This window comes from Neofelis nebulosa, chromosome X (genome assembly GCF_028018385.1).
Source record: "Neofelis nebulosa isolate mNeoNeb1 chromosome X, mNeoNeb1.pri, whole genome shotgun sequence".
In the NCBI taxonomy this organism is placed as follows: domain Eukaryota; kingdom Metazoa; phylum Chordata; class Mammalia; order Carnivora; family Felidae; genus Neofelis; species Neofelis nebulosa.
In genome coordinates this window covers 126,926,478-127,061,902 of record NC_080800.1, presented here as the reverse complement: position 1 = coordinate 127,061,902, position 135,425 = coordinate 126,926,478, and the positions used below count along the sequence as shown (strand labels likewise).

Sequence of the window (135,425 nt, the reverse complement as noted above, 5' to 3'; positions counted from 1 at the left end):
GGAAGCTCTTCCTGGGCGGACCCCTAAGCCCCTGTGATCTTCCTAGTCCCTCCAGATTAGGAACACTTGGACATACTGTCCAAATATGCCAGCCTGTGAGGCCCACTGGGCCAGATGGAAGGCTGCAGCCTGGAAAGAGAAAGCGTCACTTTCTGGTTCATCCCTGTCCCCCCACATAGGCCCAGGGAAGAAACCGGCCCCCGCAGGGCATTCCCCTCGGAGCCGCACACCTAGGCCCACTCAGCACTTGCCTCTGCCCCCGCCTCCCAGGGCCCCTGCAGAAGCACACACTACGTACCCGGGAAGGGCGGACCGCCGTGAGGGCCGCGGTGTACGGGACGTCTTCGGATTTGAGTGTGCTCAGCACCTGCCCGATGACCTCATCTGAGGAGCGAGGGGGAGAGCAGAGAACCAGGTCGCAGATAGCTACTTACGGTAACGCCCCAACACCTGCCAGAAGCCGGCTGCCAGTCCCGCAGCAGAAGACAACAGAGACGGGGCTGTGCCCTTCCATGTGCCATGTGAGCGGCCTCTCTTGATGACATCCAGTGGCATTACCGTGTTGGGGTGGGGACCACCAGATGTCTGCACTGTGAAGCCTCCCACCCCTGGCAACTGACACACCCTGTGTGGTGGGATACCGAGATCCTCACAGAGCTGGCTCCTATCACCCTTCACTCACATTTTCAGGGTCCCTCACGGGTCCCTAAGAGCAGCTGCTTCTTATCCCACGCACCCCCAGCCTCCCCCCGGGGACACCTACGGCCTCAGCAGTTGGCTCCCTAATGCCAAGCCCTAACTAAATTAAATGAGAAAAGGGGTGCCTGGGTGGCTCAGGCGGTTAAGTGTCCGACTTCGGCTCAGGTCATGATCTCGTGGTCTGTGAATTCGAGCCCCACGTCGGGCTCTGTGCTGACAGCTCAGAGCCTGGAGCCTGCTTCGGATTCTGTGTGTGTGTCTCTCTCTCTGCCCTCCCCTGCTCACACTCTGTCTCTCTGTCTGTCTCTCAAGACTAAATAAACATTAAAATAATAAATAAATAAGAAAAGACAGAGATATAGAAAACTCCAGGTTCACTTAGACATTTTCAATGACCTTTTGGGGGGGAACGATCATCCTTCATAGCAAAAGGGAAGTCCTCAGAACCGTTTTTTGAAACACTGCCGGTCTGTTAAACCCAAAACTCTAGGATTCACGCTTCTGGAGTGGAGACGGACCCCACGGGCCCCCCCACACGGAAGGCCCCTAGATGTCCCAACACCTCAAGCCGGCTGAAGAGGGGTGAGGCCTGGGGGCCGCATTTCTCTGCTCAGCCGCCAATCGTTCTGAGAAGTGGGGAGGGGGCACCCTGGGAATGAAGAGGGCCTGGGGAACTTGGAGCCAGCTCTCTGCAGCCACGGGCTGAATGGGGCTGGCAAACGCATGCCCTCCCTGAGCCCACTCACCATTGCCCGTGAGGACTTCCCTCGGCGCCATCAGACCTGAGCTGTGGAAGAGAAGCAGAGCGTTAGAGCCCCGGCAACGCCAACAGCTCCCCACCACCTGGGGACACCTGCCCCCTACTCCTCCAGTGTGTCCTCCACCCCATGCCACCATCCTCCCCTACTAGTCCCATTCACCCCGCACACTCCAGCCGGGGGCTCTGGAAGCCATGGTCACTCCTCCCCCCGCACCTTTGCTCACTGCGTGGCCCTGCCCTTGCCCCTCTCCTCCAGCTTCACAGACCCGGGAGAGGCCCCGCCGGCTGCTCCGTGAACGTGTCCTGGCCAAGGGAGCTAGCTGCCACCAGCAGGGCCCAGATCTGCCTCGTCTCTAGAGGGCCTCACTCAGGGGCAGGCCGCTAACTCCTGAGTCACAACTGACCAGAGGCCCTTCCTGCCTCTTCTGGACATACGAGGCACCTTCTGATAGGGCTTCAAGGTACTGAACAGGAGGACTGATGTTTTGGCCGAGTTGTGCCACCACGGCCAAGAGCTTCGCTGCTCTCTGGGCCCCGGGGCTAGGACACACCTGGCTGTGTACGGAAGGCGGATGAGCAGCAAGGCTGGGAGGCTGGCATTGAGTCTCAGCTCCCGCAGGGTGGCCAAGTCCACGTGCAGGGGGCTGGCCCCAAGCTTCTCCTGCAGGTAAGTGGTCAGAGTGCTGACTGCATACCAATCAACGGCAGGAAGCACCAGAGATGAAGGAGCCAGATCCAGGGCATTCTGGGGGCCGGGGGGAGGCAAAAGGACAAGTCAGCAAGGGACCAGTGGGCCCGCGCCAGCCCCCAAACTTCCGTGGCAGCCCTCTTTAGCAAGGCACACCCACACCAGCATCTTATCCGAGGTCAGAAAAAAAACACCCCACATTCCCGGCCCCCGACACCTCAGGCTTTTCTACCCCCAAGCTGGCATGTCTGGTTCCTAAGGGGACGGTTTTTCCTGTGCTGTGGGGGAGAGTGCTGGACAGCCCCCGTGGCCCCTGGCTGGGAGGGGACACTTACCTCCAGGTTCGAAAAGGCGCTATCCTGCTTGTTTCCAAACACGCCACCATATGCTGTGAAGTCCTCAATGCTCAGCTAGGAGAGAAGCAGAGAGGATGCCTCCGAAGGTGGGGCCAGGGAAGGGGCACACAGCTTCCGTGTGCGTTTGCAGGGCCAGACAAATCTCATTTACAGCCAGATATGGTCTGGTCAAAAGACTGAACAAAGGCACGCTTGGGGATAGGGAGTGGGGGAAAGGAAGGTTCTCTTTTTTTCGTTCGGCACCCTCCTGGCAGGGTGAGAAAACATGGGTGGTGGTCACGGGGTTGGGAGGAAATCTGTGGGCAGCTGACTTGTGGTAACCTCAGGATTAAGAGTCAGCCACCTACCTTCGGATGAGGAACTGGGTAGGGAATGGGGAAGCTGGGAGAGGGGTAGGGGGCAGCGAGGAGCATTTACTGCAGCGCCCCCCATCCCCGGGGCGGAAGTCAGAGAAAACGAGAAGCTGCATTCAGTCGCAATGGCTATAACGCCGCCTATGTCCGGTCTGGACAGGACCCTTCTCAGACAAGGGCAAGGACCTCCTTCCCTGCCTCGTTTTGGTGGGAGGAGAGAGGTGAAGACGATGGAATGCGCTTAAGAAGGCCCCGAAGTCTTCTGAGTCTTCTGAGCTCTCTGGACCACAGTAACCCTGACCCCTCCCTATTCCTCTCCAACCTACAGATGTCCTTCAACTCCTGCCCCTCCACCCCAACTCCCGATTCCTCTGGCTTTTCCCAGTTAGGCCCAGAGGCGATCTTAATCAGTCTCCCTAACCTCGTTCTGTTTAGTACACACACTTGCCCAGCCTCCTCTCTCTTCTGGGCTGGGATCCTGACCCTGTTTGGCCGCCTGGGCTCTCATTCTGAAAGCCCAGTAACCACCACTGTGTCCTCCCGATAGTCTTCACTCAAAATTGCCCCCAAATTGCCCCAAAGGTTCCCGCCACCTTTAGAACTACAGCAAGCCTTTCCTCCTCATGTCCTGGCTACCTGGCTGACCATGTCCTACCTGCTTCTCTCCCTCACGACACTCCACTTGAGCCACACCAGCTCTTTCTGGGCTCACGGAGAGCACTCCTGGCCCAGGGCCTTTGCACCTGTTGTTCCCTCTGCCAGGAAGCCCTCCCACCCATACCCACATGGCTCTGTCCCTCCCTCCATTTAGGTATCTGCTCGGATATTGTCAGGGAGCCCTTGCCTGATCACCCTTAAACAGCATCACCAGTCATTCTTTCCCCTTGGCCTGCTTCCTTCTCTGAAAACTACAGCACTGACATTATATCATACACCAATTCAGCATTTACCTGTTGCCCTCACAAGAACGTCAGCTTCTGCCAGGTAGAGGCTTGGGTTATTCTGCTTACTGCTCTGTCCCCAACACTTGATACCTGGTACATACTAGGCAGTCCATGTTTGGCAAATGAATGAACGTGTGAATGCCATAAGGGGACCGCAGGGAGCTGTTTTACATAGATTATAAGTGTTGCTCCTCACAGCCCTCTGACAGAGGCGGTGTCTTCATTTTACAGATGAGGAAACGGGCATTCTCTGATTGTGTCGCACGTCCAGAGTCTGGTAAGTAGTAGAACTAGAACTGAGTTGCAGTCTAACTACATTATTTACCACCTCCTGACAGGACTACCGGCCAGCATGGCCATCGCTGTTTTCCCACAGGGCAACAGGGGGAGACCACAAGGGGCATGAGCCATACAGGCCGCCACCAAGGAAGGAATAAGCAGAGGCTTGGTAACCTCCCAAATACCAAGTCTCCACTGCCCTAGAATCTTCTTATGCTCCATCTGCCTGCTTTGGAGGCAGAGAGACCTGCATGGGAGGGAAAACTGTGTGCTAGAGCACAAGCCGTGGGGGGGGGGGGTCCTCTGGCAGACTCAGATGGGAACCAACTGTGGTGCGCATAAACTACAGACCACCAGCCAATCGTCGCACCTCTACCAGCCTCAGTTTCCCTGGCAGTAAAACCAAGAAAATGACATCAGCTTAGCACAGTGCCTACGAAGCAGTCAATAAGTGATCATTTTCGATCATCTCAATTATGATCATTAAAGTTAGGATCACAACTCTGTCACCCATCAGCTGTGTCATTTGCCATTGCCATCCTTGGACAGAAGTCTTGTCATCTGTAAACAGGGTCAATAATCCCCACCGCACAGAGTAGCTCAGGTAAGTACTTGGTACTCAGAAGACATCTGCCCTCTGACCCCCTGCTTCACCCAATCGAGGCAGTGCCATTTCAGGGCCCCCGTCCTTCCCACTGAACCTTCTCCTGCAGGCCTTCTTCCCAAGAGAGGAGTCCCACGTCCCTACAGTTGGCACAAGGTCACTGAAGCCTCCCTTGGGGAATGGGCCTCGGTGTCCGGGGGGGGGGGGGGGGGGAGGGGGCAGGGCCTGACTTCTTCCTGACAACTGAGGGAGAGAGGGGTGGGGCGGGCGCACCTTGTCCTGGAGGAACAGCAGCACATTCCGGGGGCCCAGCTCCAGGGCGGGGTCTAAGTAGGTGGAGAGCTGCATGTCGCTGGTGATGTGGCCCTCGTGGGTGTTGGCCGCAGGACCCCACAAGTCCCTGGCAGGGGACAGAAGAGGTGCTGTCAAGGGGGGGGGGCGGCGCATGACTTAGGATCTGAAGCTCACGGGCTCCCATCTTGATGCGTGGGGCCCCGAGCTCTGATCTGGCTGGAAAGTCCCCCTCTGCCCCCCTCGGCCACCGCTCGTGAGGACAGCCCCGGAGCCGGGCGAGGGCACCTCAGCCGCCGCGGCGCGCAGCACAGCCTGCGCCGGCCCGGCCCGCCTCGCTCACCGGTCACTCGACCACAGCACCAGCGGCACCTGCTGCTCCGCCTCCGCCTCCGCCACCGCCACCAGCACCAGCAGTAGCCACCGCATCTGCCAGAGCGCTGGGGCCTGCCGCGTCCCCGCCTGAAGCCGAGCCGCTGCGGTCGCCGCCATCACAGCCTCGGCCTCCGCTGCCTCGGCCGCCGCCGCCGCTGCAGATCAGGTGACCGTCGCCCCCCGCCTGAGCTCCGCCCCCCGCCGCCATTGGCTCACGAGTAGGCCCGCTCCCCAGGACCGCAGACGATTGGACAAAGATCATGCCACTCACGGCCGCTCCTTTTCACTGATTGGCTAGGCGTGTCTCCGGGCGCGCACGCTCCAAGTAGGAAAGGAGGCAGGGCCGAGCTCGGCCGGCTCCTGGTTCCCATCGCGAGTTAGGGCGGGGCTGGGACGGCTCCGCTCGGTAGGTCTTCACACGCAGGGCTTCGCGTCTTTCGGTTTTAATATTCCTTCCGCTTAAAATTGCAAGAGTCCTTTCTTTTTCCTGCAGATGGATTCTGCTTGAGACAGATGAGGAGAGAAGAGGGCCCCGGATAACGTGCAGAGGAACCCCAGCACTTAAAATGGGCAGGGAGTAGGGGGGTCCAGAAGACATCGGAGGAGTATCCAGGAGGAGGGGAAAACCCAGGGAGAAGCGTGGTTTCAAGTACACCAAGCTTAACAATGTCAGAGTTAACTGCTGCCAGGAAGCAGGTAAGATGAGGATAGAAAACTGTTTCTTGGACTTAGCAACAACTGGAAACTTTGGCAAGAGCGATGTCAATGGGAGGAAGGAGACACGGTCGTTAAGTTGTCTTTTCTCGAAGTTTCCTTTAAAGAGAGGAAAGAGACAAAGTGACAGCTAGAGTCAGAAGATGGGAGACACCGCCTAAAACGAATCGGAAGACTTTTATCTTTTTCTGTGCCATGTTCGGTTTCTCAGACTGGTGACTATTAGAAACAAGCGGACAAAAAAACCTGGTAGCTATAATCAGTGAAGTCCCTTTAGGGATATGTACACCGATTTATTTAGGAGGAAATGAACTGATGGCTGCAACTTAGTTTGAAATGCACCAAAAATAAAATGGAGGGAAGTGTGGCTACAGAGATAGGTTTGTGATAAAGCCAACAGTGGTAAAACGTTAATGGCACATGGGGCGCCTGGGTGGCTCAGTCGGTTGGGCAGCCGACTTCGGCTCAGGTCATGATCTCGCGGTCCGTGAGTTCAAGCCCCGCGTCGGGCTCTGTGCTGACAGCTCAGAGCCTGGAGCCTGTTTCGGATTCTGTATCTCCCTCTCTCTGACCCTCCCCTGTTCATGCTTTGTCTCTCTCTGTCTCAAAAATAAAATAAACGTTAAAAAAAAATTTTTTTTTGAAAAACGTTAATGGCACAACCTAGGGGTGGATCTACAGGTGGGCACTGTAAGCTTTTTTTGACCTTGTTTTATGTACTGGATGTAATGGTGACCCCTTGAAATTCATGTTCATCCGATGAACTTGTAACGTGACCTTATTTGGAAATAGGATCTTTGCAAATGTGATCAAGATAAGGTCATGGTGGATTCATGTGGGCTCTAAATCCAATGACTGGTATCTTTATAAGAAGAGGAAAATTTGGACACAGAGACAGACACACAGGGAAGAAAGCCACGTGACCAATGGAGACAGATTAGAGTGTTACAGCCGTAAGCCAAGGAACCCCTGGACTGGCCACAAGCTGGAAAAGGCAGGAAGGTTTCCTCCCTAGGGCTTTCAGAGGGAGCATGGACCTGCCTGTACCTTGATTTTGGACTTGGAACCTCCAGGACTGGGAGAGAAGTTTCTGTTGTCTTAAGTCTGCCAATTTATGGTGATCTGTTACGGCAGCTCTAGGAAACTAATACACTATATGTGTGACATTTTTCATAACAAAAATTGAGAAGAAAGTTTGATAATGCCTATTGTCAGCAAGGATGTTAGGAGATAGAGTCTCACCTACACAGTGGTAAGAGTGTCAGTTGGTAGAACCAATTTGGTGGATAATTTGGCAGCATCTAACAAGCTGAAAAATGTATATGACCCTCAACCAAGCAATTTTCCTCATACGGGTCCATTCAACAGAAACACTCACCTGAGCCAGGAGACACACATGCAGAAAGGTCTGCTGAGGCACCATTTGTGGTTGCAATAAGCCGGGCGCTCATGATTGGACAGCGAGACACTATGGCCAGACACCGCTGCCCTTCAAACACCCGGGCCAGCTCACTGATTACCTCTGCTTGTCAGAGAAACTGCTTAAGAGATTGTAGTCGTGGTTGTCACGAGCGTGGCTCCGACTAGGACAGTGGCAGTTGAGCCTAGAGAGAGGAGGTGGACTTGATAGGACATGGTTGAGGAAGACGGTGTCCGAAGGTGACTCTTGGGTCTCTCAGTTGAGGACTGAGAGAAGGAGTCAACCAGGGACAGTTAAATTTGGGGCATTGTGGGGCCCCCAAGTGGCCATGTTCAGGCCAGCTGAGGGGAGACGTTTGCACTGGAGCTTTACTTTATCCCCAGAAGCCCCAGTGCCATGATTTGATTTTAATTTTTTTAAGGTTTATTTATTTTTGAGAGAGAGCTTGAGTGGGGGAGGAGCACAGAGAGGCAGAGGCACAGAATCCGAAGCAGCCTCCAGGCTCTGAGCTGTCAGCACAGAGCCCGACGCGGGGCTCGAACTGACAAACCATGAGATCATGACCTGAGCCGAAGTCGGACGCTCAACCGACTGAGCCACCCAGCGCCCCCATCTGATTTTTAAGCGGCTGATCTGGCTGTGGTAAGCAGAGCAGACTAGAGGGGATGAGAGCGCTAGCAGAGACCAAGAGGAGGCTGTCACGTCTCTGGGACGGAGAGGATGGGAGCTTGGCAAGAGTAATGGAGGGGCAGAGAGAGAAGGCTAGATAGACCAGAGGCTGCTGCCTCAGCGTTGGTCTGGGACTGATGTTTTGACCAGGTGTCGTGATGCCAGCATGGGGGCAGGGGTCCTGGGAGCATTGGGACTGAGAAGTTGGAGCCAGAGCCAGAGCTGGGGCAGCCAGGGAGACAAGGGACCAGCACACAGCACGACCCTGGGACTCAGCTGCATTCCCTCGTTTGGTCACTCACAGAAGTCCTGGAGAGCCTGCCTGGGCTGGCACCCAGTGGTGAAAGAAACAAGGTCGAGGTCCCTAAATGGCATCGCAGTGTGGTGAAGTCCTCCAGGCTCAGGACAGACCCAGAAAGGGCCATATTTTGGGAGGAAAGTTCTAGAATGGTGCCACAGGAGCAGAAGGTATCAAGGGAAAGGGATGGATGCCTTGGGGACCAGGAGAATGGTGACACAGAGTGATAAGAGGAACCACTGGTCATGAGCAAACTGAAGAATACAAAAAGAGCTGTTTAAATAAATTTTGAAGGCAGTGACTTTCTTGCAAATGCGACGTTGCCAGCCAGCAGTCTCTTGCTGAAATGCTTTCATCCTTAGGGGGGAAGGTTGCTTGTGGGTGCTTTTATTCCTCTGAGTTGTCAGGGGTCCTTGGAGTGGTGACCCTCGAGGCTTCTTAAAGCACTTGCTATGGGCCAGGCACTGAGTCAGATTTGGACCCCACCCCCCCTCCCCCAAGTTCCCAATCCAGTCTGGTCTAGAGAAGATGCAGGACAGCAGGACATGACACAGGCTGATGGATGTTCAAAACAGGGAGGGATGAGGCTGGGAGGGAGGCACAGAGAGGGGCACCTGCTTGGGGCTGCTCTGACCAGGAGGTGACATCTAAGCTGAGTCACTCACACTAAATGTTGACAGCACCAATGAGCATCTTCTCTCTGTGGGCTTCCTCCACCTTTACGGTAAAAACTTCAATAATTCGGGGCGCCTGGGTGGTTCAGTCGTTAGGCGTCCAACTTCGGCTCTGGTCAGGATCTCGCGGTTCGTGAGTTCGAGCCCTGCGTCGGGCTCTGTGCTGACAGCTTGGAGCCTGGAGCCTGCTTCGGATTCTGTGTCTCCGTCTCTCTGCCCTTCCCCTGCTCATATTCTCTCTCTCTCTCTCTCTCTCTCTCTCTCTCTCTCTCTCTCTCCTCAAAAGTAAATAAATGTTAAAAAAAATTAAAAAAAATTTTTTTAACTTCAGTAATTCATTACAACCCTTCTGGGCCCTCATCATCCCTATGTCTTCTTAAATTGTTTTATTTTTTTAAATGTTTACTTATTTAGTTTGATAGAGAGAAGAGGGGGAGAGCATGAGCAGGGAAGGGGCAGAGGTAGAGGGAGACAGAAACTCCCAAGCAGGCTCCATGCTGTCAGCACAGAGCCCGATGTGGGGCTCGAACTCCTGAGCTGTGAGATCATGACCTGAGCTGAAATCAAGCTTAAGTGACTGGGCCACCCAGGCGCCCCTTCTTAAATTGTTTAATAGAATATTGGACATGAAGCAAGACATGTGTAATATCTATATGCTACACAGGTTACATATGTGTTTACATGTATATGTGTCACCTGTTATATGTTACCTGTATATGAAGCATACAATAAAAGGAATCCTCAGAAACCCTGCCCCAGACTTCACAGGCCACTGCCAACTCCTTGGCAGGAATCTGGGTCCCCACATCCCATTTTCCTGCCTCCCCACAGAAGTCCTTGCTAGCCTGAATTTGGTATTTGCCGTTCTCTGCTTTTTCTTAGTACGTTGACCACGTGTATATGTGCCCACGTGTCTAATGCCTGCACTCCTCTCTGATCACCTCCGTCTCATTTCCACCGAAGTGAGCCCGGACCTGGCTTTTGTGGTCATCACTTTGGTCCTGATAATTTTACTAATTGCATTAACCTGTTCCAGCTGTTATGATAAAATACCACAGACCGGCGGCTTGTAAACAGCAGAGATTTATAGCTCACAGCTCTGGAGGCCAGGAGTCCGAGATCAGGGTTCCAGCAGGGTGGGGCGAGGGCCCTCTTCCAGGTTGCAGGCCTTGATTGTATCCTCACCTGGTGGAAAGGGCCGGGGAGCTCTCTGGGGCCCCTCGGGGGGCACTAATCCCAATCATGAGGGTTCCACCCTAAAGACCTAAGCACCTCCTCGCGCCCTGCCTCTTAATACCATTAGGACACTAGGTTTCAACATATGAACTTGGTGTAGGATTACACAAACACTCAGACCATGGCACCAGTTAAGCATGCATCTCTAAATATGATGGCTTTGTTTTGTCTATTTGGGGACTTCATGTAAGTGAAATTATTCAGTATTCTATTTTGCATCATGATCGCTCAAGAATGGGAGGTTAATGCGAATCATTGCATGATAGCAGTACTGCTGCGTGGCATCCCCCTGGATAAATATTCTGCCAGTGATTGAGGCCTTCCCCTGGTGACGGACATCTGAGTGGTTTCCCACCCTGGTTAGTATGGCTAACGGTGCTGCCTGCAGTTATGTATATGTCTCGTGGTGCACGTGCATGTGCATTCCGGTGGGCACACACCTAGGTGGAGAATGGCCAGGTCATACGGTATATGTACCGGGTTGAATAACATCCCTCAAAATTCACGCCCACCTGGAACGTCAGAATGGGACCTTATCTGGAAATAGGGTCTTTATAAATGTAATTACTTAAGATGAGGTCATGCTGGATGAGTTAGAGCAAGCCCTAAGCCAATGGCTGGGGCCTTTTTAAGAAGAGAAAAAGGGGCGCACAGACTCAGAGAAGGTCTCATGGAGGTGAAGGCAGAGATCGGGGTGACTTTTCTAGGAGCCAAGGGACACCAAGGACCGCTGGCCACCACCGGAGGCTAGGAGACGGGCAGGAACGGATTCGCCCTCAGAGCCCTCAGAAGGAAACAGCCCTGCCCACGCCTTGACCCCGGACTTCTGGCCTCCAGAACCGGCAGAGAATACATCTGTGTTGTTTTAAGCCCCCTCAGCTTGTGGTACTTTGTTACTGTGGCTACAGGAGACTCACATAGTATATATATTTTCAGCCCTGCCCGTTGTGTTTCCTCTCCTGTGAAATGCCTGTTCTCGGGGCGCCTGGGTGGCGCAGTCGGTTAAGTGTCCGACTTCAGCCAGGTCACGATCTCGCGGTCCGTGAGTTCGAGCCCCGCGTCAGGCTCTGGGCTGATGGCTCGGAGCCTGGAGCCTGTTTCCGATTCTGTGTCTCCCTCTCTCTCTGCCCCTCCCCCGTTCATGCTCTGTCTCTCTCTGTCCCAAAAATAAAATTAAAAATGTTGAAAAAAAAAAATAAAAAAAAATAAAAGAAATGCCTGTTCTGTCCATCTTCCCATGTTTCTGTTGCATTGTTGATCTTTTTCTTGTTGATTTATGAGGATTTATGAGCTCTTTACATATTCTGCATAAGGCCCTGTGTTGCTTATGTGTGTTACAAATCGCTTCCCTTTTCACTCTCTTTTTAAAAAATTTTTTTTTTTTTTTTTAAGTAGGCTCCAGGCCCAATGTGGGGCTCAAACCCACGACCCTGAAATCAAGAGTCAGGTGGTCCACCAACTGAGCCAGCCAGGTACCTCCCACCCCTTTTCACTCTCCTAATGATGTTTTCTGATGAACCAAACTTCTTAATTTTCAAAAGTCAAATTTACCATTTTTTCCTTTATGATTAATGTTTTTAATTTCCTGTTTAAGAAACCTTTCCCTGCCTCCAAGATTATGCAAATATTCTCCTACATTCTCTTCTAGAAGTTGTCTTGTTTTTCACACTTTTATGGATAGTGTGAAGGTAGGGGTCAACTTTCTTTTTTTCCATAAAGATGTCCAATTGTCCCAGTACTGTTTATTGAGACGAACGTCCTTTTACCCAGTGTCTTGAAAGAGTGCTTTTGGGGGATAAGAAGCGTCTATGCGGCTGTGGATCAGCTTCGGGGCTCTCCATGCCATGCCAGTGGTCCATCTGTCTATCCAACACCACAGTGTCTCAAGCACCATAGCTTCATACTAAACTCTGACACCTGCTCGTTCTTCTCTTTCAAGAGGCTCTTCTCGGGCCATTGTGCTTGCATATAAACTTTAGAATCAACTTGTTATATTGATCAGATTATTTCTAAAATCTTGATTATTTAGGGGCACCTGGGTGGCTCAGTCGGTTAAGCGTCCGACTCTTAATTTCGGCTCAGGTCATGATCTCGCGATTGGTGGGTTTGAGCCCCACATTGGGCTCCGCACTGCTGTGGCGGAGCCTGCTTGGGATTCTCTCTCTCCCTCTCTCTCTCTCTCTTTCTGCGCCTCCCTCTCTCCCTTTCTCTCTTCTCTCAAAATAAATAAATATACATTTAAAATCTTGAGTTTTAAAATTGTGGTAAGGGGCGCCTGGGTGGCTCAGTCAGTTAAGCATCCAACTCTTGATTTTGGCTCAGGTCATGATTTCATGGTTTGTGGGTTTGAGCCCCACATCGGGCTCTGAGCTCACAGTGCAGAGCCTGCTTGGGATTCTGTCTCTGCCCCTTCCCCACTTGCTTGTGCACACACAAGCTCTCTCAAAAGTAAACTTAAAAAAAAGGAAAGTTCCCTCCTATTTATAGTTTGCTAAAATTTTTTTAAACTATGAATACTCTATCAAGTACTCTTTCTGTATCCATTGAAATAACCACATGGGTTTTTTTCCTTTATTTGGTTAATACGGTGAATGGTATTTGTAGATTTCACAATCACAGGACAAGCCAAATTAAAAAAAAATTTTTTTTTACATTTATTTTTGAGAGACAGAGTGAGACAGATCGCAACAGGGGAGGGGAAGAGAGAGGAGAAGACACAGAATCTGAAGCAGGCTCCCGGCTCCAAGCAAGAGTTCGGCACAGAGCCCCATGTGGGGCTCGAACCCACAAACCATGAGATCATGACCTGAGCCACCCAGGCACCCTGCCAAATTTTGCCGTGAACCTAAAACTACTCTGAAAAATAATTTGTATGAAAAAACCTAATTGCAGAAGCATCTATATGGTAAATATCTGTAGTTGTTTGTTCAAATGGACATATATGAAAAAGTGGTATTACATTTGGACCTGCAAATGGAAATTAGCCAACAGTATGTGTCCCTCCCCACAAGTGATTTTTTTCCTTTCTGGTTACTTTAAAAAAAACCTTTGGGGCGCCTGGGGCGACTTCATGATCTCGAGGTTTGTGAGTTCGAGCCCCGCGTCAGGCTCTTTGCTGATCGGCTGGGAGCCTGGAGCCTGCTTCGGATTCTGTGTCTCCCCCTCTCTGTCCCTCCCATGCTCATGCTCATGCTCTGTCTTTCAATGATAAATAAACGTTAAAAGAAATTAAAAATAAAAAAATAAAAAACCTTTTGGCACTCCTTTTTTAAAAAAATGTTTATTTTGGGGTGCCTGGGCAGCTCAGTTAGTTAAGCGTCCGACTTCAGCTCAGGTCATGATTTCACAGTTCCTGAGTTTGAACCCCACGCCGGGCTCTGTGGTGACCGGTCAGAGCCTGGAGCCTGCTTCAGATTCTGTCTCCCTCTCTGTCCCTGTGTTGCTCGTGCTCTCTCTCTCCCCCTCTCTCAAAGAATAAACATTGAAAAATTATTTTGAGAGAGTGCATGCAAGCGGGGGCAGGGCAGAGAGAGAACCCCAAGCAGGCTCTGCGCTGTCAGTGCAGAGCCAGATGCAGGGCTTGATCCCACAAACAGGGAGACCATGATCTGAACTGAAATTAAGAGACACTTAACCGACTGAGCCACCCTGGTGCCCCCAAACCTCTTACTTTGAAATAAGTAGATTCACACACAATTGCCGTCCTGATCAGGTTCTACCTTTTTTTTCTTCCACATTTCTATTATTTTGCATATTCTGTTTGACCCTGTCAATTTCAGAAGTTCCCACAGGTTTCAACCTGTTCTTGTTTCTGCTGACGTAAGTACAATGCTTCATTTCCCTCTATGTTTGGTGATCTTTGTGAAGTCTTCTGGGTTGAGTTTAACTTGTGGATGAACTGGAGACCTAAACCGAGCTCACTTTCCTACAGAGGATTTGCTTTTGCTTGTACAGAGAGCACCTCCACCCGTCTTTGCTCCTTTCAAGGGTCTCCGGCTCCATCGAGGTGTCCCGCTTCCCACCTCCCCTCAAAGCACTTGTGGCTCGTGGAGGCTTGCTGGGCCCTTTGGAGACCTCCTCCCGCCTGGAAACAAGCCTGGGGAGGATTCTATTGCTATCTGCTGCTTCTTACCTTACTCGATTCGGCTTTGGAAGCAAGTCCATTAGCTTCACTCTGCCGCCTTTGCAAAATGAGATTAATCCCTACTTTTGCAAGGTTGTTATGCGGATTACAGGTAACGACTGAAGTTTTACATGACTGGTGCACACTGAGAGCTTGACGCCCATCTGCTCAAGGGCCCTGGTTGCTCTAAGGGTCCAGCCTTCCAGCAGGTCACCTCCCCCCATCCCCACCCTTATGACGAGGCCAGAGGTAAAACACGACACAGATGCTTTATTGGCTACAAAACATGAAAACCCAGGCCCCAGGGGTCTCTGGTGATACCAGGGAGGTGGAAAAGACAGAGCAGTTGCTGGGCCCTGGCACACGGGTGAGTGGTTGGGTCTTGGGCCCTTGCCGCAGGCTCCATCCAGCTGGATTTCACTTCCGGCAAAAGGCTGCCCTTCTGCTCGCGGCGCGGAGCTGGGCCCTGCCTGAGGACCCCACGCCTGTGGGAAGTGTGGGCGGAAGGAAGAGGTGGCCGACGGCCGTCCCTGAGGACGTGCTGAGGCAGCTCCTGGATCGGGCCTATCGAGTGGATGCCAAGCCAAGGGCCTCATGAAGTCCTGTGCGGACTTCTGGTCTGGCCACCTGCCCCCATTCAAGTACCCTCCGTCCCGACACCAGCTCTGGGAGAGGAAGGAGGTCCCTGCCGAAATTTTATCCTCCTCTCGTGGCCAAGTGGGAGGAGTAGCTGAAACCCTTCCTTCAACCGAAGCAGCTCAGAGCAGAGGGAATGCTCACCAGCTGGGACATGATCCCTGTTTGGGGTTGTGCACAAATCTGTCTAAAAGAACATATCTGCTCAAAACATCAGTCCGTCCCCCAGTTCAGCTCTGTGCAGGGCAAGAGCCTGGAGACAGCGCTGGCGGCCAGCGGCCGGTGGCCAGGGCCTGGGTGGGAGCTGCCTCTGTCCCGGGCCTGGGGGCCAGCCGCCCCCTTGCAGGAGGAAGTGAGGGCACCGTCTATCTCCCGGGCTGCAGGTGGTCATGCAGCTGCTCCGCCTGGACCTTCAGGCGCTGGAATTCTTCCTGGATGAAGTCCGTCAGAGCTTTGCGCATCTCCACCTGAGGGGAAGGACTCAGGCTGGCCTGCGGCCCTCAGGGAGCTCTGCCCAGGAGCCCTGGGAGGCTGAGGGTGCCGGGAGAGGCTAAGACAGCTGCCGGGTGGCAAAGGGAAGCGGGGGGGGGGGGGGGGGCGGGGGCAGGGCAGAGAGACAACTCACGGCCGACTTGTTCTCTGCCCGGAGCCGTTCAAGTACAGGCATGGCGCTGAAGGGCTTCCCGATCAGCACGGTGATTTTCTGCCGGGAGACCAGCCACCAGTGGGTGACAGAAACAGGGAGAGTGCCCACAGCCATGGCCCAACCACCCCAGATAGCCAGAAGCCAAGTCCTGCCCCTAACTTGCTGCATGCTCCCTCACGGCCACTCTCCCTCTTTAAGACAAAGTGGCCAGGCTCAATGCTGTTCAAATCCTGCGGTCCATGCTCTGAATGTCCTGTCTTATCCAAACCCCAGGGCTCGCTGCCTCCACCCACCCTGATTTCTTTTGCTCTCCTTCTACTGGCCTTGGTGCCAGGAAGTCCCTCTCTCTCTGTTCCACTCGGTCCCCCTGCTGCAGCTTCAAGCTCAGCTCCTGAATCTGGCCTCAGCAGTGCTGAGTGGGAGACACGATGCACACAGTAGACAGACAGACACATGAAGGTCAACAGCCCCTACACACCTGTCCAAAGCGGGGGAAGTAAGGCGGGCTGTTAGGAAGGACATCATTCATTCCTGCAGCACAGTGGACAGAGGCCAGGAAGCGGGCATGGGGTGGAGCATGGTGACCTGGGAACAGATGGAGCCCCGGCCCCCTACCCCAGAGGCCCTCTCCCTGCCAGCCAGGGGAAACCCCCAAGACCTAAGGAAGCCCCTCCTCTCCCGCCCCCACACCCAGGCCACAGCCTTGGCCCAAGACAGGTGCTCACCAACATGCCACAGTGGCAGGATGACAGGGTTGAGATGACACTCAGCAATCAGACGTCCGATTCCTGCCCCGGGGAGAGGCGGGAACATCAGCAAGAGCACAGCTTCAGCGCCAGCCTACAGCCAGGCCACCCCTGCCATCTTCCGGTTAAAACCAACTCCCCTGGTCTAGCTCCTCTGCCAGTCGAGCCCTCGTCTCAGCACCTGCCCCCTTCCCACTACAACCAACACACCCATCTGCCCCATCTGCCACCGTCCGACCCAGCCACACGAGGCCAGCAGTGCCTACCCCACTTAAAGCGCAGGAACTCAGAGCTCATGTTCACTTTCCCTGTGGAGAGAGAGGACAGAGATGAGGCTTGGCAGCTGGGGCGGTGTGCAACCCCGCCAACTGTACTGACCTTCTGGGAAGATGTGCACCCAGTCCCCATGGTTGAGCTTCTCCAAAATGAAGTCCATTCCCTTCTGGTAGACACCGTCTCCTGCCAAGAGAAGGCATGCGCCATCAGTCCCCGTTCTCTCGGGGCTCCCTCCTTCTCCTGGGAATGAAGCAGCAGCTCAAGGACTTCCTCATCCTCCACCGCACCATCCACGTGGACGTCCTCCGAGAACTCTCTGGGGACTCAGCTCCGGTTGCGCTGTGCCCTCGACATCCTTTGTTCAGAATATTCTCTAAACTAAGTACCTGTCATGTGCAAGGCAGCATCGTTGTCTCAGTCTCCAACTGAAATTCTTAACTGGCGATTCCCTCACCAGTCTGCACCCCACCTTCTACCTGTTGGCCCCGCCACAGCCTCGGGCACTGCGCCACAGACACCCACAGAATGCGTCCGCGTGGGCTCCTGGATCTGCTCAGCATTCTCCTTGCCCTCCCTCCCTCTCCAGCTCCTGCAGCCTTCTTTCTCCTTGGGATGCACCAGCCTTATGGCGAGCCTCCCATCTGCTGCCCCCAGCCCGGAGGGCACCGCTCGAGCAAACCAAGTCTACTCACGATCTCCAGCCTCGCTTGGGCCCAGGATCCTGGACAGCAACCCTTTCCTGGGGTCTTGGCTAGGCTTGTGCCCACAGCCATCCCTCCTGGGCCTCCTGCCCTGCCTGAGCCCTCGGCCACCGCCATCCCTCCCTTCTGCTGACCCCTTCACTCCTCACAGGGCTCTGCTCCCTCTGAAACTAGTCTCTCAGTTATCGAGATCTCTTGGAAAAGGGAGAACATTCGATGGAACACAGTGTCACTGAGGGTTGGGAAAAACTCAGACTTGCTAGGCTGAGAGAAGGGGAGTGGAGCTGCCCCAAGGCCAGTAACACTCACCTTGGAGACACCTGGGGACCATGATACTAGACCCAGGTGGCCTGGCATTTGCAGCAACACAGACACACATACCTAATGCTATATACTGGCTTTCAACTGGGAGTCCCTCGGAGACCACTGTGACCACACGTACTAAGAATCTCCTCGATCTTGTCCATATAGTGGACAGTGACAGACAGACTTATTGAGTAGGGAAAGCCATATCATATAGAGGAGGAGACACACATTGGGACTATGTCAGGCCAGTTCACCAAGAAATGGACTTTTAACCTGTTCTCTGCAAAGCCGAGTCTTTAGAAGGTGCTAGTGAGGCATCCAGGGGTCTCTACCCAACCCAATTGGGACCTGGCCTGGCAGCTTCTTCACGGGCTGGAGTTGAGCAGCAATCACCCACCACAGCTTCTCAGGGCATTGTGAGAGCACTGGTTCCCCTACTTCGGGTAGCATTAACTGGTAGGGGGTGGGCTTCAGAGGTGTCATCTCCTTCTGAGCCACTGGTGCAACTGCACCCAGCTTGAAATAAAAATTCATACTAAGCTACAATGCTCCCAAATCTTTGAGACACAGCAAAAGCAGTTCTAAGAAGGAAATGTATAGTGATACAGGCCTACCTGAAGAAACATGAAAAATCTCAAATAAACACTCTAATTTTATACCTAAGAGAACTAGAAGAAGAAGAACAAAGCCCAAAGTTAGAAGAAAATAATAAAGACCAGAGTGGCGGGGCGCCTGGGTGGCTTGGTCAGTTGGGTATCCGACTTCGGCTCAGGTCATGATCTCATGGTTCATGGGTTCAAGCCCTGTGTTGTACTCTGTGCTGACAGCTCGGAGCCTGGAGCCTGCTTCGGATTCTGTGTCTCCCTCTCTCTCTGCCCCTCTCCTGTTCCCGCTTTGTCTCTCTCTCTCTCTCTCTCAAAATAAATAAACATTAAAAAAAAAAAGACAGAGAGGACCCAAATAAATAAAATCAGAAATGATAGACGAGAAATAACAGCTGATACCACAGATACACAAAGTATTCTAAGAAGGGCGCCTGAGTGGCTCAGTCAGTTAAGCATCCAATTGCTGATTTCAGCTCAGGTCGTGGTCCCAGGGTTGTGGGATCGAGCCTCACATCAAGCTCCACACTGCTGGTGTGGAGCCTGCTTCAGATGCTCTATCTCTCTTTCTCTCTGCCCCTCCCCTGCTTGTGTGCCCTCCCTCTCTCTCTTTCAAAATAAATAAGTTAAAAAATTTTTTAAATATATTTAACAAAGGATTATAAGAGACTACTATGAAAAATTATATGCCAACAAATTGGACAACCTAGAAGAAATGGATACATGCCTAGACACACAGTCTTTCAAAACAGAATCAGGAACAAATAGAAAAGCTGAACAGGCCGACTACTAGTGACTGATTATTTGAATCTATAATCCAAAAACTCCCAACAAACAAAAGTCCAAGACCAGATGGATTCACAGGTGAATTCTGTCAAACGTTTAAAGAAGAGCTGATACCTATTCTTCTCAAACAATTCCAAAAAATATAAGAGGAAGGAAAGCTTCCAAATACATTCTACAAGGCCAGCATGACCCTGATACCCAAACCAGACAAAGACATTACAAAAAAAAGAGAAAACTATAGGCCGATATCCCTGATGATGGTAAATGCAAAAATCCTCAACAAAATATCAGGAAACCAAAATTCAACAACACATTCAAAGGATCATTCACCACAATCGAGTGGTATTTATTCCAGGGATGCAAAGATGGTTCAAATATGTGCAAATCAATCAATGTAATACACCACATTAACAAAATGAAGGATAAGAACCTCATGATCATCTCAATAGATGTAGAAAAAGCATTTGACAAAATGCAACATCTGTTCATGATAAAAACCTCAAGAAAGTCGGTTCAGAGGGAACATACCTCAACATAATAAAGGCCTTCTATATGAAAATCCCCCAGCAAACATCGTCCTCAATGGGGAAAAACTGAGACCTTTTCTCTGAAGGCCAGGAACAAGACAACAATGTCACTCTCACCACTTTTATTCAACATAGTAGTGGGAGTCCTATCCACAAAAATCAGACAAGAAAAAGAAATAAGAGGCATCCACGTTGGTGAGGAAGAAATTAAGTTGTCTCTATTTGCAGATGACATGATACTACATGTAGAAAACTCTAAAGACTCCACCAAAAACTGTTAGAACTAATAAACGGAATTCAGTAAAGCTGCAGGATACAAAATTAACATATAGAATCCGTTGCATTTCTATACACTAATAACAAACTAGCAGAAAGAGAAATTAAGACAACAATTCTATTTACAGTTCTACCAAAAAGAACAAAATACCTAGGAATACACTTAACCACGGAGGTAAAAGACTTGTACTCCGAAAACTACAAAACACTGATGAAAGAAATTGATGATGACACAAATTGGAAGATATTCCATGCTCATGGATTGAAAGAATTAATATTGTTCCAACATCTATATGACCCTAGTCTACAGATTCAATGCAATCTATATCAAAATACCAACAGCATTTTTCACAAAACTAGAACAAAGAATCCTAAAATTTGTATGAAACCACAAAAGACACCGAATAGCCAAAGCTATCTTGAAGCAGCACAATCCCAGATTTCAAGAGATACTGCAAACCTGTAGTAATCAGAGCGGTATGGCACAAAAACACATACAGATCAATAGAACAGATCGGAGAGCCCAGAAATAAATCCATGTTTATGTGATCAATTAATCTACAACAAAGGAGGCAAGAATACACAATGGGGAAAAGACAATCTCTTCAACAAATAGTGCTGGGAAAACTGGACAGCTACATGCAAAAGAATGAAACGGGACCACTTTCTATCACTATACACAAAAATAAACTCAAAATGGATTAAAGACCTGAATGTGAGACCTGAAACTATAAAACTCCTAGAAGAAAACATAGGCAGTAATCTCTGTCACTGGCCTTAGCGACCTTTTTCTAGATACATCTCCTCAGAGAAGGGAAATAAAAGCAAAAATAACTCTCGCGACTACGTCAAAATAAAAGGCTTTTGTACAGCACAGCAAAGGAAACCATCAACGAAACGAAAAGGCAACCTACTGAATGGGAGAAGACATTTGCAAATGATATTTCCAATAACGGGCTAATATCCAAACATCCAAACTGTGTAAAGAACCTACACAACACCAAAAAAATCAAATAATCCAATTTACAAAGCTAGACATTTCTCTAAAGACGACATCCAGATGGCCAACAGACCCGTGGAAAGATGCTCAACATCACTCACCATCAGGGAATTATAACTCAAAACCACGATGAGAGATCACCTCACAGCTGTCAGAATGGCTTGTATCAAAAAGACAAGAAATAACAAGTGTTGGCAAGGACGTGGAGAAAAAGGAACCCTCATGCACTGTTGGCGGGAATGTAAATTGGTACAGCCACTGTGGAAAACAGTATGGAGCTTCCTCAAAAAAATAAAAATAAAAATAGGGGCACCAGGGTGGCTCAGTCTGTTAAGCATTTGACTCTTGATTTTGGTTCAGGTTGTGATCTCATGGTTCTTGAGTTTGAGCCATATGTTGGGCTCTGTACTACAGTGAAGAGCCTGCTTGGGATTCATTTTCTCTCTCTCTCTCTCTCTCTCTCTCTCTCTCTCTCTCTCTCCCTCCCTCCCTCCCTCCCTCCCTCTCTGTCCCTGTCTCTCACTGCCCCCCCTTCTCACTAGCTTTCTCTCTCTCTCAAAAAACATTAAAAATAAAAATAGCATATGATCCAGTAATTCCACTCCTATTAACCAAAGAAACCAAAAACACTAATTTGAAAAGATATGCACCCCTGCTCATTGCAGCTTTACAATAGGCAAGATAGGGAAACAATCCTTGTGTCTATCGACAGATGAATGAATAAAGATGCGGTGTATACGTAGACAGACACAGGCACACACAGACACACACACACACACACAGACATACACACTCAGTGGAAAATTACTCAGCCATAAAAAAAGAATGAGATCTTGCCATCTGCAACAACACGGATAGACCTAGAGGGTATCATGCTAAGTGAAATAATTCAGAAAAAAATAAGTACCATATGATTTCACTTGTGTGGAATATCAAAATCAAAACAAATGGATAAACAAAGAAAAAGCAGAAACAGACCCATAAATACAGAGAACAAATTGAGGTTGCCAGAGGGGCAGGGGTGGAGGGATGGGCAAAATCGATGAAGGAGAGTGGGACATACAGCCTCCCAGCTATGGGATGAATAGTAGTCATGTGGATGGAAGGCACAGCATAGGCAATATAGTCGATGGTGTTGTGATAGTGTTGTATGGTCACAAAATTCACACTTGTGAGTACAGCATAATGTACAGAGTTCCAATCACTGTGTTGTACACATGAAACTAACGAAACACGTGTCAACTATAGTTCAATGAAAAAAGAAAAAAGAAAAGCTTGTACAACACCACTTCCATACTTCATGTCATATCATAAAGCCTATGCTGGGGGGATGGAATGTTCTAGAATACAAAAGCCAAGCATGCCACCTACTTCCTTTGCTTTACCACGTGAGCTCTTGGCTGCACATCGAATACGTTTGAATACGTTTAATAAATAACCTGTCCCTGCCCACCTTCTCTCACTGAAAGTGCTTAGCACTAAGATTTTCTTTTCGGTTTTTAATAGTGCAGTAACACTTGGATGCAGACCAAAAGAAGAACAAGACAAGAATTGGACATGGAGGGGGCCTGACTGACTCAGTCAGAAGAGCATGTGACTCTTGATCTTGGCGTCATGAGTTCGAGCCCCATGTTGGGTATAGAGATTCCTCAAAAAAGGACAAACTTTAAAAATAGCAAATGGGGGCGCCTGGGTGGCTGTCACTTAAGCGTCTGACTTCGGCTCGGGTCACGGTGTCATGGCTTGTAAGAACTGGGTCGGGCTCTGCGCTGACAGCACGAAGCCCACTTCAGATCCTCTGTCCCCCTCTCTCTGCCCCTCCCCAGCTTGTGCGTGCTCTCTCTCTCAAATAAACATTAAAAATAACAAATGAATAAGTAAAACGTTTCAGAAACGTGCACACGGAAGACATCTGGGTGAGCTTGCAGAAGAGAGGACCTGAGGCTCAGGGACGGGAGTATCCGAGCAGAGTCCCCATGTCCGAGAGCGGGGTGTGGTAAACAAGGCCATGGTCGCTAGCCACAACACTGTAGCTTCTGCTTGTGTTTTAGAGAAATGAAGTCGCCTCCAAAGGCAGCAGCAAGAGCAAGCGCTCAAGGCAGCTGTGTGCCTACAGTAGATCTCAGGGCCTGGAGGAGTGCACATTAAAAGCCCTTGACTGAGGTAACTTCATTGCATTTGACCACATTGCACTTCGACCGGGAACAGGACACTTTGCTGCCTTGGTGGCCTGTCTCTCCCTCTGTGCTCTGAGGTGCCATCCGGGCCCCCGCTCTCTGTCTGTTCTCCCTCTCTGCCATCTCTCCTCTACTTTTGCCACTTTGTCACTGATTGGGTCCCCAACATCTTCTCAGGTGCTCTTCTGCGTTCCAGAACCGCACATCCCGCACATGCCTCCGGGACTACTCCCCTCCTCAGGGTACGGCCTCCTCACATGAAACACGGAGCTCCCCTCCCCTCCCCACCCCCACACTGCATTCCCTGCATCCCCTCCTTCCAGTGGCTCGGTGTCAGATGTCACCAAGTGTCACCTGTGGGCTGTCTTCTCCTCCCCCCTCCACCATAGCCAATCTATCAACAAGTCCCGTCAACTTTGCGTCCAGAGTGCTGCCCTTGTCCAGCTGTCTGGAGTGGCCCCCAGAGGCCCGCTACCGTGCTCTGCTGCCAGGATCGCTGCGATAGCCCCTCATCCGGCTCCCTGCCTCTACTGGGCTCTGCTCGCAGCCGCCAGCCATGCTGAAGCCAGGGTGCTCTCTGGGAAGAACAGATTCGGAAGCACATCACTACCCAGATGACAGACCAGAGTCCACCATTCTTAACATGATTGTTCTGGAACCTTCACACCTGTAACACCCTCACCTCGCAAGCCTGGTTGTTACCCCAAAGCCCGCAGCGCCCATCACAGACCGATGATGCTGCAGTGCCATCAGTGGGTCTCTTAGCAACACCCTCGAGGGAAGAGGCTGTGGCCAATGCCTCGTGACTTCTAATGCCAGAGTCCCGGCTTCACACAACCCTTAGGCAGTCCCAGGGCATGAGTGCTCCCCAAGAAGCCATCACTCCTCCGGCAGCCACTGCCACGTCTGCGGCAGCCACGCAATACAACTGGGACTCACCCCAGTGGAGCAGCGGCTCCTGGCTCCCTTTGTTCCCAGGCTGTGTGTCCTAGCTGGGTCCCTCCACGCCCAGTGCTGCTAAGCCAGAAGCACTAGCCACAGTCCCCATTGCAAATAAAGCCCAAAAAGGCCCCAGAAGTGCCTCCCTGCATCTACTCGCCCACGGACCCCTCCTTGGAGGCTCAGCTCACCTCGGCACACAGGCACACACTTGCCCAAGCTGAAGAAGCGGGAGTGTAGTTCTCTGGTGAAGCAGATGTCTGCAGCCGCGGGGGTCCTGAAGAAGGGACAGACGCAGTCATCCCTGGCTCCTGCACCCTAATGCCCTGCCGTCCCCCCAGCATGGTGCCTGACACCAGTGGCAATGTGGAAACGCGGCACAGGAGGGCCTGTGGAACCCCACCCCGTGCCCTGCCTGTACTGCTGGACGCCGCCTCCTGGGCAGAGCAGGAGGAGGGCAAATCTGGGCAGAGACGGGTGAGGCCTGCCAGGCCCACTGCGAGGGGCCCATTCCTCCTCACCAACGCATCAACTTCAGGTTCCAGATGTGGCGGAGTTTCAGGATCCCTAGAGAAGGAAAGGCTTCATGACCCAACCTGCCTTGTCCGCAGGGAACATCTTGTTCGCTCCCAGTTTCAGGAAATGAGGAACAAGGGCAGCAGCTCTACCATTTATACGTGGCCCAGAGTGCCATGTTATAGACCCTTGGGCTGGACCCTCAGGTTGTCCCTGGCTCGTTCTTCTCTCCCACCCCAACCCATATCTTAACAGTCACATCTGGCCTGCCTACCACACTGATATATTTTGACACTGTGTACTCTTGTACACTTGTCCCCCCACTGTTAGCGCCACCACCCGAGTGCAGGTTACTGAATGGCTCTAAAGCCTCCTTGTTGGCCTCCAGGGATCTGCCTGTGGGAACGTACAGACCCTTCTCTGCCTGATGGCCAGGGTGAGCTCGGAAAGGCTGCAATTTGACCAACTGACTTCCCGTGACAGTCTGACCTGCAGTCATCCGTACAGGCCCTGGGCACCCCCTGAGCCAGCCATTTGGGTTACTGGAGACTATGAAGTCAGCAGAGCAGGAACTTCTAGGTGGCAAAGTGGGCTCCCAAATGAGGGGAGTTGAAAGGTACAAACTCAGCCTGGAACAAACCTGGAACAGGACGCAGGTCTCCCAGCCTGTAGCCTAGACTCTCCTTGCCAGGACACCCTATGGTTCTCAGATGTGTTCCACTACTCTGTGGGACCTTCAATGGTTTACAGAAGACAGAGGGTTCCACGGGCCTGATGCATCAAACTAAAGAGGCCGTCACATCTTGCCCTGCAGTCACTCCCCCACTTGCTCATTCCCTCCAAATTTCTGAGGCTGTCTCCAAATCATGTTCGGAGAGGATACCGACCGGGCCACAAATCGTATTTTGACTCCTGGGGCAGGACACCCCAGAAACAGGAGTGCCAGAGCTATGTACAGAGCCCTGTGAGAAGGGAGTTTGTTCTGCTTTTGTTTGGCGCCCTCCCCGGGTCTCTCCATGCTTCCCTGTGCCCAGAACACTGGTGCCAGGTACCCCAGAGATGAGGGTCATCCATGCAGGACTGGTGATTGGAAACAGTGATGAGGGGCGTGGCTGGGCCTCGGTTCTCGATGAGCTCGTACAGCACCTCCTTGTTGTGGACGGTGAGGTGGTTCATGTACTCTGGGGGGAGAGACGGACTGTGGGGAGGGGTCTTGGCCTCGCTGTCCCTGGGGCCCAGGGCTCCCCCCAGCCAAACTAGCCCCGGCCCGCACCCACAACCCCAAACCCCAACTCTGGCTGGGCGTGGACAGCCGTGGCCGACCCTGCCTCGGCTTCAGGCCCACTCACTGGTCCAGAAGCAGCTGTAGGTGCCCACCAGGCCCATGACGACGCTGCTGGCCAGGGTCCAGGTGAACGGCGGCACCGCGGGGAACGGCCATTTCACACGTAGGGGCATCTCCCCCACCCAGACCGAGCTCCCCCGCTCCGCCCCAGGCGGCCTGGCGCTTCCCCTGCCACGGGGCAGCCTGGGGCGGGGGGCGCTCTAGATCTGTGTCCTCGGCCGCGGGGGAACTGGGTCCCTGACAGGCCCGCGCCACACACGGGCGCCGCGGCTCCGCGCGACCGGGGACTCGACCAAGGTCACCTCGCAGGTCAGGCCAGAGCCGGCCCGGCCCGACCTCTCGCCACAGACCAGCCGCCGCCGGGGTCAGGAGCCAGGGGGCCCAGGGAGAAGCGAGAGGGGACGGCGGCGGCACCCAGGCGCCCCGCGCCCCGGCCGGAAAGCGAGCTAGCGACGGGACCCGGCTCCCGGCTGCCTGTCGCAAAACGCTCTCAGGCCGCTTGACGGCAGCGTGGGCGGGCCCGCGGGCTGCGTCGCCCCGCCCCGCTCCAGCGCGAGGTGGAGTCCCGGCCGCTGGAGTGCGCGCTCCCTTTTTGTCCCCTTAATTCGGCCACAGAAAGGTTCGAGAGGCAATTTGGGCTACGCAGCACAATTAGCCGACGCCGCTAAAGGTCGGAGCTGGCCGGGACCTTACTTTCGCTTTTTTCCCCTTTATTTTTATGGAGGCAAATTTATATAACGGAATTCGCCGTTTTGTGGTATTTTGATACCGATTTCTGCTATATACTGTATTTTATATATACAACATATACACGATGTTATACATGTTACATTATATAATTTTAAAGGATTAAAATAGTACAGATTTGTACCATATGTGTAGATGTAATATGTAATGTATATGCAACAACATATGGCATATAATAAAAGAAATACTCTGCATAATATATGTAATATAGTATTTTATGTCAGTACATTCCCAGTGCCGTCAACCACTATCTCTAACTAGTTACAAAACATGTTTATCACCCTGGAAGAAAGCCCTATATCTGTTAAACAGTCTTTTTGTTTTGTTTTTATTCCTGTTTTTTTAATTTTTTAACGTTTATTTATTTTTGAGAGAAAGAGAGAGAGCACGTGCAGGGGAGGGGAAGAGAGAGAGGGAGACACAGAATCGGAAGCAGGCTCCAGGCTCTGAGCTGTCAGCACAGAGCCTGACGTGGGTCTCGAACTCACCAGCGGTGAGATCATGGCCTGAGCCAAAGTTGCATGCTTAACCTAAAACTGAGCCACCCAGGTGCCCCTATTCCTTTTTTTTTTTTTTTTTATGTTAATTTACTTTTGAGAGACAGCGAGAGACAGAGTGCAAGCGGGACAGGGGCAGAGAAAGAGAGGGACACACAGAGTCCGAAGCAGGCTCCAGACTCTGAGCTGTCAGCACAGAGCCCAGTGAGGGGCTTGAATTCGCAAACTGTGAGATCATGACCTGAGCCAATGTCGGATGCTTAACCAACTGAACCACCCAGGCGCCCCTTTTTAATTTAAGTATGTTCTACACCCACCATGAGGCTTGAACTCACCACCCTGAGATCAAGAGTCACATGGTGCACTTATGAGTCAACCAGATGCCCGTGTTTTTTAAATTTTGAAGCACAGTTTTATTGATTTTTAAAAATGCTTCGGGGGGGGGGGGCGCCTGGGTGGCGCAGTCGGTTAAGCGTCCGACTTCAGCCAGGTCACGATCTCGCGGTCCGTGAGTTCGAGCCCCGCGTCAGGCTCTGGGCTGATGGCTCGGAGCCTGGAGCCTGTTTCCGATTCTGTGTCTCCCTCTCTCTGCCCCTCCCCCGTTCATGCTCTGTCTCTCTCTGTCCCAAAAATAAATAAAAAACGTGGAAAAAAAAATTTAAAATTAAAAATGCTTCTGGGGAGCCTGTGTGGCTCAATTGTTTAAGCGTGGGACTCTTGGTATCAGCTCCAAGTCATGATCTCACAGCGAGGAGCCTGTTTGGGATTCTCTCCCTCTCTCTCTGCCCCTCCCCCACTCACAAGTGCTCTCGGACTCTCTCTCTCTCTCTCAAAATAAATAAACTTTAAAAACTAAGTTGATTAATGAATAAAACAGTGTTTCTAGTGTTCTCATCACCACTGCAATCCTAACGTGCTCATGCGCATGGGTCCAGCCAACAACGGGACCACACTGTAATCATCGGTGAGGACCCGCCGCCAGGCCACAGACTCCAATGAATCCCCTGGTCGTCCCAACAGCGACAGTGCAGGACCACACGGGACACCGAGCTGCCAGCTTTGTTCTCCCCTTCTCTTGGGGACAGTTCCTCAGTCCAGCCTTGACTGCAGTGGTGCCCAGTTCCCGCGCTGACTGTCGCTCACTTGGGGTCTCCAGAGCACTTAGGAGTGTGCACCCACCCTGACAACCAGCCTGAGGACGTGGAGAGAAAGCTCTTGTGCTCGGGTGCCCAGGCTACATTGGGCACGAGCTCCAGCTCTCGCTTGTTCTCTGCCAGAGGATGCCTGGAGGCAGCCCATGTCAGGGGCTGAGCGCTGGGTCCCGGGAGAGCACAGCTCCGGGTTTGCATTCTCCAAGCAGCTCCTCCTCGCCGCTCGGCCTTGGCACAGGAAACCATTCGTTATGGGAATGCTGAGGCTCCATCACCCTCTGTGACTCACAGGTCAGTCATCCGCCCACAGCTCCCGGCCTCTGCCAGCGCCTGCTTCCAGGCGGGTCAGGGAAGGCGGGGTCGGGGGGCCGGCCCAGCCCGGGGAAGAGCCCAAGCTCCAGGAAGGGTGGGGCGACGGCCTGACCCGGACGGACGGGTGGGTCGGGAAGGCCGCCTCTTCCTCTTTTCTCCTTTCTCCCTCGGGTTCCTGCCCAGAGAGCTGCTGCGATTCCCTGAGGGTGTGGTGATCTGCTGGTCTGCTTACAGCCAAGGCACGCGTGGACCTGAGCTGGTCTGAGTAGGTATGGGCGCCCTCTAAGCAGAGGGAGGGAGGAAGTTGCCCCCAGACTGGGGAGAGGGGTGAAAGGGGAAGGGTGCCCCAGGGCTGTGGCCAAGGCTTGGTGTTGGGAGCCTGGGTTGGGCTTTGGGCCGAGTCCAGGAACAGTCGCTCTCCGGTTCTTCTTGCCTTCAGCCCTTGTGGGGACCCTTGGCCCCAGAGCCTCCAGGCCTTCCCTAAACCACCCAGGGCTGCTCAAATGTCCACATACATCCCAGAATAGTAACCAGGGCAGCCCCCATCTTCCCCCCCCCCCCCGCCCCACCAGCATGAGTGACGGAGCAGGTGGCCAGGGAGAGACAGGCATTCAGCCCAGCCAGGAATATGAAGGAGATGCACAGAGACTGCATGACAAAGAGGGGAGAACAGAGAAGAGACAGGGAGAAATACAGATAGGCAGAGCCTTGGTTGAGGCAGAAAGTGAGCCCGAGGGGGAAGGTGACAAAGCGTTAGCTAGGATGCAGTGGGAAGTTACTCAAATAAGAGGCCAGAAAGTTATGAGCAGAAGGGAGGAGGGGAAGGGACAAAAGCAGAGAAGGAATATGGTTGGTTTTCCAGAACCAACAGTTCCAGCCAAGGAGATACCCAGCTAGCTAGGTGTTTCGCCCCATAGCCCCTTGCTGGCTGTGTCTCGCCTCGAAGCTCCTCACGTGAGCCACTTGGGGCTGGATCGGAGCTGACCACAGAAGCACCCCCCCCCCAAGTTGTCTTAAAATAACTACCTTTAGTTCATTATAATAATTTTAAGGGCGCCTGGGTGGCGCAGTCAGTTGGGTGTCCGACTTCGGCCAGGTCGTGATCTCACCATTCGTGAGTTCAAGCCCCACATCTGTGTGCAGACAGCTCAGAGCCTGGAGCCTGCTTCAGATTCTGTGTCTCCTCTCTCTGCCCCTCCCCCGCTCATGCTCTGTCTCTCTCAAAAATAAATAAACATTAAAAAAATTAGTTTTATAATATAAAATTTATAGTTGTATAATATAAAATCTTCCATAGGCAGAGTTTTCCACCATTTTTCCAACAGATGTGTGCACTAGCATGTTGACATGCTAGGCACGCACAATTGAACCAAAAGTCCCTCTGCCAGCTCCCTGCCCCCACCCCCTAATACACTGGATAAAAGCTTCCTGAATTAACCCCACGGGGAGACAGTGCTTTTGGAGCTATCTCCCTGTCGCCTTACTTGTAACAAGAAGCAAACAGTTCTTTGCTTTCAACACTTCCTTAGGTTGTGTTCCATTCGGCGCACCCCAAGTGGCGAACCCCTTGAGTTTAGTTACAAAGGTGACAGAGAGAAGGAGGCAGACAGAAGTAGAGGGACTTAATGTTGCTTACTGAGAATGTCACAGAGAGCAGGAGCAGAGCAAGGGGCTGAGCCCAAGTGACAGGACAAAGTTTGGGTGCATCTGAAACAAAGATTAACCAAGAGACGCTGCGAAAGAGGGGCCTTTCAGCTGGCAGGATGAACAAGAAGGGGTATCCAGTGTGGCGGGGGTGTGGGAAAGGGGCCCCATCACACACTGCAGTGAGTGATTTGGCATAGCTGAGATCATTTTAAATGTACACGCCCTTGAACCCAACAATTCTGCTGATATCATCTCACAAGTGGAAAGAGATCTGTGTGAAGGCGATCCTCCTACTGCGAATGATGGTGAAAAGCTGGAGTTAACTGTGAGGTTGAACTCTTGTGTACTGCCGGTGGGAATGCAAAAAAAGGGTTTAGCTACTATGGAAAATAGTATAGCAGCTCCTCAAAAAAACTAAACCTAGCATGACTGTATGATCCAGCAGTTCCATTTCTGGATACATATGCGAAAGGATTGAAAGCAGGATCAAACTCTTGATCTGAGCCCAAATCTTGACGTTAGGGTCGCGAGTTCAAGCCCCTCCTTGGGCTCCACACTAGGCGTGAAAGTCAAGCCATATGTGCCAATGTTGGAAAGCGTCCGCAGGGAGAAAGGCGGGAGATCTGCAATGCTGGCAGCTCCGGGAGGCTGGTGCTGGGCAGCAGGACGGGCGTCACTTCCTCTGTCCCCCACTGCCATGTCCTTCCAGAAGCAGAACCGAGCCTAGCTGGGAGTGTACCCTGGGACAGCCTGGGCTCCCTCGAGGGCCCTGGCGTCGCACACCCAGCCATGCATTACCCGGCGGTGCTCCTGCTTCTCCTGCCCGGTGGGGTCGAGGCCTTTCGCATCTGTGCCTTCAATGCCCAGCGGCTGACGCTCACGAAGGCGGCCAGGGAACATGTGATGGACACGTTGGTCCGGGTACGTTCATCCCTGAAGGAAAGCTGTGCCCACAGCCCGAAGCCCCTGCCCTGCCTGACCAGGGGCATTTCCGAGAGAAGAGGGGACAACGAGAGACATGGGTCTGGAGATGTGGAGCACGCTCCTTCCCTGTCATCGGCCTCAGTCTCCTCCTCTGTGATACGGGTGCGGTGTGGATGGGGTGGCACTCGGTGTTCTCCCAGGTCCTCTCTGGTCTCAGTGCTCTCTGTGGGCTTCAGCCAGAGAGCCACAGCACCCTTGGCCACAAAAGTGCCAGTTCCCCAGGGACCACACCTTCCCCTTGGGGTCGCTGGCGCTGAGTGGGGCTGGCCCTCCTGGTGTCCTGCAGATCCTGGTTCGCTGTGATATCATGGTGCTTCAGGAAGTAGTGGACTCTTCTGGCAGTGCTATGTCCCTCCTGCTTCGAGAACTCAATCGGTGAGGAGGGCTCTGTGGGTCTGATCCGCCCCGACCAGAGCCGCAGGGTCCCTGAGCCTGGCTTTCCCTATCGCGGCAGATTTGATGAGTCCGGGTCCTACACCTTGCTGAGCAGCCCCTCGCTGGGGCGCAGCACGTACATGGAGAAGTACGTGTACGTCTACCGGTAAGTGCGGAGGGCAGCCGGGGCAACTGGTGCTCCCCCCCGGGGGTGGCCCTCACCTTCTCATTGCACTTTTTCTCCTCACTGATTGTATCTGGGGATCTTACTCTCCTCTGCCCTACTCAGCTCTGGTGCCCATATGTCCCTACAGCAAGAGGCCTGCCTTCTCCGTGCACAGAGGTGGGGCCCTCCGCAGGGCCGAGAGGCGCCAGGAACTCGGGCGCCGGCACGCACCGCCCGAGGCGGGTGCAGCTGGGAGTGAACCTGGGAATGCGGTTCAGGGCAAGGCTGGCGTCCTCTTTGGGAATTGGCTGACACTTCTGGGAAGAGACCCAACAACAGGGGCTCCCTGTGGGCCTTGGACAGGCCCGGTTTCTGGAGACAGCCCGAAGTCCTTAGGACAGCCTGGCGGCGGCAGAGCCCTCTAGGGTCAGGATGGAGAGGGCAAGGGGAGTGGTCAGGTCAGGAGGCCTATTTGTATAGATGAAATCATACGATGTGTAGAATTCACTTCAAAGTAATGGAGGAGGGGGGACAGAAACAAGCCACATGGGAACGCTCGTAACGGCCCCAAAGTAAAAATGACAGTGCAAGTGTCCATCGGCTGCACACTGGATAAATGAAAGGCAGTATCCGTGTACAGAGACAGAAAGTAGGTCAGTGGCTGCCTGGGGGTGCTGAGGAGGAGGGGACTGGGGAGCAGCTGCCACGGGTGCGAGGTTTCTTTTTGGGGCCATAAAAAGGTTCTAAAATTGATTGTGGTGATGGCTGCACAACCTGTGAATGTACTAAACACCACTGAATTGTGCGTTTTAAACAGGTAACTTCCAGGTATGTGAATTCTAGCTCAATAAAAAACAGGTTCTAGGAAAAAGGCGAGGAAGGTTGTGGCCACTTGCAAACCAGAATCCATGATGTGAGGCCACTGCTTCCCATCCCTTGCTCCCCCAGGTCACACAAGACACAGGTCCTGGATTCCTACGTGTACAATGACGAGGATGATCTCTTCGCCCGGGAGCCCTTTGTGGCCCGGTTCACCTTCCCCAGCAAGGGTAGGAAGGGGAGAGGGGTGACCCTGCTATCTGGGAGCTGGAAGGAGGACCTGGCTGGCTCTACTAAGCGCTCGGTTACTGAGAAGAGTCGGGGTGGGCAGTGGCCAGGAGAAGATGTGAGTCCTCCGTCCCTGGGGTCTTGCAGTCCTCCCCAGCCTGGTGCTGGTCCCGCTGCACACCAGTCCGAAGGCCGTGGAGAAAGAGCTGAACGCCCTGTACGATGTGTTTCTGGACGTCTCCAAGCACTGGCAGAGCAAGGTAGGGCGGGGGCAGCTTGCGCGGGAGGGCCGGGGACATGATGGCTGGGTGGCCCGGCCTGACCGCCACCCCCTCTCCAGGACATGATCTTGCTTGGGGACTTCAACGCCGACTGCGCCTCGCTGACCAAAAAGCGCATAGGTGAGCTGGTGCTGCGGACTCAGGAAGGCTTCCGTTGGGTGATCCCCGACGGGGAGGACACCACAGTGCGCGCCAGCACCCACTGCGCGTATGACCGCATCGTGCTGCACGGCGAGCGCTGCCAGAGCCTGCTGCGCTCCGCTGCCGCCTTTGACTTCCCCGGGAGCTTCGGACTCACCGAGGAGGAGGTAAAGGGGGAGACGGGAACGGCTTCCCGGGGAAGCGCCTCGGCCCTGGCACCGACGCTCTGTCTCGCTGCCCGCCCCCCAGGCCCTCAACGTCAGCGACCACTACCCTGTGGAAGTGGAGCTGAGCCGGGCGGCACGCAGGGTCCAGCCTCTCGGCCTGGCCGCCGCTCTGTTGCTGCTGCTGCTGCTGCTTCCCTAACTGGGCCTGCTGCCTACAGACGTGAGGATGGTGCTGCCTTCAGGACTCAAATCCTGGTCTCTGCCATCTGCTCTCGGACGGCTTTGGGGTCCAGAGACTCCTGAGGGCGTCACCTGCAGCCCTCCTCCATCTGACTAGAGCTCTGCCCCACTGGACCGTGGCTCTCCTCCATCTGTCTCTTCTTAGGTTTGGCTTGCGTTCTTTGATCGGGCTCCTGGCTGGCATTAGAATGTAGAAGAGGAAAGCAGGGAGGGGCCCTGAGGCTAGACCCATGCCACTGTGTCCCCAGCTACTGTCAGGAGTGGGGACAGAGCAGGCTCCGGGGCAGGGGGAGGAGGAGGGAGGGCTCTGGTGATTCTGGCCAAACTGCAGGTCTCAGGAAAGGGAATCACAACAGACCCAAAGGTTTTTGTTCTATGACAAAAAGGGAACTTACACATTGAGAACAAAAAGCTAAATTGTAGGGATATCACATACGTGTAGCTGATACATCCAAGGGCCATTTCCATTGCACACGGGATTCATCTACATCAGTATTAGGACTACAGCAAGTACAAGGATTGAGAAGCAGTTTACACATACACATAGTAACTAGAGAACAGAAAATGTTTCAAACAGCCCCCGTGCTTGCTGTGCCTGCTGCAGGAGCCCATATTTGCAACCTTCTTGCAGCCCAGCCTTGCCCCACGCACTGTCAGTCCAGTGGCTGGCAGGGCTCAGGTTTACAGAAAATATCTGTATGTAGCATTTACCGTATAACTGTGGTAGCAACTGTGTGGCTACATGGTTGTTCAGCCAAAGGGGATACATGATAGGATACATAGCAAAATGTCAACAATGATCCTATTCGGGGTGTTGGTATCACAGAACCCTTCCTTCCCCAGCTCCTTTCCAGAGAGCAGTGTTCAGTAAAGCCCATTAGCAAGACATCAGAGCCACTTAAGCATAAATGTTTATGGTTTAGAACCACCTCAAGGTCAAAAATAAAGGTCATTTTAAACTTCATAAATGGCTGGAAGTAATGATTACAAAAGGACTCTCAGGAGCCACAGGGATTAAGTGCAGCACAGCCCAGCTCCAGGAAGCAGTACACAGCAGCTCTGGGGCCACCGTGCACGGCTCTGGAACCAGATCCCCTTCTGCATGCACAGCCCCAGGCCATCCAGCCTGCTAAGAACTCCCCAGGCCTGTTCCTGCTCTTGTAATCCTGGCCCTCAGAAGTGCCGGCCAGCACACCAGGAGCTCCAGGCCAGGGGAGCTGCATACTTGCCAACTGTCTCTCATTGCCAAGCCTATGAGCCGTTTCAGCTGGGGGAGCTCGAGGTCAGGGGACACTGGCCAGGGTGGTGAGGAGGGACCCAGAAATGAGGCCACAGGAGCGGTGGATGGTGTGGGTCAAAGCTGGACAACTCCCAACACAGGAAAACTATTCAAGGGCTAACTGGAGGACCGGGTCTCCTGGAGTGCTGGTTAAAACATGGCTGGAACCATGCCTCGTCTGATTCACTTCTTTCTGTTTCCAGTGATGTTGCTGGTCTGGGACACGTGGGGAAAGATTCCACAAGCAGCCAGAGGTCAACCTTAGGCCACCAGCCCTATTTCATCACTGGGCAGGGCACTTTACTAAGGCAGCATCCACTGGACTATACTGGACTAATCACAGCATGAACTTGGCAGGGAAAACCTGAATTGATAGCTTCTGATCTAGGCAGGTCCAGGTCCAAGTCCAAGTCCCAACCAGACAATTGAGAGGATGCTGGTCCCAGGCCATGTCGCTAGGTTTATCTCCTTGCTGGCCTTGGCCAGCTCGTCAACCTTCTTCCGAAAAGACAAGGTAGTGACTCTAGAGTCCCCCTCCCAGCCCACCACCATTGAATCCAGATGCAAAGACAAATAGACAGGAAGCAGGATTTATTGGTGGGCATGAATGGGGAAGGGCAGTGCTGAGGTTCTCATGAGTGCAGAGCCCGCCATTTGTCCAAGGGGCCACGATTAGGGATGTATTTGACCCCACAGCCATCTGGGATGAGCCGCTTTTCAGCCACCATGTCTTCAAATTCGTCCGCGTTAAACTTAGTAAAGCCCCACTTCTTGGAAATGTGGATCTATGGAAAGATGAAAATAACGAAATCAGGAAACCTGGACACTGACCGGGGCAAGTAAAACAGGACCAAGGTTTCGGCACAACTTACCTTCTGGCGGCCAGGGAACTTGAACTTGGCCCTACGTAGAGCCTCAATCACATGCTCCTTGTTCTGCAACTTGGTACGGATGGACATGATGACTTGGCCAATGTGGACCCTGGCCACTGTGCCCTGGGGCTTTCCAAAGGCACCCCGCATACCTGTCTGGAGCCTAGATTGGGGAAAGCATGAGGCCAACCCTCAATGTCCACTGGAACAAAACTGTCTCCAAGGTCCCTTAGGGCAACCCGTACAACCAACAGGCTGCATACACTACCAAGGAGGCTGCTGTTCGCAGCCATTGCACACTGGGCCCCATGGGGAAAGAGCACAGTCGGCTTAATTGGCTGCAGAAAATGGAAAACCTGAAAAGACTAGGCAGCCTCTACAAGGTGTCATTGGGCTCAGCTGAAAGCCTTCCAACTGGTGGCTGCTTCAGCTACCTGCTTGCTGGCAGATGGGTATCATCAGGATTAAAGCCTCTCCCTCAGAAGCACCTCCCTCCACCTGTCACCCAGAGTCTAAGACTTAGTCGTGATACCTTTTGTTTTGGGAACCTTTAACTTGGCTTTATTATGGGAGAGTCCCGTACGAGAGACCATCTCTTTGTTCCGATGGAAAAAACAAGGCAAACAAAAGCCTCAAGTTATGGGAAAACCCCTCAAAAGACAGACACCCAGGACCCAGCTCACCTGTCAGCTCCAGCACAGGACAACATCTTGTTGATACGGATGACATGGAAAGGGTGGAGCCGCACCCGGATGTGAAAACCATCTTTGCCACAGCTTTTCACCATGTACTTGTTGGCACAAATTCGGGCAGCCTCCAGGGCTAGGTTGGGGGCAGGTGGGAGGCAGCAGTGAGACAAGATAGGACAGAGCCACTTACTGTAACCGTCCCTGGCCCTCAGTGTACATCTGTATCGACTGGGTGAACTTCATAAAAAGGCTTGCCATCAGACACTCTTGATTAAATGGTGAATCTGGTGCAGTTTGTTCTGGGTCTGGTGGGGGAGGGGAGCAGTTAGAAAGGATGGGATTAAGGAATCCAGCCTCACCTTCAGAGGAGAGCTGCTCGTATTCATCTGACACCATGTGGCCACACAGTGGGAACTCATCCACTTTTGCCTTCTTACGCCCCAAGTCAAAAATGCGGATCTTGGCATCTGAAAAATATGGAGATAAGTATGTGGGGGAGGGGCACCGGAGGCAACTGAGTCAGTGCAGCCAAACCAGTTTGGGAACTCTCCCACTACTTACCAGGGACACCTCTGCAGAAACGAGACTTTGGATACGGCTTGTTCTTACAATACCGGTAACTGTGGGGAGGGGAGAAATCCAAGTTTATAGTTCACAAGTGAACCCAATAAGCACTTTGAGAACTCCCTTAAATTAAGACCAAAGGATGGCAGAGAATGGGGACTGGAGGCAACATCTCAATCTCTAGCTGTCTCCACTCCTGGAATTTTGCTCTAAGCAAAACACGGTCAAAACAAAATGACCAAAAATTAGAGAACACTCATACAGAAAACATAGAAGCAAAAGATCTCCCTCAACCCCGTATTATTATGGTTCCATGCTTCCTATAAGGTCAACAGGTGGAAAGGCACTTTTCCAGTTAAATAAGAGAAACATCTCAAAGGCACTGCAAATTTCTTGCTAATTAGTAACATAATTCATGCCACTGATTTTTGGGCACGTGGCAATAAATCCGCCTTCGAAACCACACGTGAAAAGATTCTGACGCCCCCTGCAGGGCACAGGAGGTGGCTGAGCCCTCTGGTCAGGGCGGCCCTTGGCGACCGAGGCCGAACGGGCATGTCGCCCGGAAATAAGATGGGGACGGCACACAAAGGCCCTGAGAGGGTATCGAGTCTGAAAAGGTGGCTAATTTCCAGGACGGAGAGATGTAAGGCGGCCGTCGATTTCAGCCCATAAGTGGCGGAACACATGCAGGCCAAGGTAAATCTGGCACCCCAACAAAACAGAAGAAACGCTTAAGAAAGGCCTGAACTTTAAAAGAAACAGACAGGGGCGCCTGGGTGGCTCAGTCGGTTAAGCGTCCGACTTCGGCTCAGGTCATGATCTCACGGTTCGTGGGTTCGAGCCCCGCGTCGGGCTCTGTGCTGACAGCTCAGAGCCTGGAGCCTGTTTCACATTCTGTGTCTCCTTCTCTCTGTGACCCTCCCCCGTTCATGCTCTGTCTCTCTCTGTCTCAAAAATAAATAAACATTAAAAAAATAATAATAAAAAACAAAAAAATAAAAGAAACAGACAGTGTAAACGAAATCCCCAAGCGACCCGGAGTATCAGTAAAAACGTGGAGTCCGTTCTTAATATAGAAAAGGTGCCCCGGAGGCCCCACCCCACGGTTAATTTTAGCGTTGAAATACAGTTCTCCCTCCATTTTTCACATCAGCGAAAATTGCACGGATTTGGCACTCACCACCGGGCGGGGCGGCGGCCCATGGCGACACCAAGATCTTCAGTGGCTGCAACGAAACAGACAAAGTCGGAACAGAAGACGCGGACAGGCCTCAAACCGGGACAGAGAACCAGCAAGGACAACGCACAACTCCAGGACCACGACTACTCACCGCGCCGAAGGAAAAGAGGCGCTCCCACGCCTGCGCATGCCTTATATAGGCGGCCGATCTTCGCGCATAGGAACCATAGAGTCCTGGCCAGAGCGGGTGGACGCTCTGTCACACTTCCGGACCATAGATGCAGCAGCTTTGTGCGCCTGCGTGCGGGCGGGGCTCCGCTCCAGAGCTGAACCGGGACACAGCTGAGCGTTCAAAGGCGGGCGGCCAGCTAGCCAATCTGGCCTCGCCACATCGGCGCGAGAAGCCTGTTTCCGGCCGGCCATCTTGGGTGTAGAACTCTTCCCCAAGGCTTTGCCGTAACTATGAACGCCATATACTCCTGGGGTTGAAAGAAGGATAGTACCCCTGAGTGTGGCTCACTGTGGCTGCTTGCGTGTTCCCGGGGTCACGGGGCTGGGATGCGCACCCCCCCCAGCCTCCCTCTAAGCTCCAGGACCCCATGGCACATGCTGTGCTGGAGCCTAGGTCCACGTCCCTTTGTCGGCGGAGCGGCAGGCTCGCCCCGCCTCCGCACCACCACCCCGCCCCCCGTATTAACCGAAGATTCCGGAGCTGCCTTTGCTGTAAGCCATGCGCAGTTTCCCGGTTCGTCGAAGTCAAGTGGCAGAGCTGCGCCCTCTCGCTGGAGAAAGGGCAAGGAGAAGCCTCCCTCATGATCCAGGGCATGGCAGACCCCTTGTACACCTTTGGGCCCACCCCGCCCACCCTGACCAGGCAGAGAAAAGAGACGTTATGCTCCCCAGGGTGACTTGGAGACGGAGGCTACAACCGCACCAAGGCTGGCAAAGGAGCACTGTCATTCCTTCTCCGGCTGTGCCCCACTCCTAGCCTTTGAGGGCAGCCTTGCGGTGCAGTTCTGGACGCTTCCGTCCTCCCAGGGCCCAGATTGTGGCACACCCCCACGCCTCAACACACTCCTTTCCCTGCCCACTGTGTTCCAGCACATGGAAAGTGTGCCCCTGAGATGGTTCACAATAAGCCCCCCAATCCCCCAACAAGAATAGGATCCAAGAGAGATGGGCAGAGTTAGTGCTTGAGTTACCAGCGATCTCAGTAAATCCCAGAACTGTCCACACTTCTGGAGGTGGGGACAGGAGAAAGGTAACAAAGCCTTTCCCACGTCACTTGATAGGTGTGGCCTGCCAAGGAGGGAGGCCTGCTTGCTCAAGCACACCTGTTCTCCGGGACAACCTGTCACTTGAGTACAGGCCTGCAGATCTCTTTGTGGTTTCCACGGAGCAATGGTGCAGTGTGTGTCTCAGGGGACCCACCTCCCGGTCCATGAAGGGACTCTGGGTCTCGAAACTGGGTGAGAGTCTGTGACTCCACTGGAGCAGCTCAAGGCAGATTTTTGGCTCCCATACCTGGAGCATTTAGAGTTCTATATATCAAACATGCTGTAGCACTTGGCCTGTTTTATTTCATTCATTTTCTTTTTTCTTTTCTAAAAAATGTTTATTTATTTTTAAGAGAGAAGAGAGAGCGCAGGGGAGGGCCAGACAGAGAAAGAGAGAATCTCAAGCAGGCTCTGCACTGTCAGCACAGAACCCAATGCAGGGCTCGAATGTACAAACCTTGAAGATCCTGACCTAAGCCAAAATCAAGTGTCAGATACTTAACCGACTGGGCTATCCAGGGGCCTGATCTTTTTTTTTTTTTCTCTTAACGAGGCTCCACACCCAATGTGGTAAACTAACCAGAGGTCAACAGTTGCATTCTTTATCAACTGAGCCAGCCAGGGGCGCCCATGGTGATCTTTCCAGAGCTTTTCTAAGATGCAACTGTTCCTACTCTAATGGTTCTCTCAAAGCTTCACTGAAAGGAGCTGCTTCTGGACCATCCTGTGGAACATAGGGTGTGGGGTGTTCAGATCCAACGTGATCTTCTCTCTCTAACACTTGCCAAGTTGTTCTCTCTCTAACACTTGGGTTTTTTTTCTCTTTTTCTCGTAACACTTTAGATTCCCTTCACCTCATGCCAAGAGAGTCCTGGCATTGAAACCGATCAACTACAGGCCACTAGTGAGTCCAAGTTCAGTCAACCAAACAAGCACGGGCCTGTATTTCTTACCAGCTGCAAGTGCTCCACATTCCGTCAGTAACATTTAGTAAGTACATCCCTATCAGTGAATCTACCCCAGTGAGTGCCTTAGCTCACCTCCTTAGCCTGGTAGCCGGAGAATCCATTCCCACAAATGTTCAAATAGGATTAATCTGTTAGATACCAGTTACATCTGGGAATTTTTATTGACACATGAGCTATTTCCTCATGGTTCAGACTTAGCCGTGGGGCATACTGTGACTGCACCCTACATATGGGCTGAATGGCAAGCGGGTTGTTGCACAGGATCTCAAGGACAACATGAATTGCATTACAAGGGACCAAGCCCACACAAGATAATGACACATTCTTCTGGCGACGGGACACCAGTCCCTTAGACACGGGGCAGCTACTTGAACCACAATGGGGGGCTCAGAGGGGCTGATGGCATCCCGACTCTCAGCTTCGACTGAGGCCGAGCAGACGTCCCAGTTCCAGGTTTCCGGGCCACACTCCTCCAACCACGGCCATACCTTTCACACGAGAAACACAGAGAGGCTGGGAATTCAGTGAACTTTGGGATTCTGTAACCCGCACCGATGAACTTGTGTTTAATTTTCACCACGAGGAACCCTTGCAGGTACGGAAGGAAGGGAATTTTTAGGGCTGTCGGGGGAGTTCTGTGCGTGTCGTGCTGTGACTGGAGCTGAGAGGTAAGGAACTAAAGTTGCCGTTGTTTTCTCTGCGCGCTCCGGGATCACCACACCACGGTCTTCAGAGCCGTCCTTACCGCCGTGACAGTACAGCAGCCACGCCGGCTCCTCAGGGCTTCCCGCAGGTGGCCCTTCATCCCGGTTCACTGCAGGTGACAGCCTGATGAAGGAAGAGGTCCCCGCAGACCACGGGTGCTACGCACGCGCCCAGTTCCCATTGGCAGGGAGCCCGAGCCCTGCCCTGGGGCCCAAGGGCGCGACCACACCCATCCCCACATCCCCACTTGGCGGGCCCCTCTTCTGAGACCACTCCCAGGTCCGACTCTGTAGCAGTCGGGCAGGAGAAGGAGACGAGAAATAGACACGGTTTCTCAGCAGACGAAATCGAATACGAGCATTTGGTGGCTCAGGGCCCGGAGGGCTGAAGAAACAGATCGTATGGCAGAAAGCTGCCGTCCCTAAGGCGAGGGGAAGCAGGGAAGAGGTCGGGCTGAGCAGACACCTAGACGCCAGGATGAGGGGCCTGGAAGAGGCAGAGCCTGGATCTCTGAGGAGGGGCTGCCACAATTTCTCAGGGAAGGCGGAAGCAACCTTATCCACCACGAGGGGATATGGGGCAGGAGATGATTTCTGAGGACCATCTTCCAGGTCAGTAATTCTTTCTTCAATGGCATCTGTTTGTGGTTTCATCCGTCTGTTGACGGATTTTATTCCAAAGGCTATGTTTTGTTACTCCTACGCTTTTTCATGTCTATTTTAGAGAGACCGAGAAAGAGCACGAGCAGGGGAGGGGCAGAGAGAGAGGGAGACACAGAATCTATGCTCCAGGCTCTGAGCCATCAGCACAAAGCCCGACGTGGGGCTCGAACTCACGAACCAAGAGATCATGACCTGAGCCAAAGTCAGACACTTAACAGACTTAGCCACCCAGGCGCCCGACTTCGACAGTTCTTTTTCAAAATTGCCTGGGTGCTTTTTTTTTTTTTTTTTTTTTTTTTCCTTTAAGGAACCTCTGTGTGCCCAACGCGGGGCTGGAACTCGCAACCCCGAGACACAGAGTTGCGTGCTCTAGTGATTGAGCCGCCCAGGTGCCCCGTGCCTGGGCTTTTAAAATTATCCTTATCTGTTTGATTCCCTCTTCTGTGTTTTTATTTTGTTGTGTCTCACAGGCCATTGAAGACTTGGGGAGGTGGAGTAGCTTTCTATCACAATAACGCAAACAACGCGTAGATATCCACGAGCGCCGCTCTCTGATCTCCTGAGAAATCAAAGGTAATGCCAGTCTGGGTTTTGAAGCCCCCCCCCCCCCCCCCCCGCCCTGCCCCGGTTAAGCACAAGAGGGGAAGGCGGCTCTCTTTCTCACCCTGCCCCCTTTGCTGTGTGCTGGCCCCAGGAGGCTTCCGTGGGGGATGGCCACCTGGGCTCACCTCTCAAACCTCCAGGACATGCTGAGTGTGCCACACGTTCCCCGGGGACCTCCAAGTGAGGGAGTGAGCCGCGCCGTAGAGCACAGCCCCACAGAAGGGGATCTGGCTTGAGCCCGACGTCCTTGATCCACACCCCGCCTGGGCCACTTGCCAGCTAGTGGTGCGGAAGAAGCCGTGAATGGGGATCACGCCGCGAACAGGCTGCTAGGGCTGCGGGATGGGAGGAGCCGAGGCACACCGCAAGCACGCAAGGCCATGACTGCAAATGATGTCCTCTGGCCTCTGAGAGTTGCACCCTGGGAAGGTCCACAGGGCCAGTCCTGTCTTCGACAGGCCTGCCGGTTCTCCACCAAGGTGGGCCGTGTCTTCAAGTCGAGGTTGCTGACACGTGTCCCGCTGGGCCTCTGGGGGTCCTGGGCCGGAAGCCTGGGGTGAGCTACCCTTCCAGGGAGGGTGGATGTGCTCGGCCGGCCCGGAGCCCAGCAGTACCACGACGATGCAGGGGGAGCGGTTCCTCTCTCAGCCTGCAGCTAGGGGTGGGGGGAAGGCAGCCCCTCCCTGTTCGCGGCTGCTAGGACTGGAGTCAGGGGGGCGTTCGTCCCCGCTCCCTCAGACCCACTTCTCCTGATAGCACCATCCTGCCTTTGCCCCGCGGGGGTCACCCTTCACCAACACGGGTTTTAGGTGGGGTCTCGGTTCTGCCCTCTGACCTTCTGAAAGCCATTTGCTCCTGGCACCTGGGAACCCCACCCCGGGAGCTCCTCCCCACCCCGGGAGCTCCTCCCTACCCCGGGAGCTCCTCCCCACGGCCCTAGCGCATCCCTGCTCACCCACCCCTGACTTTGCATTTGCTCTGCGTCCTCTTCCCCGGGATTTCTCTTGCTTACCCGCGCGCAACCTATGCGTGTTTCTCATTCCGTATTCGCTGGTCTTTCTCCCAAACTGGACTGGCATCCCTGGAGGACAGGGGCTGTCTGTCAGAGTGGCACCGCCCCCAGCCCCCAGCCTAGGCAGCACTGCATCATGTGACCGGCGCCCAGGGCCACAGCCATTGGCCCAGCGGGTCAACCTACCAGCCCGGGTCACCGAGGACTTGGCAACAGGCTCATCAATGCCACCCCGAGTCTCCTTACTGTCATCACACGTGGGAGGAGGCCTTCGTGCCCACGATACGCAACCCAGAAATCGCCAATTGACAGTTTAATACCCTTGGTGGTATAAAAGTGTGTAACTTTGGGGCGCCTGGCTGGCTCAGTCTGTAGAGCATGTGACTCCTGACCTCAGGGTTTGAAGTTGGAGCCCCAAGGGGGGTGTAGAGATGACTTAAAAACAAAAACTTTAGGGGCGCCTGGGTGGCTCATTCGGGTAAGCCTCCGACTTGGGTTCAGGTCATGATCTCACGGTTTGTGAGTTCTAGCCCCACATGGGGCTCTGTGCTGTCAGCATAGAGTCCGGTTTGGATCCTCTTGACTCCCTCTCTCTGCCCCTCCCCCACTCGCGTTCTCCCTCTCTCTCAAAAATAAACAAGCATGGAAAATAATTAAAAATTGGGGTGCCTGGGTGGCTCAGTCGGTGAAGCGTCCGACTTCGGCTCAGGTCACCATCTCACTCACGATTCGTGGGTTCGACCCGTGTGGGGCTCTGGGCTGACAGCTCCGAGCCTGGAGCCTGCTTCAGATTGTGTGTCTCCCTCTCTCTCTCTCTGCCCCTCCCCTGCTTGTTCTCTGTCTCTGTCTCTCAGAAATAAATCGCGTTAAAATTTTTCAAAGAAAATAAGTAATTAAAAATAAAAGTAAAATAAAAACTTAAAAAAAAAATGTATACCTTCTTGACTGCCCAAACCGGCAAGCCTTGTCCTTGAAGACAAAAGACATACTGGGGGCAAAATATTTGCAACATAGGTAACAAAGAACTAACAGCCCTAGTGTACCACCAGTGGGGTCTTTCTGTCGGGAAGGCCATCTCCTAGTATCTATTGACATTTCAAACGCCCATAGGTTTTGACCTGTCAATTTCACTTAGAGGTAATTATCCTAGAGGGAGGCTGACACACGTTCACAGTTGGTACTTGCGGTGCTAATGCCAACGGCAGAGAGAAGAGGAAAGGTAAACGTACCATCCAGTTGGGGATTCATGATGTAAATTATAGTACCTGCATACAGTACATACATACAGTACATGCATCAGATACCACGCAGCCAGAAGAGAAATGAGCTAGACATTTGTTTAGTGACATGGAAGGTTTTCAAAGACCTATTGCTAAGTAAGTAAGAGAAAATCACAATTAAATATATAGGATGTATGCTTTTTATTTTTATTCATTTTTGTTTTTCCCTGCCCGCCCCCGCCCCCGCCCCCGCCCCCGCCCCAGGGTATATGCTTTGTAAAACTCTGTAAATGACTATGTTGGTGATTGCATTAGAAGACTATATGTAGAAGAGAGAGACAAAATTGTTAACAATCTTGCTTAATATAATGTTGCTTTGTAAAAATGTTCAATGATGCGCTCTAAAACTGTGCAGGGTGCTAATGGAAAATGATAACAGCCAGGGTGGACTGCAAGTGGGCAGTTTCTCCTAAAGCTAAACATCCAGGTGGCGCCTGGCTGGCTCGGTGGGAAGAGCGTGCAACCCTTGATCTTGGGGTGGTGGGTTGGAGCCCCACGTTCGGTATAGAGATTACTTAAATAAATACCCTAAAATTAAATGAAATATTTAAAGCTAAACATCCATGTCCATAGGACCCAGCAATTGCACTCTTGGGCATTTAGGCCAAAGAAACAGAAGCTTAGGATCACGCGAAAACATGTACGTGAATGCCCATAGCAGGGGTATCTGCAGCAGCCTAGGACTGGGGACGAGCAGCGTGTCCTTCAGCGGGTGAATGTTTGAAGCAACCGGTCGATCCACACCAAGGACCGTAGCTAAGCAATACGAAGGAAGAACTGACTATGGATACACGCAACCATCTGGATGGATCTCAAGGGCATTATGAGAGTGAAGGGAAAAAAGCCCACCCCGCGTCACTGAGACCTACTGCATACCGCATGGTTCCATTTACCGAAGTGCTCAAATGACCAACTTGTACACGAGCGAGCACACAACACTGGTGGTCGCGGGGTGGGAGGGAGCAGAGGGGAGGAGGCTGTGGTTACGAAAGGTTAACAGGAGGGGTCCTTGGGAGGGAACCAACTGGACGCGGATGCCCGTGGGAGTCGCCTGAATCTACACGCGTGGCGAAAGTGCAGAGCTACGCGCGGCCGCACACGCGGGAGCGGCACACACGGAGCAGCTCTCGGACGGCAGCAATGCCAAAGCCGGGTGTGCGATTGCACTAGATGTGCACCCTGCCGGTCCCAGGGAACTGCGGGAGGCGCCCTGGCGCTTCTCCGGAACTCCCCGTGAGGTCCGTTACTTCAAGATCCAAGTTCCAGCCGAAAGCACACAAGCAGGGCTTGGCGTGGACGGACACGACGACTTGCGCGACTCTGCACGCAGACGTCCCGCTCGTCCCGCCGGGACGTCCAGGGGTCGCGCGGCCCACCGGGCCCGACCGCTAGAAAGGAGCGCGCGGGAGCCGAGCCCAGAGGGGCGCGCAGGAGACCGGCTTGTTTTGATTGGGCAGGGGACACGTCCGTCAGGCCGCGGGGCCGGGGCTTCCGCGGACGGCCTGGGAGCGGCCCCGTCCTGAGCCGAGCTGGGGCATTGGCGGAGCTAGCCGGAAGGGGTGGGCAGGAAGGCGGTGCCCCGCGACCTGTGGGGCGGGGCTTCCTGTGGCGCGCTGAGGGACAGGAGGAGACCGGTGCCGGGGCGGTGAGGGTGGGCGCGGCGTGCCCGGACGACGCCCCGGCCTTCTGGACACCGCCCTCCGTCCCTGGGCTCCGCTCCCCGCCTCTCCGGGTCCTGGCCCCTGCCAGAGTCTCCGTTCCCCGAGGCCTGGGGACCTGTGCGTTCCGCCGGGGCGAGGCCGACCTGACGGTGTCTGGCCCTCTAGACGGCCAGGGCCAGTGTATCGGGGCCCCCGGGGGCCTAGTGAGGGGAGAAGGGGGCGGCGGCCCCACCGGGATGACCAAGGGCATGGTCACCGCGTCTGCAGCCCCTCCCCGCCCTGGCCTCGGAGAGCGGCCTTGCTGTGCGGTCCGGGGCGCATCCAGCCTCCCGGGGACCGGATCGCGGCACCCCCGCCCCACTCTCCCCCCCTCCACCCCTTCCTTGCCCGGCGCGCTGTGTGTTCCAGCGGCCCTGAGTGCGTCTGGGACAGTTCTCTGTAAAGCATGGATCCCACCTCCACACACGCACACAGGCCTAGTACCCGGTACCCGGGAAAAGGTGGGCAGAGCTGGTGCCCGTACCCGCGAGTGTGGTGTTGGCCAGGGGAGCTCTCCAGGCTCCTGCAGGTGAGGACGGCAGGAAGGTAACAAAGTCTTTCCCACGCCACTTGACAGGTGTGGCCCCCCTGGGAGAGAGTCCTGCCCGAGTCACCCTGTTCTCCAGGACCACCTGTGGTTGTCCCTGCCTGTCACCTGGGGAGGTCACAAGCAAGGGCGGCCCCGCAGAGGCAGAGAAAGCTCGTGGCTTCTCTACAAGTGGGTGCCATCAGGAACCATCCGTCCCCGTGGTTCTCACGCTGGACGGCCGCGTGGGAACACCTGGAGGGCTTGTTCAACCTCGCGACGCCGGACTCCACCCCGGAGTCTCTGATCTTGCAGATCTGCGGTGGGGCCTGAGAACTTGTGACTCTAACAAGCTCCGGGCTGACGCTGCTGCCACCACCACGGGTCTGGGTCTGGGACCCCCTCTGTGAGGAGCACTGCTGCGGAGACCTGAGACTCACTCCTAGGTGTGTGCGTGCCCCGTGCCCTCCCTACCTGGGCACGGCCCCTTGGCCGGGTCCCCACGGGCCTGGGAAACGCCAGGAGGCTGCTAGCCCTCGAGGATTCGGGGACTTCCCATCGAGGGGCAGTCAACGTTTCCTGCCCCGGTTTGTCTGGAGGGCACCGTCCACAGCCCGGGCGGGGAGAAGGTGTCTGTCGGGTTTGCACAGGCGCCCGGCAAGTCCCAGACCGGAGCGGATAGGTCCGGACACGTAGGAGAGAGAGGGGTGGAGATCAGAGTGGGGCCCGGCAGTGGGGATGCAAAGAACCCTTGGATGAGGCAGAGGACAGAGCCGCACCCTGAGCTCGGGGCCGGGGGAGGACCCTGGGCCCTGAGACCGAGAACGTGGATTTGGGGGGAGCGTGCAGACGGGAAAGGGGGTCATCTGCCCGGGACCGGCCCTGCCGGTCGTCTGGTCCGTGGGTGCCGTCGGCCCTCTAGCTGCTGGGAAGCCACTGCCTTTCTCCAGCAACATGGCCTCCCAGGGCCCCGGCGGTGCCGCCCGGAGCTGCTCGGCACCCGGCGCCACGACCGCCACCCACCCACTAGGGCCGGTCTCTTTGGTGGTCGCTGTTTGTTTGACTCCGCGGTGGCTTGTCCCCGGCTGGTGGGGGCAATGCAGTGCCCGGCACTGGCCGCCATTTGTCTCCAGAATGAGCAGCTCTGCAAGGTGCCGCACGAGCGTGTTCTGGCCGTGGGGTCGAAGGGTGTAGCCTCTGCCTTTCCTTCTCCCTGCTCGCGCCCCCTGCCTCTAGCTACCGGGTCTTGGCGCTTTTCCTGCTGGACCGCTTCAAGCTCTCTCGATAGGTTGATGCTGCGAGGCCTGAGTCACGTCTTGCTAATCTTTCCCCGCGCTGCACTGTCACTTGTCTCTTGACTGTGGTTTTGGGTTTGTTCAGGCCAGGCAGACGCGTTTAGTTTCTGTGTCATCGGGCTTTCCAGGCTCTTCCTAATGGCTTCCGGGGCTTCTCGTGGGTTCCTTTGCTCCAGACTTACTCAGAGAGGCTTTCTCCACGTAAATACCTGAGCGGCTCTGCGACGTGGCACACGAGCGTGTTGTGGCCGTGGGATCAAACGGACTAGCCTCTGCCTCTCGTCCTCCCTGCTCCCCCCGCCCCCAGCTACCGGGTCGTGGCGCTTTCCTGCTGGACCGCTTCCATGTATTCCTCACCCATTGCTGCACACCGAGTTACCCCGACGTACCCCTGCCACCACTAATCCCTGTGATCTGACCTCCACACTGTCTGAGGACAGGCTCCTAGAGGGCTCGGTTGGGGGGCTCTGGCTCAAGGTGGCTCACAGGCCGCAGTCCAGGCATCAGCTAGGGCCCAAGCCACCCGGTCTGCCTGTCGGGCGGGCCCTGCGTCCAAGCTGGCTCCCGTGGCTGTGGCGGGGCCTCGGTGCCTCCCCCGTGGGGCCCCTCCATAGGGCAGCACAGGGCAGGGCTTCCCAGAGCCAGCGATGTGACAGACGGGAGACAGAAAGAGACAGAGAGCAAGGGGGCAGAGGGGGGGAGAGAGAGAAGAGAGGGGCCCCGAGATTGAAGCCTCAGCCGTTTTACAACTTCATGTCTGTGTTCTTGTTCCCTCCCCTCTGCTGTGTCCTTCTAGGTCACACGGGTCCACCTGGAGCAGGGTTGGAGGGGACGACACAGGAGGAGCGTCCTGGCTCCTGAACCTGGGTGCGGGCGTCCTGGTCTCACAGGGCCCCTCAGGAACACGTCCTTTGTCTAAAGGGGGGGTGGCACGTTCCGGCCCGGGGACCAAGGCAGGCAGGGCCCGCATTTGTATGGGCAGAGGGTGGCTCTTCGTCTTTAAAGGCTTGCAGACAAAACGCACAAAGAGCCAGAGACAGGAAGAAGAATATGGGACCGGGTTCCCGGGCGGCCCACGCAGCCCAAGAGGGGCGCTTTCTGCCCTTTGCAGGGCAGCGTGCAGCCCTGGCGGCCGTCCCGGCACAGGGGCGGGCAGCTGTCTGTCGTCACGGCAGCCGGTCAGCACCGTTGCCAGCGTGCTGAGTCCTGCCCAGGCCTGAGAGCAGGAGGCTCCGGACCGCCGGTGCTCCCGCCCGGGGGCCTCAGTCCTGCCCCCGCATCCTCTCCTTCCCCGGGGCCGGGGGCAGCTGCCCCGTGTGAGGCAGGCAGGGGTGACCTCTCTCCACACACAGGCGTGCCCTCCCTTCTGCCCCCTGCCCTCCGCCGGGCGGCTGGCAAGCGGGTGAGGGCAGGGAGTGGAGAGGAGCGGCCCCTCCTCAGTGATGGTTCGGGTAGCCCGGTGGCCCCGTGCTGGACTCTGGTGGCCCAGGTGGTGGCAGGCTTGCGGTGGGGGAGGGGCGGGGTGCAGCCGTCAATCCAGGAAGGAGCTCCCACTGTGGCCACAGGAGGCCAGCAGCATCTGGTTTCCCTGGGGAAGTGCCCACCCCGTCCTTCTTGGCTGGGCCTCAGAGATGAGTTCGCTCTGACACGCTCTGACGTGCTCACGAGCTCTGTGTGTCACGCCGGTTCTGTGGGCCGGGCCTTTCCCGTTGGCCGTGGCTGCCGCGCAGGGCCAGGCCCCCTGGTGCAGCTCCTGGCACCGTGCGGGGGGGGGGGGGGGGGGGGCGGGGGGGGGAGGGGAAGGGGGCGGCCGCCGTGTGCTTTTTGAACCCGAGGACAGAGGGTCTCGGGGCAGCGGGGCCGTGTCCCGGGAGCAGCAGCAGAGACCAGGGCGTTGCTTGCTGGGCCTGACCTCGGGGACTGTGGTCGTGGCTCCTGGGGACATCCCCCGGCCAGCGTGTCGGGTGGCTTGGTCCTGAAGACGGCCCCCCGGAGCCCCACAGGCCCAGTGTGGCCCCACACGCCGGGGCCATCTGACCAGCGTCGTCGCCAGCTCCCTGGCGTGTGTCTGAGCTGAACGGCTTTCCCGTCCCTCGGCCCCGGCAGGAGGAACAGCAAGGAGGGCCCGGCCTTCCCTCTTCCCTCGGAGGCCTCTTGCCCCTGGTGGTGGTTGCGGTGGTGGGGGCGGGGGGTGGGGGGGGGTGCGGGGGGGGGCCACGGGGGGGCGGGGGGGAGGGGCGCGGAGTCTTCCCTTTCCCTCACGGGGCCGCGCAGGCGCTCCCCCTGGTGGCCGGCCCTGTGGGTGGGCGCAGCCCCCGGCAGCCAGATCCTGCGCCCGCTCACCTGCCCACCCACCTTCGGTGCCCATCCCTGCACCTCACCGTCTCTGCCCGAGGACGTCTGTGCCCGGCCGGTCCTCAGCAGGTGTGCCGGCTCAAGGGCAACCCCCCACCCCACGCGTGGCTCAGTGGTTTGCTCAGCCCCGTCCCCTCCGCCGCCGCCAGTGGCCTGGCTGGGCTCCTGGAGACCTGCTGAGAGACACGGCCCGCCCGTGGGGAGCCCGTGGGGAGCGCTAGAGGCGGCGGAAGCCAGCCCCACCTCTGAGCCGCACGGCACAGCGGGCCCCAGCTGGGGACGGCCCTCCCCTGGATGCACCTGCCCCGGAGGAGGAGACCCCACCCTCTGGGGGACCCGTCTGCACTTGCCATGGGCCCACTCCCCCACACCCACCCGAGCGGGAGCGGGAGGAGACCGTCCAGAGCTGCAGAGCACTGAGCGCACGGGAGGTGCCTGTGGCGGGCACCTGTCGCTCTGCTCTGCGTGCTCGCTGGCCCTGTCTTAGCGGCCACCCCATCCTCTTTCCCTTGGTTCCGCCGGGGTTCCGTGGTCGGGGCTGCCCTGCAGCACCTTGGCCCTATGCCCTGGAGCGGGATGTGGCCACACGCGCTGGGGTGGGCCCACAGAATCCTAAGGGGCCCCGGACTAAGGTTCCCCTTGTGGAGGTGCTGGGACTCCCTCGCTGGCTCGGGTGAGTGGCAGCCCCACCCACCCTGAGGGGCCGGGTGCCCCCCTTTCCTCACCCCAGTCCCCTTCCAGCCTCTTTTGGGGGGATGGGGGGCGGCGGGCGATGGGGCAGAAGGGCGACAGGCAGGGCCAGGTGCAGAGGTGTGGCTGGGGCGGGCTGGAGGCTGGCTGTGGGGTGGGGCTGGTCAGCTTGCCCCTGCCCTGCGCTGCCTGGACTCAGAGCGGACAGGACCCCAAGGATGGGGGGCGGGGGGCGTGCTGCTCCCCACTAGGGTGGCCAGCGGTCCCGTCCCTACACTTAGAAGATGAGATGGGGCCAGCCTGCGGTCGCCGTGTGGCGGGGACCGCTCCTCTGCTCCTGGCGCCCCGCCTGGCAGGCAAGGCCTGGGCGCTGGTGCGGGTGCGGCGGGGCTGGGCCACCATCCCCGCTGGCTCCGGGCAGGTGACCAGGCCTCCACACCCTGTGTGTGAGCCCGGTGGCGGGCCCGGGGCTTTGCCCCTCCCTGTCTCCTCCTAGCACCTAGCGGCCGGGGTGTCCTGCCGGGACTCTGCCAGTGCACCGGGTCCCAGCCCGCTTGCCGCTCGCTCGTAGGATGGAGTCCCGGTGCCATGCGCCCGTCCTACCCCAGAGCCCTCTGCAGGGATGGAGCCCCAGTCCTGCTCCCTTCTGCCCCCTGCCTGGGCAGGGCCGGGTCTGTCCTGTAGCCTCCGTGCGGAGCCTTCCCCCCGGGGCTTGTTCCCCACCCCCAGGCTGGCATCTTTCGCCCTTGCTTCCCTGCGTCTGTCACAGCTGCCTGGACAGGATGTGGCATCCAGGGAGGGACAGGGGCTCCTCCTCGGCTCAGCCCAGCTCTGGAGCTGTCCTGTGGGGACCCTGGCCAGCATGCCCCGCAGAAGTGGTGGGGCCTGACTTTATTCACCTGCGTGCGGCCTGCCTTGAGAGGGCGGTGTTGCCCGGGACTGGCCACCGGGCGCCTAGGGTGGCAGGGCCACCGTCAGTTTCCAGAACAGAGGAGGTAGTGCGACTTTCCCATCCGTTAGGGTCTTAAGCCCTGGGGTAGTTTATGCTCGTGGAGGCACTGGGACCAAGTGGCCTGGCCACTGCCCTCTCTCGCCGCAGCTGCTGGCTTCTGGACAGTGGGTGTGTCAAGGCAGGCCCAGTCCTATGTCGTTCCAGTGCGGTCCTCCTCTTCCCCTGGACATTCAGGGGCCCGTGTTGGAGGGCCAGGGTCAGGAGCACTCCTTGCAGACCACGTTTGTAGGGCCCTCCTCTCTGTCCCTGTCCTGGGATGCTGCTGTGCCCAGTCTGGCAGCCCCTGCCTGCCGGGGCCTCTCCTTCCCAGCAGGGCTGACATCCCTGAACCAGCACAGCGCTGTGCCCTGGACCGAGGGCAGCTACTGTCCCCCTACTGTGCCCCTGGCCACCTCACAAGCCCTTGGAGGGGGAAGGAGGATTACCTGAACTGTTGGGAGTGGGAATCCTGGAACCCCAGCTGCCCTGGTGGGGCTACTCCGGAGCCCTAGGTAACTTCAGGAGGGGGGCCCGTGGGAGCTTTCTCAGAGGTAGTCCCAGAGTCCTAGAGAGCACTAAGTAGAGACCTTGAAGCTCAGTGCTCCAGCAGGTCCCCATGGAGCCATCCACAGCCTTAGGATCAGGGCCCCCAGAGCAGCAGAGAGCACTCGGGTGCCTGCTAGGGATGGGGCACAATAGCACGTGGAGGCCCGGAGCCTTCAGAGCACTGGGAAAGGTATGGGAGTCCGCGGGGACCCACAGAGCTCTGGGGCAGGGGGCCAGGCTTGAAGTGGAGTCCTGGGGAAGGCCCAGTATCCTCCCAAGCTATCGAGACTGCATGTGACAGGGGTGTCTCTGAGCCCTAGGGCAGGAGGCTCAAAGGGGGAGCTCTCTAGGGACTGTGCGAGTCCTCAGCAATCCTCTACCTGGCCACAGGGGGGTGAATGCAGGTCACCTCGGGGAAGAAATGAATGGAAAGGGGGAGACTGAGTCACATGGGTAGGACCGTCTCCTCCCTCTCCTCTCTTCTCACATCCAAGAAACCACAGTGGTTGCCAAGCACACCTTGTCGCCCTGCCCCCTTTCCCGCACCAGATAGAGGCCTATAGAGGGCCATCACGTCCAGAAGCCATGCCGTCTCTGTCCTTTCCTTGGGATGTCTCAAGCTCAGCTCCCCTTCGCCTCCCACTGTGCCTTCACTCTGCCCCAGCCACTCCAGAGTGTCACCACGTCAAGCTCGCCACTTCCCCAGGCCCTATGTTGGGTCCGCTAGGCTTCACTTGCGTCTCTGCCTGGGTGCCAAGTGCCCGTGGGGTAGCTGCCCTCCCAGGCAGGGTCAGTCCCTCCTCTCAACACACCTGACTGGGGATCAGTGGGTGAGATGAGTTGCATCACTGTGCCCCTCTGGGGTCTTGGTGCACTGGCAGCCTGACATGGGCTCACTGATCTGATCATCAGGCCCCTTCGTCATCAGGAAGGAGGCACCGTCTCGTGTCCGTGCCCACCGCCCACCCCAGAGCAGCCGGGTCTAGGTGGACGGTAAGGGGCAGAGGCAGGGAGCCTGGGGAGTCCTCCCCGAAAGTGGCTGGGCCCTGGCGGGGGAGGGGTGGGGAGCGGGGGTGGGGGTGAGCCGGGGTGGGAGTGGCTTGGAGCAAACAAGGGAGGCTGAGCTGTGGGGGTGGTGAGAAAATGAGAAGCCATTCATTTCTTTCATTTTGTTCCCTAAATTCTAAATGCACGTGTTACTTTAAGAAAACACACACACACACACACACACACACACACACACACGTGGGAGAAACACTAGCATGCAGGAAAAATAAATGGTCAGGAGCACGGGGTAGGGGGGGTGCCAGTTCCAGCCCTGACCCAAGTTCACTGTGTACCATAAATAGGGGCCTTCGGGTGCTGTGCCCAGGGAGGTAGGCCTGGCCGAGTCCTACTGCCCAAGCAAGGAGCTGGTCAGAGGTGAGGGACTGATGCCAGGGCCCCACCCGTCGGGGACCCGTGCCAGGGACTCTGCTTGCCACCTGAGTGCTTGGAGTGCTTGCCCGGACCACCCCCCACCCCCACCCCTTGCGCCTTCCTCCTCAGCTGGCATGCAGAACCAGGATGCAGGGCCTCACGCAGTCTGCTGCCCTCGGGCTCCTTAGCACTTGCTTTAAAAACTACATGTAAAGGCACCTGGGTGGCTCAGTCAGTTGAACGTCCGATTCCTGATTTCGGCTCAGGTCGTGATCCCACAGTCGTGGGATTGAGCCCTGATTCGGGCTCCATGCTGAGCGTGGAGCCTGCTTAACATTCTCTCTCCCTCCCCACCGCCTGCCGCTCCCCGGCTTGTGCTCTCTCTCTCTTAAAAATAAGTCAATAAATAAAATAAAAAATAGATGTAAACTTTGGGGCACCTGGCTGGCTCAGTCAGTGGAGCATGTGACTCAATCTCGGGGTTGTAAGTTCGAGCCCCACATTGGGTGTACGAAATCTTTAAAAAATGTATATATAGGGGCGCCTGGGTGGCTCAGTCGGTTAAGCGTCCGACTTCGGCTCAGGTCACGATCTCGCGGTCCGTGAGTTCGAGCCCCGCGTCGGGCTCTGGGCTGATGGCTCGGAGCCTGGAGCCTGCTTCTGATTCTGTGTCTCCCTCTCTCTCTGCCACTCCCCCGTTCATGCTCTGTCTCTCTCTGTCTCAAAAATAAATTAAAAAAAAAAAAAATGTATATATATGTATGTCAACTTTGAAGATTATGAAACACCCCCCAGCCCCGCAGAAAACCTGGAGATAGGCAACAATATAGCCAGGTAAGGGGTTGGATTAGACCCAGAAGAGATGAGGCATTTGAGTACTGTGAGTTCCCATGCCACTAAGCAAGCAGCTTTCCAGGAGAAACCCCAGCAAACATGTCTCCTTTCCTGCCCACGTCCCTGCCCTTGGACACTGAGGCCCGTTGTCAGCTCTCCGAGGTTAAAGCCTCTGTAAGTAGCGTTGTGCCCGTGCCCTCGCCTGCATTCCCAAATGTGCTCTCCGTGCCCCGTGGTGGCAGTTATTGTCCTAAGTAGTTACAGCAGCTTTGGGTAAGGAGTCAGGAACCCTACAAGTAAAGCGCAAACGCGCCTACGGGTAGCATGCGATCCCTACCCCAACCCCAAAGCAAAAGGGGAGAAGGGACAAAGCCAGATGTCGACCCCGGAGGCCCCCAGCCGGGGGAGCCCAACCCATACCCAGCAGAAGGAGCCCACACGTTAAAAATAAATGGTCTTTTTATTGCGTGTCCACGAAAACAAAGTCGGGGTGGCTTTTGGCTGACCCCCCCAACGAGGTGACAACGGACAGGAGGCATGCAACGACAACAACCATGTTCTCCTCTCCGGGAGAAGAGTCTTGCCCTCCTGGGCCCTAAGGGTCAGAGGCAAGCAGGATCCAGAAGGCTCCAGAGGAAGGCCTGCCCAGGCCCACCGTGCTACGGAGGGCCTGGGCCTGCCACCTACCCCGCAGAACGAGGGGAGCGAGCGGTGCCCAGACCCAGGCCCGGTGCTCCCAAGCCAGAACACACAGAAAAGCCCCCACCCCCTCCCCCAGCAAACACTACTAAGGCAGTCAGCCAGGACTTCTGAGAACAGGCGGCCACGAAGCCAGAGCCTCAGGGCTCCGTCCAGAAGGGATTGCCGTCCTCAGCCTGCAAGGAGTAGTAAACAAAGAGCAGGAAGGCGGCAAAGACCAGGAACAGGAGCAGCTGGCCCCAGAGGGGGACCTGGCGGTCCTGGCCCAGACCGGCCCCAGGGGCCTGCTTTTCCGGCCGGATAGCTCGACGAGTGAGCCACGAAGTGGGGGAAGATGGAGAGGAGGACATGGGGGAGGCGGAGGAGGAGGTGGGATAATAGGATAGGCCCAGGGAGCTTCTGGACACGCTGGACACAGGGCGGTAGTGCGCGACGCTCTGGTAGGCACCGTCCCGGCCATACACGGGGCGCTCCCTGAGGCAGAGAGGGGAGCGGGTGAGCCAGGACGGGGGCGGGGGGCGGCCCAGGGCCTGGAATCGCACCCAGTGCCTGGTCCTCCCTCCTACTCACCTATCCTTGCTCTCCTCTTCAGAAGAGAAAAGACTGTCCTCACGCACCTGTAGGTGAGAGTCAGGAAAGGAGACCAGCAGGCAGGTCAGCGCGGCCTGTCCTCTCCCTCAGTCCAAACTCTCCCAACCGGCCTATTCTGACCAATGCTTAAAGGCCCAGACCCTGCCCCTCCCAGGACCCTCCTGAGGTCTGAGCCCTGTGTCTGTAGGGCTTTGTTGCTTGCTCCTCGCCCGTCCTGGCTGCCTGCACCTTACTTTCTGCCCCGAGGTTCCGAGAAAGAGCTCAAAGCTAGATCCCAGATCAGGGTGGAAGGCCGGTCCCAAGTGCTCTAGTCTTTTTCTTTTAACGTGTATTCATTTTTGTATTAAAATTTTTTTCTAATGTTTGTTTCTTTTTAAGAGAGAGAGAGAGAGAGAGAGAGAGAGCGCGCGCGCGCGCGCGAGCGAAAGGGGGAGGGGCAGAGAGAGAGGGAGACACAGAATCCGAAGCAGGCTCCAGGCTCCACGCTGTCAGCACAGAGCCCGACGCGGGGCTCAAACTCACGAACTGCGTGATTATGACCTGAGACGAAGTTGGGCGCTAAACGGACTGAGCCACTCAGGCGCCCCTAATGTTTATTTATTTTTGAAGGAGACAGAGACAGAGCTTGAGACGGGGAGGGGCAGAGAGAGAGGGAGACACAGAATCCCAAGCGGCCTCCGGGCTCCGAGCTGTCAGCAGAGAGCCTGACCAGGAGGCTCAAACCTACAAACCATGACATCGTGACCTGAGCCGAAGTCAGAAGCTTAACTGACTGAGCCGCCCAGGCACCCCACAAGTGCTCTATTCTTAACAGTTCTGACAGCCCCCCAAAGAACGGTCCTGACCAGGAAGGTGTCTGCTGACCACACCTTTCTGGAGGCACGGGGGCCACCATTTGTCCCAGCAGCCCCCCTGTTTTATCCGAAGGCAGCTACGACCCCCTCAGGTAGCACCCAAGTGCTCAACGGCCAGCTCACCTGGTGGTGAAAGGTGTCTGTGTCTGAGAGTGAACTTGGGGGCTGGCGGAACCCCTTCGAGGCGCCCACAGGCTCCGGCTCCCCATAAGTCCTGGTGCTCAAGTAGCTCTCCTCATAGTAGTCATCACCGTAGCCTTGGGAAGGGGTGGGGGACAGGGTAGCAGAGGAGAGAGCAATGCCCCACCTCGGCCCAGTGGCCCTAATCTGAATCCCATTTGCCAGCCTGTGGCACCGTTTCGCCCCTCTAGGGCTGCCGAGGGTGATGGGGGTCGAGATCCCAGGTTCCTCCCGACACCAGGGTCCCTGAGGGAGTGCCATAAAGGTGGCTGGGTGCCCGGCCCACCGCGGCCTTACCCTTGCTCTGGTAGAGTAAGGCGTCCTCTTTCTTCGGCAGATCGTACATATCCGAGTCCACTGACGCCGAGTCTAAGTCTGAATGGGGGGGGGGGCCGGGACCATTTGCCCCCGAGGCCCCCCTCCTTTCCCCCGTGCCCCTCCCTCCCGGCCGGCGCCCCTGCTGCACCCTCCCGACCCCGGCCTCCGTGGCGCCCAAGCCCCGTCCCCACGGGACGCCAGGTGGGGCTCTGGGGCGGGGGCCTCACCCGAGAACCGATAGGAGAAAGACGACGCGGACGAGTTCGGGGGTGAGAGCCTCCGCCTCTGGGTCTCGTACTCGAAGATTTTCTTTTCGTAGAGCTTGCGTGTGGAACCTGGCCAGACACGGGACGCGGGGCGGTCAGGGGCGCGGGCCGGGAGCCCGGGGGCGGCGCGGGGAGGGGGCCCGCTCGCCGCCTCGTACCCACGACAGGCCCGTGCGGGATGTTGTACTGGCGCAGCACGGCGGCCAGCTCAGCGTCCGACAGGACCGCGTAGTCGTCCATGGCGGGCGGCGGGGACCCGGGGTCGGCCCGGGGCCTGGCGACGCGGGCCGAGCTACGGCTGCCTCGGAGCGCGGCGGGGACAGCGCGAGCGCCTCGGGAGCGGCGGCACTCGCGTCACGCCCGCGTCACGCCCGCGTCACGGCCGCGGGCTCTGCGGACGGCGCGCGCTGTGCGGGGCGGGGCCGGGCCGCGAGCAGCAGCCGGTGCGGATCGGTCGGGCCGTGGGAGCAGGCGGGGCGGGTCTGACGAGCCCTGACGTCACAAACGGGCAGGATAGGCTAGAGGCAGAAGGGGGCGGGGCGTGCGCGGAAGCCCGGACCGCGCACGCCCGACCGGCCGCGGGAACGGGCGGGGCCGCGCGCCCCGGGAAGGGGGCGGGGCCGGCGACTCTAGAGACACCGCCCGCTGGCGCGTTCCGGAGGGACTCGAGAGGGGAGCTGGGCCTGCGCGCCAGGGGAAAGAGCGTGGGCTCGTCGGGACGTGGGAGCGGGGCGGGGTCAGCGGCCGAGGCGTCACCGGCTGGTGTGTCACGGCCAGAGGGGAGGAGGTAGGGGGTGCCTACGCAAATCGAACCGGCAGAAACCGGCCAGGACAGGAAAGCCGCGCGGGACCGAGGCGCTGGGCGTGGCTCGCGCTCCCCGAGTCACGTGGACTCCGTCCCGTCCCCGCAGCCCCCCGGCCCCCTCCCTACTCGGGACTCCCACGCCTGGGGTTCCCCGGCCGCCCCTGCAGCAGCGGGAAGGGACCCGATCCTAAGAGCGAGCCCTTGGAGACCGCGGGTCCCAGGCCCGGCGCTGCTGCCAGAGCTTCACGCCCGTGCCCCACGCCAGGGAAGCGGCCGCGCCACAACCCCTGTGCCAGGCCCGCCTTCCCGCTCTACGCGGTCCTGGCCCGCGCACCTGCGCCCGCCGTCCCGCCGGTCCCCACCGCCTCCCTCCCTCCCCACTCCACTCGGGAGGAAATGGGGCACTGGGCCAGGAGGCCGCCGGCACTCCAGGAGCAAGCAGCCTTGCAAGAGACTGGGCGTGCCAATGGGCACTGGCAGAGGGCCGAGTGAGGCGCGCAGACGGCGAGTGTACGTCTGACCCACCATGCCATCCACCTGGGGCGCTGGGGCTTTGCTCTCCTCTTGCAATGCCCGCCGCCCCCCCCCCACCGGTCGCCCCAGGAGGCAGCCTGGCAGGGGGCGGGGGAGGGGGTCGGGGCACCTTCCAGACCCAGAGGGCCTGCTCATGAGTTCCAATAAGGCTTGGCAGGCTCTGAGTACTCGGGTCTGGGTGGGCCTCGGCCCCGTTGCAGCACAGGGGCGGGTGCAAAGACAGGGATCCGGGGTCCTGATCTGGGCGAACCATGGAGGGCTGCAAGGCCTGCGGAAGAGCGTAGACTACTATTAGGAAATGGTGGGGGCCTTGGTCAATAAAGAGCTGTCCCTGGGGAGATTGCAAAGGCGTGATTATAACAATCATATCGTGAATGAAGCCGGCTAATGGAGTGTCGGTCCAACTGATGTACTCCTCCCTGGGTAGGGCCAGAGCTGGGAGCATAGGGAGAGGAGGTATTGTGTCTGATGTCAGATGACAGCTGGCGACCAGGAGACGAGGGGAGGGCTCTGGTCAAACCCAGGCTGCTAGGTCCAGCTGGTGAGGGTCACAGACTGGCTCTCTGTGAGTTATGGGGTGGAGAAGAGGTAGCCACACACGGAGTGGTGAGGAGATGTGGTCCTGATGTGAGCACGCGCAAAGACCCCCAGAAGAGTTGCAGCTGGCTGGGTTTTAGAGTATACGCAAAGCCGGGGCGCCTGGGTGGCGCAGTCGGTTAAGCGTCCGACTTCAGCCAGGTCACGATCTCGCGGTCCGTGAGTTCGAGCCCCGCGTCGGGCTCTGGGCCGATGGCTCGGAGCCTGGAGCCTGTTTCCGATTCTGTGTCTCCCTCTCTCTCTCTGCCCCTCCCCCGTTCATGCTCTGTCTCTCTCTGTCCCCAAAATAAATAAAAAATGTTGAAAAAAAAAAAAATTAGAGTATACGCAAAGCCTGCTCTGTCTCTCGAAATCGGAGGCGGAGGTGTGTGGCTGCCGAGACAAGTGCATGGCAGCAGCAAGGGGACAGCCTGGGCAGGGCGGGGGCTTGCTGTTCATCTTTCAGAGCAGGGAAACACATGGCATTCGGGCTCGGGGCGCTCAGAGGCTGCCTCATGGAATTGTGAGTTTTGGCAAGATCGGATTCCCGAGCACCTCTCCAAGCCTTCTTCTGCAGTGCTGGCCCCTGTCCCAGAGGCCCGGTCCTCCTCCACACCACCCCTCCCCGTAGGGATCCGAGCTGTTTCCTTATGAGGTCAAGGAATTCTAGGTTTGCCTTCTCCCCAAGGAACACCCCTTCCCCCGGCACCTGCCTCGGCACTCTGCCTTTTATGTCCCACCCATTGCCCCGCTATGGGGTCCCACCACGGATGGCACCAGGAGGCTGAACCGTGACGGTCCCCTGCGCCCACCCCGCGGGCACCTGTAGCCCCAATCCAGCCCCACTGCCGTGCAGGTCTATTCTAGACACCAGAAACCAGGAAAGCCCTTGACCATTGGAGCTGAGAGGCCCTCTGCACCACCCCCATCACACAGAGGAGGAATTGGAGGCCTAGACAGGGAGGTGACTATGCGCAGGGATCGCCAGTGAAGCAGTTCCATCATGGACGTCCCCACGGCTAGTATTTAGTTCTCGGGACAGTGACCTGGACGGTCTGGGGGTTCTGAGTCATCACAGGGGCTGTTGGGGGAAATCTTGGGCCTCCAGCAGAGTCTTTCTGGGAAGGGTGTGCAGAGGTAAAGAAGAGGAGGAATTTCTCTGGAACTTCAGCCAGACGATTGTTGACCGAGCTCTTTAACGTGTTAAGATCAGAATCTTCTTGATACTTTAGTTTGATATAAAACTTAACTTTTCAAGGATGTTAAGGATACTTTGGATTTACCTAGTGGTATTCAAATACTTTGAAACATTGCTCAGATAGGAACAAAAGTCGTAAGGGCAGGACTACTGTGAAAATAAGTACGCGGAAGATTGTCACAACCGATATCAAACCTTCGCCAGAGAACAGCGGGCGCCATACAAACGTTCGCTTCCCCCCAGCCTGTCTGGATCGTGTACGGAGGAGGAGGGAGGCAGTAGTGTAAAAAGAGGATTCAAATGGAGGTGGGGGTCCCAAGATCCGGCCACGTGGCCGTAGCCTCCATGGTGAGCTCCACCATTACAATGTCTGTTTCCATCCCTGAAGGACAGTCTTGGCCATAAGCGCCGGCACAGTCACCTCACAGGCCTGAATTCATGGTGGCCATCCACGCTCATCTATCAAGTGACAAAAATCCACTGGTCTCCCCAGCAGTGTGTGTGTGTGTGTGGGGGGGTTCCCACGAGAGGGAGCAGCGGGAGACCCTGGCACCGCTGGGAGATCCCACTCTGGGTCAGGGTGGAAGGTCATTGCCAGTGGAGCCAGCAAAGGCAGCAATGAATGCAGGGAGGCCAGGAGGACGATCAGCGCCTTGCTGTTAGTGTTAAACTGCAGATGGACGGCCAAATTCATTTAGCGGGTTTGACCGACTTCTTTCCCCGTCCCTCCTTTTCTTCTTTTCTTTTTCTCTCTTTTTAAATGTTTACTTATTTATTTTAAGAGAGAGAGAGAGAGAGGGAGAGGGGGAGGGGGAGGGAGAGGGAGAGGGAGAGGGAGAGAGAGAGAGGGAGAGGGAGAGGGAGAGAGAGAGAGAGAGAGAGAGAGAGAGAGTCCCAAGCAGGCTCCACGCTGTCAGCACAGAGCCCAATGTGGGGCTTGAACTCATGAACAGTGAGGTCATGAACTGAGTCAAAATCAAGAGCCACGTGCCTAACCAACTGAGCCACCCAGGCGCCCCTCTCTTTTTCTTTTAATGAGGTAGAATAGAATAAAAAAATATCGGAGTGCTTTGCAGGTAGTAAGGAGAAGTCTCATTTTGTGAAATGTTTCTTTCAGTTACTTGGGTCAATCTGTGTGCATGTGCACGGGCAAGCACATAATACTGGCTCAGGATGTAAAATGTAGTTCTTATTGGGCTTTGTGGGCAACATGTTAAAACGACACTGCTTTATGTGGCCTTCCCCAAGGAAATGACATTTGAGCCGAATCTGAAGCTGCCAGGCTGTTGGCATGTAGAAAAGGAACAGGAGCCCCGATACTTGGCTCTTCGACTGCACCGCCCTGGGCCCTCGCAGACTTCGGGACCGCACCTAATCGTGCTCCTGAGAATCAGTGTCTTTCTGCCGCTGGCTCCCAGGCCAGGCCTGGCAGCCAGCAGGGGCCAATTCGGTGGCAGCGGGATGCTCGCTCGGCACGGGGCTCGGGGCTCTGACCCACTGTGGCCTTGCGGGTGGTAGGAGCCCAGCGAACACCTGCAGCGGACTGTTGTCCGTCCCCCCCCCCACCCCCACCCTAGGGGGCAGAATCCAACTTGCCCGGCCAGCCCAGGCTTGGGGCAAATGCAGGGGGCCGTGACTGTGGGCGGCTCCCTGGAGGGAGGGGCCTTTCCCGCTGAGCTGAGATGTGGGCCCCGTAGACCCCGCGGGATCTTGAGGCAGGCACCCCCACCCCCAGGCGGACCTCGCCGGGCGGTGAGCTCATCGGGGATGGGGGGGTGGCGGAGTCGCCGGGCGGCCCCGGCGCTCGAGCTCGCGGCGCACCCCCGCCCCCCGGCTCCTGGGCGATTTTACCAATTAAGGCTTTCTCGCCGGGCCGGGCGCGGGGCGGGCGCGGGGCGGGCGCGGGGCGGGGGTGCGGCCAACAAGAAGGCGGGCAGCGGCGGCCCATTCGCGTGGAGGCGCGCGGCGCGCAGCGGACGCCAGCGGAACCCCGAGGCTCCCGGCGCGGGCGCGAAGGCGACCCCGGCGCCACGCCCGCCGTCGCGGGCCGCCCGCGGCGACAGCAGGTGAGGCCTCCGCGCGAAACGGTCACCGCGCAGCTCGCGGAACGGGGACGGGGGTGGCGAAGGAGGGCGGAAAGGCGCCAAGAACGCGGGCGCCGGCCCGCACCGCGCCGGAGCCAGGCGCAGCTGCGAGTGAACCTGGGAATGCGGTGCCCAGGAGCTGCCCTCCCTAGTTTACCCGGGAATGCGTGCTGGTGCCCAGGAGTGTGGGCGCCCTGGGCCATAGAGGTCCCTCAGAGAGATGGTGTCTGAGTGTTTGGCAGGACACGGGCTAAGCGGGTGCCCATGAGCTAACCACTGCATTGCTGGGAAAGAAAGGCTCCCGAGAGCAGGAGATTGTATGGGCTGAGACCGAGTGGTCACCTAGAAGGACGCTTCGCAGCCAGTATGACCCCCGGGGAGGGTAATAGTGGGGTCGTCGCTGGCACCAGTCCTCAGGGCACCAGCTGCCTCGGGCACGGGGGAGCTGGTTCCGGGGCAGCTACGCTCCGTGGGGGCTGGGGCAGGGGTGTGGCCAGGCACAGGCAGCAGGGGCTCCTCCTACGGGCCGGATTCCCCGGCTGGGCCCTATCCCAGGTTGGCTCTGAGCTGGATGTTCAGCGCCAGTCAGGATGTGAGCAGCAGCATCCCCAGATTCCTGTGCCAGCTGGGTCCAGGAAAAGTAAGTGAAGTCCCCTGGCAGGTCCACCTGCACGTGCTCCAGGCCAGCGGTCAAGGTGGGAGCTCAAGAAGTGAGTGTCCACACCTGCGGCACCTGGACTTGCCTTTCCAGCCCAGGTCTCTTCTCACCGGGCCACCCTGCAGCTTTGCGCCCCAGCCGAAGCGCCCATGTGGGAGGGCCTGGCCTGGGGTCTGAGGGCTGGGGGTGGGGTGGGGGCGGGGTGTGTCTAACGTCCAAGAATCTACTCCAAATAAGGGAAAATATGAAAGAGCTGGATTTTGGCTTCCGAGGGCTGCCCGATCTGGGGGCTTGGAGATGGGGCGCCATCTGGTGGCGATACTGTGTTTCCTGAGGACAAGAACCCTCTACACCCACCTCCCTGGTCTCCCCCAAACCGGGAAAGCTTAGGGCTGGAAGCCTGGATACCCAGCTTCTGTTCCCCTTTCTGCTGGGGCTGACTACCGCTCAGTTGTGCTGACTTAGTTTGCCTGGTCTCTGAAGATTACAGAATGAACACAGATGACCCAGTGGGATGGCACTTAGTGGAGAGAAAATCCAGTGATTTCCCGTCATTCTGTCCTTAGGAACTTGCTTTTCCAGTGGGGCATGGGGACAGACCAGGTCACATCTCACATCGTCCTGACGGGGCCTGGTAGGGAGGGGTCCATATGGGTTCCCTCTTTACAGCTGTCACTGCCACTCCCAGCCCAGGTCCCAGACACCATTTCGTGGAGTTTTATGCAAGCGTGTTTGAAAGCGGTCGGGAGAGGGAGGAGCGCAATAGGGTGACAGGCAGCCCCGCAGGGAGCGTGCCAGAGGGCGGGGGACATGCTGCCTGGGACTGCAGCCCCACCGCGGGTAACACAGACCCCCCGGGGCTACTTCAGTCAACCATATTTGGGCACGACCTGCTGGCTGACCCAGGGCCTCCTCCTGCACTGGTCTTTAGGAGGTAACTTAAACCCTGCTAGTGTGCAGTTCAGTCTCACAGCCACGCAGGAGGAAGAGGCATTGGCTTTCTTAAGAGAAGACATAAGGAAGGGAACAGGTTGCAGAGGGGAGGCGCACAGGCCTGGGAGGAGTCCTGGTAGGCTGGCTTCTCTAGACTGAAGAGGGTGGCAGCGAGGGTCCCTAGAAGACCTCTTGCCTCTGTTCCTTTAGTGGTCTCTGTCTCTCCACGGCAGCCTTCCCACTGTCTCCATACCGATCGACCAGAAAAGTGATCTTGACTGAATAGCTGCCCATTGCCCTTGCAGCCCTCCATGCTTCGCCCACATCAGGACCCTGGATCCCTGTCTTTGCCCCCACCCCCCGCCCCTGTGCTGCTACGGGGCCGAGGCCCACCCAGATCCAAGTACTCAGAGCCTGCCAAGCCTTATTGGAACTCATGAGCAGGCCCTCTGGGTCTGGAAGGTGCCCCTCCCCCCTCCCCCCCGCCCCCTGCCAGGCTGCCTCCTGGGGCGACCGGTGGGGGGGGGGCGGGGGGCATTGCAAGAGGAGAGCAAAGCCCCAGCGCCCCAGGTGGATGGCATGGTGGGTCAGACGTACACTCGCCGTCTGCGCGCCTCACTCGGCCCTCTGCCAGTGCCCATTGGCACGCCCAGTCCCTTGCAAGGCTGCTTGCTCCTGGAGTGCCGGCGGCCTCCTGGCCCAGTGCCCCATTTCCTCCCGAGTGGAGTGGGGAGGGAGGGAGGCGGTGGGGACCGGCGGGACGGCGGGCGCAGGTGCGCGGGCCAGGACCGCGTAGAGCGGGAAGGCGGGCCTGGCACAGGGGTTGTGGCGCGGCCGCTTCCCTGGCGTGGGGCACGGGCGTGAAGCTCTGGCAGCAGCGCCGGGCCTGGGACCCGCGGTCTCCAAGGGCTCGCTCTTAGGATCGGGTCCCTTCCCGCTGCTGCAGGGGCGGCCGGGGAACCCCAGGCGCGGGAGTCCCGAGTAGGGAGGGGGCCGGGGGGCTGCGGGGGCTGCGGGGACGGGACGGAGTCCAGGTGACTCGGGGAGAAGGAGTCACCCCACCCCACTTCACCTCACCCAACACCCCCCCCGCCCCCCGCAGGGGACTTGGGGAAAGAAAGTCCCTTGTATGGCGTGCCCGCTGGCGGCCAAGTGGTACGGCGCCAGACGCTGTTCACCCGTTCCTTGCTGTAGCGTTTCCTGCAGCGCTGGTGCGAGGCCATGAGGCGAGGGCGCGTCCTTGCCCCCTTCGGGGCCCAAAGACCCTCCCCGGAGCCTGGGTGTCGGGTCCGAACTGACGGGACTGGGGGCTGAAGGGGGCATTCCGACGGGCGGGGCGGGGCGGGGAGGGTGCGGCCCAAAGCCCCACCCCGGGGCCCCGCCCCGCTGTGGCTCCGCCCCTACGGAACCCGCCCCCCTCCCGCATTTAAAGGGCTCGCTCTCTCCGCAGCACAATCACCGCTGTCCGCCTCGCCCTGCGTGTGCCGAGGTGCCTGCGACTTTAATTAAAGGGCCGTCCCCTCGCCTAGGCTGCAGCACCGCCCCTCGGCTCCTCGCGCCTCAAAATGAGTAGCTCCCACTCCCGGGCGGGCCAGAGCGCGGCAGGCGCGGCTCCGGGCGGCGGTACCGACACGCGGGACGCCGAGATGCCAGCCACCGAGAAGGACCTGGCGGAGGACGCGCCGTGGAAGAAGATCCAGCAGAACACGTTCACGCGCTGGTGCAACGAGCACCTCAAGTGCGTGAGCAAGCGCATCGCCAACCTGCAGACGGACCTGAGCGATGGGCTGCGGCTCATCGCACTGCTGGAGGTGCTCAGCCAGAAGAAGATGCACCGCAAGCACAACCAGAGGCCCACCTTCCGCCAGATGCAGCTGGAGAACGTGTCGGTGGCGCTCGAGTTCCTGGACCGCGAGAGCATCAAGCTCGTGTCCATCGGTGAGGGCGCGGGTCGCCCCTGTGGCACCGGGAGGTCGAGGGCGGGGGCTCCACGCGTCCTCCCCTCTCTCCCAGGCCAACCCCTCCCAGCCACCCCCGCCAAGCCGCGGCGCTGCCCCCCGGCCGCCGGGCTCCAGCGCGCAGGCCTCGAGAACAAAGGCGCGCTGGCAGGCCGGCCAGGCATGCAGACCGCTACGCGCCCCCGCCCGCCGCACCCCGGCTGGCCCGCGCCCAGGCTGAGCTCACATCCTCCGCAGGCCGCGCCCCCGCCACCGAGCCCGCGGTGGGAGAGAGCCTGCGGAAGGCGGGCACTGGCCAGGCTCTGGCCCTGCGCCCAGTGCCCCATCCCTGAGGAGGGGGAGTCTCAGGCCCTCCACCACCTCCCCTTCGGCAGTTTGGGAAGGGTCCTCTGGCCTCCCGCGCTCCTGTAGTTCCTAAACAGGGTCTTGGAGCTCGCGGGTCCCATTGTCTAGGGCTCTTGGCTCCTTTTGGCCTTGGGAGATGGGTCCTTCTATTGGAGATGGTCCCAACCCCCAGTTTAGATCTCCCCTCGGGGAACTCGGGGCCACAGAGGACGATAGCTAGCCAAAGGGCACGTGAGATGAGTCGGCTGGCGAAGGGAGCTGGTTTGTAGTCTACTTCAACTCCAAGTTACCGCTGAGCTTGGGCCAAACTCTTGCTTCCATGTAGGACTTGCTTTTCTGCATCTAGAATGCAGGAGTTGGCTGGGAGGTACTCCAGCGTGCACTGGGCTCACCGCCAACCTAGTGTCCGTGTCACTGGACGGGTGAGGCTGGTGAGGCTGGCATTGACCGGACCTACTGCGGCATCCCAGGTTCTTCTCAAGATGGGGGCTGCTCAGAGACAGGCACCGGAACTGGTGGGTCACTGGGGGGGTAGCGTGTTGCCGAGAGAGAAGGAAAACTTTCTTTTCTTTACAGTTCTAGTTGTCCCTACGGCACGGTCCTTGCTGAGCCTCAGTCTGAGTGACGGAGACTCCGATGCCCCCAACCACTCCGAGGGCAGGTCTCCAGGGCCCCACCTCTTTCTTTGGAATGCCAGTCGGGGATGAGGCCCACCCCTCAGTCCCAGCCTCAGTCTAGCCAAGCTGAGTCATCTCTGAGCCTTGGGTGGGGGGGCAACCGGATGTGGGGAGGCAGGCCACACCCCAGCTGTCTGGGGGGGGGTCTCCTCCTCCCTCCTCCCTTCTTCTCCTCCTCTTGTGAGCTGGCTGGAGCAGGCCTAGTTCCCAGAGCTTTGCCATATAAGGCAAAAAAATGTTGGAAAGCAGCAGTGATTAGGGGAGGGAGGGGGCAGGCTAGCCCCGGGGCTGGGGAAAGGGGGTGGGATGGGGCGGGGCCATCCAACCAGGCTGTCTCCCAACCCCGGGCCCTGGTTCTTCCCTCCCTCTTTTGTGAGGGGGATGGAGGAGGGCTTAGGCCCGCCTTCTACTGATGATCGAGGGGAGGGCCCTGCCCAACGACTGAGGCTGATGAGCTTGGCCTGATGTGTCCTCTCCTAAGTCGCAGCAGGACTTGAGGTGGGGGCCTGCTGGGAAGCCCTGGCTAGGCCTGTGCCTTTGGTCTTCTCTGAACCTTCCATTCACCCGCAGCCTGAAGCCCCTCCTCCACCACGTCCCCTTGCTGTCTGGGCACAGAACAAGGCAGGGGTGCAGAACTAGGACGCCTCAGTCTGGGAGCAGAGAGGCTGCTTCGCTGAGTGGCTTGGCCGGTCCTCGAGGCTGCCTGCCACTGATGGCCCTTTTGGTGGCGTCCATCTCCTTCTTCCCACCCTCCAGTTGACTCATCACACAAGTATTTTCTCCTGATTTTGATGGGGGTGCAGGACTCCGGTGGCTCCCGGAGCCCTCCCTTTTTCAGGGCCCCACCCCTGAGGAAGCTGAGACCCAGAAGTGCCTTGGGTGGGGCCCAGAGCCTGGAGGGGTTGCTGGGGTGACGGGGTGCCGGGTGCCCGCCCTAACCGCTTCCCCTGTGGTGAGTTTGGCAGCCACCCCCCCTGAGGCCCAGGGCCCCGTTAGGTGGTGAAGAGGGCAGGCGGCCGCCGGCGAGCTCTGCTGAGGCAGCAGGAGTCAGGGACCCCACCCACGCTCCCAAGCGGGGCCCTGGCTGCCCCACCCAGGCTGGCTAGCTCTGCCCTTCTCCTCAGACTGGGTGAAGGGGCTCCCTGGCATGTGTCCTGGCCATCACCCTGGGTGGCAGGCCAGCTGCTGGGTCTCAGTGAGTCAGGGCCATGCAACCCAAGCACTGGCTCTTGTGTCCTCCGCACTCCCCACCCCGGGCCTGCTCCCAGTTTGGGTCTGTGGGGGGGTGGGAGGCACTGAGGAAGTGGGGGTAGGGCTCACATCCTCCATACAAAGGGTCCTTGCCCAACGCCTCCACTTCCCCTGTCCTGCGTGGCCCTCGGCCCACCCAGTCATCCTGAGGCAATGGTTTTCTTTCTCAACTGTCCCGCCGGCCAGCTTTCCTCTTCCTCAGCCGCAGCCCCAGTCCGCAGCCAGTGCCAGGGTCAGCTCAGGGGCTCTCTCGCATCTAGGCCCACCGGGGCCAGGCTGCTCCCCCTGCCCGATTCCTTGGGGACCCTGGAGGCAGGCAGCTGCAAAGCACCTTCAGGAGAAGGGCTCTTCCGGAGCCACCACCCCCCCACCACCACCCCGGGCCCTGTCTGCAGCCTGGGTCCATCGTCGGGGCTGCCTCTGGGCCCCCAGCAACACCCTTCATTGCACTGTATCGGCACCACGTGTCAGCGGGTGTCACCCCGTCCGTCCCCAGAGGTCTCTCTCGTCTCCTTCACCCCGCACAGGGACCCTGGGCAGAGGGCACAACCCACACCCCATGCCCTCAGGAGGGTTCTCCCGTCCCCCCCCCCCCGCTCCCCCTGCGCCACCTGTGAGCGCCCGGTGCCCTGTGTGCGCGTGCTCTGGGAGGCTCGAGCTCAGCCGCCTACGCGCTCAGTGTGGCCACTCGCTTTCCTCACAGACAGCAAGGCCATCGTGGACGGGAACCTGAAGCTGATCTTAGGTCTCATCTGGACCCTGATCCTGCACTACTCCATCTCTATGCCCATGTGGGATGAGGAGGAGGATGAGGAAGCCAAGAAGCAGACCCCCAAGCAGCGGCTTCTGGGCTGGATTCAGAACAAGCTGCCACAGCTGCCCATCACCAACTTTAGCCGGGACTGGCAGAGCGGCAGGGCCCTGGGCGCCCTCGTCGACAGCTGTGCCCCAGGTGAGGGGCGAGGGGGTGCGGGGCAGGGGGCTGAGGTGGCGGGCAGCGCCCTCGTCGGGGGGCCCGCGGGTCCCTCCCCTCTCCTCCCAGCCTTCCTTGCGCCGCAGGCCTGTGTCCTGACTGGGACTCCTGGGACGCCAGCAAGCCCGTGAACAACGCGAGGGAGGCCATGCAGCAGGCCGATGACTGGCTGGGCATCCCTCAGGTACGCCCCCGCCCGGCCGCGTGCAGGCCGTCCAGGGGGTGCGGTCCCAGCGGGCAGCCCAGGCGTGTGGCTTCCCGGGAGCCTGAGGCTTGGAGGTCACGTGGTTTCTGTCTTCCGTCTGTGCTAGGTGATCACGCCCGAGGAGATCGTGGATCCCAATGTAGACGAACACTCCGTCATGACCTACCTGTCCCAGTTCCCCAAGGCCAAGCTGAAGCCAGGGGCTCCGCTGCGGCCCAAACTAAACCCAAAGAAAGCCCGCGCCTACGGGCCAGGTGAGGGGGGGGGGCAGGGATGCTCTGAGTGCTTACCTCGTTCCCGCGGGACCTGGAGGTCTTGGGAACTCTTTGCTTACGTGGTGGCTAGGTTCTCAAGCACCCCCTCAGAATCCAAGAAGTGGGCCAGGTCTGCTCAGGACTGGCCACTTGGCTAGAAGTCCCCGAGTCACCAGCGCAAGGTGGAGCGTGTTCAGGAGGGAGGACCCAGCCGCTCTCCTGTAAACAGAGATAAGCCAGCCAGGGCGAAACATGGGAACTAGGGCCCAGGCCGACTGAGTGAGGGTACTAGGAAATAGACCCGGGCCCGGCCCATGGCAAGAATGCAGCGGGGGCACGAGGGCAGGCTGTGTGCTGGGCCAGGATTCACGTGGAATCGATTCACCCAGTTCGGAGCCCGCCTGATGAGGAGAGGGGGGAATGGCAGGGGAGGGATGCAGGGGCGAGGCGGCGGCCCTGACGGCCGGCTCCCGGCTCCCTGACCCTGCCCGGCAGGCATCGAGCCCACGGGCAACATGGTGAAGAAGCGGGCTGAATTCACGGTGGAGACTAGAAGCGCCGGCCAGGGAGAGGTGCTGGTGTATGTGGAGGACCCGGCTGGCCACCAGGAGGAGGTAGGGGTCCCGGCGGACGGCGGTGGGCTCGGCGGTGCCCCCGTTCCGAGCATGGCTCATGTGCTCCTTCCTGCTACAGGCAAAGGTGACAGCCAATAATGACAAGAACCGTACCTTCTCTGTCTGGTACGTCCCCGAGGTGACCGGGACTCACAAGGTGAGCCCTCAGCCCCAGGGGAGGCGGGGGGGGGGGGTGGAGGCGGCGGCCGGCAGGCCCAGAGCTCGCCCCTCACGGTCTGCTCCTCCTGGGGACAGGTCACCGTGCTCTTTGCCGGCCAGCATATCGCCAAGAGTCCCTTCGAGGTGTATGTGGACAAGTCCCAGGGTGATGCCAGCAAAGTGACTGCCCAGGGCCCCGGCCTGGAGCCCAGTGGCAACATTGCCAACAAGACCACCTACTTTGAGATCTTCACGGCAGGTGAGGGGGTTTTGCTGAGGCTGGCAGGTCTGAGGCGGGAGCTGCCAGGGTCCCGGAACGGCCCGGGCCTGAGCCGGTGCCTCGTGGCAGGAGCTGGCACGGGTGAGGTGGACGTTGTGATCCAGGACCCCACGGGACAGAAGGGCGCCGTGGAGCCCCAGCTGGAGGCCCGGGGCGACAGCACATACCGCTGCAGCTACCAGCCCACCATGGAGGGCGTCCACACGGTGCACGTCACTTTTGCCGGCGTGCCGATCCCTCGCAGCCCCTACACTGTCACTGTTGGCCAAGGTAGGCCGGTCCCAGCCGCCCCCCGAGCGGGGCGCTGTAGACTGGGCCTCCCTCAGGAGGGGGTAGCTAGGGCGAGTCTCCATGTGGCCCCGGCCCCGGCCCCCTGGGTCTCTATGCTTCCACTGTCTGGGCTCTCTGTCGTCCCCTACTGGGGCCCTTCCTCCTCCTTCTCCGGCTCTCTCTCCACGCTTTCACCTTCAGAAGAGCTCGCTCCAGCTGTTTAGAAACCTGCTGCTCTCTGCTCTGCCCACAGGGTCAACGGTACTTGGATCTGTCTTCCTCTGGGAGGGGGTGGGCTGGGTGGGGGGCGGGGTGCTGGTGTTGAGGAGCTGGGAGGAGGCCTGGCCTGCAGGTCCTGGGGTCACGGTCCCTTGCAGTTCTTTCTTGCATGTCCCTCGCCATCCCGTGGGACCAAGTTCTGAGGGACCCCCAGCCCTGTGCGGGGGGCGGGGGGCGGGGTCGCCCACGGCCCGCTCCCAGTGGCTTAGCCGGCCCTGTACCCACAGCCTGTAACCCGGGTGCCTGCCGCGCTGTCGGCCGGGGCCTGCAGCCCAAGGGTGTGCGGGTGAAAGAGACTGCGGACTTCAAGGTGTACACGAAGGGCGCGGGCAGTGGGGAGCTGAAGGTCACCGTGAAGGGTCCCAGTAAGTTGGGCCACAGCTGGGATGGGCAGCGGCAGACCCCGGGGCTGCTGCTGGCCAGGCCTGAGGCCCTCCCTTGTCTTGGGCAGAGGGCGAGGAGCGTGTGAAGCAGAAGGACCTGGGGGACGGCGTTTATGGCTTCGAGTATTACCCCATGGTCCCCGGCACCTACACTGTCACCATCACGTGGGGCGGCCAGAACATTGGGCGCAGGTGAGGCCCCGGGCAGAGCCCTCAGAGCCCAGGCAGCACGCTTTTCTCCCTGCTGGGCCCTCAGCGCTGCCCTGCGTGGCTCTCTTTTCACAGTCCCTTCGAGGTGAAGGTGGGCACGGAGTGTGGCAATCAGAAGGTGCGGGCCTGGGGCCCTGGGCTGGAAGGGGGTGTCGTCGGCAAGTCAGCAGACTTTGTGGTGGAGGCCATCGGGGACGATGTCGGCACCTTGGGTAGGTTGGAGGCTGTGATGTGGGCACCTCAGGGCGGAGGGCGGTGAGGCCACCCGACCGGGTTCCAGGGTGCTGATGGGACCGGCGGCTGTCCTCAGGCTTCTCGGTGGAGGGCCCGTCGCAGGCCAAGATTGAATGCGACGACAAGGGCGACGGCTCCTGTGATGTGCGCTACTGGCCCCAGGAGGCTGGCGAGTATGCAGTGCACGTGCTGTGCAACAGTGAGGACATCCGCCTCAGCCCCTTCATGGCCGACATCCGTGAGGCGCCCCAGGACTTCCACCCAGATAGGGTGAGGGGCACGCGCTGCTGGCCTTGGTCTCGGCCCCCTTCTGCCTCTGTGTGGAGCCTTGGGAGGAGTGGCCGGGCTGGTATCCCCAGGGGTGTGTTCCTGCCACTCTGGGTCCTTGGTGGCCTGAGACCTGGGTGGCCTCTCATCAGGTGAAGGCGCGCGGGCCTGGGTTGGAGAAGACGGGTGTGGCCGTCAATAAGCCGGCCGAGTTCACGGTGGATGCCAAGCATGGCGGGAAGGCCCCTCTCCGGATCCAAGTCCAGGTGGGGTGCCCACCCGTGGTGGGGGTGGGGTGGGGTGGGGTGGCCAGGTGCCCGGGCGGATCGGCAGGCTGCTTGTCCTTGCCCGCTTTCCAGGACAACGAGGGATGCCCCGTGGAGGCGTCGGTCAAGGACAACGGCAACGGCACTTACAGCTGCTCCTATGTGCCCAGGAAGCCTGTGAAGCACACGGCCGTGGTGTCCTGGGGAGGCGTGAACGTCCCTAACAGCCCCTTCCGGGTGAGCCGGCCTTCCCGGGGCCTCCAGTGGGCCTGCAGCCCGTCTCCCCGGGGCACCTGCTTCCCTTCTGTCCTCCACCTGTGTCAGATGACAGCCACGCAGTTCCCCCATCTCAAGTGTGCAGCTTGGTGGTTTTGAGTACCTCCAGAGTTAGGCAGCTGCGGTTACAATCAAAGCAGAGCGCATCTTCATCATCCCCAAAAGAAACCCCTCTACCCTCCAACTCCCCCTCCCCCAGCCCTAAATAACCACCGATCTTCCTGGCTGTGTGGGTTTGCCCGTCCTAGACGTTTGCTATAGATGCACCATCTGGTATGGGGCCTCGTGTTCCTCGCCGCTTTCACTCAGCATCACGCTCTCGTTACGGTTCACCCACATCCTCTCCTGAATCAGCACCTGCCGCCCTTTTAGGGCTGAATAACGTGCCAGTGTGTGGACAGACCACACGTTGCCTATCTCTTTGTTGATGGACATTTGGGGGTTCTGTGCCTTTTGGCTGTTGCGAATAGTGCCACCGTGAACATTCGAGGATGAGTGTTCATGGGGACGAGTCGTCTCCTTCCTCCCGATACACAGACACCTAAAGGTGGCATCGTGGCATCAGATAGTCACTTCATGCTCACATTTCGTGTGCTTGTCGGCAGTGAGTGAAAAAGGCCGGCCTCTCCCCCAGGCCGGTCATGCCATTGCACTTGCCTCTGTGCCCTGCAGGTGAACGTGGGAGCCGGTAGCCACCCAAACAAGGTCAAGGTGTATGGCCCCGGAGTAGCCAAGACCGGGCTCAAGGCTCATGAGCCAACGTACTTCACTGTGGATTGCACAGAGGCCGGCCAGGGTAAGGCCTTGCCCCAAGCGGGTGGGCGCGGGGGTGAGGTGTCCCTACGCGATCCCAGCCTCTGCTCCCACCACCACCGCAGGTGATGTCAGCATCGGCATCAAGTGTGCTCCTGGCGTGGTGGGCCCCACTGAGGCCGACATTGACTTCGACATCATCCGTAATGACAATGACACCTTCACGGTGAAGTATACACCGCGCGGGGCCGGTAGCTATACCATCATGGTCCTCTTTGCCGACCAGGTGGGTGCTGCTCCTCCCAGCCCCTAACACTGCTTGCTGAGTGTTGGGGTGCTGCTCTCCTCTGAGCCTGTCTCCTCCCACCCCCTGCAGGCCACACCCACCAGCCCCATCCGGGTCAAGGTGGAGCCCTCCCACGATGCCAGCAAGGTGAAGGCTGAGGGCCCTGGCCTCAGTCGCACTGGTGAGAATGAGCAGCACCCCGTGGGGAAGTCGGGGGCCCACAGGGAGGCTTGGGGCAAGGGGCCCCTACATGGCTGCCACGTTTCCTCAGGTGTTGAGCTTGGCAAACCCACCCACTTCACGGTCAATGCCAAAGCTGCTGGCAAAGGCAAGCTGGACGTCCAGTTCTCAGGACTGGCCAAGGGGGATGCGGCGCGTGATGTGGACATCATCGACCACCATGACAACACCTACACGGTCAAGTACACTCCCGTGCAGCAGGTAGCTGCCTTGACTTCCCAACAGCCGCGTTCCTCAACTACCCGCACCGAGCCCGTGGGCCTCCTCGTCAGTGGGCTAGCTGGGCTGCTCCCGAGTGCTTCCTACCCACTCTTGATTCCTACCCAGGAGAGAGCCAGCGTGGAAGGCTGGGGGCGGGGGAGTGAAGCCAGCATTTCTCTCACGCTCCCTCCATGCCCAAGTGGGGAAGGCACGGGCCGGGGTGACCAGGGTCCTCACTCCTTACCCTGCCTCTCTGCACTGTTTCCAGGGTCCAGTCGGCATCAATGTCACTTACGGAGGGGATCCCATCCCCAAGAGCCCCTTCTCGGTGGGAGTGTCTCCAAGCCTAGACCTCAGCAAGATCAAGGTGTCTGGCCTGGGAGAGAGTAAGTAGTTGGGGCTCTGTCACAATCAGTGAGGGTGCCCAGGGGCACATGGGCTGGATGCCACAGTTCTCTCCCTCCTTTGGTCATCTCAACAGAGGTGGACGTTGGCAAAGATCAGGAGTTCACAGTCAAATCGAAGGGCGCTGGTGGCCAAGGCAAAGTGGCATCCAAGATCACAGGCCCCTCAGGCACCGTAGTGCCCTGCAAGGTGGAGCCAGGCCTAGGGGCTGACAACAGTGTGGTGCGCTTTGTGCCCCGAGAGGAGGGGCCCTATGAGGTCGAGGTGACTTATGACGGTGTGCCTGTGCCCGGCAGCCCCTTTCCTCTGGAAGCCCTGCCCCCCACCAAGCCTAGCAAGGTAATTGGGGTTTGGGAGCCCACCCCCTCTCCTCCAGGCTCACCCTCCCCTTTCCCCAGTTTTGTCCTTAGGACCAGTGGCCCTGCCTAGGCCTGCTGGTGCCCCTAGCTGGTGGGGGAGGGTAGCCAGAACGAACGAAGGTAGATGTAAGGTCAGGCTGGGGGGTCTCGGGTCAAAGGCCAGGGAGGTGGTATGGGTTCGGCTCCTGACGTGCCCCTCTTCCCTCAGGTGAAGGCGTTTGGGCCGGGCCTGCAGGGGGGCAGCGCAGGCTCCCCCGCCCGCTTCACTATTGACACCAAGGGTGCTGGCATGGGTGGCCTGGGCCTGACGGTGGAGGGCCCCTGCGAGGCCCAGCTCGAGTGCCTGGACAACGGAGACGGCACATGCTCCGTGTCCTATGTGCCCACCGAACCCGGGGACTACAACATCAACATCCTTTTTGCTGACACCCACATCCCTGGCTCCCCCTTCAAGGCTCACGTGGTCCCCTGCTTCGATGCGTCCAAAGTCAAATGCTCAGGCCCCGGGTTGGAGCGGGCCACCGCCGGTGAGGCGGGCCAGTTCCACGTGGACTGCTCGAGCGCGGGCAGCGCAGAGCTGACCATCGAAATCCGCTCTGAGGCAGGGTTGCCCGCCGAGGTGCACATCCAGGACCACGGTGACGGTACCCACACCATCACCTACATCCCGCTTTGCCCCGGGGCCTACACCGTCACTATCAAGTATGGTGGCCAGCCCGTGCCCAACTTCCCCAGCAAGCTACAGGTAGAGCCCGCGGTGGACACTTCAGGCGTCCAGTGCTACGGGCCTGGGATCGAGGGCCAAGGTGAGGCCCCACCGAGGATCATGGGGGCGGGGGAAGGCCGGTGCCCCCAGGGTCCCTGGAGCCCCACTCTTCCTCCCCGTGCCTGCCCCTGCAGGTGTCTTCCGAGAGGCTACCACCGAGTTCAGCGTGGATGCCCGCGCTCTGACGCAGACCGGAGGGCCGCACGTCAAGGCCCGTGTGGCCAACCCCTCAGGCAACCTGACCGAGACGTACGTGCAGGACTGTGGTGACGGCACGTACAAAGTGGAGTACACACCTTATGAAGAGGGTACGCGCCGGGGCTCCCAGGGGACGGTGGCTCAGAGATCTGGTGGCCTGGGCTCCTCCTGACCCAGCCTGCCCTCCTCCAGGACTCCATTCTGTGGACGTGACCTATGACGGCAGCCCCGTGCCAAGCAGCCCCTTCCAGGTGCCTGTGACCGAGGGCTGTGACCCTTCCCGGGTGCGTGTCCATGGGCCAGGTATCCAAAGCGGCACAACCAACAAACCCAACAAGTTCACCGTGGAGACTAGGTGAGCAAGCGCCCGGGAGGGCTGGGGCTGTGAGGGGCCCCGGGACCCCAGGACGTAACGGGCTGTCTGTTTGCACCAGGGGAGCCGGCACTGGTGGCCTGGGCCTGGCCGTAGAGGGCCCCTCCGAGGCCAAGATGTCCTGCATGGACAACAAGGATGGCAGCTGTTCGGTCGAATACATCCCCTACGAGGCTGGCACCTACAGCCTTAACGTCACCTATGGTGGCCACCAAGTACCAGGTAAGCACGCGAGTTCGCTAGGGCTGTGCTGGGACTGCCCGCTGGCCCTCGACTCTCTCACACAGCTGTCCTCCTTCCTCACTCCCCAGGCAGTCCCTTCAAGGTCCCTGTGCATGACGTGACGGACGCATCCAAGGTCAAGTGCTCCGGGCCTGGCCTGAGCCCTGGCATGGTCCGCGCCAACCTCCCTCAGTCCTTCCAGGTAGACACGAGCAAGGCCGGCGTGGCCCCACTGCAGGTCAAAGTGCAGGGGCCCAAAGGTGAGTGTTCTTATGCCTGGGGGCGAGTGGGGAGGGAGACCAGAGGCCCAGTGCGGAGAAGTCAGCATGCGAGTAGTTCACGGAGGAGTCTCACGTGACAGTGAAGCCAGTGCCCCGGGGGCAGAGGACCAGAAGGAGGTCTGACAGACAGGACTTGGCCACCGAGCAGATGTGGCAGCAGGGAGGGCAAGCAAGGGCCCAAGATGGCACGCAGATCAGTGTCTGGCGTCTCGGGGGGCTCAGGGCCATCCCCAGGGATGGGCAGGTGAGGGCGAAGCACGGCCTAGGCCCGGGGTGGGGGCTGGGTGCACCGCCAAGCCTGGCTGCTCCGGTGTGGTAAGGCTGGGGACCCAGGAGACGGGCTGAGTCTCTTTCTGGGCCTGGAAACAGGCCTGGTGGAGCCTGTGGACGTCGTGGACAATGCGGACGGCACCCAGACCGTAAACTACGTGCCCAGCCGGGAGGGCCCCTACAGCATCTCCGTGATGTATGGGGAGGAGGAGGTGCCCCGCAGGTAGGAAGCAGGGCCTGCTGCCTGGGGGAAGGTGCCTGGCTGAGCACCAAGAGCCTTTCTGACCATTCACGACACCCCGGCCCGACAGCCCCTTCAAGGTCAAGGTGCTGCCTACACACGATGCCAGCAAGGTGAAGGCCAGCGGCCCCGGGCTCAATACGACTGGCGTGCCTGCCAGCCTCCCTGTGGAGTTCACCATCGATGCAAAGGATGCAGGAGAGGGCCTGCTGGCTGTCCAGATCACGGTGAGCTGGCCACCTGGGACGCTGTGTGGCCCTGCCGGATTACAGCTCCAGGCACAGAGGCGGCCAGGGAGGAGGGGGCTGAGGCCAGAGGGCTGTGCAGTGTAGGGCAGGAGACTAGGGTAGATGGACCGGTCTGGGTCTACGGTCTCCCCTGGAGCCGTGCCAGCCAGGCCAGGCCCCCTGCCTCTAGGATGGCGGTGGCAGGCATGGGCTTCCCGGGCACACGCTTGCTCACTGCTGACTTCGAGCATGTGACCGAAGCCCTTAGTGCCTGGGCTTGCCCACCTGTGACCTTCTCGTGGGTCAGGGGTCAGAACAGGACCCTGAGAACTCTCGGGGGAGCTGTTCCTAGTGCCAGGGCAGGCCCTGGGGCGGGGGATGGGAGCCAAGAGGTGGTCACGGGGATAAAGCAGGACGGGCACCGAGCTCCCTGCCGTACGTGTCGTCACCTGGGGGTGTGCTGGGCGTTTGGGACATCCCTCGCGTACCTTGGCCACGCCAAAGTAAAGGGCAGTGCCGCAGTGCCGGGTGCGGGCAGTCGTTTTGGGCCGTGGCGGTCGAGTGACTCGGAGGCTGTCCCTGCAGCGGCGGGGCTTGATGCCTGCTCCTTTGAGAGGGTCTGAGGTAATCCTGGGCCTGGCTGGGCTCGGGCCAACCACCTCCCCTGTGCTCTGCGGCACAGGACCCCGAGGGCAAGCCCAAGAAGACGCACATCCAAGACAACCAGGACGGCACGTACACCGTGGCCTATGTGCCGGATGTGACCGGCCGCTACACCATCCTCATCAAGTACGGTGGTGACGAGATCCCCTTCTCCCCGTATCGCGTCCGGGCCGTGCCCACCGGAGATGCCAGCAAGTGCACAGTCACAGGTGAGCCAGCCTGCCGGCGGCCGCGACGCTCGGCACGGGGCTTGGGTGTGCCTGTGTGCAAGGGCTCGCTGCTTGGGGCGGCGTGTGGGAGTGGGGGCCGCCCCCCTGAGTGACTCACCTGACCTTTCTCCTTGCTCTCTGCCCTCTCACCTCAGTGTCAATCGGAGGTCACGGGCTAGGTAAGCTGCTTGCCGGGGGCCCCGATGCCCCTCCTGCCCAGAGGGCAGCTTCCTTCCTCTTCCGTGCTGACTCCCAGGGCGGGGTCCAGCTGCAGCTCTCGGCAGGGACAGAGGGGGAGCTGGAGGGTTAGTGTCCAGGGGGGCCTCCAGACAGAGCACGAGCGCTCCGGCCCTCCCTCTCTCTGGGCCTCCGTTTCCCCATCTGAGATGTCGGGTTGCAGCTGAGAGCTTGGGGGTGAGGTGCATCCTGAGAGGCACCCCACTGGGGGCTCTGGGGTCTGGGGATCACGGCACCCTGGGGAAGCCCTGGGGGCGGGCAGCAGGCCCTTCCTTCTCACTTCTTCCTTCCGTGTCAAGGGCTCCTGCGTGGGCTAAGGGGACAAGGGGTCTCCCCTTACCGGTGGGAGTCCCCAGCCCTGGCCGGATCCACAGACCCCGCATCCCCCTCTCCCGGGGGCCTCGTGTCCCAGGCCGGGGGAGGTCCAGGCTGCATGAGTGGGTGGGATGGGCTGGTAGTGCAATAGCACCAGCGTCGACTGCTTGGGCGGGCAGCATGGCTGGGCCCAGCCCAGCCTCAGAGCCCCAAAGTGCACTCGGTGGCCTGCCCGCCCTCCCCACCTCCTTCCCTCCCCTTGCCCCCTACCCAGCAGTGACGTTATTCAGATACTGCCCAACCAGGCATAGAGATTCTCCTGCTTGGGCATGGGAGGGGAGCTCTAGCGCCAGCCAGGGACGCCAGGGACTCCAGTGAGAGGTGCCAGTTACGTGGAAGCCTCCAGACGCTCCTGGCCTGGAGCTTGGGTGAGGTAGCCAGGACAAGATTCAGAGGGTGGCTAGGGTCTTGGGGCAAGGGCTCGGTGGCTTGGTAGGTAGAACAGTTCTAGGATCTGAGGTGACAGGCATGTATGCCTAGGGCCGGGGAACAGGGCCTTGGGGACAGGGACAGGGCCAAGACTTGGCTGAGGGAGTGGTTTCAGTTTATCTGGCCACTGTGTGCAGAATGGAGGCAGAGAGCCCCATAGGGGAGCCAGAGTCACTTCTGGATTGGTCAGAGTGGCGGCCTGGGCCAGGTTGGTGGCGATGCGGCTTAAGTGGGGAGCGAACGTGGCAAGTGCAGTTGGAGGATGGGGCAGCCAAGACCTGTGGATGGGCTAGGCGCTGAGCGGGGAAGGTGGGGAACTGGGGGGACCTGTGGGGTCGGGGCTGAAGCCGCTAGCTAGATGGCGGGTCCAGATGACGAGCTGCGGAGAGCGGATGTGGGTGTGAGGTGAGGCCTCCCAGGGCAGGGTGGGCAGCAGGCGGCCGGGTCTACAGCCTGAGAGAGCCGTGCAAGGCCGGCAGGGAGCCTGGCCCGGTGGGAGCCCTCACCTAGCAGGGAAGCTCAGTGGCAGGCCGGCCAGGGGGACCCCTTCAGCTTAGCCCTCGAGTGGGTCCAGTGCTCCCGGCTGCTTCCCCGCAGGGGCCGGGCTGCAGGAAGCACACTCACCGCCGGCCCTCGCAGCCCACAGCCCCCCCCCCCCCCAGGCCTTCACGGCTGAGCCCAGATCATAACGTCACTGCCCCTCCCCTCTCCTCGGGCACTCTGGGGCCCTAGAGGCTGCTCAGCTGCTCTGCCCTTGCAACGTAGTGGCGGTGGCTGCGGCTTGGGCCTCCCGTCCCCCCCACCCCTGTCGCCACTGCCTGCTGTGCTGTGCCTCTCCCCCCCCCCTTCCTCGCCACCCCCCCCGGATGCCGCCACTGCCTGCTGTGCTGTGCCGCTTGGGGGCCAACCCTGCTGCTCCCTGCTTCCTCGCTCCCGGCTCTCTGCCTGTGCCAGGCCGCACTGGCCACCCCTCACCACGAGCCTCTGGTCGAGCGAGTGTTCTCAGTCGTCAGGAAAGCCCGGTTTCACCTTCAGGCCTGGGGGGCGGGAGGCGAGAGTCACACGCCCCCACACTGCAGCAGGACCCTGCCTCACCGCATCTGCACACAGCGCTGGGATCCAGGGCCGGGCTGCAGGGACGAAGGCGGCTGTGGGCCCGGCCGGGGCACTGGTGTCGGTCCACTGCACCGGCTGAGGCCCAGTTGGCCGGGAAGGTGGCAGCAAATGCTTGTGCCCTGACGGTGGCGGTGGCCTCCTGGGTCTCCAGGCCCTTCCTTCCTCCGAGACACCTGTGCGCCACCTGTCAGGCCTTTCCCACGTGGAGCTATCCCCAAGACAGGGTCCCCGGGCTTGAGGTGGCTCAGGGGAACCTTTCCTGCCTTCTGAGAAACCACTCACCGCCCCAGCTTGGGGGGTGGGGGCGGGAGGCCTGGCTGCGCTTGGTGGTGGCAATGAGAGGCCTGGGCGGGTGGCAGGCAGACGGGAGCAGCTCAGGTGCCAAGCTCACGCGCCGGCCCCCCTCTGGGGACCCACCCCGCCCCACCAGGTGCTGGCATTGGCCCCACCATCCAGATTGGGGAGGAGACGGTGATCACCGTCGACACCAAGGCAGCAGGCAAAGGCAAGGTGACTTGTACTGTGTGCACACCCGACGGCTCGGAGGTAGATGTGGACGTGGTAGAGAACGAGGACGGCACCTTTGACATCTTCTACACGGCCCCCCAGCCGGGCAAATATGTCATCTGCGTGCGCTTTGGTGGCGAGCACGTGCCCAACAGCCCTTTCCAAGTGACGGTCAGGAGGGGCCGGGGCTGCGGGGTCTGGGTGGAGGAAACCTGGCCTGTCCCTCCCCCTGGGCCATCTCTACGACAGTAGACTCACCAACTCTTCTGTGATGCTCTGCAGGCTCTAGCTGGGGACCAGCCCACAGCACAGCCCCCACTTCGGCCTCAGCAGCTGGCCCCACCGTATACCTATCCCCAGGGTGGCCAGCAGACCTGGGTATGACCTCGCGTGCCTCATTCTGGCTCTCCCGGCCCTAGGGGACATGTGGGGCTGGCCAGCTGGGTATCCCATGAGGCCCCCTCCTGCCACGTGTGAGGAGGGACCTCCAGATCCTTCCGTTGGGACTTCCTCGTAGGCCCACCCATCCTACAGCGCCTCACTTGGGCCCTCTGTCTCCACTACAGGCCCCAGAGAGACCCTTAATGGGTGTCAATGGGCTGGATGTGACCAGCCTGAGGCCCTTCGACCTCGTCATCCCCTTCACCATCAAGAAAGGCGAGATCACTGGTGAGTGGGAGCAGGAAGGGGCTCGGGAGCCACAGAGGCTTGGGTTTGCCAGTGGCTGCCCTGACCCTGGCCCCGTTGGCCTGCAGGGGAGGTGCGGATGCCCTCGGGCAAGGTGGCGCAGCCAGCCATCACTGACAACAAGGACGGCACTGTGACCGTGCGCTATGCACCCAGCGAAGCAGGCCTGCACGAGATGGACATCCGCTACGATAACATGCACATCCCAGGTGCGCCCCCACACTGTACTGCCAGCGCCCTGGGAGGAGCCTGGGGAGGTGGCACAGAGCCCCATTCCACCTGGCCCCTTTTCCTGCCTCAGGAAGCCCCCTGCAGTTCTACGTGGACTATGTCAACTGCGGCCATGTCACCGCCTATGGGCCTGGCCTCAGCCACGGAGTGGTGAATAAGCCCGCGGTCTTCACCGTTAACACCAAGGATGCGGGAGAGGGTGAGCCGTTCTGATCTTAGCCTCACGTTGTGCCATGGGATGCCGTCATCCAGCGGAGACGCTCCCTAAGTGGGGCTCCGCACCTGCCACCCCGACCTCTGCCTGTCAGGGCTCTGTGCCATCAGTGCGGGGGCCCCGGCGTGGTTCCCATCCTCACCCATGACTCTTCCGTAGGGGGCCTGTCCCTGGCCATCGAGGGCCCATCCAAAGCAGAGATCAGCTGTACCGACAACCAGGATGGCACGTGCAGCGTCTCCTACCTTCCCGTGCTGCCTGGGGACTACAGTATCCTGGTCAAGTACAACGAGCAGCACATCCCGGGCAGCCCCTTCACCGCCAGGGTCACGGGTATGTGGCACTGGGAGCAGTGACAAAAGCAGGCAAACGGCGGGGCGGGCACCCTCTCCCCCCCGCACCTGGACATGCAGCGACTGTCCCCTGGCAGGCGACGACTCTATGCGCATGTCCCACCTGAAGGTGGGCTCCGCCGCCGACATCCCCATCAATATCTCCGAGACGGACCTCAGCCTGCTGACAGCCACGGTAGTGCCACCCTCGGGCCGGGAGGAGCCCTGTCTCCTGAAGCGACTGCGCAATGGCCACGTGGGTAAGAGGTGGAGGGGCAGGGCCTCCTGGGAAGGGGGAGGCCGCGAGGGGAGGGCCCGCCTTCCCCTGGCTGACAGCCCTGCCCTGTGCCCAGGGATCTCATTCGTGCCCAAGGAGACGGGGGAGCACCTGGTGCACGTGAAGAAGAATGGCCAGCACGTGGCAAGCAGCCCCATCCCAGTGGTGATCAGCCAGTCGGAGATCGGGGATGCCAGCCGTGTGCGGGTCTCAGGTCAGGGCCTCCACGAGGGCCACACCTTTGAGCCTGCAGAGTTTATCATCGACACCCGTGATGCAGGTAGGTGGTGGCCACCTACCAGCTGGGGGGGACCCCCGTGCTCGGCCCCCTGGCTCAGGGCTGTCGCTTCCCAGGCTACGGTGGACTTAGCCTGTCCATCGAGGGCCCCAGCAAGGTGGACATCAACACAGAGGACCTGGAGGATGGCACATGCAGGGTCACCTACTGCCCCACAGAGCCCGGAAACTACATCATCAACATCAAGTTCGCTGACCAGCACGTGCCTGGTGAGTGGGGCATGCACACATTGCCCCTGTGACGGGGCCACCCTCCCTGCCACGCACCACAGCCTGTCGGCAGAAACGTAACCTGCGTGGTGCACGGGCTGTGCTCTCTTCCTGCAGGCAGCCCCTTCTCTGTGAAGGTAACAGGAGAGGGCCGGGTGAAAGAGAGCATCACACGCCGGCGACGGGCCCCCTCGGTGGCCAATGTCGGCAGTCACTGCGACCTCAGCCTGAAGATCCCTGGTAGGAGCCCTAGGGAGCCAGGGAGGGGGCCTTGGGGAGTCCTGGGTACCAGCCCCATGGGGCCCTGAGCAGAGGGGTGGGGCCCGGGATTCTTGCTCACCACGTTGTCCCCCACCTGCAGAAATTAGCATCCAGGACATGACAGCCCAGGTGACCAGCCCATCAGGCAAGAGCCATGAGGCCGAGATCGTGGAAGGGGAGAACCACACCTATTGCATCCGCTTTGTGCCTGCCGAGATGGGCATGCACACGGTTAGCGTCAAGTACAAGGGCCAGCACGTGCCCGGGAGCCCCTTCCAGTTCACCGTGGGGCCCCTGGGGGAAGGGGGAGCACACAAGGTCCGCGCTGGAGGCCCTGGCCTGGAGAGGGCTGAAGCCGGAGTGCCAGGTATGCCTGCTTCCTGCCAGGCTTTTGCTCTTCTGGGCTGGGGCGGGGGGTAGGGTTGAGGAAGTAGCTAGCAGCACGTCAGCCATGCTCGGAGGGGACTGAGGCCAGGATAGCAGCCCTCCGTGAGGACACACTGCTCTTTCTACAGCTGAATTTAGCATCTGGACCAGGGAAGCTGGCGCCGGGGGCCTGGCCATTGCTGTCGAGGGCCCCAGCAAGGCCGAGATCTCCTTCGAGGACCGCAAGGACGGCTCCTGCGGCGTGGCCTATGTGGTCCAGGAGCCAGGTGCTGAGGGTGTGCCCAGGGCCACGGGAGGCGGCATCAGGGTGTGGGTGTTGGTCTGGGTCTGAGCGGATGGCTCCACCTGGCTCCCGCCCTCCCCTCTGAGGTCCCAGGGCCACCCAGGCTGTTTGTGGCAAGTGGGGGTCTCCCAGCACGCCCTCTGTGCTCTCTTCCTGCCCAGGTGACTACGAGGTCTCAGTCAAGTTCAACGAGGAGCACATCCCTGACAGCCCCTTCGTAGTACCTGTGGCTTCTCCGTCTGGCGATGCCCGCCGCCTTACTGTTTCTAGTCTTCAGGTGAGGCACCGAGAGAAACCGCCTGCCTGGGGCTCCTGGGCCCGGCCAGACCAGAGCCAAGTCGCACAGAGCAGGACTTGGCCCCGTGTCGAGTGACCCGCCCAGCCCAGCTCAGGGCGCAGGGCCTCTGCTCTGGCCGGGCGCAGCCCACGCTTGGGGTCGGCAGGAAACACCCCTGCCCACTGTGTGGAGTTTTTCTCGTGTCTCAGGTCTAAAGGCTTTGAACAGAAGCCTGTGCCCGTTGAGCACCAGGGCTGAGGTTTAAAGAGGGACAGCCTGCCAGGGCCCAGTGCTGCCCACAGGGCAGGGCTACCCTCCATTCCTGCTGCCTGGCTGTGTGACTGCAGAGTGTGGGTCTGGGGGCGGGGGCGTGTGCCTGTAGCTTACTGCCCCTCAAGAATCAGTGGCTCTCCCTCTTTAAACCAAATCGGACGCCAGATGGGTAAGTGTAACCCCCGTGGGCCTCCCGCTGCTGGGACCCTGCTCTCCTGCACCCCAGCCACCCTGTCTAACCACGTCTGCTGTGCTTCCAGGAGTCAGGGCTAAAGGTCAACCAGCCAGCCTCTTTTGCAGTCAGCCTGAACGGGGCCAAGGGGGCGATCGATGCTAAGGTGCACAGCCCCTCGGGAGCCCTGGAGGAGTGCTATGTCACAGAGATCGACCAAGGTGAGGCCCTGTCCCTGCCCGGGCCACCCACCCATCTTCCCTGGCCCTGCTGGGAGCAGCGGGCCTGCCCAGCTGGCTGGAAGCAGACTGAGAGTACAGAAGGAAGGTACAGATTCTGCAAGCAGGGCCCAAGCGCTGGGGCTCTCCCAGCCGGGCAGCCCCTCCCCTGCTCACGACCCCAGCCCTGGGGGGGGGGGGGGGCGGCGGGTCTGCTTGGAAGCCGCAGCTTCTAGGAAGGAGAACGCCTTCTGCAGGCAATATGATGCAGTCTCCTGAAGGAGAGACCCGAAGTCTAGCCACGGGGCTGGCACCTGTAGACAGGCCCGAGACAGCCAATGTCGCCAGTCCCACAGCTAGTCGTGCCCCTGCACAGCCCCATGATCTCCGTGCCCCTGGTAACAGGCAGGGGCTGGCATCTCTGGTAACCTTTTTCTGGAGGCAGAGAGGCAAGTGCTTTGCCTGTAGATTTCTGTCCAAGTGAGCACTGACAGCAGGCTGCTTGGGTGTTTACCGCTTCAGTCCTCCGGTTTGGGGAGGCCTGTGCCATGGGGTGTGGGTGCCCGGTGTGGTCCCCAGAAGCAGCGGAGTGGACCACGTGGACCTCCTGGACTGGTGGGCGAGGGAACCTCTTCACAGATGCCACCTGCTTGGTTTTCGGGGAGGGATGTCAGGCCCTCAGCATGCTCTTCTGTCCCTCAGATAAGTATGCCGTGCGCTTTATCCCACGGGAGAACGGTGTCTACCTGATTGACGTCAAGTTCAACGGCACCCACATTCCTGGAAGCCCCTTCAAGATCCGAGTTGGGGAGCCTGGGCACGGAGGGGACCCGGGCCTGGTGTCCGCCTACGGAGCCGGCCTGGAAGGTGGTGTCACAGGTAGGTCAGTGGATGCGGTTTCCGCTGTGTGGACACGGCTGCTAGGCCCCCTCCTCCAAGCTGTCAGTGACAAGAGGAGGTGCAGAGGTGATGAAGCTATGCCGGGGGGCTGGGGGGCTGGGAGTGGGGGGATGGGGAAGCAGGCCGGGCCAGCTCTTCCTCACTGCCCCCCGCCAACCCCAGGGAGCCCAGCTGAGTTCGTCGTGAACACGAGCAACGCGGGAGCCGGCGCCCTGTCCGTAACCATCGATGGGCCCTCCAAGGTGAAGATGGACTGCCAAGAGTGCCCTGAGGGCTACCGGGTCACCTACACCCCCATGGCACCTGGCAGCTACCTCATCTCCATCAAGTACGGTGGCCCCTACCACATCGGGGGCAGCCCCTTCAAGGCCAAAGTCACAGGTAAGCCTGGCAGCAGACTGCCGGTGCCCAGCGCAACGCCTGGCACTCTGGCTACCTCTTAGCGCCGCCCCCCCCACTGCCCCGCAGGTCCCCGTCTTGTCAGCAACCACAGCCTCCATGAGACATCGTCAGTGTTCGTGGACTCCCTGACGAAGACTGCCAGTGCCCCCCAGCACGGGGCCCCAGGCGCAGGTTCCACTGACGCCAGCAAGGTGCTGGCCAAGGGCCTGGGGCTGAGCAAGGCGTACGCGGGCCAAAAGAGCAGCTTCACGGTGGACTGTAGCAAAGCAGGTGGGTGCCCCGGCCCCGGCCATCACCCCTGCCCTCCAGAAAGACGAGGCCAGAGATGAGATGGGATGACCAGTGCCTGGGAACATGGGAAGAAGGGGGTGGATGGGGTGGGAGTGCCTTCAAGGGCATGGTTGTCACTTCTTTTTTTGTTTTTGGGTTTTTTTTTAACACATATTTTTGAGAGACAGAGACAGAGCATGAGTTGGGGAGGGGCAGAGAGGGAGGGAGACACAGAATGCGAAGCAGGCTCCAGGCTCCGAGCTGTCGGCACAGAGCCCGACGCAGGGCTCGAACCCACAAACTGCGAGATCGTGACCTGAGCCGAAGTGGGCCGCTTCACCCACCGAGCCATCAGGCGCCCCCAGGGCGTGGTTGTCACTTCTGAAGCCACTTCCCATCTGCGCCTGCCCACCATCATTTTTACCCCTTGGGAAGCTGCCTGGGGAGGAGCTGGGTCTCCTGTGCTGGCAGCTCTTTAGGAAGGGCCGTCACCCCTGAACACAACAGGGTGGTGGGGGCAGGATACCAAGACAGAAAGAGGGCTCGGGGGATTCTCAGTAGGAGGGAGAGACTTGGGGTCTGGAACTGAGGCCCCTTCTCTACCAGGCAACAACATGCTGCTGGTAGGGGTGCATGGCCCCCGGACACCGTGCGAGGAAATCCTGGTGAAGCATGTGGGCAGCCGGCTCTACAGCGTCTCTTACCTGCTCAAGGACAAGGGAGAGTACACGCTGGTGGTCAAGTGGGGTGACGAGCACATCCCAGGCAGCCCCTACCGTGTCCTGGTACCCTGAGCTCTGTGCCTGTGCCAGCTGGCAGCTGCCAGGATGAGAAGTGCTCCCACGCCCATCCCCCCAACCTGAGCAGCCCCCCCTGGTCTCCTTGGCCCCGGAGCCCCGGCCGGCCCTGGCCGCCCCATCACTGCAGCCACCCCAGCCCTGCGTTGCACTCACCTGCCTCCACATGGGCAAAGGAGAGAGGCGAGCAGAGGTAGCCCTTTGGTGGCTCCGCCTGTCTTCTTTGGTTCTGGGAGGGGTGGGGGGGTACTATGCACGACCACCCGCTAGTTCTCTTCCCTAGCCAAGAAGAATAAAGTTCTGCTTCCATTCTCCTGAGGCTGGTTCTGGCTTTCTTGCAAGGGTGCCTGCAGGATGATCGAAGTGTGGGCGCAGGCCCACAAGTTGCTAGAGCTCCAGGCCTAGCACCCAGGGGCTCCCGCTTTCCCGGACCCGTGTCCCGCCCCCAACTGTAAGAGGCCCACTGGCAAGTCTTCTCTGCCTCCCTGGGTTCAGACCAAGGTCAGGTGAGAGACGTGTCCCACCCCCAGAAAGGGATGTGACGCTGGTGTACTTTTCCTGGGGCCGCACCAGGAACAGAGACTGTCCTAAGGGAAAGCCAGGCCATGACCAGACTACAGGAGGCAAAGTACTGGATGTCAGGACCAGATAAACAGGCCTTGAAATCACAGCAGCCCCTGGCCATCTCCCAGGCTTCTTGTGTCACCATCCCCCTGGATGAGGGACTGGTCATGAGGAACTCTGTCCCAAGGGATCTCGAGGCCACTTGGTGGACAGGCGGCCCCGATCAAGGAGAGGCAGACTGGCTGCAGTGTGCTGGTTCCCTGCCCCAGGCGGCCTCGCGGGGAGCTCGGAGCCCCTCGCTTAACTCCTGCACTGCCTCCCTGCCATCGCTCGCCACGTCCCACACCACAGTCTCCCGCTCTTAAAAAAAAAACAAAACGGGTGCCTCGCTTCAAGTCCTTGTTTTGCTGCCACCTACAAAACACGGTCACCGACGTGCCACTCATACCCACCCCCCCTTCCTCTGAAGTCAGCCTTGCCCCTCACATGCAGGGAAGGGTTCTAAACCCAGCCAAGCCTCACCTTGCAGGCCTCCCCTTACTGGCCGCTCCAGGCTCGCTGGCCATGCTGTCTGGAAGCACGTCCGGGAACAGCAGAAGCCCAGAGCAGAGGGCACAGTTCTGATACTGTCTGATAAAAAAAGAACTGCAGCCAGGAAGGGAGGAGAGAACCAGGATGTGGCCAGCTGTGCAGGCGGCAGACATGATCGGCAAAATAGAGTGAGAACAGACACTCCCTGAACTGCAGAAAAGTCGCACTACCTCCTCTGTTCTGGAAACTGACGGTGGCCCTGCCACCCTAGGCGCCCGGTGGCCAGTCCCGGGCAACACCGCCCTCTCAAGGCAGGCCGCACGCAGGTGAATAAAGTCAGGCCCCACCACTTCTGCGGGGCATGCTGGCCAGGGTCCCCACAGGACAGCTCCAGAGCTGGGCTGAGCCGAGGAGGAGCCCCTGTCCCTCCCTGGATGCCACATCCTGTCCAGGCAGCTGTGACAGACGCAGGGAAGCAAGGGCGAAAGATGCCAGCCTGGGGGTGGGGAACAAGCCCCGGGGGGAAGGCTCCGCACGGAGGCTACAGGACAGACCCGGCCCTGCCCAGGCAGGGGGCAGAAGGGAGCAGGACTGGGGCTCCATCCCTGCAGAGGGCTCTGGGGTAGGACGGGCGCATGGCACCGGGACTCCATCCTACGAGCGAGCGGCAAGCGGGCTGGGACCCGGTGCACTGGCAGAGTCCCGGCAGGACACCCCGGCCGCTAGGTGCTAGGAGGAGACAGGGAGGGGCAAGGCCCCGGGCCCGCCACCGGGCTCACACACAGGGTGTGGAGGCCTGGTCACCTGCCCGGAGCCAGCGGGGATGGTGGCCCAGCCCCGCCGCACCCGCACCAGCGCCCAGGCCTTGCCTGCCAGGCGGGGCGCCAGGAGCAGAGGAGCGGTCCCCGCCACACGGCGACCGCAGGCTGGCCCCATCTCATCTTCTAAGTGTAGGGACGGGACCGCTGGCCACCCTAGTGGGGAGCAGCACGCCCCCCGCCCCCCATCCTTGGGGTCCTGTCCGCTCTGAGTCCAGGCAGCGCAGGGCAGGGGCAAGCTGACCAGCCCCACCCCACAGCCAGCCTCCAGCCCGCCCCAGCCACACCTCTGCACCTGGCCCTGCCTGTCGCCCTTCTGCCCCATCGCCCGCCGCCCCCCATCCCCCCAAAAGAGGCTGGAAGGGGACTGGGGTGAGGAAAGGGGGGCACCCGGCCCCTCAGGGTGGGTGGGGCTGCCACTCACCCGAGCCAGCGAGGGAGTCCCAGCACCTCCACAAGGGGAACCTTAGTCCGGGGCCCCTTAGGATTCTGTGGGCCCACCCCAGCGCGTGTGGCCACATCCCGCTCCAGGGCATAGGGCCAAGGTGCTGCAGGGCAGCCCCGACCACGGAACCCCGGCGGAACCAAGGGAAAGAGGATGGGGTGGCCGCTAAGACAGGGCCAGCGAGCACGCAGAGCAGAGCGACAGGTGCCCGCCACAGGCACCTCCCGTGCGCTCAGTGCTCTGCAGCTCTGGACGGTCTCCTCCCGCTCCCGCTCGGGTGGGTGTGGGGGAGTGGGCCCATGGCAAGTGCAGACGGGTCCCCCAGAGGGTGGGGTCTCCTCCTCCGGGGCAGGTGCATCCAGGGGAGGGCCGTCCCCAGCTGGGGCCCGCTGTGCCGTGCGGCTCAGAGGTGGGGCTGGCTTCCGCCGCCTCTAGCGCTCCCCACGGGCTCCCCACGGGCGGGCCGTGTCTCTCAGCAGGTCTCCAGGAGCCCAGCCAGGCCACTGGCGGCGGCGGAGGGGACGGGGCTGAGCAAACCACTGAGCCACGCGTGGGGTGGGGGGTTGCCCTTGAGCCGGCACACCTGCTGAGGACCGGCCGGGCACAGACGTCCTCGGGCAGAGACGGTGAGGTGCAGGGATGGGCACCGAAGGTGGGTGGGCAGGTGAGCGGGCGCAGGATCTGGCTGCCGGGGGCTGCGTCCACCCACAGGGCCGGCCACCAGGGGGAGCGCCTGCGCGGCCCCGTGAGGGAAAGGGAAGACTCCGCGCCCCTCCCCCCCCGCCCCCCCCGTGGCCCCCCCCCCCCGCACCCCCCCCCCACCCCCCGCCCCCACCACCGCAACCACCACCAGGGGCAAGAGGCCTCCGAGGGAAGAGGGAAGGCCGGGCCCTCCTTGCTGTTCCTCCTGCCGGGGCCGAGGGACGGGAAAGCCGTTCAGCTCACACGCCAGGGAGCTGGCGACGACGCTGGTCAGATGGCCCCGGCGTGTGGGGCCACACTGGGCCTGTGGGGCTCCGGGGGGCCGTCTTCAGGACCAAGCCACCCGACACGCTGGCCGGGGGATGTCCCCAGGAGCCACGACCACAGTCCCCGAGGTCAGGCCCAGCAAGCAACGCCCTGGTCTCTGCTGCTGCTCCCGGGACACGGCCCCGCTGCCCCGAGACCCTCTGTCCTCGGGTTCAAAAAGCACACGGCGGCCGCCCCCCTTCCCCTCCCCCCCCCCGCCCCCCCCCCCCCCGCACGGTGCCAGGAGCTGCACCAGGGGGCCTGGCCCTGCGCGGCAGCCACGGCCAACGGGAAAGGCCCGGCCCACAGAACCGGCGTGACACACAGAGCTCGTGAGCACGTCAGAGCGTGTCAGAGCGAACTCATCTCTGAGGCCCAGCCAAGAAGGACGGGGTGGGCACTTCCCCAGGGAAACCAGATGCTGCTGGCCTCCTGTGGCCACAGTGGGAGCTCCTTCCTGGATTGACGGCTGCACCCCGCCCCTCCCCCACCGCAAGCCTGCCACCACCTGGGCCACCAGAGTCCAGCACGGGGCCACCCGGCTACCCGAACCATCACTGAGGAGGGGCCGCTCCTCTCCACTCCCTGCCCTCACCCGCTTGCCAGCCGCCCGGCGGAGGGCAGGGGGCAGAAGGGAGGGCACGCCTGTGTGTGGAGAGAGGTCACCCCTGCCTGCCTCACACGGGGCAGCTGCCCCCGGCCCCGGGGAAGGAGAGGATGCGGGGGCAGGACTGAGGCCCCCGGGCGGGAGCACCGGCGGTCCGGAGCCTCCTGCTCTCAGGCCTGGGCAGGACTCAGCACGCTGGCAACGGTGCTGACCGGCTGCCGTGACGACAGACAGCTGCCCGCCCCTGTGCCGGGACGGCCGCCAGGGCTGCACGCTGCCCTGCAAAGGGCAGAAAGCGCCCCTCTTGGGCTGCGTGGGCCGCCCGGGAACCCGGTCCCATATTCTTCTTCCTGTCTCTGGCTCTTTGTGCGTTTTGTCTGCAAGCCTTTAAAGACGAAGAGCCACCCTCTGCCCATACAAATGCGGGCCCTGCCTGCCTTGGTCCCCGGGCCGGAACGTGCCACCCCCCCTTTAGACAAAGGACGTGTTCCTGAGGGGCCCTGTGAGACCAGGACGCCCGCACCCAGGTTCAGGAGCCAGGACGCTCCTCCTGTGTCGTCCCCTCCAACCCTGCTCCAGGTGGACCCGTGTGACCTAGAAGGACACAGCAGAGGGGAGGGAACAAGAACACAGACATGAAGTTGTAAAACGGCTGAGGCTTCAATCTCGGGGCCCCTCTCTTCTCTCTCTCCCCCCCTCTGCCCCCTTGCTCTCTGTCTCTTTCTGTCTCCCGTCTGTCACATCGCTGGCTCTGGGAAGCCCTGCCCTGTGCTGCCCTATGGAGGGGCCCCACGGGGGAGGCACCGAGGCCCCGCCACAGCCACGGGAGCCAGCTTGGACGCAGGGCCCGCCCGACAGGCAGACCGGGTGGCTTGGGCCCTAGCTGATGCCTGGACTGCGGCCTGTGAGCCACCTTGAGCCAGAGCCCCCCAACCGAGCCCTCTAGGAGCCTGTCCTCAGACAGTGTGGAGGTCAGATCACAGGGATTAGTGGTGGCAGGGGTACGTCGGGGTAACTCGGTGTGCAGCAATGGGTGAGGAATACATGGAAGCGGTCCAGCAGGAAAGCGCCACGACCCGGTAGCTGGGGGCGGGGGGAGCAGGGAGGACGAGAGGCAGAGGCTAGTCCGTTTGATCCCACGGCCACAACACGCTCGTGTGCCACGTCGCAGAGCCGCTCAGGTATTTACGTGGAGAAAGCCTCTCTGAGTAAGTCTGGAGCAAAGGAACCCACGAGAAGCCCCGGAAGCCATTAGGAAGAGCCTGGAAAGCCCGATGACACAGAAACTAAACGCGTCTGCCTGGCCTGAACAAACCCAAAACCACAGTCAAGAGACAAGTGACAGTGCAGCGCGGGGAAAGATTAGCAAGACGTGACTCAGGCCTCGCAGCATCAACCTATCGAGAGAGCTTGAAGCGGTCCAGCAGGAAAAGCGCCAAGACCCGGTAGCTAGAGGCAGGGGGCGCGAGCAGGGAGAAGGAAAGGCAGAGGCTACACCCTTCGACCCCACGGCCAGAACACGCTCGTGCGGCACCTTGCAGAGCTGCTCATTCTGGAGACAAATGGCGGCCAGTGCCGGGCACTGCATTGCCCCCACCAGCCGGGGACAAGCCACCGCGGAGTCAAACAAACAGCGACCACCAAAGAGACCGGCCCTAGTGGGTGGGTGGCGGTCGTGGCGCCGGGTGCCGAGCAGCTCCGGGCGGCACCGCCGGGGCCCTGGGAGGCCATGTTGCTGGAGAAAGGCAGTGGCTTCCCAGCAGCTAGAGGGCCGACGGCACCCACGGACCAGACGACCGGCAGGGCCGGTCCCGGGCAGATGACCCCCTTTCCCGTCTGCACGCTCCCCCCAAATCCACGTTCTCGGTCTCAGGGCCCAGGGTCCTCCCCCGGCCCCGAGCTCAGGGTGCGGCTCTGTCCTCTGCCTCATCCAAGGGTTCTTTGCATCCCCACTGCCGGGCCCCACTCTGATCTCCACCCCTCTCTCTCCTACGTGTCCGGACCTATCCGCTCCGGTCTGGGACTTGCCGGGCGCCTGTGCAAACCCGACAGACACCTTCTCCCCGCCCGGGCTGTGGACGGTGCCCTCCAGACAAACCGGGGCAGGAAACGTTGACTGCCCCTCGATGGGAAGTCCCCGAATCCTCGAGGGCTAGCAGCCTCCTGGCGTTTCCCAGGCCCGTGGGGACCCGGCCAAGGGGCCGTGCCCAGGTAGGGAGGGCACGGGGCACGCACACACCTAGGAGTGAGTCTCAGGTCTCCGCAGCAGTGCTCCTCACAGAGGGGGTCCCAGACCCAGACCCGTGGTGGTGGCAGCAGCGTCAGCCCGGAGCTTGTTAGAGTCACAAGTTCTCAGGCCCCACCGCAGATCTGCAAGATCAGAGACTCCGGGGTGGAGTCCGGCGTCGTGAGGTTGAACAAGCCCTCCAGGTGTTCCCACGCGGCCGTCCAGCGTGAGAACCACGGGGACGGATGGTTCCTGATGGCACCCACTTGTAGAGAAGCCACGAGCTTTCTCTGCCTCTGCGGGGCCGCCCTTGCTTGTGACCTCCCCAGGTGACAGGCAGGGACAACCACAGGTGGTCCTGGAGAACAGGGTGACTCGGGCAGGACTCTCTCCCAGGGGGGCCACACCTGTCAAGTGGCGTGGGAAAGACTTTGTTACCTTCCTGCCGTCCTCACCTGCAGGAGCCTGGAGAGCTCCCCTGGCCAACACCACACTCGCGGGTACGGGCACCAGCTCTGCCCACCTTTTCCCGGGTACCGGGTACTAGGCCTGTGTGCGTGTGTGGAGGTGGGATCCATGCTTTACAGAGAACTGTCCCAGACGCACTCAGGGCCGCTGGAACACACAGCGCGCCGGGCAAGGAAGGGGTGGAGGGGGGGAGAGTGGGGCGGGGGTGCCGCGATCCGGTCCCCGGGAGGCTGGATGCGCCCCGGACCGCACAGCAAGGCCGCTCTCCGAGGCCAGGGCGGGGAGGGGCTGCAGACGCGGTGACCATGCCCTTGGTCATCCCGGTGGGGCCGCCGCCCCCTTCTCCCCTCACTAGGCCCCCGGGGGCCCCGATACACTGGCCCTGGCCGTCTAGAGGGCCAGACACCGTCAGGTCGGCCTCGCCCCGGCGGAACGCACAGGTCCCCAGGCCTCGGGGAACGGAGACTCTGGCAGGGGCCAGGACCCGGAGAGGCGGGGAGCGGAGCCCAGGGACGGAGGGCGGTGTCCAGAAGGCCGGGGCGTCGTCCGGGCACGCCGCGCCCACCCTCACCGCCCCGGCACCGGTCTCCTCCTGTCCCTCAGCGCGCCACAGGAAGCCCCGCCCCACAGGTCGCGGGGCACCGCCTTCCTGCCCACCCCTTCCGGCTAGCTCCGCCAATGCCCCAGCTCGGCTCAGGACGGGGCCGCTCCCAGGCCGTCCGCGGAAGCCCCGGCCCCGCGGCCTGACGGACGTGTCCCCTGCCCAATCAAAACAAGCCGGTCTCCTGCGCGCCCCTCTGGGCTCGGCTCCCGCGCGCTCCTTTCTAGCGGTCGGGCCCGGTGGGCCGCGCGACCCCTGGACGTCCCGGCGGGACGAGCGGGACGTCTGCGTGCAGAGTCGCGCAAGTCGTCGTGTCCGTCCACGCCAAGCCCTGCTTGTGTGCTTTCGGCTGGAACTTGGATCTTGAAGTAACGGACCTCACGGGGAGTTCCGGAGAAGCGCCAGGGCGCCTCCCGCAGTTCCCTGGGACCGGCAGGGTGCACATCTAGTGCAATCGCACACCCGGCTTTGGCATTGCTGCCGTCCGAGAGCTGCTCCGTGTGTGCCGCTCCCGCGTGTGCGGCCGCGCGTAGCTCTGCACTTTCGCCACGCGTGTAGATTCAGGCGACTCCCACGGGCATCCGCGTCCAGTTGGTTCCCTCCCAAGGACCCCTCCTGTTAACCTTTCGTAACCACAGCCTCCTCCCCTCTGCTCCCTCCCACCCCGCGACCACCAGTGTTGTGTGCTCGCTCGTGTACAAGTTGGTCATTTGAGCACTTCGGTAAATGGAACCATGCGGTATGCAGTAGGTCTCAGTGACGCGGGGTGGGCTTTTTTCCCTTCACTCTCATAATGCCCTTGAGATCCATCCAGATGGTTGCGTGTATCCATAGTCAGTTCTTCCTTCGTATTGCTTAGCTACGGTCCTTGGTGTGGATCGACCGGTTGCTTCAAACATTCACCCGCTGAAGGACACGCTGCTCGTCCCCAGTCCTAGGCTGCTGCAGATACCCCTGCTATGGGCATTCACGTACATGTTTTCGCGTGATCCTAAGCTTCTGTTTCTTTGGCCTAAATGCCCAAGAGTGCAATTGCTGGGTCCTATGGACATGGATGTTTAGCTTTAAATATTTCATTTAATTTTAGGGTATTTATTTAAGTAATCTCTATACCGAACGTGGGGCTCCAACCCACCACCCCAAGATCAAGGGTTGCACGCTCTTCCCACCGAGCCAGCCAGGCGCCACCTGGATGTTTAGCTTTAGGAGAAACTGCCCACTTGCAGTCCACCCTGGCTGTTATCATTTTCCATTAGCACCCTGCACAGTTTTAGAGCGCATCATTGAACATTTTTACAAAGCAACATTATATTAAGCAAGATTGTTAACAATTTTGTCTCTCTCTTCTACATATAGTCTTCTAATGCAATCACCAACATAGTCATTTACAGAGTTTTACAAAGCATATACCCTGGGGCGGGGGCGGGGGCGGGGGCGGGGGCGGGCAGGGAAAAACAAAAATGAATAAAAATAAAAAGCATACATCCTATATATTTAATTGTGATTTTCTCTTACTTACTTAGCAATAGGTCTTTGAAAACCTTCCATGTCACTAAACAAATGTCTAGCTCATTTCTCTTCTGGCTGCGTGGTATCTGATGCATGTACTGTATGTATGTACTGTATGCAGGTACTATAATTTACATCATGAATCCCCAACTGGATGGTACGTTTACCTTTCCTCTTCTCTCTGCCGTTGGCATTAGCACCGCAAGTACCAACTGTGAACGTGTGTCAGCCTCCCTCTAGGATAATTACCTCTAAGTGAAATTGACAGGTCAAAACCTATGGGCGTTTGAAATGTCAATAGATACTAGGAGATGGCCTTCCCGACAGAAAGACCCCACTGGTGGTACACTAGGGCTGTTAGTTCTTTGTTACCTATGTTGCAAATATTTTGCCCCCAGTATGTCTTTTGTCTTCAAGGACAAGGCTTGCCGGTTTGGGCAGTCAAGAAGGTATACATTTTTTTTTTAAGTTTTTATTTTACTTTTATTTTTAATTACTTATTTTCTTTGAAAAATTTTAACGCGATTTATTTCTGAGAGACAGAGACAGAGAACAAGCAGGGGAGGGGCAGAGAGAGAGAGAGGGAGACACACAATCTGAAGCAGGCTCCAGGCTCGGAGCTGTCAGCCCAGAGCCCCACACGGGTCGAACCCACGAATCGTGAGTGAGATGGTGACCTGAGCCGAAGTCGGACGCTTCACCGACTGAGCCACCCAGGCACCCCAATTTTTAATTATTTTCCATGCTTGTTTATTTTTGAGAGAGAGGGAGAACGCGAGTGGGGGAGGGGCAGAGAGAGGGAGTCAAGAGGATCCAAACCGGACTCTATGCTGACAGCACAGAGCCCCATGTGGGGCTAGAACTCACAAACCGTGAGATCATGACCTGAACCCAAGTCGGAGGCTTACCCGAATGAGCCACCCAGGCGCCCCTAAAGTTTTTGTTTTTAAGTCATCTCTACACCCCCCTTGGGGCTCCAACTTCAAACCCTGAGGTCAGGAGTCACATGCTCTACAGACTGAGCCAGCCAGGCGCCCCAAAGTTACACACTTTTATACCACCAAGGGTATTAAACTGTCAATTGGCGATTTCTGGGTTGCGTATCGTGGGCACGAAGGCCTCCTCCCACGTGTGATGACAGTAAGGAGACTCGGGGTGGCATTGATGAGCCTGTTGCCAAGTCCTCGGTGACCCGGGCTGGTAGGTTGACCCGCTGGGCCAATGGCTGTGGCCCTGGGCGCCGGTCACATGATGCAGTGCTGCCTAGGCTGGGGGCTGGGGGCGGTGCCACTCTGACAGACAGCCCCTGCCCTCCAGGGATGCCAGTCCAGTTTGGGAGAAAGACCAGCGAATACGGAATGAGAAACACGCATAGGTTGCGCGCGGGTAAGCAAGAGAAATCCCGGGGAAGAGGACGCAGAGCAAATGCAAAGTCAGGGGTGGGTGAGCAGGGATGCGCTAGGGCCGTGGGGAGGAGCTCCCGGGGTAGGGAGGAGCTCCCGGGGTGGGGAGGAGCTCCCGGGGTGGGGTTCCCAGGTGCCAGGAGCAAATGGCTTTCAGAAGGTCAGAGGGCAGAACCGAGACCCCACCTAAAACCCGTGTTGGTGAAGGGTGACCCCCGCGGGGCAAAGGCAGGATGGTGCTATCAGGAGAAGTGGGTCTGAGGGAGCGGGGACGAACGCCCCCCTGACTCCAGTCCTAGCAGCCGCGAACAGGGAGGGGCTGCCTTCCCCCCACCCCTAGCTGCAGGCTGAGAGAGGAACCGCTCCCCCTGCATCGTCGTGGTACTGCTGGGCTCCGGGCCGGCCGAGCACATCCACCCTCCCTGGAAGGGTAGCTCACCCCAGGCTTCCGGCCCAGGACCCCCAGAGGCCCAGCGGGACACGTGTCAGCAACCTCGACTTGAAGACACGGCCCACCTTGGTGGAGAACCGGCAGGCCTGTCGAAGACAGGACTGGCCCTGTGGACCTTCCCAGGGTGCAACTCTCAGAGGCCAGAGGACATCATTTGCAGTCATGGCCTTGCGTGCTTGCGGTGTGCCTCGGCTCCTCCCATCCCGCAGCCCTAGCAGCCTGTTCGCGGCGTGATCCCCATTCACGGCTTCTTCCGCACCACTAGCTGGCAAGTGGCCCAGGCGGGGTGTGGATCAAGGACGTCGGGCTCAAGCCAGATCCCCTTCTGTGGGGCTGTGCTCTACGGCGCGGCTCACTCCCTCACTTGGAGGTCCCCGGGGAACGTGTGGCACACTCAGCATGTCCTGGAGGTTTGAGAGGTGAGCCCAGGTGGCCATCCCCCACGGAAGCCTCCTGGGGCCAGCACACAGCAAAGGGGGCAGGGTGAGAAAGAGAGCCGCCTTCCCCTCTTGTGCTTAACCGGGGCAGGGCGGGGGGGGGGGGGCTTCAAAACCCAGACTGGCATTACCTTTGATTTCTCAGGAGATCAGAGAGCGGCGCTCGTGGATATCTACGCGTTGTTTGCGTTATTGTGATAGAAAGCTACTCCACCTCCCCAAGTCTTCAATGGCCTGTGAGACACAACAAAATAAAAACACAGAAGAGGGAATCAAACAGATAAGGATAATTTTAAAAGCCCAGGCACGGGGCACCTGGGCGGCTCAATCACTAGAGCACGCAACTCTGTGTCTCGGGGTTGCGAGTTCCAGCCCCGCGTTGGGCACACAGAGGTTCCTTAAAGGAAAAAAAAAAAAAAAAAAAAAGCACCCAGGCAATTTTGAAAAAGAACTGTCGAAGTCGGGCGCCTGGGTGGCTAAGTCTGTTAAGTGTCTGACTTTGGCTCAGGTCATGATCTCTCGGTTCGTGAGTTCGAGCCCCACGTCGGGCTTTGTGCTGATGGCTCAGAGCCTGGAGCATAGATTCTGTGTCTCCCTCTCTCTCTGCCCCTCCCCTGCTCGTGCTCTTTCTCGGTCTCTCTAAAATAGACATGAAAAAGCGTAGGAGTAACAAAACATAGCCTTTGGAATAAAATCCGTCAACAGACGGATGAAACCACAAACAGATGCCATTGAAGAAAGAATTACTGACCTGGAAGATGGTCCTCAGAAATCATCTCCTGCCCCATATCCCCTCGTGGTGGATAAGGTTGCTTCCGCCTTCCCTGAGAAATTGTGGCAGCCCCTCCTCAGAGATCCAGGCTCTGCCTCTTCCAGGCCCCTCATCCTGGCGTCTAGGTGTCTGCTCAGCCCGACCTCTTCCCTGCTTCCCCTCGCCTTAGGGACGGCAGCTTTCTGCCATACGATCTGTTTCTTCAGCCCTCCGGGCCCTGAGCCACCAAATGCTCGTATTCGATTTCGTCTGCTGAGAAACCGTGTCTATTTCTCGTCTCCTTCTCCTGCCCGACTGCTACAGAGTCGGACCTGGGAGTGGTCTCAGAAGAGGGGCCCGCCAAGTGGGGATGTGGGGATGGGTGTGGTCGCGCCCTTGGGCCCCAGGGCAGGGCTCGGGCTCCCTGCCAATGGGAACTGGGCGCGTGCGTAGCACCCGTGGTCTGCGGGGACCTCTTCCTTCATCAGGCTGTCACCTGCAGTGAACCGGGATGAAGGGCCACCTGCGGGAAGCCCTGAGGAGCCGGCGTGGCTGCTGTACTGTCACGGCGGTAAGGACGGCTCTGAAGACCGTGGTGTGGTGATCCCGGAGCGCGCAGAGAAAACAACGGCAACTTTAGTTCCTTACCTCTCAGCTCCAGTCACAGCACGACACGCACAGAACTCCCCCGACAGCCCTAAAAATTCCCTTCCTTCCGTACCTGCAAGGGTTCCTCGTGGTGAAAATTAAACACAAGTTCATCGGTGCGGGTTACAGAATCCCAAAGTTCACTGAATTCCCAGCCTCTCTGTGTTTCTCGTGTGAAAGGTATGGCCGTGGTTGGAGGAGTGTGGCCCGGAAACCTGGAACTGGGACGTCTGCTTGGCCTCAGTCGAAGCTGAGAGTCGGGATGCCATCAGCCCCTCTGAGCCCCAGCAGGCTGTGCGAGGACAGGCATACACTGAGGGGGAGGGCAGAGTTCCTGTCCGCCCGCAGTCCCCCTTGTGGGCTCTGGGCTTCCTATTTTGATCGTTCTGTGACTCTGCTGTCTGTCGCCCTCCCCAATAGGGAATGATTTGGCATCATTTTAGGATTCCAAAGTTCCAGGCCACTGCTTTTCTGCTCCCAATCACGACTGGCATGGTAGCGCAGGAAGGAGATGGAAGTAACCTGTCTTATGCTCCGGGACAAGCAAGGCCACAGCTGGACTGCCATGGCTGTGGGTGGGCTGCTCTGGGCAGAGAACTCCTCTCCCAGACCCGCTTGCTTCAGAGGTGTGAGTGTGACGAGGCACGCTGTTTCCAATCATTTTCCTTCCGCTTTGGTAGCGCAGGAGGGCCTGTGCCGCACACCTCTGCCCCCACTCTACCTGCACCTTCAGCCATCTCAACCTTCAACCTTCCCATCCCTGCTCCTGCGGGACCGCCCCCCCCCCCCCCCCCCCAGTGTCCCCTTCTCTCTAGGCATTCCCCTGTCTCCTGCTGGTCAGGCCGCACTTAAGAGGAGCGTTCCATTTCCGACTGAGCCCAGGGTACCAGGGCAGTTGCCCACCCCTGTCAGCGTGCGGTTTCCAGCCTGGCCCCCGCTGACGCCCGCTGACGCCCGCCGCTCGGGGCGTTGCCGGCCTGGCGCAGACGACGGTGATTGGCTGGAGCCCAATGAGCGACGGGACAAAACCCAATAACGTGGCTCTGCTGTCACCAGGGTTTGGGTCGGCGGTGTCCTGAGCGGGTCGGGGGCATAGGGCCGGCCTGCCGGGCGGGCGTGGCGGGAGCGAGGCGGTGTCAAAGGTTGGTAGAGGGAGTCCCTGTAAGGCACCGGCGGTTTGGAGGTGGGTGCGAGCAGCCAGGGAAGCAGAGGAGGAGAGGGCTGGCCAGGGAGGGGAAAGGCGGGGCCTATTCGATGCGGAGCCCAGGACCACGCCAGTGAGGCCCAGAAGGGACTGAGGGGTAGAAACGTGCCAGGAAGGAAGGGAGGCCCTCCATTGGGGCATCTCGATGGCACCTCTAAAATCCTGGCCTTGGCCCTATGACATAGATACTATCACCATCATCAACACAAAAAGGTTCATTCCCCCTCGCCCCACAACACCCAGCCGTCTTTCACCAACTACACCATTTGACAATGTGCTCCCCGCTCCCCCCCATAACCTTGGCCATACTTTGTAGTCAGGAGGCCTAGCTGCGCGCAGCTGGCCACAAGGCCGTTCCCTTCTCCTCGAGGTCGTGGCTCCTCTGGGCCCATTACCAAATCAGTCCTACCACGTTTGCCTAGCACCTGTGGGGGCCTGCAGGCTTCTGGAATGGTCGCTGAGTCGTATATCACCCTTGTTACTCTACTTTTGATGTGGATCTCATCTGATGGATGCAAGCAGGTGTGGTGCCCCCGTGTGGCCACACATCCCGGCTGTATTCACGACGGATTTCCTCAAGAATGTGGGGCTCCAGAGGTCACGGACTCTTTCACTCCACACAAACCGTTTTCACACACACGCACATGAGTGAACGGACGTTACAGGGCCTTACAACTCCACTCCGTTTATATACGCCCCAGAGAAGTGAAAATACACATCCACAAACCTGAATGGGAAGGTCTGTAAACGTATGTCAGCAGAAGCAACCCACGTGTCCATCAACTGATGAACCGATAAAATGTGGTCTACACATGGGACGGATGATGTGGTCACAAAAAGGAATGGAGTCTCAGCACACGCTACGATGTGGGCGAACCCCAAATGCGTTACATTAAACAAAGCAGCCAGACCTCAGAAGGCTGCATGCTGTATGACCGCAGTCCTAGGAAGTGTCCAGAAGAGGCAAATGTGCAGAAACCGAAAATACAGGAGTGACTGCCAGGTGCTGGAAGGGGAATGGAGTGACTGCTAAGGGGTTCAGGGATTCTCTTTGGAGTGATGCAGAGGTCCTAAACCTGACCAGGGTGACAGTCGCAAAACTGAGTATACGAAAACCCACTAAATTGTGCAGTTTAAAGGGTGAATCGTATGGAGTGTGAGAGGTCAGAATTTCCTCTGCTTTTCTGAACTTTCTACAGTGACCCTTGTGTTTTACCAAAGATCCAGTGACATTTTTAGTATTTGTGTGTTTATATATTTTTATCTTGTATCCACTGTCAACTGTTTTATAGAAAAATACAGGTTTTTGAAATCTCTGGAAACAAGTACAGCAACGGCCATGCGAATGGTACAGGCCAGGAAACCAGTTCACAGTGATTTAGAAGGGCAGGAGCAGAAGCGGGACTCCAAGTGCCAGGCCAGTTCTTTGGGCTCTCTACCATACATTCTAGAACAGAGACCCCGTGACGAGCACTTCATGAGGGCAATGAAAATTAGAACCATATCAGACACTTCCCGTCAATTTTAGTTTTCAAGTTTGGACTGACCTCTAAGTTCCCTGGCTGTTTTCTTCCTGTGTACCAGCCACAGGAGTCCTGTGCTCACAGCTGAAGTAACGAGTCCGCTCCGGCCCTACACCATCCTCGAGCGGCACACCTCCCATCCAGTACCCTTTCCATACCCTCCTTTCCGAGGTTTCTGTTGTGGGAGAGCGTGGCTCGCTCCCCTGGTTGAGATAAAATTCTAATTAAGGAAGGAGTTTCTAGCAAACAGAAACCGAATCACACAAATGGAATCGAGCAGCTGCTTTTTAAAATGCTTTATTAACAGTAACTAGTATTAATAGTAACAAGTATTAGTAGAGGAATGCAATCGAGCTATCAGATTTGGTCTGGGCACTGGACAAATGAGACATTTCTGAGACGTCACAAGGGAGTGCAGTGTGGGGACTAGAACTAGTTGGGTCCCCTCTGCAAGCAGCACAGGACATCATAAGAGCTTTTGCCACTGCTCTGCGGCCTCTGTGCCGGGCCATGGAGGGGAGATGAAATGAAGCACCGGGAGGACACTGCAGGGCAACTACAGTCACACTGGACCCGGGAAGCTGCAGGTAGGATGGCAGCGCACAAACTCTCGAACTCAGACAGCGGGGTGTGGCAGGGTGCTACAGTGTCCCAAGCCTGAGGGACTGCAGTGCACGGTTCAATTTGCCTTTCTTCACTTCTACACACATTTGGGAAATTTACACTAGCTGATGCCCAATTCAGTTACATGTTGTCCTCTCAGAAAACTTCATATTAGGTGGTTGTTTTGTCAGCTCCTCTGTTATTTTTAACCTTATAACACACTATATAATGACTAAAAGATCAGTGTTACACTTGCATATGTAGTTCTAGCCTAAGGTAGTTAACTTGCTTTGCTTATAAAAACAAAGCACAACAGTATAGATTTAAATGGTAGTATGTCGGAAGTTAACAGCTATTTTAGTTCATCAACATACATTTCACAGCCACTATGATGTGTTTCGCACTGATTCCGAACATATCTAGCAGCTCACTGGGCTTCCCACTCCGAGGGATTCCTGCCACTGCCAGCTGATGGACCAAGATGTCAGGCTCCATAGAGACAGCTGCAGCGACGGCCTCCCCGATGCCACCTGGGGAAACAAGAGACATGAGGCTCTGTTCTGGAAGCAGCCGGTCAGCCTTAAAGCCTCAAGGTATAGAAGCCTTTGAATTTGCTGGCTCCTAGGGAAAAATATTCTTCAGCAGCCATTGATTCACGTCAACAGCCACCCTCCGGCTAGCCAAAAGAAGTCTCATTCGAAACCGTGGGTCTCCAAATTCCTCCCAAGCCCCACTACAACAGGAACTCAATTGGGGCTCCATAGATGCGGGGGTCTGCAAGCTGAGATACTTAAAGCTGTCAGGAAACCCAAAACGATTATGCCAACAAATAAACCATACAGAAAAGAATGACCAGCAGGCCACCAGCTTCAGCAAGGCTGCTTGCAAGGCTAGTCCTCAGGTGACACCTGGGCAATGGGCTGGTGTGAGTACCCAGGAACACCTGCTTTGCTGTGTGCCCGGCGGAGGGGGCCCATGTGGCCAGCGCCCAATAAGACCCATGCTGCGGAGTCTTGAGTGGGTTCGCTGGTCTCCAGGGACACATCTGTCACTGCTGGAGAAGGGAGAGCACTCAGTGGTCCCCCCACGGAAGGGAGGGAGGGAGCCCAAGACGTGGGGTCCTTCACCCTGACCTGTGTCTTCTGTCCTTGCAGGTCCTGGTGTGTGTTCTCTCCTTGTAATAACCTCAGCTGTGAGAGCAGAGTGCTTCCAGAGGATCACTAAAGCCATCAAGTGCTCCGTGATCATGCGGGGGGGGGGGGGGGGTGCTCTTGGGGCCCCTGATACACGAACACATGCAACTCTCCACTCCCTCATGTGCCCCACCTGACATTCCCAGTTCCCTCCCTCTCCCTGCCAGGCACACTTTTTTTTTTTTTTTTGCAGTTGCCACGTTCTCTGCTTGCAAGGCACTATTTCCCATTTTGAGAGGGGAACAATTTATTAATCATTCAAAACTCAAGAGCAACTGTGAAGCTTTTCATTATGATCCCTTCCTGCCCGCAAGAGAGTTACAGACACTCCTTTGTGCTGCCACTAAGCCACCCGGGGACCAGGCACTGTGCCGGGGTCACACAAATGAGTATGGGCATCCCCCCCCCCCGCCCTCCGCGAGGAGCTGGTGTAGGTGGGCAAGAGACCCGTAAGATGATATACTTGCAAAGAGCAGTAATAAAGACTGTTGTATGAGTGGCTGGCTGGCTGACACCCTGAAGCAGGTCACGCTTCCCATCATGGTAAACAAAAACACTTCTAACCAAAGCAGACTTTCAACATGACCCTCAAAGGCTTGCACATACCTTCTGGGTAGTGATCCTCCACTGTGAGAATACGGCCACCTGTGGCTTTTGCACTGGACATGATGGTGACAGTATCCAGCGGTTTAATGGTAAACAGGTCAATGACACGGATGGAAATATCTGGAAAACAGCAATAGCCAGGTTTATGTGTGAAATTGACTTAGAATAAAAAGACCAACTGGGGCACATGAGGCAGCCCAAGTCCTACCTCTGCCCAGCTTAAACTTCAATGTTCACCAACCACCAACTGACCTTGCTTGGAAAGATCTTCGGCAGCTGCTAAGGCTTCATGCAGTGTCACTCCAGCTCCAATAACCGTGACTTTGTCATTGACACTGTGGCGGACGACCTGGTATTATGCCCATTGAACAAAAAAGCCGTGGTTACTATGCACGGAGCACATCTCAAAGATAACACTCTGCTACATTGCTCTTCCCTGATCCTACCAATTTTACTGCTTAATAATTCACTATAAAAAAAAGCTGCATCAACACACTGACAAACGACACTCTTTTTGATAAATCCTACTTCATATTCACTTTACAAATTCACCTATCACGCTTCATGATATACATGGTGCCAAATCACTAACTTCTTATAGAATACCAAAATGCCCCTTTAGCAAAGGTGGACTTCAAATCGGATCTGAAAGGCAGAGGGCCAGAAACAAGTTGTATGGGACACATGCTGCAGACCACAGACTCACACTCACAGAGGGTCTGTAACAGCACTATTTCTGGACCACCCGCAACATCTCGTTGGGGCGTGCACACAGACTGGACTCTGACGATGAACATGTCAATGGGGATAATTTGGGGGCATTTGTGACATGTTCTGTGCAAAGCACCTTGCATGTCCAAGTGCCCTATAAAGCCCATGCATTAGAGGGCTCATTCTGTGGCTGGAGAAAGCAAACCTCAGAGTGGGAGGAACTTGCTCAGGATAGGGCTGAGGCAAACAGCCAAGCCCATCTGACATCGAAGCCTACATGCTCACCCACTAGCTATTCTGTAAGCAAGGACAGGGGCCTGGCTTTTTTTCCATAGACTTCTATTTCCTCCAAAGTAACTCAACCAAAGGCATCTGGAACTATTCTGCACTTCATCCTTTTGTATAGGTTTCCTTGTAGCTTAAGCACTGCTGACAGTACACTTCATCCTTTTGTATAGGTTTCCTTGTAGCTTAAGCACTGCTGACAGTACAAACATTCAGGGCTTCTAAACCACCCCATTGAGAATATCCTAACTTTTTCATATACGTCCATATAAATACGTAACGCACACCCCCTTTGCAAAACCTAGCCCTTGAATTATCCATGCCACACACATTATCACACACATTTTAACTCACATCCTTTACCATCAGGAAATGTACTTCATTGTGTCAGGACAGGGCAAATATTAGGGGAAAAAGAACACAAGCTATGAGAAAGCTCTGCCAAATTACAGGTCACTCACCGAGACCCCCACCTCCACCCTCAGAGACATTCAGCCTTGAGTTTCCGCAGGAGAGTAAGGGGAACAACAGAACCTGTGGTTAACACTGAAGATGAATACTGCGGCTTTCTCATTCAGTGCTGGCAAGCTACCCAGCAGCAGGTCACGAACATTTGGTTATGCCCGCTTTTTTGCAGCACTAAAGCCATTCAGTAGTACTCAGACACAGTCCTTCTGAGCACTACAAACTGAATTCTCCAGCAGCTTAGTTCTTAGCAATCAAGTCAGAGGTCACCTGTTGTTCCTTCAACACTGGCTAGTGCTCTTTCACACATTTAAGTATGAATGACATTCCAAAAAAGCTTAAAAGATAAAACATACAAACTTTCTTCTGCAATATGATCTCAACTACATAAAACATACATATATGCCGTAAGAAAGGCAGGAAGGAAATGTGTCAGAACATCTGCGAGCTCTGCTCTCCAGGTGGCAGAGCAGAGTCACTTATTTTCTCCCCAGACGCTGTTGGTTCTGTTCTTTGCACATACATGGCCCCCAACAGAGACCAGGTCAATGTCTTGGTCTGAATCCTGGTCTTGCTGCTGTGAACCCGTAGTAAGCCCCTCACCTACAACACAGGGCTGCTACCAATCTGTGCTTCTAGGGCTTTTGCGAGAACACAGAAGATAGCAAGTGCCCGGTGATGCTAGCCATTATCAGGCCCATGGGCAAGGCCACATCCCACCAACTTCAGTGCCACACAATGGCCAGTGGCAAGACATTCATGTTCCCTTTTATTCCTGGCTTGGATCTGCAAAACCCAAACCTAACAGATTCATTATTCATTTAAAATCGGTTGTACTATTTCGTTTAGCTCCAGGCTGTGGTAATTTACACCCCAACAACTCAAGGACCTTTAAGTTGTTACCACTTTAAGAGTTCAACAAAGAAGAGACTCCATTTGGAAAGGGAAAAAGTTTGCTTAGGCCGATACTGATAGAATGCTCCTTCCTGAGGAAAAGCAGGTAAAGGTCACAATGGAATTTTTTTTTAAACTAGAGCAAAGAAAGGATCAAGCCTTGACTGTAGGGATACCTAGTGCTAGCTTTAGACCAGATCTCTCCACATGAAATGATACTAGAAGGCACTACAGGACTTAAGATCTTACCTTGGCCCGTCCGATCTCAAAGCTTTCTTGTTGGGTGTAAATAACTGCAGTTTCTGGTCGGCTGGTCCGAATATAGCATATCCCCTAGGGCGTAAATTAAAAACAGAGCTACAGTTACAAAAAAAAAATCAAACTAAATTTCCAACTAATAAACTTTTTTTAAAAAATTTTTTTTAACGTTTATTTATTTTTGAGACAGAGACACAGCATGAACGGGGGAGGGGCAGAGAGAAAGGGAGACACAGAATCGGAAGCAGGCTCCAGGCTCTGAGCCATCAGCCCAGAGCCCGACGCGGGGCTCGAACTCGCGGACCGCGAGATCGTGACCTGAGCTGAAGTCGGACGCTTAACCGACTGAGCCACCCAGGCGCCCCTAATAAACTTGTTTTAAAGGGGGGGGGGGGAGAAGAGAGACGACTAAACAGTTCTTTTCACTAAAAACAAAGCACACATTTTGGAGCAGAGGATAAACATCTATACAACTACTGGCAAACACGTCAGGTGGCACCTGATCAGATCACTACCAAGCCAGGCAAAAACCTACGTAGGACCCTGGCAGATGCCCTCAGTGACAAGCCTTCTATGCTATCACATTCAGTGACATAGGAAAGCTTTCTCACATACCCACGGACTTGTTCTTTCTCTGCAGAACACAAATGCAGGCCACAGCATGAACTCATGTTTAATAAAAATCCCAGAACACAACGTTAAACAACTAATTTTTGCCATAATAGTTCGTAATATTTCATTCTTTAAAAAACTATATATTATAAACTATTAGTTTAGGAACACTGGTTCTATCCCAACCATGCCCAGGGCTGCCTATGCAGGGCCATGGGTGGGCACAGGGCTGGTGGTGAGGGGAGTCTGTTGACCATTAGGTGGAGCAGCTGAAAAGGTTCAGACTGTCCTCTAGCCTGCCCTGCAGCTGGGTTCTAGACAGGAATTAGGTTGAGTCCATCTACAGCCCTTGTGGGAGACTTGCAAAAGGGCAAGTGGGGCACAATTAATACTCCTGCCCTTCTAAGAGGTTTCGGAGGGCAGACCTGGGCTGGGGACTCAGAGGTCTGTCTACAGTGGAGACACTGGCCACCCACTGGTCACTCTCCAGCTTCCTGGATGTCATGAGGTGGTGACAGCATGGGATGTGTCTAAGGCCAACATCACTGATCCCTCCTGGAGCCCATTCCCAGGACATTGCTGACAGCCACCCTTTCCTTGGAGCGCCCAGAGCACTCTCCTCGCCGTGTTGAACCCTGCCCCATATGGGCCGTCAGCTGTTCCGTGTCCTTTTGTACGGTCTTTTACAACGTGATCATGTTTATGTTCTACATGCTCAATCACTTTTTTGGGGTAATTGTTCTGTCTCTTAAAGGAATCGTACAGCCAAATTTTCTATAACAAATATGATCTTTACACTGAGAAAATAATGAGAAAAAACCCAATCATCAGTATCAAACTAGCAGCGGAGCCCAGAAGCATTTCGTCTTAAACAGTGTCCCCTTAAAAAAAAAAACAACAAAAAACCTTAGTGTGGCACCTGGGTGGCTCAGTCAAAATGTCCGACTTCGGCTCAGGTCATGATCTCACAGTTCATGGGTTTGAGCCCCTTGTTGGGCTCTCTGCTGACAGCTTGGAGCCTGGAGCCTGCTTCCAATTCTGTGCCTCCCCGCCCCTCCCCCATTCACACTCTCAAAAATAATAATAAAAAAAATACCGTGCTATTGGCTGCCAGGAAAACAGCATGTTCTGTTGAGATGGCATCACTTGGATAGAAAATAGTGCAGTTGGGAACAGCTCGGAACATGGCCAGATCCTCCAGGGCCATCTGGGAGGCGCCATCTTCACCTGAGAAAGCAAAGCCACGGCCCAAAAACGCATGATCAAGGGCCAACTGGGAACCTGCCCTCTGCTGGATAAACAAAAGCTTATTTCCATGGGGGGAGGGCCCACACTTGTAGCTGAACCCTACAAAACTGTCCAATTCTTGGGCCAATATAATGCCATAGTTAACTGCTACACGTCTCCCATGAGACATCACTGTGGGTTAGGATCCTAACTGACCTTCCAGATCCCTGGAGCCTGCTTTGGATTCTGTGCCTCCCTCTCTCTGCTGCCCCCCCCCACTCACACTCTCTCAAAAATAAGCATTAAAAAAGCCCTTAAATTCTAAAAGCAAAACAAAACATGCTGATACTGAGAACTCATACCAACAGATATTCCACAGTGGGACCCAACAAGGTTGATGTTGGTTTGAGAAATGGCTCCCATCCGGATTTGATCAAATGCTCGGGTCAAAAAGGCAGCAAAGGTGCTGACAAAAGCAACAGTCCGACCACGGGTGGCACATCCCAGTGCCACGCTCACCTGTAATAAAAATGTGAATTAGACACCCTTAGAAGAGTTGGCCTATTTAAAAAAAAAATTAGAATGTGGAAGCCTTAGGAAAACAAAACCACAATAGTGAAAGGGAAAACAAATGCTTGAACCCTGCCCCTCCTTTTCCCTTCCCCAGTGCACAGTGTGTCCCAGGATAATCTCTACTCCACATTCCCCCCACCACCTCTCATCCTTCCCCAGGCACGTAGCTGGGCAAACCCGAAATCTGGCAAACCCCTGATGTCCCCCAAACTTCCAGAAAATAACAGGAATTGGGGCACTGACTTGGCTCCCTCAAGTCAGGAAGATAGGGAAGAGAAGACAGGAAAGCTCGGGACATTCAAAGCCTCCCTCCCCACAGTCCTGACAGGTCCCCTTCTGCACTCTTCTCCTTATTCCCTCACATGGTGCCTTCACTTTGCATCTCCTGGGAAATGAGAACAACAGAGGCTCTCCCATCGGCCCCCAACCACCCACCTGCTGGCTAGGAGACAGGGTACCTGCACCTACCTACGGCCCACTGGCCCACCTGCCATGCTGAATCTCACCCTTCTCCTGAGTTCTCAAGGGCATCTCCAGCAGTGCAGTTATCTCCTCCCCTCATGGATCCAGCCCCTTTCTCGTGTTACTCTCTCACCACTCGAATATATGCTCGTATCTTCTATCTCTACCTCTCCATCTCCACCTCCCCCTCCAGATACCACCCTTCACCTGGGCTCTCCCTCACAAAAAACTTCTCATACCATCCTCACTTTCCCACTTCCTACCCTCTGCCCAGCCTCTTCCAGGTTATCAATAAAAGGCTTTCATGTATAAAAAAAAGTTACGGCAACAGAACAGCAATAAGAATTGAGATAGAAATGCTTCTGACAACTAAGGAGTCCTTGTATGATCTTTAATTGGATAATTTGAGTATTAAAGTGCCTCAAATTCAATATATGGGAAACTATCTTTCGTTAACTACTTAAATTTGTAACAAGAATTTAAATTTTATCTTAAAACTAGGCAGAAGAATACATAGTTTAGAAAAACACATTCATAGAATACACTTGAAGACAACTGATCTATCCTCCCAACTACCTGACCCCTTACCAACCAGTACTCTGACCCCCCAGGGCCCAAACAGAGCTCCCATGCCCCCAAATCCACTTCTCCCCCAGTCGTGTCCATCTTGGGAAGTGACACCACTCTCTACCCAGGCACTCTGGCCTACCCCCGAGTGCCAGCCTTGGTTCTTGCCCTGACACCCACCCTTATGGCATCCTGTTAGCTCTTCTTCCCAAAGAGATTCCAGATGAGTCCACTTACTTCCAACCTGGCCCAAGTCCCCATCTTCTGTCACCCCACCCCCCAGCAAGCTATTCTTCACATTGCAGGGCCTTGTAAAACATTTCATGTGGTTTCCCAGTAAACTGCAAAAGAACCCAAGACACTGAAAGTGGCCAGTAAAAGCACCATATGATCTGGCCCCTGGTGACCTTGCCAATTTCCTCCTGTACTCACCATGCTGCCACTTTTTCTCCCTAGATGGTTCAAATGTTGGCCTGCTGCAGAGATAGCTGTGCCCTCTGCTGTTAATGCTGTCTTCCAGATCTGTGCACGACTCATCACTTAAATCTCAGCTTAAATGTCATGTCAACTGAGAGACCATCCCTGATTGGCCCCGGTTACATTCCTACCATAGCCACCAGGTTCGACACGGCATTGGATACTACTTATTAGTTGCAGTTTTACTAATTTTCTTCCCACTGTGGGAACCCATCAGTACAGAGTATATGCTGAAGGCTGCTAACTAAAGGAATCAATGAGATGGGGAGCAAGCTTTCTGATAAGAGACTCAATTTGGAGAATGATGGATTGTATTTTTTCCATTCAAAATGGAAATAACGAGACCTAGAGAAAAACGTATTTATGCTTACAGATGTAACGATCTACTTTACCTAACAGGGTAGCTTAAATTTTAATACTAACAGGGCCAGAGAAGCACCATAAATGAAAGTGCAGGGTGGCCAGAGGCAGGGACATGGCCAGCTGGCTGTGGACACCCATCTAAAGGGGGCCCCTGCTTAGTTCCAGCCAACTGGTGGCAGGAGGTAATGCTGTCTCGGTGCTGACAGATCTTCCTACTCTTTAAGAGCATCCAGAAATTTGGATTCTACAGAAAATCTTATTTTTAAAACCTGGCAATCAAAAAAAATTGATAAATACTACTTGTTCCAAATGAATCCTAGCAGTCCTGGAAGCTACCCCACAAACTGCCTAGCTACTCTCGACTTGCTTCCTCAGAGCCATTTTTTCCTCCAGTACCTTTGTTTTTATAAATGGAAAGAAAAACTGTAATTCGGGGCTGGCCTCCTGTGTCCAGCAGGCCACTGTCAATGAGAAGACCCAGAAGGAACACCCACAGTACACGCACCATGTTTTGCTCAGCAATAAAACATTCAATGAAGCGCTCAGGGTGCTCCTTCTTGAATATGTCCGCGAAGGTGGAGTTCTTGGTGTCACCATCCAGCACAATGACTCTATCGTTTGCGTGGCCCAGTTTAGCCAGCGCCAAACCACATGCTTTCCGAGTAGCTACCTGGAAAAATCAAACGGTAGAGTTTTCTAGAGCAGATTTAGAAGGTGAAATTTTGTGGATTACAAATGGTCTTTTGTCTTAACGAAGAAAGCAAATTTGTAATTCATCAATAATTTCCTTTTGTGTCACAAAAATGGATGGCTAGCCAATCTTAAGCCCATCCTTGGTTCACTGGGTAGCAATTCTCAAAAAAAACGTATTCTTCTGCCCCCATTCATATAGTTCACCAAAACAAAATTTTTTAAATGTTTATTTTTGAGGGAGAGGCAGAGAGAAAGGGAGACAAGAGAATCCCAAGCAAGCTCCACACTGTCAGCACAGGCCCTGCTGTGGACTTGAACTCATGAACTGTGAGATTATGACCAGAGCTGAAACAGCTGGATGCTTACCCAACTGAGCCACCCAGGCACCCCTCACAGAAGTTTATCAAAATACTTAAATTTCCCAAAATGCAAACGCCTGTGACTTTGTAACTATAAAACTGATAATGCACAGTGCAAAAATTAAAATGGAGAACATTTTTTTAAAGTTTATTTTGGGGGGGGGAAACACAAGTGGGGGGGGCAGAGAGAGGGAGCAAGAGAATCCCATCGAGCAGGCTCCTTGCTGTCAGTGCAGAGCCGGACCCCACAAACTGTGAGATCATGACTCGAGCCAAAAATCAAAAGTTGGATGCTTAAACCAACTGAGCCACCCAGGCACCCCTTAAAACATAGAACTTTAGAATCATGATACCAACAAGAAATTCCATTAGGATATGGAGATTGAACTGAGTTTATGGATTCAGGGGATAGTTGACATTCTCACAATATTGAGTTTTTCTACTAGAAATTAAGGTTTGGCATTTTCTCAAAATGTCAAACAGAATTATCACGTGACCCAGCAGTTCTATTCCTAGGTATATACCCAAGAGGAAACTAGATCTCAACAAAACCTTGCACACAAATGTTCAAAGCAGCAGTTACAATAGCCATAAAAGTAGAAAAAACCTAAATGTCCATCAAGGATTGAATGCATAAACAAAATGTATAGTATATTCATAAAATGGAATACTGTACTGCCACAACAGGGTTGGACCTCAAAAACATCATGCTAAGAAGCCAGACAAAAGGTTCACACATGACTATTTAATATGAAATATCCGGAATAGGCAATTTCACAGAAAGTAGACGAGTGGTTACTAGGGACTGGGGGAAATGGAGGGTGACTGCTAATGGGCATGGGTTTTTTTTTTCTTTGAGGGTGATGGAAATGCTGTAAGACTGAGTGTGGTGATAACTGGACGATTCTGTTAATATGCTTTAAACCACTGAATTGTACTTCAAATGGATGGATTATATATAGAGTCGTATCTCAATGAAGTCATTAAAGAAAAAGGTTGGTCTCTTCATGTCTGTGTTCATTTCTCTAAACACATTTTTAAAAATAAACAATTCATGTAGGTAGTACAAAATTCAAGTTATGAAAGCCTCGGGTGAAGAGGCCATCCTCTCCCTGCTCACCTGTCCGCCATCCACCCAGTCCCTTGCCCAGAGGCAGACAGAAAGGACGAGTCTGTGTAGCATCTTTTCAGGAATGGTCTATGTACAGATATTTGTTGAGCATCTCATATATACAAAGCATGTGGGTTTCTTTTGGGGCTACGGTTTTAAAAGTACCTTTTTAAAAAAAATTTTGATGTTTATTTTTGAAGGAGAGAGACAGTGTGTGAGGGGGGAGGGGCAGAGAGAGAGGGAGACCCAGAATCTGAAGCAGGCTCCAGGCTCTGAGCTGTCAGCACAGAGCCCAACATGGGGCTCAAACCCGTAAACGAGATCATGACCTGAGATGAAGTCAGAGACTTAACCAACTGAGCCACCCAGGTGCCCCTAAAAGTATCTTAATATAGCTCCTACATATTTAAGTTTTTTAGTTTTTCTTGCCATTACAAAAGTCATCTGTTTTGTTAATATAAAAAAGGAGTTAATCTTTGTATGTTTTTTTGAGTATTTTTGAGAGAGCGCGTGCACAAGGAGGGGCAGAGGGGGGGGGGACAGAGGATCCGAAGCAGGCTGTGCAGTGACAGCAGACAGCCTGACGCAGGGCTCAAACTCACGAACCGCGAGATCATGACCTGAGCTGAAGTCGGACACTTCACCAACTGAGCCACCCAGGCACCCCCATATATTAGTTTTGATACAAGCTCTTTTACTGGACTCTTATTTATAACTGTTTCCAGCTGATTCTCTTGGGTTTTCCAGACATACAACTTTATCACCTACAAATGATGAGAGGCTGGCCTTCCTCCTAGTCAGGAGGGAGTCTTTTACTGTTGTTTAACCTCATTGGCTAACACTTCCAGAGTGGGGCTGACACTCTGGCGGATTAATGAGATACTTCACTGCGAAATATGAAGAGGGCTCTAGGTTTAAGACCTCTAGATCCAGAATCTAATAGACATGTCTTATCAGTCCTGTTTATTGGTTTAAAGTTTTGTTTGATATTTATTCTGAGAGAGACAGCACAAGTGGGAGAGGGGCAGAGAGAGAGGGAGACAAAGAATCCCAAGCAGGCTCCGCAAGGTCAGTGTGGAGCTCAACACGGGGCTTGAACCCACAAACCTAGGAGATTACCTGAGCCAAAACCAAGAGTCAGATGCCTAACTGACAGGGCCACCCAGGCACGCCATTTTTTTTTTCTTTTTTTTTTCAACGCTTTTTATTTATTTTTGGGACAGAGAGAGACAGAGCATGAACGGGGGAGGGGCAGAGAGAGAGGGAGACACAGAATCGGAAACAGGCTCCAGGTTCCGAGCCATCAGCCCAGAGCCTGACGCGGGGCTCGAACTCACGGACCGCGAGATCGTGACCTGGCTGAAGTCGGACGCTTAACCGACTGCGCCACCCAGGCGCCCCAAGGCACGCCATTTTTTAAAGTCCATTTATTTTTAAGTCATCTCTACACCCAATGTGGGGCTCCAACTTATTAGGACCCTGAGGATCAAGAGCTAATGCTCTTCTGACTGAGCCAGCCAGGTGCCCCTGACTTGGTTTTTAAACTCATTCATTTTTTTATGAACCGGACTTAATTTTTTCCTGTTCATAAAAAACATAACCTCTTTTAAAAAAAATGGAAGTTCAAGGGCACCTGGCTGGCTCAGTTAAGCGGTGGACTCTTGATTTTGGCTCAGGTCATAATTTGTTTCGTGCCCTGCTTGGGATTCTTGCTCTCTCTGCCCCTCCTCTGCTCTCTCTCAAAAAATAAAGAAAAAAAAAGTTCTCAAAATCCCACCTTCCACCTTCAATTTGGTGTCATTTCTCCAAATGCACTTTTCAATGGTTTCTAATAATATATGATGCCCCCCACCTTTTAAGGTTTTCTACACAAAAACAATTTTATGCTGCTTTACAACTTGAAAAATTTAGTAATTGGGGTGAACTCTTAGCCTCTTGCTGGGTTTTTCCAATTCCATAAGCATTCAATGCTGAAATCAGTTTACTACCTATTTTAAGGTGGGGGGAGACAGGCAGAGGGAGAGAGAATTCCAAGCAGGCTCTATTTTCAGCACTGAGCCTGATGTGGGGCTTGACCCCGTGACCTGGGATCATGACCTGAGTTGAAATCAAGAGTCAGATGCTCAACCAACTCAGCCACCCAGGTGCCCCAACATTCATTCTTCTAGACATAACTGCACACTTGCATAGATAGTTCTGCCGGATAAATTCCTAGGAGTTGTACTATTAGTTCTAAGAGTATGAACAGTTAAAGTGGTGCCCAAATTCCTTTCATTAATATGTGCATTTTCCTGATTAACACCTTTCTTCTGTTTTTTTTCCCCCTAATTTCTGGTGTAATCAATTCACTTTAACCCATATTACCAGGCTAAGAAAACATAAGCAACACTCTAAAGATCTCGAAACAAATAAATGAAGGCTAAACAATTCTTTCCTTCTGGGTTCATCACCTTGTTTTTCTTTGGTCCTGAAGACTCTGCCTATTTGGGGTCTGCTGTTATGGCAGGGTTTCATACCTAATTTGTTTCCTTTTTGAAGAATTGGTCTTTGATGAATTGACCTACTTCTTTCGGTAATCCAGGGGTAAGTTCGAAACCTTGGCCAGCCAGGCCCCAACCCTTAAAGTAGACACAGAATTGTGGCAGTTTCACACAGAGTAGACTGCCACACCACAATTTTGCAAGCAAAAGCTACACAGCACTAGACGCTTAGAAGTATCAATTGACTAGTAAGAAAATTCAGACTGAAGTTTGAAATAAAAATCAGAAATAGTAAAAGAGAAGATAAACCTATTTTTATTGCATATAACCTTTAGTTAAATGTCATGCAATCTAATAACTGGTTCATCCATGGAGATCAGAGTAAATGAAGAGTCCTGGGTATTTATAAAAAAAAAAAAAAAAAAAAAAAAAAAAAAAAAAAACAGTTTGCCTACCTTCTCATCAACTGTGTAAGCAGGTAGAGAGATCATTTCTATACCTAGGATGTTGATTTGAGGTGAGTCTTCAATAGGGGGTTTTGGGTCAAGATTCTCGTTGGTCTGTATCTGGCTCTCAATTAGTTTGATAATTGCATCAGCTCGCTCTTTTGGCATTGGCTTTCCATGCCAATTTTCTGCATCTTCAATACCTGCAACCAAATAAAAGACATTTGTTCCAGAAGTACATAATGGAGTGTCTGTTAGATCATCTCGAAGACATCCTTATGGAAAAGATATTAGCTGAGGACTCACAAGAATAAAAACCTGGCACAGGGAGCCCGAGTTGGTACTGCAGCCCCAGAGGACAGCCTGAAAAGGCCCAGAGGTTCTTGGGGGGAGGCACTGGCCCATATGCTGGTGAATGGAGTGGGGAGTGTGGGATAGGAAGCTGGAGAGACAGGCAGGGTGGACCATGGAGGATCCTGTGCGTATAAAGAGTTTGAGTTTTGTCAGAATCAAGATAGGAAACCACAGAGGAATTTGGAGTGGGGAGGTGACTGATGAGCTCTTAAATGTACAAAGACCACCATGGCAGCCGTGTGGAGACTGGCTTGGGGAGACTATAATTAGGGAGAGAGGACTTGGGTCTGAGCATGAGAAACGGAGAGCAAGAAGCAGATCTGAGATCAACCTGAATCAATCCAAATCGATGACAGACTGTGTTTGCATGTAGGGGGCACATAAGGGAGAGGTGAAGGCAAGGATAATACCCAGAATTCTCCCAGGAACAAACTGGTCAAGTGGCCATTTACTGAACTGGGGACACCACAGTAAGACTGTATTTTAAGGAAGAGTCATAAAACAATTTTATTCTAAAGCACAGATATTAAAGCAGGGATCACACCCTTTGCAACTATTTATACTTGAATGACTTCAGGTACAGCTTTGAAATCTGCCAGACTTTCAAAACCCCATCTTCCTTCCCTGACCCTCAGTTCCACAGGTACCTTTTCCAGGAGTGCCACTATTACCAGGTCTGTAGGTGTCCTCCCAGAGAGTGTGGGCACAGACAAGTGTACATGCCCTTATTTGCATATCTGTTCACGCATATAATAGCTTTCTCTCTCACTCTGCACTTCTATGCAAATCGCTCTCTGCCAGTCCTCTGATGGACTATCCTCCTAGCTACTCCCTCCTGCACACAGAAAAATCACTGCTCACTTGCTGGGGGTCTGGGCTTCCCCTCCAACCCTAACCAGACCCACTATGTGTAAGGACCAAGGAGAGCAAGGGCCTCCAGCACATTACAGGTGGGATCACTGAGCACTAAGCCAGATGTCTGCCTGGCCAGACTGAGTCTCCTCCTGCCACACTGCTGTGCAGATAGATGTTTTCAATAAACCCGAGCAGAAAAGAAACATTTGCTTACTTGGAGTGCCCCGGCCCTTGAAGGTTTTGGCAACTACAGCAGTGGGCTTGTTCTTTACTTGACTTGCCTGCAAGAACGCCTGGCACAGTACCTCCACATCGCGTCCGTCCACCACGTAAGTATTCCACCTGTCAACCCAGGAGGAGGCTAGGTTACAAGGTGAAGTGGGAATGGGGCAAAAGGGTGACATAAAACAGGACACAGTTACCCAAAGGCTTCGCAGCGCTTCTGATAGACATCCACGCAGTGCTCAAGGGGCAAGGCACCACTGTGGCCCAGGCGGTTCACGTTGAAGATGGCCACAAGGTTATCCAGATTGTAGTGGGAAGCAAAAGCCAATGCTTCCCAGACGGAGCCTTCTGAGGACTCACCATCTCCCAAGAGGCAGAACACCCGGTAGCTAGGGCAAGCCAAGAAAGGTTAAGACCCTGCTGAGGGCTCTTCTGGAGCACTCAAGCAAATGTATTTCATGGAGAAAAACAAAGGAATAGAATGAAATAGTTGCTTCACACATCATTACGTTCCTAAAACTTTTTCTTTTCAGTTCTGTCCAAACTCTACAAGCTAAGGAAACACAGCTTTAAAAACTTGGGCCTCACAAGATGGATTTTTGGGCTAATTTTCTTATTCTAGCATTCTTCTGCCACGTCTCTGGGACCCACAAACAGGGGATGTGGAGAAAGTAGCCCCTTAAACACCCAAACAACATTCATATACACAGTTTCTTGGTAAGCTCCGTTTTAAGCACAACCACTATTTCTAATCTAACAAATTTATTTACAACAATCACAACAAAACACTGTACCTCAGGAGCATACGTTCTGTTGTAAACCGTGAACTTCTCCACAACAAAAACACAAAAACGTTAAGACCAATAAGACACAACCTAGACCCCACCAAAACGCTGCAAAGTTTTTAAAAAAATGATTAATGGGGTGCCTGGGTGGCTCAGACGGTTAAGCAGCTGACTTTAGCTAAGGTCATGATCTCATGGTTCACGGGTTCAAGCCTGCACTGGGATCTATGCTGGCAGCTCAGAGTCTGGAGCCTGTTTCAGATTCTGTGTCTCCTTCTCTTTCTGCCCCTCCCCCGCTCACGCTTGGTCTCTGAATAAACATTAAAAAAAAAAGCTTAAAAATTGATTACAGGATAGGGACTAATACAGGTAATAATGAGATAAAAACGCTAACAGACTCCTGGGAGATGGAACAGGGTAGCTGCCTGAGCAGTGGAGGAAGCACAACCAAGTGCCTCCAAAGGGGCCACCTGGGATGGAACCAAGATGTGACTGGATCTGGACTTAGGCACGTCCGGTGCATCTCGGGAGAACATGCACACCAACACGGCCAACCCTGGAGACCCCCAGCACCACCCCCATCTTGCTCACAGATCAGCGGCAGTTGGGCATATACCCCTGTAGGAAAGACACTGGTGGAACCACTCTAAAAAAGGAACTCTTTGATTATTAACATACAATGGGGCCCAACGAGTCGCAAATGGACCAGCTACTAGCTCTATAATGAGGCTCAGGAGAAATGGAAAACACAAACATGTCACTCTTAAAGAGCAACAGAAATAAACCAGTCTATACACTACAGGCAGCACTTAGAATCCAACCAGAGAAGCCAGAACAGTTTACAGAAACACAATTTCTCTACTGCTAGAACACTTGGGAACCTGACCTTTCTAAACAATCACGGTCTTCCCAAACTAGTAAACCATAAGTAAAGCCAAAGTGCCTGAGGGGTGTGGTGGGGACAGGTAAACAGTGGATAAGAGCCTTACCTGGCTTTGTCAAAGTACTTGCCAGTATATGCCATCCCACAAGCAGCCCCCAGTCCTTGCCCAAGCCATCCGGTTGCCACATCAACAAATGACAGCCTCTGTAAGAGAAGGGACCAAATGAACTTAGACATACCTACAGGACACAAGTTATCAGTCCAACTTCCAGCATGGAGCACAGGCTGCTCTCTGGCACGGCCCCTCCCACCCTTTGAGGTGGATTTCTCTTTACCACACCCACATAGCACCCCAAGTCTCAGATCAACATCACAAACACAGGGGGAGCCATAGGTAATCCAAGGTCAGATGGACCTGTGGAATTATAGAGAAGAGAAATTTCTTCACACAGCAGCCTAAACAGAGCCTAAGAGCAAAGCAGAAAATGTAAGCATGAGCCTTGCCATTTTCACAAAGCCTTTCGTGTAGTCCTGCACAAACCAGATGTTCAATCTCTTTGGAGAATGTGGGTTCTGAAACACCAGAGTGCCTGGATGGCTCAGTTGGTTAAGCGTCTCTCGATCTTCGCTTGGGTCACGATCTCACGGTTTGTGAGACTGAGCCCCGAGGTGGGCTCTGTGCCGACAGTTTGTGGAGTCTGCTTGGGATTCTTTCTCTGCCCCTCCCCCACTTGTACTCTCTCCCCTTCAAAAATAAACATTTTAAGAAAATGGAGGCTCCTGGGTGACTGAGTTGGTTAAGCATCCGAGTTTGGTTCAGGTCATGATCTCATGGTTCAGGAGTTCAAGTCCTGCATCAGGTGAGCTCAAGCCCTACTTCAAGCTCTGTGCTGACAGTGTGGACCCTGCATGGGATTCTCTGCCCCTCGTTCACTTGTGCCCTGCGCCCCCCGAATTGAAGATTACAATTTCCCTGGTTTGTAAAACTCAGGTCAAATAAGATTTCAGAAGCGGTCATCTGTAAGTGCTCATGTCAGAGATGAATCACTTTACACCACTGCTTCCTCTCCCCTCCTGTGTCTATGCACAGGCTATTACTATCCATAAAGATAATGCCCTCTGAGTGCCACAAGGCGGTGTCAAAGGTCCCAAGCTTCCGAAGACACACTGAACTTATTCACTGCTTCCCCTGCCATCATCTTAAACTGGCCACAAACATCTCAATTCTCACTGCAGTTAACCTCCTTACTTCCCCCCATACCTATTCTCAACAGAGCCACCAGGGGGAGGCTGTCAAAACCTAGGTCCACTCCTCACCCTGCAGAGAGCTGTCCAAGGTCTATTTCGTGCCAAGTAGAGCCCAAGTTCTTACACCACTCTCCAGCCCCCATAATGTCCTACTCTCTCCTGCCATCGCTTTGGATGCCCTGGCTTTCTTGCATCCCTTGAATGCCCTGGGCATACACCTGTCTCAGGGCCTTAGCACTCACAGCTCCCTATCCCCCAAGTGGAGGAGTCTAAACAGGCACACAGTTCCCTCTCACTACGCGCCCCCCCAAGTCTCTGCTCAAATGTCAGCTTCGAGGCTTTCCTGGACTATCTGTTTCAACTAGCTACACCCTCACTTCCCTTGGATCCAGGATGCTCAAGCCCATCCAACATGCTGGTTACCCAGGTTTCCTGTCTGACTCCTCCTCCACTCAAATGTCCCCTCCATTCAAGCAAATAATGAGGTGTTTTGTACCAAGGATGGGCCAACGGTACTTGTTAGTCTCTGATCCTTCTCTCGTCGTGCTCCGCCCAGGGCTCTTAACTGTCCTTAGCTTTCTTCACACTTTTGTGCTCCCAGAGACTCCCTCTGTTTTGTACTCCTAGCCCTGCAGAACCATCCCGCTGAAGTCTCTCCTGATGTCTCTAGTTCTGCTAAAGAGTCCCCCTCAGGCATCAGGAGACTATAGGATTGAGAAGATTGGCAAGCACCAGCACAACGCTCAGCATGGTGGAGGCACCCCACATGGGTTCCCTTACCTTCCCCAAGAACCCTTACACTGTGGCAAGGGGGGGATACACTCACAACTGGGGGGAGGAGCAAGAGCTAGAATACAAGGCATACGAGGTGCTATCTATGCACACTCGGAAAAGACTGCTCTTTCAGGTGGCACTTCTTACCTTTGTTCTGGCACAAAATATGCTTGAAGAACCAGTTTACAAAAAGAACTTTTGGTTACTTCTCTGGCCTGCTTGGTTGGAGAAACAGCTGATAAAAAACAAGGCCCTGCGGCGAGATAGAAGTGGATATACAGGGATCACAAAAACCTCCCCAGAAGCCTTCACAGCACCTCATAGTCAGCAATACTGATACTGCCAGGCCTTAACAGTGAGCCTCCTGATGCAGTTGTTGGTGCCGGACATTCACATCCCAGGAGTACCAATCGTGAAGACTGTGGCTCTTCTGCCATAGCAAGTCCATTTATTCCATTCTCAGCCAATGCCAAGACGAACTACACTCCTAGGTGTTTTCTCTTTCCTTCCAAACTCACCTGCTTCTTAAATCTGATGAAGCCATAAATTCTGGCAGCTGAACAGTGCCCAACCTGCTACCGCATGCCAGAAAGCCTCTTTATCCCACGAAGACAGCAACAATTACAAGACAATCCAGCCATCTTACAGTTTAATTTTTTTTTTAAGTTTTGAAAGACTAAGCACACACACAGGGGAGGGGCAGAGTTCAGATGTGGGGCTTGAACTCGCTAACCTTGAGATCACGACCTGAGCCGAAATCAAGAGTCGAATTCTGAACTGAGCCACCCAGGCACCCCATCTTACAGGTTTTAAACCAGAGATCTGTGTGCGCATGCTGTTTGTACATCTGCATTTATTACTTAAAATTTCTAAAAATATTTTTGACAGAGACAGAGCATGAGAGGGGAGGGGCAGAGAGAGAGGGAGACACAGAATCTGAAGCAGGCTCCAGGCTCTGAGCTGCCAGCACAGAGCCCACAGACCGTGAGATCATGACCTGAGCCAAAGTCGGATGCTCAACCCACTGAGCCACCCAGGCGCCCCCATTTACTTTTTATTGCAAAAGTCAAGCTTATAGAAAACTTGTAAGGATAGTACAACGAAATCCCATATACCCTTCACCTAGGTTTTTTGCTAAGGGACCACTTTTGCTTCATCTTGCTTTTTCTACACTACAGGCTCAGAAATTTTCTTTCGCCAAACCTCATTTGAAATCACATTTCAGACACCAAGACATGGGTCATAAATATGACCCCAGGTACTTCAGCCATGCCCATATTCTGACTTTATTCTCTAAACTAACACCCACTACCCAGATCTGAGGTTTCTATTTGTACACGCCGGCTGAGTTTTAAATGTTTCTCTCAGAACACAAACTTTCAGACAACATCAAAAGAACTGAATGTTCTTTCAGATCAACCCTGCTTTTAATATTACTCCCTTTTCCTGCCCCTCAATGTCATGAGATACCTGGTGCTACACCTAGTATAATGAGAAAATCCTCCCATTGTGTCAGGTCAAATTTACTGAGAAATAGAAAATAAAGCTAACTGTCGGGTGGAATATCCCTCCAAATTCAACTCAATTTTCCTTGAGCTCAACATAGATCCACTAATGTTGCCCACCTCTACCCAGGTGGCAGAAGATGGGAGCATGACCCTGCTGGGGACCTGGGGGGGGGCGGGGGGCTTTAGTGCTAGGTGGCATAAGGCAGAGCACCAACAAAGGAAAGGAAGGGTGGCCAGTTGCCACAAGCATCCTTTCCACTACTACAATCCTTGCTAAAACATCTCTTAAATCTTTACAAGGTGCTATCGTCTCAGTATTTGTGCCTCTCAAAACGCTGAAGTTGAAAATCTAAGGCCGAAAGTGGTATCAGGAGGTTGGGGGGGGGGGGGTCTTTGGGTGGTGATTAGGTTGCAAGGGCAGAACCCTCACAAATGGGATTAGTGCCCTTGTAAAACAGGGCCTAAGAAGACTACTTCCCCTTCTATGTGAGAGTACAATAAAAAATCTGCAACCAGGAAGAGGACCCCCCACCAGCAGTGACCATGCTGGTGCCTTGATCTTGGACTTCCATTTCCAAAACTACTAGAAATAAGCTTTTATGCTTTATAAACTACCCAGTCTGTAGTTATTTTGTCACAGCAGACTGAAGAGACTCAAGACATTAGGCAAAGAAGAACCAAAAAAATAAATAGCCCATTTCCGGTCTTGTTGCCACGTGGTGGCTTTGAAAAGGACTTTTTTTTTTAAATTTTTTTTTTTCCAACGTTTTTTATTTATTTTTGGGACAGAGAGAGACAGAGCATGAACGGGGGAGGGGCAGAGAGAGAGGGAGACACAGAATCGGAAACAGGCTCCAGGCTCCAGGCTCCGAGCCATCAGCCCAGAGCCTGACGCGGGGCTCGAACTCACGGACCGCGAGATCGTGACCTGGCTGAAGTCGGACGCTTAACCGACTGCGCCACCCAGGCGCCCCATGAAAAGGACTTTTAAGAAACAACTGGGCAGGCTCCGGGCTCCTGTGGGGACTTACCTTGGAGAGGATGAAACGGTCATTATCTGGGTTCTCCGGGTCCTCCTGTTTATACCTCATGATGTGAAAGAACAGCACGGCCATGACCTCAGCAGCACTACTGGAGGACGTGGGATGGCTTAAAGACAGACATGGTACAGGTCATTTCTCACAGGTGATTCACCAGGGACCCGGTGCACAAGGAGGCCTTTTATTACACAGGCTTCTCATACTACAAGCAGCAGTCCTTTCTCCCAGGCATGGAAGAATCCAGCCAAGGAAAAGGGATGCAGGGCCACTGCCTCCCAAGTTCATGGCTTTTTTTTTTTTTTTTTTTTTAATTTTTTTTTTTTCAACGTTTTTTATTTATTTTTGGGACAGAGAGAGACAGAGCATGAACGGGGGAGGGGCAGAGAGAGAGGGAGACACAGAATCGGAAACAGGCTCCAGGCTCCGAGCCATCAGCCCAGAGCCTGACGCGGGGCTCGAACTCACGGACCGCGAGATCGTGACCTGGCTGAAGTCGGACGCTTAACCGACTGCGCCACCCAGGCGCCCCAAGTTCATGGCTTTTAAGGATGCTATAAGGCCCAGTAACTTCATAACCTCTCTCCCTGTGGAGAGCAATATCTTCAAGACCAGCTCCCCCTCTATCAATGGAGCACCTGTATACTTGGGGCAAGTTCATCTGGTGACTATCAGCACCTGAGTAGTCTTTTACTTATCTGAATTTATCTTTGAGATCATTGATCAAAAACACCATGAAGCACAAATTAACCCATGCATGTATGAGAAACTAGAATTTGATGAGAAAGCCAAGAATATTCAATGCAGAAAGAACAGTCTCTTCAATAAATGGTGCTGGGAATTGGATATCACATGTGAAAAAATGAAACTATAATGCTAGTGTTCACTCACAGAAATTAACTTAAAATAAAATTAAGACTTAAATGTAAGACCAGAAGCCATTAAGACTCCTACAAAAAAACATAGGAAGAAACCTCGACATGTATCCTTGTGTTTTAGACAGAACAGCTAAAGCCAAAGCAATAAAAGATAAACAAGGGGGACTACATCAAACTAAAAAGCTTCTGTACAGCAAAGGAACCATCAACAAGGTGAAACAACCTACAGAACAGGAAAAAATATTACCAATCGTGTTATCTGATGAGGGGTTAATATCCAAAACATAGAAAAACTCATACAACCCAATAACCTAAAAAAATTTAGGTAAAAATATAGGCAAAGAACCTGAACGCCCCCCCCCCCAAATATATGCATGACCAACAGGCATGTGAAATGATGCCCAAAATCACTAATCAGAGAAAAGCAAATTAAAACAAGGAGGTATCACCTCACACTTGTTAGAATGGCTATCAAAAAGCCAAGAGGTAACCAATGCTGGCCAAGGTGTGGGCAAAAGGGAATCCTCATGTGCACTGTTGGTGGGATTGTAAATTAGTGCAACTAATTTACAGTATGGAGGATCCTCAAAAAATTAAAAATTAAACTACCATATGATCCAGCAATTCTACTTCTGGGAATATATCTAAATGAAGTGAAAACACTATGTCAAGAAAATCTGCATCCATCTTTCCATAGCATTATTTACAACAGCCAAGACATAGAAACAACCCAAATGTCCATTAACAAAGATGTGATATGTATATCAAATGGCTATTTGCCATTTGTGACAAAATGGACAGACTTTGAGGGCATTATGCTAAATGAAATAAGTCAACAGAGAAAGAAATACCGGCTGACCTCACTCACATGTGTAATCTAAAAACAAAAACACCTCCAAACTCCTAGGAAAAGAATCAGATTTATGGCTACCGGAGGCAGGGGATGGGAGAGGGAGGAATTAGATGAAGGTGATCAAAAGGTACAAGTGTCCAATCACAAGATAACTACCAGAGATGTAAGGTACAGCATAATGACCACAGCTAACACTGCTGTATAGTATATTTGAGAGAGTATACCCTAACAGTTGTCATCACAATGAAAAAAGATTTCTATGTATATAACACAGATGTTAACTTATCATGGCAATCCTTTCATGATATACATAAATCACCATGCTGTATACCTTAAACTTACAGAAAACTAGGTGTCAATTATCTCAATAAAACTGGAAATTAAAAAAAAAAAAAAACACTGCGAAGATCACATACTACCTAAAATGATTTTCTTTTAGGAAGTGAACGGTGAGACCCAAGTTTCTCAGGGTGGAATAACTGGAGGTCCTTACTGAAATCCAAAGTAACTGCTGTTCTTAGAGAGCAGCTGGCCTGGGAGTCCAGCCAGTCCATTAATCCAGAAGGGAAGAGGAGACAGGACAGGGGAACAAAACCAACACTCTAGAACCCCTGCCGCAACTTTCAGAAAAGATTTTAGGCCCAGCTCACATGTATTAATCATCTCTTTTTTCAAACTTCACAATTACAAAGCAGAGACTTAAACCCCTTGCCTCGCAAGTATTCCCTAAGTGGAGGACAAGAATTTTACAATTGTTACATGTTAAAAAATTAAAAAAAATTGATAGACACCTTGAAGAAATGCAAACCATTATTAATTCTGTAGGCGAAGGGAGCAAAATGAAAGTAAAAAAAAAAAAAACCCAAAATACGCAGTTAGTTCTTAAATTCATCTACGCAATCTTAATACCATAGTTCAGTATTGAAAAGATTTTATTTGAAAAAAGGGATAATCATGGAATGTATTTTATTTCACCACTGAAGTTAGAAATTACTAACAGAAGGAAAACTGGAAAATCCACACATTTGTGGAAATTAAATACCACACTCTTAACCAGCCAATATGTCAAAAGACGAGAAATTAGAAAATACTTGGAGGGGCGCATGCGTGGCGCAGTGCGTTAAGAGCCCAACTCTTGATTTCCGTGATCAGGTCAGGATCTTAAGTCCTGAGATCTGGCTGAGCCTGGCTCTACACTAAGCATGGGGCCTGCTTAAGATGCACGCTCTCTCTCTCCCCACCCCTCCCCCTATGAGGGCCTGCATGCGTCCCGCCCACCCCTCCCCCCCCCCCCCCGCGAGCGTCCCGCGAGCGTCCCACCCCTCCCCCCCACGAGCATCCCACCCGCCGGCGAGCTTTCTCCCCAATTTATTTTTACTTAAAAAAAAAAAAAAAACCTGGAATATGAAAACAGCACACTAAACTTTATGGGACACAAAAGCCATACTAATAAATTTACAACTACGAATGCTTTCGTGAAGAACTAAAGATCAAAGAATCAAAACCCTTACTTTACAACATAATAACTACCAAAATTAAACCCAAATCTACAAGAGTAATAAAGATTAGAGCAAAAATAAAAAATTAGAACAGAAATGGAGACCAAGAAAGCCAGTAGAACAAATCAATAAAAACAAAAGCTAACTGTTTAAGAACATGACCAAAATTAACAAAAACGAAGACATTTCAACTTTAAAATTTACTGATTTGAAAACACCAGTTTCATTTCTAAAATGAGGACAAAAACAGTACTACCAACCATACAGCCGTAAAAGGGAAGAGACGGTACTACGAAGAACTGTACAAATCGGCTAACAGCCGAGAAACTTCTAGAAGCAGAAAATTCAAGAACACTAAGGACCAAATAGAGATTTGAAATACACCCGTGACTAAGGAGAAGCCTGACCCAGGAGTCCAAAACCTCTCTGCACAGGAAAACATGGCCCCAACAGCCTCACCGGTGAATTTCAAGCACGAGCACGGCCCCCCAGGGAACGCGAACCGTCCCACCGCCTGCGCGCCTCACGGAAAAGCTACCACACCGCGACCGCACGAACCCGACGAACCCGACCGTCCTGGCACACGCCAGGGGACCGGAAAGCCGCCTTCAGCGGCCGTTCCCACTCACCCGCCGCCTTCTCCGCGGCTCGCTTTTGAGTCCGGGACGCCGGCGTCGAGGGCAGCCGCCCACACACAACGCCACGGCCACACGCCGCCCCCTTCCCACTCTGGCCCGAGGCCGTCCCCAGGACGCCTCCCCGCCGGGCCCGGAAGATTCTGGGCTGCCTGCTACTCAGTGGGAGAGACCACAGGAGCCGCTCCCTTTCCCCCCGCCTCCCTCCCCCCAGCGCAGACCCGCCGGCCACGCGGGCCCGTCCATGCTTCCCCCCGCGGCCCCAAACGGGGCCTCTACGACCAAGCCCGCCTGCCCGCCCACCTCCCAACGACTCCCTTACACCTCACGCGCCGGCCACCACGATGCCTCTGACGGGGGAACCTTACCCGGAGCTCGAAGCGCAGGTAGCCCTGATAGAATGGATACGCAGGCGATTAGCCATGTCTCGCAAAATCTGCAGAGTCTTCCAGTCGGGCTTCGTCCCCTCCTCGGCCGTCGCGGTTCTCACCGCGGAGTCTGCCATAGCTGCGAACTCTTCGGCGTCTGAGGACCGAATGCCGCGAAGCGGGTCCGCGGAGCGTGTGAGTCGGCGCCGTGCGACTCTCTCTGAGCTCCGCCCCCTCCTCGTGCTGATTTCTTGCGCACTCCGCTCCCTCCGCGCACCGCCCCTCCTCGTGCCGATTGCCCCCGCACGTCGCTCCCTCCGAGCTCCGCCCCCTCCGAGCGCCAATTCGCCTCGCGCACTGCTCCCTCCGCGCACCGCCCCTCCTCGTGCCAATTGCCCTCGCGTGCCGCCCCCTCCGAGCACCGCCCCCTCCTCGTGCCAAGTCGCCTTGCGCACTGCTCCCTCCGCGCACCGCCCCCTCGCGCGCCAACTGCCCTCGAGCGCGGGTCCCCCCTCCCGCCAATTTGAGCCGCGCGCCTCTCTCTCCGAGCTCCGCCCCCGCCTCGTGCTGATAACCTCAGCACTCTGCTCCCGCCGCGCACCGCCCCTCCTCGTGCCGATTCTTTCCTCGCGCCGCCCTTCCTCGTGCCAATTGCCCCCGCACGTCGCTCCCTCCGAGCTCCGCCTCCCTCCGAGCTCCGCCCCCCTCCGAGCGCTAATTCGCCTCGCGCACTGCTCCCTCCGCGCGTCGCCTCCGAGCGCGCCAACTGCCCTTGAGCGCGGGTCCCTCCGCCCGCCAATTTGCCCCGCGCGCCGCTCTCTCCGAGCTCCGCCCCGCCTCGTGCTGATACCCTCCGCACTCCGCTCCCTCCGCACGCCGCCCCTCCTCGTGCCGATTCCCTCCTCGTGCCGATTCCCTCCGCGCGCCGCCCCTCCTCGTGCCGATTGCCCCCGCACGTCCCTCCCTCCGAGCTCCTCCTCCCTCCGAGCTCCGCCTCCCTCCGAACGCCAATTTTCCTCGCGCACTGCTCCCTCCGCGCGTCGCCTCCGAGCGCGCCAACTGCCCTCGAGCGCGGGCCCCTCCGCCCGCTAATTTGTCTCGCGCGCCGCTCTTTCCGCGTTCCGGCCCTTCCGCGCTCCAGTCCCCCTCGCGCGCTGCTCCTTCAGCTCAATGGATTTTGAACTCTTCTTTGCGTGTGTGCGGACATTAATCGAAATAACTTAATTTCTTTACATATCCCTTTGTGCTATCAATTCAAAGAGGCCAGCCTCTGCCGGGGGTCCAGGGGCTACTGTGGGGGTGATAAAAAGGTTCTGGAACTAGATGTTGTGGTCTTTTCACCACCTGGTGTATGTAAACGGAACTTCACACACTTTAAAGAGTTACGATGGTGAGGTTTATGTTTCATGCAATTGATCACAATATTTAAAAAAGCCACGCTGGAATTTTACTCTCTATTGGTCCCTTCCCCCCACCCCCAAGGTAGCCCAGGTGGGCTTCTTAGCAGATGAGCATGCCTTGTCTTTGCGGTGACCTCTCTTTCTGGAACCCTGTGCACGGCGGCAGGCCACAAGCCCCTTGTGACTATTGAGGGTTGGGGTGGCCTTAGCCCAATGCTAGCGTGCAGCTTTCCCCAGGGAGCTTGACTTCTGGGAGCTTCCCACCTCCAGGTCGCAGCGTAGTCTCAGAGAGCTGTTGGCTTTGACTTTGCGATCATCTTCCAAGGCCCAGCGTGGCTTCCCCACAACTCTATGCCCTAAGTTCAGCCAACGCGCAGCATCTTCGTTCAAAAGGGCCCCGCTCCCGGGAGGCCCCGAGTGTCCGTTAATGCGGCGGCTACGCTCCCGTGTTCTTGCTTGGGTGAAGGGTATCTGCGTTGAAAATTTTATTTGCTCAAGAAAAACCTACGTGTATTCCTACCCGCAGAGTATGTGAGTGTTCTTTTTCCCACCTCCTCATCGACACTGAATGTTTAGTCTTTTTAGTGTGTGCCATTCTCCTGGATGAGAAAATCGTATTCAACAGTCAGTGCTTTGATTTACATTTGCCTGATATCCTTGTAGTTGCACATTTTTTTGTACGTTTGTTGCCACTCGTAGTTTGTCCTTTCTGAATTGCCTAGTATCCTTTACTGTTTTTATAGTGGATTGTTTGTTTTAGTTTCCTAATTTGTAGGAATTCTCTGCATATTGTGTTGAACAGACTGTTTTCTGTCAGGGAGACTGTAAATATTTTTTTCTCAACTTGTTGCTTTTTGAAAATATTAAGAGATACTTTGGTTTTAAGTGTTTGAGCCCAAACCTAAATGTTGCTTTTTTTGGGGGGGGGGGGGCTTTTCTCTTCTTTATTTTATATTTTTAATTTATTTATTCATCACATATATAACACCCGGTGCTCGACCCAAGTGCCCTCCTTAATGCCTATCACCCATTTAGCCCCCCCCGAATGTTGCTTCTTTTTAACTTCATGCTTTTTCCCATGAGAAGTTTTGAATTTTTTTTTTCTGTAGTAAAATATATAAATCTTTTTCTTTGTGGAATTTTGGGTTGACTCTTGTTTAGAAAGGTTCTCTTCACACACAGATTGTAAAAGCACTTGCTATTATGTCCTTCTAACACTTCTGTTATTTCATTCTTTTAAAGTTTAATTTATTTTTGAGAGAGAGAGAGTGCACACGCAAAAGGGGGAGAGGGGCCGAGAGAAGGAGACACAGAATCCCAAGCAGGCTCCAGGCTCCCAGCTGTCAGCACAGAGCCTGAAGTGGGGCTCAAACCCAAGAACCATGAACTCATGACCTGAGCTGAAGTCGGACGCTTACCCCCGACTGAGGCACCCAGGAGTCCCCTATTATTTCATTTTTATGTTCAATTCTGTATCTTGTCTCAACTTTATATGATGTATATGATGTAAGATGACACTGTGATTTAATTTTTTTCAAATAGCCAATGGTCCCAAGACTATATTTATTATTCTTTTTAAAAAATTGCTCTGCTAGGGTCGCCTGGGTGGCTCAGTCAGTTGAACATCTGACTCTTGATTTTGGCTTGGGCTGTGAACTCGTGGGGTCGAGTTCCTCGTCAGGCTCCACACTCTTCGTGGACCCTGCTTGGGATTCTCTCTCCCTCTCCCTCTGCCCCTCTTCCCTACTTGCGCTTGTACCGTCTCTCTCTCTGTCTAAAAATTCTTTTTTCTTTGCTGCTCTTTTGCATTTTCTCTTCCAAGTAAGTTTTAGAAGCAGCTAATGTAAGATTCCTAAGACAATTCCATTGGGTTTTTAATTGGGATTTCATTGAATTGATAAGTTGATGTGTAGAGGGCTGACATATTTGTAGCGTTGAGTCTTCTGTTCAAGAACATAGCGTATGCTTTTTGATAATCACGTCGCGTCAGCATCCTATTTTATAGCTTCTGTGTACCCTAATATCTCGTTTCTCTTTGTTCCTCCTCTCCTTCCTTTTTTTGGATTAATAGAGTTCCATGGTTTTTCTCCCCTTGGTTATTTGGATCTTATGTACGTGACTTTTTTTTTCTAATGGTTACCTTTAATTTTTTTTTCAATTTTGAGTTTTTTATGTTATCTATAAAATTCCACAATAGAACCAGTCATTAACAACTGTCCATTCTCCCTATTTCCTACTTCCTTTTTAATTTTTAAAGATTTTATGTTTTTTTAAAGATTTTATTATTATAAATGTTTATTTTTGAGACAGAGAGAGCATGAGAGTGTGAGCGGGGGAGGGGCAGAGAAGAAGGGGGACAGAGGATTTGAAGCAGGCTTTGTGCCGAGAGCAGAGGGCCCGATGTGGGGCCTGAACTCACAAACCATGAAATTATGACTTGAGCTGAAGTGGGACACTTAACTGACTGAGCCCCTCAGCCATCCCTAAAGCTTTTATTTTTAAGCAATCTCTACTCACAATGTGGAGCTCCTATTTATAACCCAGAGATCAAGAGTCGCATGCTCTACTGACTGAGCAAACCGGGCACCCCCCACTTTGTTTTTAAATAAACAATTATTTTGTTCTTTTATTCATTCAATGGTTTATCTGAACATAGTTGAAAGCAGGGGTCGGCAAACTTCTCCTATAAAGGGCCAGATAGTAAATATTTGAGGTCACGTGGTCTCTGTTGAAGCCATTTAGGCCATTTTTGTGGCACACATACAGCCATAGACAACACCTAAATGAACAAGTGTGGCCATGTGCCAATCACTGTGTTTACGGACTGAAATTTGAATCTTACATACTTTTCACGTGTCACAAAATACTCTTCTGATTTTTTCATCCGTTTCAAAATTTAATAAACCATTCTTAGCTGCCACCTGCATAAAACCAAGCCATTGTTGGGGCGCCTGGGTGGCGCAGTCGGTTAAGCGTCCGACTTCAGCCAGGTCACGATCTCGCGGTCCGTGAGTTCGAGCCCCGCGTCAGGCTCTGGGCTGATGGCTCAGAGCCTGGAGCCTGTTTCCGATTCTGTGTCTCCCTCTCTCTCTGCCCCTCCCCCGTTCATGCTCTGTCTCTCTCTGTCCCAAAAATAAATAAAAAACATTGAAAAAAAAATTAAAAAAAAAAAAAAACCAAGCCATTGTTGGGCCAACTCCTGCTTCAAAGAGTTAAACGGTTCTACAAGGTTTATTGCAAAAACTGTAATCGTTTCCACCCACGTAATCGTCCACCTCCTAGAATTAACCACTTTCAACTCTTTCAGCTGTTTCTTTTGGTATTTAGCTCCAATTCTCTAAATAAATTGTTTATAGTGCTATTTTTTATTTTTATATTTGAACAATTATTGATTGTTTTTTTTTCACTATAGAAGATGATAACGTAGCTCTTTGTCATACCCCCCACCACCAAATCCTTCCAGTACGGTATACAATGATTAGGGTTAGGTCATATCTTGGTGTTTGCATTATCAAGTCCATGGAACACTAGTTATAACTGAGTCATCACTCTGATGACTTTGGTCTCCCAATGTTTCATTGACCTTAGAGTTAACCCTTGTCTCCTCCCCCCCCGCCCTGCTCCCACGTTTCTTGTTCTCTACTACTTTCCGTAGGCCCGCACTCCCCCCAGTTGTCTCCATCTCCTCTCCAGCTGGTTACAGATGTCCAGCAGGATGTGCATTTCAGTCCCTTGAAGTGTTCTCTCCTGAAGCCTTTTGACTTGCCCCCCCAGCCACTAGCCTGGGCTCCCCTTCCATCATGCTGGAGATATCCTCTGCTTCCTCTTGACTGGTCTTATCGATCCCATCTCAACCTCTTTCTTAGGTTCCCCTCTGGTTTTGGTGATACTCCTTCTCTAGTAGCTTCCAGAGAATGAATGCAGACAGGGTGA

At 55.9% G+C, this 135,425-nt stretch overlaps 7 protein-coding genes, 2 long non-coding RNA genes and 1 other non-coding gene across 14 annotated transcripts in view; 3 read left to right on the top strand and 7 right to left on the bottom strand.

Annotated features, from left to right (window-relative positions):
* The window catches only part of ATP6AP1 (ATPase H+ transporting accessory protein 1), a 7,983-nt gene extending 2,463 nt beyond the window's left edge, over nt 1-5,520 (bottom strand). Inside the window, exons 1-6 of the mRNA XM_058714744.1 lie at nt 5,318-5,520; nt 4,957-5,083; nt 2,483-2,557; nt 2,011-2,204; nt 1,446-1,486; nt 299-384 (exon numbers count right to left, since the gene is read on the bottom strand). Coding sequence (XP_058570727.1) covers nt 299-384; nt 1,446-1,486; nt 2,011-2,204; nt 2,483-2,557; nt 4,957-5,083; nt 5,318-5,466 — 672 coding nt within the window. The 5' untranslated portion in view covers nt 5,467-5,520. The remainder of the gene's footprint in view (nt 1-298; nt 385-1,445; nt 1,487-2,010; nt 2,205-2,482; nt 2,558-4,956; nt 5,084-5,317) is intronic.
* Nucleotides 5,521-14,733: 9,213 nt separating this feature from the next.
* On the bottom strand, nt 14,734-26,436 carry TAFAZZIN (tafazzin, phospholipid-lysophospholipid transacylase). Its single transcript, XM_058714745.1, has 10 exons — nt 25,967-26,436; nt 25,670-25,798; nt 24,623-24,668; nt 24,293-24,378; nt 16,890-16,970; nt 16,778-16,819; nt 16,491-16,553; nt 16,244-16,296; nt 15,745-15,822; nt 14,734-15,586 (listed from the first exon to the last, which is right to left on the bottom strand). Exons 1-10 carry the CDS (start codon nt 26,073-26,075, stop codon nt 15,485-15,487), a joined length of 789 nt encoding a protein of 262 aa, XP_058570728.1. The 5' UTR covers nt 26,076-26,436; the 3' UTR covers nt 14,734-15,484.
* Nucleotides 26,437-28,757: 2,321 nt separating this feature from the next.
* Nucleotides 28,758-34,685, top strand: DNASE1L1 (deoxyribonuclease 1 like 1). The gene is made up of 8 exons (XM_058712265.1): nt 28,758-28,938; nt 31,026-31,237; nt 31,587-31,675; nt 31,755-31,841; nt 32,790-32,890; nt 33,036-33,148; nt 33,229-33,477; nt 33,560-34,685. The coding sequence occupies exons 2-8, from the start codon at nt 31,106-31,108 to the stop codon at nt 33,674-33,676; spliced, it is 888 nt and encodes a 295-aa protein (XP_058568248.1). The 5' UTR covers nt 28,758-28,938; nt 31,026-31,105; the 3' UTR covers nt 33,677-34,685.
* Nucleotides 34,686-35,570: 885 nt separating this feature from the next.
* Nucleotides 35,571-38,474, bottom strand: RPL10 (ribosomal protein L10). 2 transcript variants are annotated; one of them, XM_058712266.1, is made up of 6 exons: nt 38,305-38,471; nt 37,119-37,177; nt 36,917-37,024; nt 36,552-36,690; nt 35,869-36,031; nt 35,571-35,781 (listed from the first exon to the last, which is right to left on the bottom strand). In XM_058712266.1, exons 1-6 carry the CDS (start codon nt 38,325-38,327, stop codon nt 35,629-35,631), a joined length of 645 nt encoding a protein of 214 aa, XP_058568249.1. In that variant the 5' UTR covers nt 38,328-38,471; the 3' UTR covers nt 35,571-35,628. The 2 variants fall into 2 exon arrangements, with proteins under 2 accessions (XP_058568249.1, XP_058568250.1); XM_058712267.1 differs by lacking the exon at nt 35,571-35,781 and having other exon boundaries at nt 35,912-36,020; nt 38,305-38,474.
* On the bottom strand, nt 36,080-36,212 carry LOC131503323 (small nucleolar RNA SNORA70). The gene has a single exon (XR_009257413.1). It is a non-coding gene; the product is annotated as a small nucleolar RNA SNORA70 (small nucleolar RNA).
* A 2,529-nt stretch (nt 38,475-41,003) lies between the features above and the next one.
* LOC131501853 (uncharacterized) lies at nt 41,004-42,650 on the top strand. Its single transcript, XR_009256908.1, has 3 exons — nt 41,004-41,144; nt 41,283-41,865; nt 42,387-42,650. It is a non-coding gene; the product is annotated as an uncharacterized LOC131501853 (long non-coding RNA).
* Nucleotides 42,651-55,608: 12,958 nt separating this feature from the next.
* Nucleotides 55,609-58,524, bottom strand: EMD (emerin). The gene is made up of 6 exons (XM_058713148.1): nt 58,234-58,524; nt 58,037-58,144; nt 57,789-57,866; nt 57,435-57,568; nt 56,437-56,483; nt 55,609-56,340 (listed from the first exon to the last, which is right to left on the bottom strand). The coding sequence occupies exons 1-6, from the start codon at nt 58,313-58,315 to the stop codon at nt 56,007-56,009; spliced, it is 783 nt and encodes a 260-aa protein (XP_058569131.1). The 5' UTR covers nt 58,316-58,524; the 3' UTR covers nt 55,609-56,006.
* A 4,602-nt stretch (nt 58,525-63,126) lies between these two features.
* Nucleotides 63,127-88,928, top strand: FLNA (filamin A). Of its 2 annotated transcripts, XM_058714579.1 has the most exons (48): nt 63,127-63,254; nt 66,314-66,801; nt 69,798-70,046; nt 70,154-70,251; nt 70,379-70,526; nt 71,022-71,140; nt 71,220-71,297; nt 71,396-71,558; nt 71,649-71,849; nt 72,356-72,493; nt 72,580-72,703; nt 72,797-72,933; nt 73,032-73,225; nt 73,375-73,488; nt 73,582-73,725; nt 74,437-74,560; nt 74,643-74,803; nt 74,894-74,984; nt 75,075-75,244; nt 75,513-75,630; nt 75,726-75,988; nt 76,217-76,814; nt 76,909-77,082; nt 77,165-77,327; nt 77,407-77,567; nt 77,657-77,827; nt 78,218-78,341; nt 78,430-78,586; nt 79,269-79,458; nt 79,614-79,637; nt 82,046-82,293; nt 82,405-82,500; nt 82,689-82,791; nt 82,878-83,018; nt 83,111-83,239; nt 83,414-83,587; nt 83,685-83,846; nt 83,940-84,143; nt 84,218-84,370; nt 84,488-84,610; nt 84,732-84,998; nt 85,147-85,284; nt 85,463-85,578; nt 86,112-86,244; nt 86,944-87,120; nt 87,304-87,522; nt 87,610-87,813; nt 88,420-88,928. In XM_058714579.1, the coding sequence occupies exons 2-48, from the start codon at nt 66,429-66,431 to the stop codon at nt 88,605-88,607; spliced, it is 7,944 nt and encodes a 2,647-aa protein (XP_058570562.1). In that variant the 5' UTR covers nt 63,127-63,254; nt 66,314-66,428; the 3' UTR covers nt 88,608-88,928. The 2 variants fall into 2 exon arrangements, with proteins under 2 accessions (XP_058570562.1, XP_058570563.1); XM_058714580.1 differs by lacking the exon at nt 79,614-79,637.
* An 8,239-nt stretch (nt 88,929-97,167) lies between these two features.
* Nucleotides 97,168-101,794, bottom strand: LOC131502326 (uncharacterized). 3 transcript variants are annotated; one of them, XR_009257011.1, is made up of 4 exons: nt 101,152-101,457; nt 100,431-101,013; nt 99,811-99,913; nt 97,168-99,692 (listed from the first exon to the last, which is right to left on the bottom strand). It is a non-coding gene; the product is annotated as an uncharacterized LOC131502326 (long non-coding RNA). The 3 variants fall into 3 exon arrangements; XR_009257010.1 differs by having other exon boundaries at nt 100,431-101,794; XR_009257012.1 differs by having other exon boundaries at nt 97,168-99,646; nt 100,431-101,793.
* Nucleotides 101,795-104,086: 2,292 nt separating this feature from the next.
* Nucleotides 104,087-130,315, bottom strand: TKTL1 (transketolase like 1). The gene is made up of 13 exons (XM_058713154.1): nt 130,093-130,315; nt 125,854-125,971; nt 121,399-121,496; nt 119,822-120,013; nt 119,614-119,741; nt 118,200-118,393; nt 113,607-113,771; nt 111,022-111,178; nt 110,529-110,659; nt 108,812-108,895; nt 106,460-106,556; nt 106,208-106,327; nt 104,087-104,938 (listed from the first exon to the last, which is right to left on the bottom strand). Exons 1-13 carry the CDS (start codon nt 130,227-130,229, stop codon nt 104,766-104,768), a joined length of 1,794 nt encoding a protein of 597 aa, XP_058569137.1. The 5' UTR covers nt 130,230-130,315; the 3' UTR covers nt 104,087-104,765.
* Between the last annotated feature and the right edge of the window lie 5,110 nt (nt 130,316-135,425).

Bases quoted from the DNA above. Each gene is read 5' to 3' on its own strand.
- EMD (XM_058713148.1), bottom strand. From the start codon at position 58,315: ATGGACGACTACGCGGTCCTGTCGGACGCTGAGCTGGCCGCCGTGCTG. The intron at 58,145-58,233 runs GTACGAGGCGGC...GTGTCTGGCCAG, and splicing joins CCCGCACGGGCCTGTCGTGG to GTTCCACACGCAAGCTCTAC. The intron at 56,341-56,436 runs GTGAGTAGGAGG...TCTCTGCCTCAG, and splicing joins GAAGAGGAGAGCAAGGATAG to GGAGCGCCCCGTGTATGGCC.
- RPL10 (XM_058712266.1), bottom strand. From the start codon at position 38,327: ATGGGCCGCCGCCCCGCCCGGTG. The intron at 37,178-38,304 runs GTGAGTGCCAAA...CCCTCCCCACAG, and splicing joins GGCCGCCGCCCCGCCCGGTG to TTACCGGTATTGTAAGAACA. The intron at 35,782-35,868 runs GTAAGTTGTGCC...ATCTTTCCATAG, and splicing joins AGTTCCCTGGCCGCCAGAAG to ATCCACATTTCCAAGAAGTG.
- FLNA (XM_058714579.1), top strand. From the start codon at position 66,429: ATGAGTAGCTCCCACTCCCGGGCGGGCCAGAGCGCGGCAGGCGCGGCT. The intron at 71,559-71,648 runs GTGAGGGGGTTT...GCCTCGTGGCAG, and splicing joins CTTTGAGATCTTCACGGCAG to GAGCTGGCACGGGTGAGGTG. The intron at 74,985-75,074 runs GTGAGAATGAGC...ACGTTTCCTCAG, and splicing joins CCCTGGCCTCAGTCGCACTG to GTGTTGAGCTTGGCAAACCC.
- TKTL1 (XM_058713154.1), bottom strand. From the start codon at position 130,229: ATGGCAGACTCCGCGGTGAGAACCGCGACGGCCGAGGAGGGGACGAAG. The intron at 121,497-125,853 runs GTAAGTCCCCAC...CTTCTCTTACAG, and splicing joins ACCGTTTCATCCTCTCCAAG to AGGCTGTCATTTGTTGATGT. The intron at 108,896-110,528 runs GTATTTTTTTTA...TTTACGCCCTAG, and splicing joins TCCTGGCAGCCAATAGCACG to GGGATATGCTATATTCGGAC.
- TAFAZZIN (XM_058714745.1), bottom strand. From the start codon at position 26,075: ATGCCCCTACGTGTGAAATGGCCGTTCCCCGCGGTGCCGCCGTTCACC. The intron at 16,297-16,490 runs GTGAGCACCTGT...ACTGTGCTGCAG, and splicing joins CCTGCCACTGTGGCATGTTG to GAATGAATGATGTCCTTCCT. The intron at 15,587-15,744 runs GTGAGTTGTCTC...CCTTCCCCTCAG, and splicing joins GGGCAGAGAACAAGTCGGCC to GTGGAGATGCGCAAAGCTCT.
- DNASE1L1 (XM_058712265.1), top strand. From the start codon at position 31,106: ATGCATTACCCGGCGGTGCTCCTGCTTCTCCTGCCCGGTGGGGTCGAG. The intron at 31,676-31,754 runs GTGAGGAGGGCT...CTATCGCGGCAG, and splicing joins CTGCTTCGAGAACTCAATCG to ATTTGATGAGTCCGGGTCCT. The intron at 32,891-33,035 runs GTAGGAAGGGGA...GGGGTCTTGCAG, and splicing joins GTTCACCTTCCCCAGCAAGG to TCCTCCCCAGCCTGGTGCTG.